Source organism: Spermophilus citellus (genome assembly GCF_964194105.1).
Source record: "Spermophilus citellus genome assembly, chromosome: 17".
NCBI lineage: Eukaryota > Metazoa > Chordata > Mammalia > Rodentia > Sciuridae > Spermophilus > Spermophilus citellus.
The window spans coordinates 55,862,760-55,996,106 of NC_138199.1; the positions used below are offsets into that span (position 1 = coordinate 55,862,760).

Here is a 133,347-nt window from a genome sequence, read left to right on the forward strand (position 1 = left end):
ATACAAAATAGGGCTGGGGATATGGCTTAGTGGTCCATGCCCCTGAGTTCAATCCCTGGTACCCCACCCCACCCCCCAAAAAAAGAAAAAAAGAAAAGAACAACTAGCTATTGTCTCTACTTACCTCAGAAGCTGCTACCCCTGGAGCTGGTAGAAACTTGGACTCAGGCCGGATGGGTGGCTCATGCCTGCAATCCCAGTGGCTCAGGAGGCTGAGGCAGGAGGATCGCAAGTTCAAAGCCAACTTCAGCATGGTGAGGCACTAAGGAACTCAGTGAGACCCTGCCTCTAAATAAAATACAAAATAGGGCTGAAATGTGGCTCAGTGAGTGCCCCTGGGTTCCATCCCCAGCATACACACACAGAAGAAGAAGAAGAAGAAGAAGAAGAAGAAGAAGAAGAAGAAGGAGAAGGAGAAGGAGAAGGAGAAGGAGAAGGAGAAGGAGAAGGAGAAGGAGAAGGAGAAGGAGAAGGAGAAGGAGAAGGAGAAGGAGAAGGAGAAGAAGAAAGAAAGAAAGAAAAAGAAACTTGGACTCAGAATCTAGAAGTGGGAGCTTGATGTCCTGGACCACTTGGGCTGTCATAAAGCTAATTGTTCTCTGAACTCTACAGTGCTCAACTATAAAGTGGGACTGCAAATGCCCACTTTGGGGGATGCTGGGGACAGGTAGTGAGATAATATGTCTGAAAAGATTTAGGAAAACAATGAAGTGTCAAGCTCCTGTGCACACATCGTGTTTTGGAATCTCAAATTGGGATTCAGAATGCCTCCTCCCCATCTGGTTAGGTATTGTGTCCTCTCAGCACGTGTCCCCCTTCCTTTCTGTACCTTCTCCTCCACCCAGGTCCCCATAGACCAGAAGCATCATTTTCTGGGCTCTGTGGCCCCAAACTGTGAATTAACAACTGTAATTGTACATTTGGGGTTGCCAGCAGGATACATGAGAATGAACAGAAGAAATAAATCTATAAGAGCAGCTCCCTAAGTTGCAGGAATGCCCCAAGCCTCCAGAGCAGCCAGGGGCTAGAATGATAGAAAGTTTTGTTTTGTTGTTGTTGTTTTTGGAGGTTGAGGGAAGCTCAGAAATAAAACAAGGAATCCCCCATCAACAACGCCATTTCCCCCAAAAAATGTCAGGAAGAGTCAAGTCCCCAGGCTTCTGCCAGCCCTAGGGTTCCTTGTCCCTGCCTGAGCAAGCTGGGTGTCCACTAGGTTGCCCATTATTTCTGATGACAAGAGCAAATATAGACACTCTCGCAGAGCTGAGGAGAGACTAAGTGGAATAAATGACATTTAATCTTTAAAGAGAGAAATTGCCTTCCTCACAGAGCCCCGCCCAGCAGGAGCTGCAGCCCTTCATAATTCAAGTCTGCACTTAATTAAAAAGGGGAGCATCCTGGACTCTGCCCAACTGGCTCAGATTCCATTCTAATTCTTCAAACTGTTGACATTTGTCCGTTTGTCTCTCTTGGACAGAAAGGGAAAAAAATCAAAAGGAAGAAATTCTTATATCCTGCAGCTTTCAGAGAAGGCCTGTCTTTGAGCTGTGGTGCTTTTTCTAGAAGCAGTGAGGGCTGAAATCTAACAGGGAGAGACCCAACAGGACAAAAAAAAAGGCTTTGCATTTTCAGGAGAGTCCTGAGCTACTGCAGGCAGAAAATGTGAAAAGCTTAAGTCACCAGCACCTTCTAAAAATAAAAACTGCTTTCTGTAGGGAACTCTTGGTCTCTGGCCTCCAGGAGTTAGGCTCAACCTTTCTTCTTGAGATAATATTACAAATGAAACGAGGACATATTTATTCAGCCTTGTTTAAAAATATATTTAAAAATGTGTACCACATTAGGTTTTTAACAAGTTTCAATTATAGCTCCCCAAAAGGTTCCAGCTCTCCCCCTCCCCCAGAGAAAAGAATCCTAAAATCAGCCCTTTCCAGGGATTGGCTTGGTCCCACAGAAGTCATTGTGGGGACTAGGGATATAGCTCAGTTGGTAGAGTGCTTACCTCGCATGCACAAATCCCTGGGTTCAATCCCCAGCACACTGGGGGGGAAAAATAGAAGTCATTGTGTTCATAACTATACTCCTGGGAATGTCACTACTGTCACGCACAGATGGAGGGCCACAGATGGAGGCTCTCTCAAGGGAACCAGAACCTCCAATCTCAGATTGCTGACTGTCAGGAAGATCCCTCAGGAGTCCAGCTCCCAAAGCTCTTGGGTACACCCAACCTCTACCCTGCCCAAGGGAAAGAGAATCCTCATCCATTTTGTTTTCTTTTGTTTTTGGTACTGGGTATTGAAGCCAGGGGCGTTTTACCACCAAACTATATCCTTAGCTTATTTATTTATTTATTTATTTATTTTTATTATTTATTTTTTTGGGGGGGATATTGGGGATTGGACACAGGGGCACTCAACCAGCCACATCCCTAGCTCTGTTTTGTATTTTATTTAGAGACAGGGTCTCACTGAGTTGCTTAGCACCTCACTTTTGCTGAGGCTGGCTTTGATCCTCCAGTCTCAGCCTCCTGAATTGCTGGGATTACAGGTATGCACCAACATGCCTGGCCATTCTTAGCCTTTAAAAAAAAAAAAAAAATTTTTTTTTTGGTACCAGGCATAAACCTAGGGGCACTTAACTACTGAACCACATCTCCAGCCCTTCTTTGTATTTTATTTAGAGAGGGTCTCCCTGAGTTGCTTATGACCTCAGTAAATTGCTGAGGCTGGCTTTGAACTTTCAATCTCCCTGCCTCAGGCTCCTGAGCTGCTAGAATTACACTACAACCAGCAATTTTTTTTTTTTTTTTTTTTTTTGTGACAGGGTCTCCCTAAATTGCTTAGGATATCACTAAGTTGCTGAGGCTAGACTTGAATTTTTTTTAATATTTTATTTACATTTTAGTTTTCAGCAGAGACAACATCTTTGTATGTGGTGCTGAGGATCTAACCTGGGCCGCACCCATGCCAGGGGAGCATGCTACCGCGCTACTGCTTGAGCCACATCCCCAGCCCCGTAGCCTTGAATTTTTGATCCTCCTGCCTCAATCTTTTGAGTAGCTGGGATTATAGTACAGCACCCAGCTGAGAGTCCTCATCTTTAGGAATTTCATCCAGAGATTGCTCTCCTCTACCAGAGTGCCCCCAGCTTTACCTATATTCTGTGGCTCAATATGGTCCCTGATGGTGGACTGGAGGGAGGGCCCTCTGTTCTGTGAGGTCTCAAGAGATCTCTGGCTAAGTGGAAGGTGAAACAGAACAAGGAAAGCAATTTCTTTACCTCCCTCCCAAGAGCATTCTCCCATAGCAGTACTTTTCCCATAATGTTTAAGGCAATATATGTTGGCAAGATATGTATAAAGATATTTGTGCTAGAAGATACTAGGAGAGTATCTCCTATGATTTCTAGCCTGAAAGATGGGGTGGTGGATTATAGATATACTCTGAGATGACCTGAGAAAACCTATGAAACTTTTGTTCAGAAAAAATGAAACACACACACACACACACACACACACACACACACTAATATAAAATTAGTTTCAGGGCATGCACATCCCAAGTTCAGAATCTCTGTATTTTAGAGGACTTTAGAGGGTACATTGTCATGGAGACCACAAAAGAACTGATTTTCTGGAAGAATCCTCCCCCACTTCTCTTGGCCTCAGAACTAACTACTCCCTAAACTTGTTCCAGCCCAAAACTGGGATTTGCTTGGGCTTGTCTCTCTAGCCTTGGGAAGGGTTCCTGCTAAGCTCCATTAATTTGGTCTTAATTGTACATATTCACCAAACAAGCATTTCATGCAAACCACATGAATACAAAGAAAGGTCAGGGAAGACTTAAGAAACAAATGAGCTCTCCTCTCCTCCAGGCCCTGGAGAACTCTCCAATACAGGGATGTCTGCACCATGAAGCAGAAAAGAAGACAGCCACACCACAGTGATAGGTGAGAATGCTCACAGAACTGACCCAGGCTGTCTTGGAAGGCTTATTGGAGAGGGCTTATTGGAGGGGAGGAACATTCATGGGCCTTAAAGAACATTTCAGCAGAGAAGGGGAATTTATTTTTATATGCCCAAGGTGATCTTATGGAATGAGCTGTAAAAGGGTGCCAGAGGTTTTATATTCTAGTTTCAGTTTTGATCCAGATGGGCTGGAAGAGCTTGCATGTATTATTTCTCGCCCTGATGTAGGGGTGCACGCCTGTAATCCCAGGGATTCGGGAGGATGAGGCAGGAAGATCACAGGTTTGAGGCTAGCTTCAGCAATTTAGTAAGAGACCCTCAGCAATTTAGAATGATCCTGTCTCAAAATAATAATTTTTTTAAAAAGCAAGAAAGTAATGAAAGGATTGGAGATGTAATTCAGTGGTAAAGCATCCCTGTGTTCAATCCCCAGTACAAAAAAAAAAAAAATAGAAATACTTCCTGGACCTCACTGCCTCAGCTGTAAAGCCGAAGAGCAGTCCTTAGTGGTCTGGGGTTTGGATAGTCTCTTGTGTTAAATCACAAGCCAGGAGCTGGGGTTGTGGCTAAGTGGTACAGCACTCGCCTAGCATGTGCAAGGCCCTGGGTTCAATCCTCAGCACCATACAAAAATAAATAAATAAATAAATAAATAAATAAATAAATAAATAAATAAATAAATAAAAATAAAGGTATTGTGTCCAACTACTACTAAAAAATAAATATTAAAAATTAAATAAATCACAAACCGGTGAGGAAGCAATATCAGACATTTCTATGCACTATCTCAAAGTAGTGCATTGACTAAAGACCTAGAGAATGTCTCGGAGAAAGCCTTGGGAGGCTTCATGTTCTGTGTGTACCAATGGCTGTACCTGGAGCAACCTAGCACAGTCTCTGACACAATAAATATTTATTGGATGGAGTGATGAACAAAGGACGTGACAGAGACTATTACCAGATCTTATTGGTCAAAATTGAGACCTATCATGCCCCTAAGTCATCAGATCATTTGGGGCCTTTGCTCCCCAGTAGCCCATGCTTGCTTTCAGGTAAGAGAGAAGAAAGATGTCTAAGAGGAAATTATGTTTTCAGACATCAACTAACCTGAGCCTTTGGTTTTTACAGTAATGAAAGTAGGTCACAAAGCAGCTCTGCAAAGTACAGACCCTTGAGGAAAACCCTGGATTGGATGCCAATTTACATTCATTGAGCACCTACTGCAATCCATTGTTGAAACATGGCTTAATTCATTAAATCATGGTCTCACAGGGCTTCAATGGAGAGCGTGAGGGTGGGAGCATTGAGGCTGTAAACACTTGCGGTACTGACTGACCTCAGTACCTCTCTGAGCTTTCAATATATGTGAAATGGAACCAATAAATCCGCTACAACAGCTTATGTTAACGAAATGATCACGTGGAAGCAAAGTGCTTCATAAATGCTAGTTATTATTGTTCCTTCGGGCACACAAGGCGCTCGCTTCCCCCACAGGGTACATACACCGACGGGTTCACAATCTCACGTATACGCAGATGCATAGAGACGTGTGCCGACGCCAGCCGCAGAAGCTCGCGGGCGCCTCAAACCCCAGCTCAACGCAGAGCCCCATAGAGAAGCTACTGGATCCTGGGCTTCCCTCCTTTCTCTCAGTTCTTTATGAATGAACTCCGGCCGCGAGGAGTTTTTTTTTTTTTTTTTTTTTTTTTTTTATGAATGGGAGCCCAGGACGTGAATGAAACCGGGAGCCAACCCCTGTATTCTGATTGGTTACCACGGCTGGGAAACTCCGCCCCCCTGCTCCGCTGGGCGAGTCTCGGGATTGGCGGGCGTGCCCGACCCTAGGGTTTCATTCACAAAAGTCAATGAAACAAAGGGAACGGGTTGGGGGGGAGAGAACCAGGGCCGAGGCAAAGGAAATGCACCAATCAGCTGCTCCCCCGGGCTCACAACTGTCTGCGGCGCCCGGAAAACAAGCCGGTGCGCAGGGGACCTGGGGCAGGGGCCGCCTCGCTCCGGCCTAGCCCCGCGGCCCTCGGTGTGGTTCCCTGGCTCCAGCACCGACGCCCCGGCCTCAGGTGAGGCTGCAGGAGAGGGAGGATGGAAGGGAGTGTGTCTGTGATTCCCCTCTTGGCCTCCAACACACCGAGCTCATCTCACCGCCCGCCTCCGCAGATTCCAGGGACTCTGGGTGGGAGGCGCTGGGATTCGGAGTTGGAGGGGGCTCCGGAGTTGTGGGTGTGCGAATGGTGCGCTTTGCTTGCTCCGTAGCGCGCGCCCGCGCGCGCCCGCGTACACACACACACACACACACACACACACACACACACAGTCTTATGTAACCGAGTTCGGGCAGAGCAGGGCTGCAGAAAGCAGAAACAGATCCCGGCTCCCGGGAGCAGGTGGGACCTCCTTTGGCGGGAGGGGAGTGGTGACTGCTCACGGCCCAGCAGCCAGAAACCTCCACTTCGTCCCAGTGAGTCGGAGAAGTTTCACCATTGGACCCTGAGCCTCGGGAATGTCCCTTCCCCGTCACCCTGACCCCCTCTCACTGTAGCTCTCCCAGGACCTTGTGCGAATACAGCCTCCTCCCTCCCTCCCCAGGTCTCTTCCCCCGCGCGGGGCCCCGGCCGTGTAGCCGGAGGGAGCGGCCGGATGGAGCGGAGGATGAAAGGCGGATACTTGGACCAGCAAGTGCCCTACACCTTCTGCAGCGTGAGCGCCGCGCCGGCCTCCACGCCCGCCCCCTCCCTGCACCCCGCCCCTGCTAGCCCCACAGCCTCCTCCGGGCGGTCCCAGCGGGGTCCTGGGTGGCCCGGTCCCTGAGTCACCCTGGGACCCCAACCCCGCCACCGGGGTAGGCGCCTCAGGGTGACTTGGGAGTACTCTCCCCCTTCTCGCAGAAATCGCCCGGAAATGGGAGCTTGCGCGAAGCGCTGATGATCCCGCAGGGGAAGCTCATGGACCCGGGCTCCCTGCCGCCTCCCGACTCTGAAGGTAAAGAGCCTGAGAGATAAACTGCGACCCTTTCCCCACTCCCCACACCCACATACCAAGGACTGATCCTGGAAATACCCTACACCCCATTTTCCAAAAAGACTCTCCCTCTAAGGGACTCTGTTCATTTTTCTTGGCCCCTACCCCCAAGGTGGAGGGGGGACACTGCGGTTACTAAGGGTTCCTTTTCTCTCACCATTCCCTCCACCTCACCACCAATTTCATTATTCATCCTTCAGATCTCTTCCAGGATCTAAGTCACTTCCAGGAGACATGGCTTGCTGAAGGTGAGTAGTTTCTTGGCCTTTTCTATTATTTGGGGGGCAGACGGCGGGGTGGAGGTGCTAACAGTCCCATCTAACCTACTTCCTCTGTCTCCTGTCCTTATTCAAGGAGTTCTCCAAGACCCCTTCCCCAAGTCCCTGGCCACTCCGCTCTCCCCAGAGCCCAGTGTGGACACTTATATTGATATTTATTTTCTCTGCCCTAAGCCAGGCTTGTGTAACTAGGACCAGGGATGAATCAGACCATTGTGTGGGGTATTTGCTTATTTGAATGGAACTTGGCTCCAGGCCCATTTTCCTGGTTGAAATTTTCATTTGCAAAGTTTGTTTGGCAGGAACCACCAGGCCTAGGTGCATGTTGGGGTGTTGGAGGGGGTCAGCGAGGGACAGTAGGATGAGAAGAAGCAATTAATTTGTTACCTATCTTTGGGAGTTGCCAAAACATTGATCCTTATCCCTTTGGTTTCTCTTCCAAACTCCTAGGGCCAATTTACTGTCTAAGCCAAAAAAAAAAAAAAAAAAAAAAAAAGTTTCAATAATTCTTTTTTCTGCACTTTGGCAAAGAGGATCTGAGGCTGACTCCCCAAATAGCCTTGATTGTATTTTTAATGACAAGGGTCTTTGCCTCCTGGAGGTCTCCACCCCCAGGCAAATTCCCCCCTTCCTGTATGCTGGGGGGTTAGTTACAAGCTGGCCAGGATGGGGTCAGTGGCCGGGCCTCCTCTGGGTGGGGTAGTGTGTTCTGGTTGGATTCTTTGGTGTGTTTTGGTGGGGCCTGAGGGTGTCACTGGTGGGGTTGCAGGTGGGAGATGTCATGGTGGTTTAGAAAGTTTGAGAAGGGTTAACACTCCCATCTTGGTTAACACTCCTTTTATTTTAACACTCAGAAAACCAAGATATCAAAAACACTGGAATCCCTTTTTGAGTTTTTTTTTTTCCCCTCTTCCTTAGGATCTCTACATTTCTCTACCCTGGGTATCCTTCTTTGGAAATTGTTTGAACTTAAACCCAATTCCCCCAGAATCCTCCAAAGAAGGTTGGGGTAGAAAGAAAAGACCTCCGGCTCTATCTGTAGAGGGGAGACTAGGTCTGTCTTGGCGATTATGTTATCTCAAAAATATATATGTTGCCGGAATGACTATTTAGCATAGACCATGTCCTCAAGACATTCTGTGGGATTAAGGCTCACTGGATGTGTGGGTGCTGGAGGAATCTGGGTTCTGGGGTCTTTGTGTGCATCTTCTCTGACTTTGCATCTCCTGTGTGGCCAGCTCCCAGTTATAGGCAGAGCTTTGCCAGGGTTGGCTCCCCCCCTCCAGGTTCCGGAGCTGGGCTGGAGCTAAAGAACGCGGAGGTGTCAGTTTCCACGGACTCTCAAACACTTCCTTTCCCAGAGCCTGATTTCAGTCTGACTTCCCAAGCTCCTTCCCTTGCCTGTCAGCTGAGGGTCCTGACAGTGGGCAGCTCCAGGACTGTGAGCTGGGGTGGACTTGGAGGTTGGCATTTTGGCAGCAGTTGGTCCATTTATGCCTGGATTTGGGATGGAAGGGGGAGGAAAAATGTTCTCATCTCTCAACCTTGGAAGCCCCACCCCTTTGTGGTAGGTCTAGAGATGGTGCGTGTATCTATCTGCATGTGTCAATATGACAGTGTGCATGTGTGTTTGTGTATGCACTCGCGTGCTTGTGTGTGTGTGTGTGTGTGTGTGTGTGTGTGTGTGTGTTACATGCTGCTGCCTTAGCAGTCCCTGTACATTTAAATCCAGTGGGTGTGGAGGTGGGGGTGGGGAATGCAAGGCGGAGGGGGAGCTGGGATCTCCTTGGTTCCCTCTCCTTCCTTCTGAGGGAGCAGCTCAGGTTCCCAGCTGGCGATGGATGGCCAGGCCTGAGGGGGGGATGCTGAGGCCACTTGCTTCTTCTCATTCTCTCTGCGGAGACAGATGCAGCTGCCGGGGCCCTGTCCCCCTGCACCATCCCAGCACCACCCCAGCCTCCTCTCCTGCCTCTTCCCACCAGGTCAGTGTCCCCTGCAGCCCAGGGGGAACTTTGGGGTGGCAGGGAGGGACTATTTCCTTTGGAAACTTGCCAGTGGTGGGGTACATCAGGAGAAGTGGGTGCCAGAGCCCAACAACCCCCCATCCCTCAGCTTGGTTTCTTCCTAGAGACTCAATTTGGAGAGAAGCAGCGGATCCTTGTAGTGTGGGTGGGGCTGTGGTGAACTGGGTGATGACCAGGTTGACCTGAGCAGGTATAGAAAGATATTGATGGGGTTGCAAGTTCTACATCTGATATCCGGACATTGGGGATGAGCATTGGTGAGACTCTTTAGAGGCAGCTTAGATATCTTTGGGGTTGGGATTTTCTTAGACAGAAGGGGATGAAGTGAGGCTAGGAAGATGTGTCTTGATTTCTGGAGAAATCTATTGAGATGCTGGAGAAAGGATCAGGCTGTCACAGGGAAATCCAGGCTCAGGCAGGCTGAGCCCAAGATGCATTTGGTTATGGTGAAAGATGTGCTGGTTCTAGTCCTGGGTTCCTTTCTGGCTTGTCAGGAATCTTTAGGAACCCTTGGGAACAATGACTTTGTGGTGTATTTGGTAGCATGAAACATTGACTCTGAGCCACGTATATCCTTTGTATGAGGCTGGGGTCTGTGAGTTCCCAGAAGCCTTGGGATAGGTTCCAGGGGTCCTTCATTCCTCTGATAATGCGTGTAAAATTTTCAGGCGTGCACCATATACAATGGTATATGGATTTTTCTAGGAAGAAAACAATCTCTAGCTTTTAATCAGATTCTAAAGGGATGGATCTGCGCTCGCTTTTCACAAAAATCATTACTCCTGACCCCTCTTCCAAGGGCTCCCATCCCCTTGCCCTTTGGCTTCTCCTCACCTCATCTGTAAGTCCCAAAAGAGACCCCATGTGTGAAGGGTGTACGTGGAGGATGTGTTTCACCCCTGGGTTGCCATGTTGCTGCAAGGGCAAAGTACAGCAATTGGGGTGTGTGCATCCCCTAATGTACAAGTCTGTGGGCCTGCATGCAGGCGCCTCAGCATGTCTGTGGGGAGAGATGAGGTTAACCCCCTCCTCAGTCTTCCCTAGCTCAATGCCTCCTTCACCATCTTTTTTCCTCCTCCCCTTCCAGAACTCTTCTGGAGACAAATGTCCCCTCCACAGATAGAGAACTGGTTCCTTCCAGTATCAAGGCTGCCAGGGTGGGGGCAGGGTGAGGGTGAGAGCTGAAGCCAGTGGCAACACAATGGAGCAGAAGCTCCAGAGAATACATGTCTAGCCCTTTCACCCTAAGACTGACTCCTGGGAAGGTGACGGGCATCCATGTGTAGATAGATGGGTAATGTCTATGGTGGGCTTCACTGCTTAGCTATGTTAACTTCCTAATTTTTTGGAGCCCCTTTTGGGAGGCCCTCAAGTCCTTCTTTTACGGACTCCCTGTTGGAAGGACAGCCCCTAAAAATCTCTTTCTCTGTCTTTCTCTATCTGGGCATTTTGCTGATTTGACCCCTTTCCTTCCCCCTTCTTAATCATCTGCCATGACCCCAGGCAGATCATCCCCACCTTACTGCCAAGATGGAACTGGGGCAGACCCTGGCACACTGGCTCAATAGCCAGAATTCAGCCAAGTCAACAAGTAAATAGGGTGGTGTTTAAAAAAGAAAGAAAGAAAAATAAATAGAGTGGTATTCACTCAGGACCAAACCTGGTAATTAAAAATTCTCCTGCTCTCCAGGAACGCAAGGCTCTGCTGCTGTTCCTATTTCTATCCTTGTTGATGGTGTCTGGGTGACTGAGGGTTCTGATCTACCCTTTTGGGAGAAGGCCAGTGCCTGGGAGGAGGGGCTAATCAGGGACTGGGTTCACTCCTGGCTCTGGGGAGAGAATGGCCACACCTCTTTTGGGGTGGGAGCTGTATGCTGGGGGAAGCCTCCTCTGGGGGGTTCTGGTTCAGCTTTCGGGCTTGAGGCAAGATGACCTCCAGGGCTCTGTGCTCTCTAGCTCAGTGACGTCATCAGGAGATGCCCCTAGCCCATTACCTCAGTGGAAACTGACCGCTAATGAGGCCCCATGAGGGGCCTAGACTACGTCAGCCACCCCAAAGTTCTGTACTTCCCTTGCCCTTGGGACTAAGTAGCAAAGAGGGAATGTTGCTCCCCCTTCCTGACACCTTTGGGGTATGGCCTATGAAGGGACAAGGGGTGAACTTATACCTTGAGCAGCTGAGCAGTTCTGCAACCTTTCCTTTATTCCTGTGCTTTCCAAATGAGTTTATCCTTAAGTGTCATTAGGGTCGGTTGTTAAAAATGCAGGTTCCTGGCTGGGGATGTGGCTCAGTGGTAGAGTGCTTAGCATGCCCAAGGCCCTGGATTTAATCCCTAGCATCACCACACACACACACACACATACACACAATGCCTGGGCTACCTTGTCCCATAGAAAGAGACTTTCCAGGGGAAAGGACTGGGAATCAGTGTATGGTAATAAAGCCCAGGAGATTCTTGAATCAGGCCAGTTGGGGAATGGCTGGCCACCTTTGTGCTATAGTTGGGCTCCTGAAAAGATGTGTGTGAGCTGCGTGTTTACGCCAAGGTATTTCATGTCCTTCTGATTTATCTGATCACTTTAGAATTGTATTATATTGACTACCACAAATTCTTCTTTAATTGATGTGACTCCTGATTCTTAAACTTCCTCACTACCATCTCTGTCAAGAAATCAACTATCTATAAACCTATATTTAAGAGCATTTGACCCCTCTGATACTTAAAGCAAAGTTGTGAAAGATCCTTCTGCCAAACAGCTTACCACAGTCCTTTACAAATGTAAAAGACCTTGTAAAATGTGCTTTTGGGGACTGGCTCTGCCTCTTGTGTCACTTGATGTGGGGAGAGGGGGAACCTCAGGGTGAGGGAAGGGCTGGCTTAGTTAGATCTCCTACCTTTTTTTTCCCCCCAACATTTATTTTTTAGTTTTAGATGGACACAATATCTTTATTTTATCTTTATGTGGTGCTGAGGATTGAACCCAGTACCTCATGCATGGTGGATGAGCACTCCACCACCACTGAGCCACAACCCTGCCCTTTCCTTCTTGTTCCTAGGCCCCAAATGCTGGCTTGTGTGAGCCTGAGGAAAGGGGTCAGAGAATAAGGCTTTAGGTATCTGCTCTGAACCAGACCCTTCTCTGGGTGCTGGAGAATCAGATGAACAAGACAGATGAAGCCCTTGCCCTTGTGGAGTTTAACTTTCTGGTGGAGGAGATGGACAATAAATATGAACATTCATTAAGAAGATAAGTTTAGGGCCACAGATGTTGGAGAGAAATTCAAACAGATATGAGCCTGGTGCAGTGGCACACACCTGTAATCAGGAAGCTGAGGCAGGAGGGATCACAAGTTCAAAGCCAGCCTCAGCAACTTAGCAAGGTCCTAAGCAACTTAGTGAGACCCTGTCTCTAAATAAATTTTTATAAAGGGGCTGGGTATGTGGCTCAGTGGTTAAGCATCCTTAGGTTCAGTTCCCAGTTTAAAAAAAAAAAAAAAAAAAAGTGATAGAAAGCCAGGAGGGATCACTTTGAGTGGTCAGACAGGCCTCTGAAGAGGTGTCAAAGTGAGTTGAGACCTTGATAGCCAGAAAATAAAAGCAGGCAAGGATCTGGGGAGGAGGGGCTGAGTTTAATAGGGTTGAAGGCTAAAGAGGAGACCAGAATGCTAAAGAGTGACAGGCAGGACCATGCTGGGCCTGGGAAGCCAAGAATAAGAGTTTGGATTTCATACTTTAAGCAAGAGAGAAAAATAATTAGATTTTTTTTTTTTTTTTTTTTTTTTTTTGTAAAAAGATCACTCTAGAGGCTGGGTTTGTGGCTCAGTGGTAGAGCACTTGTCTAGCATGTGTGAGTCACTATGTTCAATTCTCAGCACTGCATAAAAATAAATAAATAAAGATCCATCAACAACTAATAAAAATATTAAAAAAAAAAGATCACTCTGACAGCTGTGTAGAGAACATCAGGCTGTAGGAGGTGAGAGTGGGAGCAGAGAATTCCCAGAAGAGGGTGTGACTTGAAATCCAAGTCAGAAACTGTGGAGCCTTGACCTGGGGGACACTTGAAAGATGGGGGTGTGTTTGTACAGGTTGGGGATGTGGAGGTAGCCATCTCTAGCTATCTCCTTGTGCTCCTCACCAGCCATTCTGAACTCTGAGTTGTTTTATCCATCAGTTTCCACATTGTCCAATTTGAGAGCAGTCTCCAGGGCATGAGAGTTCAGTCTTTTTGGGCTACAGGTTCCGTTGCTTCACCTTAGATCCAGTCACTTCCTGGACTATCAGAAAGTTCTTCTTGGTGTCTACCCTTCTTCCCCTTCCTGCTGTAATCCTTTTTTTTTTCCCCTTAAGAGAGAGCAAAAGTGGGCCAAAACACTGGGGTTCAGGGAGGTACTCCACTGTACATCCATCTGAGAAGCCCACTTCTGGAAAGGCCAGGATAAGAACTACAATTTAGAGTCCGGATGTGCCAGGATGAGCTGCTGTTCTATTTTTGTTTTCCTGACTATTTTCAAACCCAGCTCCACCCACCTGGCACTGTAGGAGTGCTTCTTAGACCTCCAGGCTTGGGAACCCTGCTCTCTCCAGTCTCCTCCTCTCCCATCCTCTGTCCTCTTTTCGCCTTTCTTGAACCTTCCTCTTTCCTCTTAGATCTCCTTTCCTGGGATTTAAAACTCTTGGGCATCTCAAAATCATCTGGAACATTGTTTAAAATGCAGATTCCTGGGGGCTGGGACTATAGCTCAGTGGCAGAGCACTTGCCTAGCATTCGTGAGGTACTGGGTTCAATCCTCAACACTACATTAAAAAAAATAAACATATAAAATAAAGGCATTGTGTCCATCTACAAGTATTAAAAAAAATTTTAAAATGCAGATTCCTGGACCTTCCCATATTCTGAATCTCCCCATTTGATTCCAGATCCATAGGATCCCACTCCTTGTAACCCCTGCCCATCCCAGGTGGGACTCTGCTGTGGGCTCAGAGGGAGCTGGGTAATCTCTGAAGGGCGGGCCTGTCTGCACTTAAGAAAAGTGAAGGGAATAAAGACAAAGCATCAAGGAAAAGATTGGAATCTGCTCAGACAGGTTCTGGGAACATGCAGTCTTTCCTCCAGGGTCTTAGTGGAGCCTAGGGGTGGAGGTGGAGTTGCCTGCAGTCTAAGGAAGGCTGTTGTTCCCTCCAGGGCTGGTACTGATCTGCAGGGTTGCAATAATGGTTCTGCCAGGGGCTGCCACTTAGGGTTCCAATGTTGGACTCACCTCTGACTTCTGACCTCTCTCTGCAGCTCAGGTACCAGACAGTGATGAGCAGTTTGTTCCTGATTTCCATTCAGAAAACTGTGAGTACAGGGCTTTGGGTGGAGGGAGTTGGGAAAGGGGGGGCTGGAGGGGTTGTGGGGATAGGAAATGAGTCATAGGAATAGCACCTGAGACCAGTTTACTTTCTCCTAAAGAAAGGGTGAAGGTCAGGGCTCCCCATTCTTGGGTATGGACTCAAAGACCAAGGAAATAACTGGGAGATAAAGCCCTACGTCCAAATGTGGGGTTTGTCTCCCCCTAGCCGTGTGACCTTGGAGCAGGATACTTTCTCTGTCTGATCCTGCATTTCCTTGTGTCTAAAGTGAGGGGCTTAGGCCTATTCAGTAGAACCCAGTTCTGTTGTTTTCTAAGGTTTTATACAATTCAGGTGATTTTGCCCCTCAGGAGACATTTTGCAATATAGACATTTTTTTGTTTTGATGTTACTGGCATCTAGTGAATGGGTAGAGGCCAACAGTGTTTCTAGAAAAAAAAATTCTATGATGCTCAAGTCAGCCACCCACATAAATAAATAAATAAACAAACAAATAAATAAATAAATAAAATGTCCAGCCTCAATATCAATAATGCCACCATTGAAAAATGCTGCTTTGCCCGGTGCAGTGGCACATGCCTGTAATCCCAGTAACTCAGGAGGCAGGAGGATCACAGTTCAAGGCCAGCCTCAGCAAATTAGCAAGGCTCTAAGAAAGTTAGTGAGATCCTGTCTCAATATAAAAAATGAAAAGGGCTGGGGATGTGGCTCAGTGGTTAAGCACCGCTGGGTAGTTCAATCACCAGTACAAAAAAAAAATAACAACAAACAAACAAACAAAAAAAAAAAAAACAGAAAAATGCTCCTTTAATGTCAGATACTTTGCTTCCAACTATCTTTACCAATGAAATGATACAGGGCGCAAAGAATGAAAAACAAGTAACAGAACCATTGATGACAGGGCCTTTGACAGGAGTGCAGTAAGCCAGGATGTCATGTACACTGGCAGCCAGGCCTGGTAGCTGGACTTAGGGAACCCAGTAAGGGCCATAGGAAAGGACAATGCTCTTCACAGATAATTAGGAGCATGTGTATGCTTTTCAGCTGACATTCAAGCGGGCTAATATCCAACCTTAACTAGAAAGATTCTTTATAGCACCAAATAAGAAAACATGTCCCTCCCTTGGAACTTTCCAGGGCACTCAGGAAAACCAAAGGCCCTAGGTCCAAGGTGCTCCTTCCTACAAAGGGTTTTCTGGGATGAGAGCTTGCATTTATTATGTTGACATTTTAGATAGTTTCTTTGGTTAATACTGGTCATTAGGCTGATGTCTAAAACTAGATATAATGAAAACAGCCAAAATGTTCAAGTGTCTAACTACAGATCTTAGAAAATTGAGACCCAGAGAGGAGAGGAAGATGTACCAGTGACCCAGCTAGTCCTCAGAGAATAGAAGGTGTTAGAAGCCCTGTCTGCCTCTTGTGTGACATACTCTGCCCTTGTTCTGCCCTCATCCCTACCTGTGCAGTAGCTTTCCATAGCCCCACCACCAGGATCAAGAAGGAGCCCCAGAGTCCCTGCACAGATCCGGCCCTGTCCTGCAGCAGAAAGCCGCCACTTCCCTACCACCATGGCGAGCAGTGCCTTTATTCCAGGTGAGTCCCATCATGGGCACGGTGAAGGGTAGTCAAGGTGTCAGAAGGAGGGAGGAGCTCCGACTTGGGGTGGAGGGCTTCAGGGAAACCACCCCCCATGAACAGAGGCAGCAGTGGATGCAAGTGACAACAGAGGGGATTTCTTAGCTCCTGTAAGGAGCAGCCCAGATAAGGACTTCCTCTAAGTAGGCAGGAGGGACAATGCAAAGGATGGCTTCAGGGACATGTGTTAAGGCCAGGCAGACTGCTTTCACTCAGAGGCCTACTGTGACAAAAACACATTTGCTCTGGACAGGGGAGAGGTGTTCTTAAGATTAGGCCTGTTTCAGAATTGAGAAGAGAAAGAATTCACTTAGGGCTGAGTCCCAGTCCCTTCTGCCCTTCCTTTCCTTGTAATCCCTGTTATTTCACTTCCCTGTGAAGGATTCAAAGATGCTCACCCAGCTTCTCTTCCTTCTCATCCCGGTCTCCCCTTAGCTCCAGTGCCTATGACCCCCCCAGACAAGTCACCATCAAGTCCCCCACTCCTGGTGCCCCTGGACAATCGCCCCTGCAGCCCTTTCCCAGGGCAGAACAACGGAGTTTCCTGAGATCCACTGGCACCTCCCAGCCCCACCCTGGCCATGGGTACCTCGGGGAGCATAGGTAAAGAGACAGATCCACTATACCTGGGGGCCCAGGCCTCACCAGTCTGTCCTCAATCCCTGAGCTCTCCATAGAGACCTGGCATGGGGGAGAGAGGGAGGAAGGGATACTGAAGCAGGCCCTACTCTAGAGCTCACTGGTCAAGCCTGGGAGTGACAAGCTGGAGGAGGGATTAACATAAGATTCTCTTCTCTTTCTTCTTCATCCAACTACATCCAGCTCCATCTTCCAGCAGCCCCTGGATGTGTGCCACTCCTTCACATCTTCTCAGGGAGGGGGCCGGGAACCCCTCCCAGCCCCCTACCAACACCAGCTATCGGAGCCCTGCCCACCCTACCCCCAACAGAGCTTCAAGCAGGAATACCATGATCCTCTATATGAACAGGCGGGCCAGGCCATAGGCCAGGGTGGGGTCAGTGGGCACAGGTACCCAGGGGCGGGGGTGGTGATCAAACAGGAGCGGACAGACTTCACCTACGACTCAGGTAAGAGACTCTCCTGGGGAGGGCTCAGAGGAGTTTTTCTGGGATTGCCAGGTGGGGTGGCATGTGCTCAATGAGTAGTTCAGTTAAGCCCAGGTGTCTCCACAAGGTTTTTCTATTAACCAGCTCATAAGTTCAACCCACTGATTCACTTTCTCTCCCCCCCCCCCCCCCCCGTGGATTCCAAAGAATTCTCTCTCTTTTTTTTTTTTTTCTTTTTTGTGGTGCTGGGGATTGAACCCAGGGCCTTGTGCATGAGAGGCAAACACTCTACCAACTGAGCTATATCCCCAGCCCAAGAATTGTCATTTTCCAGTCAGCAAACATTCAAATAAAAAGATAAGGGGTATACAGATCTTTGTCCTCAAGTAGCTTATAACAATAGGAGAGTTAAGGTATTTATTTCTATTTGGGTTTTAGTAATCTACTTAAAAAGTAAAGTACTGTATCTGGAACATGAGTGTACAGAGTTGAGGATACAAAGTTGAATAGAATGTGTCACCACTGGTCCCTGTCTCCAGCAGAAGTTTAAAAATACAAAGTGATTTGAATAAGAGAAACATGAACTAGAAACTAGTTAGGCTCTTAGTTTCCCATAGGAATGCAGGGCTAATATATGGTTTCCACATCCCACCCCACCCCCCAAAAGCTGGGTACCTGAAATAGGGACTGCTTTAAATTCTAGTTCCACCTGGCTGTTGACAGGAGTGAGATGTACTCAGCTATGTTCATAAACAGCTATAGTTCAAAGCCTCAACCACAGAGGGAAGACCATTCTCAAGAAGGGCACAGAAAACTGGCTTCTCTTCTTTCCTCCTGATTTCTGTACTAAATTGAAGTCTATCAGCAATTTTGCATTAGAAAAAGAAGTCCAGAGATTAGAGTAGGCGCAGAGCTGGCTAAGAGCTTTAGAACTTCCCTTTTCCTGGTACCCAGTCTTTCAGGGGCAGGGAGGTGAACCACAAACCCCGCAGCTGCCCGACTGAGAACCGGATGGGTGCTCTCGTCCTCAAACCCAGGGCACAGCCAGGCCTGGCTGTGAGGTAGTGGGAGGAGGAGGAGGGAAATGCTCTTGCGGCTGACCTTCAAAGGCTGTAGACCGGAGGGATCTTGTTACATGCCCTTGAACTCCCGCCCCTCCCCCGTCAGCTTCCCTGAATGGAGTCAGGAATTCCATTCACAAAATGGAGGCTTGAATGAAGCCGCCCTCCCGCCTCCTCCCGGAGGTGTCGGGTTTCAGCCTCTCATTCATAGGTGGGAGTGGAGGGGGAGGGCGGGAAGGGGTTGGAACTGGAAAGGGTGGCTTTACACAGCGGGTTCCCGAGGTGGAGTGGGGAGGTTTCAATGCTAAGGAATGGAATTGAGTGCAAAGAGCTGTTAGACCTGAAATAGCAACCCAGTGCCCACCGCTGCTTCCCCAGATGCACGCACGCTCTGGCTCTCACGCACAGGCACAGGCACAGGGCTGAGAACCTGACCTGTTGACCGGACGTTTGCCGGTTCCGAGGGAATCTTAGGCGTGGACACCGAACCCTTTCTCCCCCGGAGGTTCATCTCTCACTCCCCTCCTCCCCCTGAACTCACAGGAAACAGCTGCTCCCTGGAATCTTGGGCCTTGTGGAACAGCTTGCCCAGCCCCAGCTGCTGCCATCTATGCCCTCTGCCCCAGCCCTCAAGCTGAGGGGCTCAAGCCTCGTGCTCCCTCTGGGTGAACTTTCCCTGGGATTTGGTGGTGGGCAGGCAACTGGGAAAGGAACAGTCACCGGAAAGCAGGCTGGCAGGAAGAACTTGAAAGTGTGTAGGACTTCCTCCTCCCCTCTCCCCCCAGCCGCATCCCAGACACCTGTAACATCACCCTTTCTCCACCCCTCACAGATGTCCCTGGGTGTGCATCAATGTACCTCCACACTGAGGGCTTCTCCGCGGCCTCCCCAGGTGATGGGGCCATGGGTAAGGCAGCCCCTCCTTCCCCTGTCAAGCTCTCAAGTTGGGGAGGGGGCTTTGTTGGGGGGAAGGTCTCCTTAGCCAGGAGTCCCTGTGGATTATCAGTAAAGTCTTAGATCTCAGCAACTCCAAACTTCCTCCACAAGGCTATGGCTATGAGAAACCTCTGCGACCATTCCCAGATGATGTCTGCGTTGTCCCTGAGAAATATGAAGGTCAGAGTGATTTCTTCGGAGGGTCAGGGTCTTATCTACATCCCCTACTGGCTGTGTCCCTGAAGAAATCACATTACATTTCATCGATGCAAGTTGGGGGACAAATGGGAAAGGGTCTGGAGAGGCCCCTTGAGGAGACACCCTGGGAGAAGGGAGGAAGTTGGCTGGGGCACCAGAAGACACAAAGCCCCCATACCTCCTATTTCTGCATTCTCCAGGAGACATCAAGCAGGAAGGAGTTGGGGCATTCCGAGAGGGGCCACCCTACCAGCGCCGGGGTGCCTTGCAGCTATGGCAGTTTCTGGTGGCTCTACTGGATGACCCAACGAATGCCCATTTCATTGCCTGGACAGGCCGGGGGATGGAGTTCAAACTAATTGAACCTGAGGAGGTGGGTATATCAGTGTCTCCACCCCTCCTTGCCAATGTCTTTGGAGCCTGGAGATAAGAGAATAGTGGCATGTGCCTTCACTATTACCCTCGTTCTACATGACCTGAGTTCTTGCCAAGCCTGAGTTTGTGAGCTGGTACTAGTTGTATGGCTGGCTTAACATTTGGCACCAAGAATATCAAGTTTTGCCTGGCACAGTAGCACACACCTGTAATCCCATCAACTCAGGAGGTTGAGGCAGGAGAAATCACAAGTCTGGGGCCAGCCTGGGAAAATTAGCAAGACCCTGTTTCAAAAAATAAAAGAAGTCAGGAGTAGGGTTGGGGCTGTGGCTCAGTGGTAGCACACTTGCCTGGCATGTGTGAGGCACTGGGTTTGATTCTCAGCACCACATATATAAATAAATAAAATAAAGGTCTATCAACAACCAAAATTATATTTAAAAAAAAAGTCAGGAGTATATCTGGGAGGTAGATTGACTCTGATTCAACTTCTAGTACACACACAAAAAGAAAATTATCTCAAGTGCCCTGACACCCCACACCCCCACTTTTTCTCTGAGATAGCATCTCCACCCTAAAACTTGTCTCTTTTGTCCTCAGGTCGCTAGGCTCTGGGGCATCCAGAAAAACAGGCCAGCCATGAATTACGACAAGCTGAGCCGCTCACTGCGATACTATTATGAGAAAGGCATCATGCAGAAGGTGGGGAAGAGGGCAGAGAGTCCAAAGACAAGGGGTAGGGGCAGTGACTGTGGGGAGGTGACAGCAAAGGGGCAAGGAGAGCATTTTTCAGCAAGTCTGTAAGAGGAGAAAGTGAACTTCTGAAGGGAATCTGCATGGGAGGGAAAGGTTCCCACACTTCTACCTGGACATGAAGAAGGGCTCTGTCCCCCAGTCCTATCTTGAGGTGGGGTATACCTCGACTGACTGACCTAGCTCCTCTCTCCCCTTAGGTGGCTGGTGAGCGATATGTATACAAATTTGTGTGTGAGCCTGAGGCCCTATTCTCTCTGGCCTTCCCGGACAATCAGCGTCCAGCTCTGAAAGCTGAATTTGACCGGCCAATCAGTGAAGAGGACACAGTCCCTTTGTCCCACTTGGATGAGAGCCCTGCCTACCTCCCAGAGCTGGCTGGCCCTGCCCAGCCCTTTGGCCCCAAGGGTGGCTACTCTTACTAGCCACCAACAACTTCTCCCTCCATCAGGGGTGGGTGCTGCCCTGTGTACATATCAATGAATTTGGTGAAGGCCTCATTCTAAAACCCACAGATGTCTCTGGGGCAGACCCCTGCTATCCCATCAGTTGCCCTGTGGCCCATAGAGTTGCTCACCAGAGTCTTTGGGAAGCAAAAGTGGAAAAAGGGCAAATCTAAAGGTGGAATCTCAGAAGCTCCCTGCTGGGAGGGGGGTCACGTCCATCCTCAGGAGTTCAGGTCAGCCTCTTCCTAAGTCCTACTTGGAGGCCTAAACCCTGTTTCCCTTCCCTACCAGAGAACAAGTGATTGTTCTGTTTCAGGGGACAGAGAAGGAACTTCCCAACTTTATCTTTGCAGGCTAGCCAGGAAGTTCACTTGAGCTCCCCAGTTCTTACATTGTGGGGAGACAGAAGCCTAGACTCTACACTGCCCTAAGCTGTGGCCCTGGAGAACTTGGGATGCCCGATCTTGGTGCTCTCCTCCCGTAGGCAGGAACCTGGGATGGGGATACTGGACAGAGGCAGGGAGGGATGGGTTCCAAGGGGCTCTTTGCCTCTCCTCTGCCTTTTCCTAGGCCCACCCAGGCTTGGGATTCCACCTCCACCTCATCTGCCAGACCTTAATAAAGGCCCCTACTGTTAGTAATGCTTGCTCTTTGCTGCCTTGGGCATGGATCTGGAAGAGAAAGATCTGGACTTGGGGCAGATAACTGAAATTTGGGGCCTGTCCCTGACACTTAATTTCCTATGCTGATTTGGAAAAAAAGTAGTTCACTTCTAACTTTAGCTTTCCTCTGAAAAATGGGCTTCACAATACCTGCTTTTTCCTCTCCCAGAATTATTATTCAAGGACCCAGAAACAACTGATAAGACATACTTTGTAATCTAGGTGGGGCCCCCTTGGCCACTGAAGCATGGTTCCTGCAACAGTATTTATGCCACTGGGGAAGGGGCAGGTGGGATCCTGAGCTGCAAGGCCTTCCCTCTGGGGACTTAGGCAAAGACAGATCTGCAGTTTCTGTGATCACTGTTGCTCCCATGACTGGACGTACCCCAAATTGTATGTCCTGCCTCAGCTCCAAATTGCTATTTTTGCTAGAATTGGAGATAAGTGTTGTCTGGAAAATGAACCAAAGGAGAAAGGCACCTAGGCAAGTGAGTCCTGGGGGAGGCTAGAGCAGGCCAGTGAAGGAGACCTATCTTCCAGGGACTGGGCAGTGGGAAACAGCAGATTCTCCTTGTCCAAATTTGGGAGAGACAAGAGTCCTGAGGGTGGGTAGAAAAGTAACACAGAAGCATGTGACTAAGGAGCTATGACAGGAGGAGTAGCTGAGATGGAGCAGGGTAGAATGGATGTTTCTAGAGCCAGCCCCTCTATCAAGAGCTTCCCAGAAAAGGGGCTGAGGTAAAACCAGGAGCCTCCTGTTCAATCAGAACTGCAGCTATGCTGAGGTGGGGCCAGCCCAGCACTACTAATGCCTGTGCTGCTTATGCTGGCAGCTTCCAGCCCGCACAACTCAACAATGGAGTGATAGCAGGAAGGGATGCCTCTCAACCACTACCCACAAATAAAAAGCAGCATTTTTTCCTAGAAACACAAAACATCAATGTATTGAACAAGAAAATTAATTTTAAACCAGTTTAAAAATATACATTTAATTCCACATTAAAGCCAGGCTATCATGGTAGAAAGAAGGTATTAAAAATCAGGTAGAAACCCGGAGGGCTGGTGCACTTCAGAGGATTTAGATGAGAAGCAGTTTTTAGAGACAGGTCTCCACTGGCTGAGACATTTTGTCTTCTGGACTGTTCATTAACAAGCTGCTCTTCAGAGCTTTGTTTAAATTCTTAAATGTGGAGGGGAACTGCTCCAATGAGATAGTGACAGCATCCACTGGGAGGAAATTCTTTGGGTTGCAGGAGGGACAGCCAAAATGTGCTCCAGACTGGATGAAGCAAACCCGGACCAGCAGCAGAGCTTACCTGCATCCCATCAGGACAGCCCCACATACACAAACACAAGCTGAGACTCAGCACATGTGCAGGGCCAGGAAACTCTGAGCTAGGCTCCTGCTAAGTTGGGGTGAACTGTATACTTTAATGGCCAAGAAGATTCCAACTCTCTGCCTGAGACCCACATCCTCTCCTGGGCTGTCACTCAATCTTGGGAAATAATGGTTCAAGAAAGAGAAACAAGGATCCCATTGTGAGAGCAGTAGGCCAGCTCTACTTCTGAATCTAGACAGGAGTCCCCTTCACCCTTTGAGCAGCCTCAGCTCTGCTGTCAACATGGTTATTCTGATGGACAGTCAAAAGGTCAGACCCCTGCCTTACTGTCAAAGGAGAGAATTCTAGTTTAGAACTGATCAAAGTATACTCACACAGTTGGGCTCCTTCTTACAGAAGGTAGGATGACCAGCCCTGCCATTACTTACCCTTGGCCTGTTAACCATCCCTTTTCAATCTCAGCTTAAAACCCAGACCTCTCCTTAGGCACCAATAATGTCAGTGCCAGTAGGCACCTGGGATGGGCAGAGCCACAAGGCCCAGGAGTTGCTCCAGAATGGGAGATCTAGGCTAGAATTAAGACTGGGGAACTAACAATGGGCCCTGCTTCCCTTTAGGTTACATCTCGTTTCCTACATTGTCTCTCCCATGAGGCCTTACAGGGTGACACATCATGCCCTGTTCCTTGATTACTGGCCTGGCCTCACTAAGAAGCACACTCCAACAGAACTGGGAGGTGCTCACTCAGCTTAATGAAGGGGCAGGGATCTGCAGTCAGCACCCTCCCTGGCCTATATTCTTCTCCCTTGAAATCTCTGTGAACTGAGTGGTTTCTTTGCTGCCCAGTGACAACACACATTCCTTTATATTCCAGAACATCATATAGTCTCGTTCAGTGTTTGACATACAATTCTGCAGTTCTCGTATTGACCTATTTCGGAATTTACTAATACAGGGCTGTGGGAGACAGTGGGAGCAATGCCACGATACAGGTTGTACCCAAGCTTCTCCACAAGCCCCACATCCTACCCCAGCAGGACCTGCCTGCTCCTCCTCCAGGTAAAAAGCATCCTGAGTTGCTGTAAGGGGCTCTAGGAAGTGGCCATTTCCCAAAACCACTAAGAACAAGCCCTGAGCACAGATGCTGGGCTCAGAGAGGTGGTATCTGCTTTCTGCTTGGGATGGGGGAGGAGAGGCTATAATCATAAAATCCCTTTGTTAAAGACCATCAAGGACCTCAGGGCAAAAAATAAAAACAAAATAAAATACAAGTTGTGTCAGTACTTGGCATGTTTCAAAAGGAAATGGGACACACTGTGCATTGTTTGAGCATGGCAGGGGAGGGGGGGGAGGGAGGGAGGGAGGAAAGGAGAGCCTTCTATGTTCAATATGCGGCATCTGTAACCACTCAGGCGCCAGATTCAAGTGCTTTGTGGAATGGATGTGGTTAATCACCAGGCCATCCACTGGCAAAGCTGGGCCAGGACCCATTCCGAAAAACAAGGCTGGAGGTCTGGGTTGTGCATTAGGTTCGAAAGAGTCCCTGGGCTTTAATTCCAGGGTATTCTCCACCACGAACATCACAGATGCTAAATCTCCCTCACCCTGAACCCAGGCCAGTTTCTTAACCTTTCAGCTAAAAGAAACAATCACAGAAAACCTTATTTCCTTAAGAAAATAAATATTTCCAGAAGGTTAAGCCAGAGTACAGGAGCTGGGGAGGAGGCAGGCAGTGAGGTCGACACTGTAGATGAGCATTATGGCTCTCTCTTCTAGGGAGCATCAGCTGGGGCATCAGGGTCCTCTGTAGCTGTGGCATGTATCAGACATTCATTCACTCCCTTTTCCCATTTCAAGGCTGAACAAGTTGTCCCTTTCTTGAAGATGATGCATTGTGTGCTATGCTGGGTATAAGCCCCTGACTCTCTGGCCCCAAGACTTGGGAGTGATGGGGGCTAGAGGATCCAGCCAACGCCAGACTTAAATCCTGGTTTCTATCTTACCACCAAGAAAGAAATGAAAGTCAAGTTTAGCAAATGCAGTCACAGGACAGCTGTACATTCAGGACCAGTTTTTCATCGGTAAGAGGAAGTCCAAGTCCTGGGCCACTGCTATAGAAGAGACAAATAGACAAGCTTGCCTGTCAGCGCCGCCGGAAGGCCCGGGATATTCTCCAAGCATTGGGCTCCTCATAACGGTTGTACAATGGTTCAAGACGCTGCTGCTTCTTCTGCTTGCTTAGTTTGGTTGGGTCAGAGACCTTGAAGAAGGCTGGGGCAAACTCCACAAGCCACCGGGGATCAATAGTGGTGACCTCACGCATATACTCTTTCGTGGTCAACACCAACTCATGGTACACCACCCTGCAGGCGACAGAGACAAGACTCAAGCCTAAGATCAGGCCTCCTTCGACAGCCAACCTGGTCAGCAGAGCTGGCATTTTGTCATGTTACCTCTCCTGCCTAACCCCTTAGAAGACTGCAGTCTGTTTATGACAGCCACAACCCAATACTAGGAGCCTGTACTCCTCAAACACAAGTAAGATTACAGGATAATGTGTTATAGTTCTGGCTCTGGCCTGAACTAGTTAAGTACCTAGAACCTCTCATGTCTCTTCTCTAGATCTGCTCTTGCTCTGGAAAATGGAAGGGTGGTTTTTCAGACTGTTTCCACAGAATTCTAGGGTCCTCATAAACTACCATAAGGATGTGAAAGGCCAAGCAGGCAAGGCTCCAACTCTTCTTTCTTCTACTGTGGTGGCACAGAATCACACCAATACCACATAGTACGTTTCTGCTTTTGTTTTTTATAATGGGAATTGAACCCAGGGGTGTTTTATTACTCAGCTACATACCTAGCACTTTTTATTTTTTGAGACAGGGTCTTGTAAGTTGCTGAGGACCTCACTAAATTGCTGAGGCTGGTCTTGAACTTGCAATCCTCCTGCCTCAGCTCCTGAGTTGCTGGGATTACAGACATACCATACTATACTGGGTAGCATGGTGGTTTAAAATTAGTTTTGTAATAAGAGTCAAATTTTAATGGCCATACTACCAAAAGCATTATATAGATTTAATGCAATTCCTATTAAAATCCCAATGACATTCTTGATAGAAATAGAAAAAGCAATCATGAAATTTATTTGGAAAAAACAGGAGACCCAGAATAGCTAAAGCAATCCTTAGCAAGAAAAGTGAAGCAGGAGGCATCACAATACCAGACCTTAAACTATACTACAGAGCTATACCAACAAAAACAGCATGGTATTGGCACCAAAACAGACTTGTAGACCAATGATACAGAATAGAGGACACAGAGATAAACCCACATAAATACGGTTATCTCATACTAGACAAGGATGCCAAAAACATTCACTGGAGAAAAGATAGCCTATTCAGGGCTGGGGATGTGGCTCAAGCGGTAGCGCGCTCGCCGGGCATGCGTGCGGCCCAGGTTCGATCCTCAGCACCACATACAAACAAAAGATGTTGTGTCCACCGAAAACTAAAAACTAAATATTAAAAATTCTTTCTCCCTCTCTCTCTTTAAAAAAAAAAAAAAAAAAAAAAAAAAAAAAAGATAGTCTATTTAAAAATGATACTGGCAAAACTGGAAACCCACATGTAGCAAAATGAAATTAAACCTTTCTCTCTCACCCACCCTGCACAAAAATCAACTCGAAGTGGATCAAAGATTTAGGCACTAGAACAGAGACCCTGCGCCTAATAGAAGGAAAAACAGGCCCAAATCTGTACCACATCAGCCTAGGATCTGACTTCCTTTAACAAGACTCCTAAAGTCCAAGAAGTAAAATCAAGAATCAATAAATGGGATGCTTCTTCTCAGCAAAGGAAAAAATTAATAACGTGAGGAGAGAGCCTACTGATTGGGAGAAAATCTTTCCCACATGCACTTCTGATGAAGCATTAATCTCTAGGATATATAAAGAACTCAAAAAACTTAACACCAAAAAAACAATAACCCAATCAATAAATGGGCTAAGGAACCGAACAGACACTTCATAGAAGAAGAAATACAATTGATCAACAAATATATGAAAAAGTATTCAATATCTCTAGTAATTACAGAAATGCAAATCAAAAGTACTCTTAAGATTTCATCTCACTCCTGTCAGAATGGCAATCATCAAGGATACAGGCAACAATAAATTTTGGCAAGGATGTGGTAAAAAAGGTACACTCATATATTGCTGGTAGGATTGCAAATTGGTGCAACCACTATGGAAAGCAGCATGGAGATTCCTCAGAACACTGGGAATGGAACCACCATTTGACCCAGCTATCCCGCTCCTTGGTTTATTCCCAAAGGATTTAAAATCAGCATACCAGTGACACAGCCACATCAATGTTTATACCTAGACTATGGAACCAACCTAGGTGTCCCTCAATAGATGAATGGATAAAGAAAATGTGGTATATATACTCAATGGAATATTACTCAGCTTTAAAGAAGAGTGAAATTATGGCATTTGCCAGTAAATGTTTGGAGTTGGAGAATACCATACTAAGCGAAATAAGCCAATTCCACAAAACCAAAGGCTAAATGTTTTCTGTAATATGCAGATGCTAAAGCACAATAAAGCATAGGACACTAGGGAAGAATAGCATTATCTTAGATTAGGAAGAGGGAAGTGAAGAGAGAGGAGGGGAGGGGATGTGGGGATAGGAAAGATAATAGAATGAAACAGACATCATTACTGTATGTATATATATGATTACATGACCAATACAATTCTGCAACATGTACACTCAGAAAAATGAGAAATTATATCTCATCTATGTATATCAAAGTGCATAAATGCATTCTACTGTCATGCATAACTAATTAAAACAAATAAAAAACGTTTAAAAAAAAGAGTCCATTTTTTTTTTCCATTTTTTAGGTTTCGATGAACACAACATCTTTATTTTTTAATTTTTATGTGGTGCTGAGGATTGAACCCAGTGCCCTGCGCATGCCAGGCAAGTGTGCTACCACTTGAGCCACAGCCTCAGCCCCAAGAGTCCAATTTTTAAAGCTGGGCACAGTGGCACATGTGGGTAATCCCAGCAACTCTGGAGGCTGAGGCATGAAGATCTGCAAGTTCAAGTACAGCCTCAGAAAAATACTGAGAATCTCAGCAACTCAGCAAAACCTTGTATTAAAATAAAAAAATAAAAAAGGACTAGAGATGTAGCTTGGTGGGAGAGCACCCTTGGGTTCAATAAAGAAAAGAAAGAAAGAAGTACCTAAAGAAAAAGAAAGAAAAAGTCCAATTTTTAAAAATACTACTTTTTAAAACCATCTCACTAAATGATTTCTAAGATGCTTCCTAGCTTTTACCCTATTTTATTTCTCTCAAAAGGGCTTGATATTGTACCTACTTGAGGCTTCTACAGCTCTAGAATATAAGGAAAATTAGAACAAGAAAGAGCTGGGTGGTGCACATCTGTAAACCCAGAGGCTCAGGAGGCTAAGGCAGGAGGATAATAAGTTCAAAGCCAGTCTCAGCAGTGAGTCCCTAAGCAACTTATCAACACCCTAACTCTAAAATAAAATATAAATAAGGGCTGGGGATGTAGTTCAGTGGTTAAGTGCTCTTGAGTTCAATACCCAGTACAAAAAAAAAAAAAAAAAAAAGGAAAGAGTTGAATGGTAAAGATACAAGCTCAAAGTGCCAGGAGATTTATAAGTTCTCTATGCCTGAAGGAGCCCCTAAAACCTGCCCACTTACCATTCCGGCTGTCTGTTGAAAAGAGCACTGGAAGGGTGGATGTAGACCACCTGTTGGTCAATCAGTGTCCGGTAACCCTCCTGTGGGTCTTTTTTGGCAGCATTACGGAAGAAACCACTGCAGATGGCCTTCTGCACTCGAACTGTGGATTTGCCACAGGAGACCACATCCAGTTTATGTCTATCAAGAGAATGAGTAAGGAGTGGATAAAGAAAGTACCCAATACCCCATGCTGGGATCCCAAATAGTCACCAGGACCTTCCTTCCTGCCCTAAGTATACTACAAGGGTAGCTCTAAGCAGCAGGCAAGATAGAGGCAACTAAAAGCTAAGATATTTCATTTAAGCAAGAATTCAAATTTGGACTAATAATGTTCCAGAAGATTGTAAATAAAGCATTTTTTAACAACTAATATATCATCTTCCTCTTAAGAGTTTCTGATGGGTCTCTCAGCTGCATCTTGCCTAGGGAGAAGTAGTATAAAAGGTGGAAATGCTGGAAGAAAAGGGTTCTGTGAGGACCAAGAGTACATGTTCTTATAACTTTATAGATACATTCAGAGATAAACAGACATGATACTCATGGAGATTCAACCCAAACAGAGAAGTCACCAGATTCCTGGCTTACCTATCCATTATGCCTAACATCTGTTTGCGAATGTCCTGGGCCCGGCGCAGGGAACGAGCCTGGATAAAGTTCTCATAGCACCAAGGGTTGGAGAATTTGTTGTTCTTCCAGGAGTTGTACACAGCCAACAGGGTAAGGTGGTCCCCTTCTGTCTGATGGAATTTGGCTTTCTTTTGATCTGCGAGGGCTTGCTTATCCTGCCAATTAGTGGGACAGAAGATCATTTCCATCTAATAGTTATTAACTAAGCTTCCAGCAGTCCTAGGAACCCTACAAGGTCCTGTCAGAAGTGTCCCCATCAGCCATGATAGAGGCAACAGGCTGATTTTGCTGACTTCATCATACCCCTACATGAAACATGGGCTTTAACTCCTTACCTTGGGCCTGTAGAAGACGTTCTGCACAGATAGCATGGACACGATGGTCAGCATTTCCTCACTGCACCCCAGATGCACAGACATGATAAGCATTTTGCACAGCATTGGCTCCAAGGGGAATTCTGCCATCTAGAGGAAAAATAAGGAACTACAACTGCTTCCCTGTGGAGGACATGGACTGACCAGGATCATTGGTCAACTGGTCAGAGGGGGTAAGAGATCACAGGAGACCTCCCTAAAGCAGGATGACATGGGTGTTTGTCTCCATCAGAAAACCACTTTTTCCCCCTCAAATAAACCCCAATGGAATGCAGGTGACCAAGAACATAGTTACTATTGGGGTAAAAAGGAATATTGCAGACACCTTTTAAATTAAGACTAGTTTAAATAATCATCCTGAGGTAAAATTAACTGTGAATAGAAATCTCTTTTTCTATAAAGAAGAAAGTTTAAAGTAATAGTAGAAGCAGAAGTGTGACACATGCCTGTAATCCCAGTGACCTGGGAGGCTGAGGAAGGAAGATCACAAGTTCAAGGCCAGCACAAAGAAATTCAGCAAGACCCTCGACAACTTAGTGAGACCCTGTCTTAAAATAAAAAATAAACCCACTTCAATCTAATGTATGAAATATGTAATGTTGTGAACAACCAATAAAAAAAAAATAAAGAAAGAAAGAAAAAAAAGAAAAAGGGGATGTAGCTCGGTGATAAAGCAACCCTGGGTTTATCGCTAGGTGGGGAAGGGGGGAGTGACAGTGAAAAATTAAGGTTAAAATAAATAAATATATAGAGGGCTGGGGATATAGCTCAGTTGGTAGAGTGCTTGCCTTGCATGCACAAGGCTATGGGTTCAATCCCCAGCACCACCACCAAAAAAATAAATAAATAAATAAATAAATAAATAACCTAGAATCCTACTCAAAGCTTTTCCAGGACCTCAATGCTTACTTTTGCAAAAACCAAAGATGGAAGACTGGCCAAGGAGCCTTCTCAAGAACACAGGAAGCTGTCTATCCCCTACTTACCCTGCGGCCCAGGCGAGTGAGCAGGCCCTCATCATCCAAGGCCCCCAGGGTGTATAGCTGCTCCATGGCTGTAATCAAGGTTTCCATTGGTGGGGCATCCATGAAGTCAAATGACAGCAGGTCATTGATGCCCATGGCCTAGAACAGAAGAGAAACAAGTGATGGGAGGATCAGCTTTGACAGTCTTAACAGGAGGGAGGCTACTTGTCACTTTCTTTCCTATTTCTTCAAATGCCACCAGTTGAGAGTAACAATGAATTCAAGATAACCATACATAAAATTCAAAAACAAAAAGACAAAACAACCTAATTAAAAAGCAGACAAGGACTTAAACAGGCATTTCTCTAAAGAACATATACAAATGAAAAACAAGCACTAGTAATTAGGGAAATGCAAATCAAACCATAACAAGGGGCTGGGAAATGCAGCTCAATGACAAGAGCACTTGCCTAGCATGTGTGAGGCTCTGGGTTTGATCCCCAGCAGTGCAAAAAACAAAAACAAACAAAAAACTACAATAAGATACTACTCCATACCCACTAGTATGGCTTTAATTAAAAGCAAAACAAAACACAAATAGAAAATAAGCGTTGGCAGAGATAGGAGAAATATGAAAACTTATTCCACTGCCATAGGAACATAATATGGTGCAGATGCCATGGAAAACAGTTTGATGAAACTTTAAAAAGTTAAACATAGGGGCTGGGGATGTGGCTCAAGCGGTAGCGCGCTCGCCTTGCATGCGTGCGGCCCGGGTTCAATCCTCAGCACCACATACCAACAAAGATGTTGTGTCTGCCGAGAACTAAAAAATAAATATTAAAAAAAAAAATTCTCTCTCTCTCTCTCCTCTCTCATTAAAAAAAAAAAAAAAAAAAAAAAAAGTTAAACATAGGGTTAGGGATGTAGCTCAAATGGTAGCGCGCTCGCCTGGCATACACGAGGCACTGGGTTCGTTCCTCAGCACCACATAAAAAAATAAAATGGGGATATTGTGTCCACCTAAAACTAAAAATAAATAAATAAAATTAAAAAAAAAAAGTTAAACATAAAGCGAATGCAGAGGAGTACACCTGTAATCCCAGCAACTCAGGAGGCTGAGGCAGGAGGATCATGAGTTCAAAGCCAGCCTCAGCAGATTAGTGAGGCATTTAAAGAGACCCTGTCTCAAATAAAATATTAAAAAAAGCGCGCGGGGGGGGGGGGGGGGGGCAGGGATGTGGCACAGTAGTTAAGCACCCCTGGGTTCAATCCCCAGTACCAAAAACAAACAAAAAGTTAAACTACTATATGATCTATCAATTATATCTCTAGATATAAACCTAAAAAACTGAAAGCAGTGACTCAAATATTTGTATACTAATGTTCATAGTGACAACACTGTGAATGTACTTAATGCCAATTATACACTTCAAAAGGTTACAATGGGGCTTGGGGTTTAGCTCAGTGGTAGAGTGCTTGCCTAGTAGGCATGAGGCCCTGGGTTCAACCCCAGACTAAAAAAAAGGGTTAAAAAAAAAAAAAGGTTACAATGGCTCGCATTGTAGCTCGGGGCAGAGTAAGTGCTTAGCATGTACAAAGCCCTGGGTTCATTACTCAACACTAAAACAAAACAAAGAAAATATTATATTAGTATATTTTATGTTATATGTATTTTATAATAACAATAAGATGTTATATCACTTTGCCTTGTCTCTGCATATATCATTTCTACTTTACATCTGTAAAGAACTTTGTACCATGTTGGGTAGTAGGAACTAAGATATGCTCCCTGCTCTCGTAGAGTTCACAATGGGTGAGAATCACATTCACAAAACTACCTCACGGTGCATTCTACATATGTGCCTGGCACAGAAGTTGTTCAATACATTTGTTGGCTAATCTGATAAATAAAAGCAAGTGAGTGATGCACTATTCAATGTGTATAAAGGGTGATGTGGTAGGACTGAAGCTTTCTATTTCTTTCTCATAAAGTGATCATGACCATAAACACAGCAGGTGTTCAATAAATGCTTAATTGTGTGAATAATAACTATGAGAAATTATGTTAGCAATTATTAAGCACTGTGTGCCAAGTGTCTTTACCTGCAATATTACACTAATCTTTACAACAGATAATATTAACAGCTCCCTGTTTGAGACAAGACCACAGAGCAGAGGGCACAGCAGATAAACTTGCCCAAGGTCACACAACTTGGAGCAGAAGTCTGAGACACAGATGGCTCTCTGCTGGCACTCCAGAGACTGGAGCAGGTTTTTTCTGAAGCTGTTTTAGCCTCTCTTACAGGGAATGAATAATAAATGACAAGAGAGCACTCTGCACTAGTAAAGTGCCAGGGCTCCAGGGTAACATTGGTGTCGGGGGAAATGCCATCAGCTGGGAAATTACTTTTGCAGCTACTCCTGCCAAAAGAGAATGAAAGTCCTCCTGGGGACCAAGAGAGGAAGAGCGATGATTCAGAATGAAAACCAAGCCCCCAGAGGGCCAGTCTGAAATCTCTAATGATAGTTCCTTGCAAAGTTTTCAGATAAGGGTCCCCCCGCCCCTTGTAAAAGAAAAGAATCAGATTGGAACGCTAAAGTGGTTGAGGTTAAGTGTGTTTGTCCACAGTTTGCACAGATCATATTTTTCTAATTTCATTTTAGAAAAATGTACCTAACTAAAACCTATTACAATCAAATATCCTGCTGGTTATTATGATGAGGAAAAAAAAATGTGTGTTCACAGAAGACGTACCAACTTTGCCCCTGACCTGCCACGGGGAAACTGTTATCACAGCCATTTGTATTTCACTCAAAGGAACAGGTTTCATGAGATCAGTCAAGTATTTAACAAGGTTCATAAAGCTGAGTTTCATTTATGAAGGCTACGGATAGGACTGTCCCACCAACCCTTTCCAATAAGACAGTGATTTTTTACCTTGAGGGACAGTACTGTGCTTGCTAAGTTGGTTCTCTGGATTTCTGGCACATTAGTGGTCAGCATTTCATCTCGGTAGGCACGTTCCGTATATAGCCTATAACACTTCCCTGGGCCAGTTCTCCCAGCTCTGCCAGCTCGTTGTTTTGCCTGAGCCTAGGGGGCACATATAAAAATAACATATTTGTTAAACACTACTTACCAACTTTACCCCGGAAATCTGATGGTGGGAGGCACTTGGCAACTGGCAAAATCAGAAATGGATTTATTTTTCACTTCCTTTAGTATCATTCCAAGACTATCAATGCTCTCTTACCCTCCCCTCTCTCTCCTTTTAAAAATATTTATTTTTTAGGTGTAGATGGACACTACACAATGCCTTTATTTTTATGTGGTGCTGAGGATCAAACCCGGGTCCTGCCCATGCTAGGCGAGCGCTCTACCCTCTGAGCCACAATCCCAGCCCCTCAGCCCCTCTCTATACTCAGCACCTTAGGGGTTTGTTCAAGAGAGGCAAAGATGAGCAGAGTAAATGGAAGAAATAGAAGAAGCTAAAACAATGATAAAATACCATCTCCTCAGTTATGACCAAACATATAAGAAAATAAAGTATGTTAATCATACCAATAATGACTCTTGAAGCTATTCAAAATCAAGTCTGCAATGTTCAAAGACAGAAGGAAACAATAACTCACATTAAGTGAAAGAAGCAAGTTAGAAAACTCTGCAATACAAATTAATTTTGTAGAAAGTTTTTATGTGTACATATAAATTACTGTATTGAAATGGCTGGGGAAAAAATACCCTAAGATATTAATAGTGGCTAACTATGAGGGTGGTGTGAAGATGAGTTCTATTTTCTTTAGACTTTACCAAATATAGAATATGTATTCTGTTAATAATCAGTAAAATTAAATTCTAAAAAAATACACAAAGGGGCTGGAATTGTGGCTCAGAGGAAGAGCACTTGCCTCACATGCATGAGGCACTGAGTTCGATCCTCAGCACCACATAAAAATAAAATAAAGAGATTGTGTTCACCTGTAACTAAAAAATAAATGTTAAAAAAATACACAAAACCTCATACTTAACTATTAGAACTGCAACCATGAGAAAAAGAAACACAAAGAAGGCCGTTTTCTTTTCTTTTTGGTATTGGGGATTTAATCCAGGGACACTAAGTTGCTGAGGCTAGTCTCAACCTTGCAATCCTCCTGTCTCAGCCTCCCAAGTAGGATTATAGGCATGCACCATAGCACCTGGCTAAGAGGGTCATTTTCTGACAAAACCATCTGTTGTTACAAACAGTACCAGGATCTCCAGGCATGGTAGTGCATGCCCATAATCCCAGTGGCTCAGAAGACTAAGGCAGGAGGATTGCAAGTTCAAGGCCAGCCTCAGCAACTTAGCAAAGTCCTCGGCAACTTAGTGAGACCCTGTCTCAAAATAAAAAATAAAAAGGGTTGGAGATGTGGCTCAGTGGTTTAAGCACCCCTGGGTTCAATCCCCAGTACAAAAAAGAAAGAAAAGAAAAGAAACAAACAGTACCAGGATTTACAAATTGTTACACCAGCTCCAAATATACGAATGGCCTAAGAAAGGTCAAAAAACACACAAATCCAAGCAGCAATCACACACAGTGGTGAGACTCCACAGCATTATAAAGATGTCACTCTCCAAATCAGGAAGCATGTATAACAATTTTTTTGGTCATTGTGAGGGTCACACAATGCCCTGAGAAGTTGTACAGAGCACATAAGCTCAAGCCAGACTGCTCAACTTCAAATTCTGGCTCCACCAACTATGTGATGTTAGGCAAGTCCCTTAACCCCCTCTGTGCCCAATCTCCTTATCTATGAAATGAGGATTATGATATCTAAAACTGGGATAAGAATGCACCAAGTCAATGAATGTAAAAGTACCCACGGGGGTTGGGGATATAGCTCAGTGGCAGAACACATGTTTAGTTTGTACAAGGCCCTGGGTTTGATCCCCAGTACTAGCAAAGAAAAAAAGTACCTAGAATAGGGTCAGACTTGATAAATGCCCTTTAAGCATTAACTATCACTGTTATTTAAGTCTCAAAATTAAGATAACCTTATGGGTTACAAAAGTAACACATGCCTATTATAAAATATTAAGACAATATATAAAGAAAAAATGCATACCACCTTATCAGCACAGAAACCAATAGCACCCCCCCCCAAAAAAAAAAAAAAAAACTTAGCTAATATTTAGCTGACATGTACCCAGTCTCAGCCAGGCCTCACTCATATCCACTCTGTAGAAAAGCACACCATGTATTTTTAAACAAAAATTGGATTATACCATTCATGCTATTTTATAGCTTGCTTTTTTCAAATACTTTATCTCAGATGTTTATGTTATTAAATATAGATACACAGTAATGGTTAATGTCACATAACATTCTGTGGCACGGATATACCATATATTATTAAATCCTTCCCTTTTGGAGCTCATTTAGAAATTTTTCCAGGTTTCCCCTAATTAAAAAAAAAAAAAATGTTTTAATTAAACACCCTTTTCCATTACCTTTGAATACGTATTTGGTCATTTTTAACTTTCCTGTATATTTCTAGAAGTGGAACAGTTAGGTTAAAGAGATGAACTTTAAAAATTTTGGATATTCTATTACCAAACTGCCTTCAAAAAGGTGATCAGGTAATTCATTTTAGAATGTAATTTAGGCAGGAAATGATTCCATAGTTACTAAAGAACTGTGTCTCACAAGTTATTACTTTACATATTTTACATATGTAAAGCTAAGTACAGGCCATTAAGAAATATGTTCTTTTCAACTAAATTGGGTAACAGGATACTAGAATTCAAACTTTCTTTGAAGTTCATGTTTCATAGGTTATTTTAATGTTGAAACACTAAAGATGATAAACATGAATCTTTTTTTTTTAAATTTTTAATATTTATTTATTTTTTTTTAGTTTTCGGCATACACAACATCTCTGTTTGTATGTGGTGCTGAGGATTGAACCCTGGCCACGCGCATGCCAGGCGAGCGAGCTACCGCTTGAGCCACAGCCCCAGCCCTTGTTCCACTGAGTTCATCTTGAAAACAATTTTAAAATATGGAACCATAAAACATTTCAGAAAGGCCTTAGCCAGGATTTTTAAGAAAGCCACTAGTTAAGCCACCATACCTGAGAAATAGGTGTCACCACAAGTTGATCAATCCCTGTCTTGGAATTATAAACTTTCTGTTTCACAAATCCAGGGTCCACGACATAATAGATGCCATCAATAGTTAGTGATGTCTCTGCAATGTTGGTGGCAATCACGACCTGCAGGAGGGAGAGGCACAGCTGGAGTGAGCTAAGGTATGACAAGACTTCCAACTTCTGACATCTTCCCTAGGGAGTGTGCAGCTATCTCCTTTCAAGCAAGTTAAGATGACATTTTTTTTAAAAGGCATTCACAATTTTTTAAAAACAATTTTTTTAATATTTATTTTTTAGTTTTCGGCGGACACAACATCTTTGTTTGTATGTGGTGCTGAGGATCGAACCCGTGCCGCACTCATGCCAGGCGAGCGCGCTACCACTTGAGCCACATCCCCAGCCCTAAGATGACATTTAATCCAAGCTCAGCCTCCAATGGGCAGAGAGAAGGTTACTTCACCTGGTAGGTTACGTTGGAGAGGGGACGGTACCTGAGAGAAGTGGAATAGTGAAGAGCTAAGGCTGATGGAAGCCAATTTCATTTAGTGCAAATGGCTGCATATCTCACTGTCTAGATCCAATGTTGATTACTACAATTTTAATTTTCTAGCACCCTGGGAAAGCAGAAATTTCCTGGCATCACAAGTGCCAGTGCAAAATGAGATTTTCCTTCCCCCCACCGAGACATCTGGACTACAAAATGGGCTGTATGTATATGTGGAACAAGAGGGAAATTGTTTATTTTTTCCCGATCATAAAATGAACCACGAGGCAACAAAGGAATTTCACGGTTTGTCTGTGTGCAGCAGTCTATGTGATCCAGAAGATTATTATTCTCAGCTTGGCTCTGCCACTGTTCTTCCACCCAGAGGTTCAGCTCATAAAATACAATTGCTTAGAAAAATCATTGCTAGGAGGCACCCAAATATCTCTCATCATTCCAGCATCTTACTGCCTTCTACCTGCCACAGAGCTACAGAAGCCCTGTTTTAAAACAAGTTCAGGGGCTAAGACTATGGCTCAGTGGTAATACACTTGCCTGGCATGTGTGAGGCACTGAGTTTAATTCTCAGCACCGCATATGAATAAATAAAAGAAAGATCTATCAACAACTAAAATAATATTAAAAAAAACACAAGTCCAACCACCAGGAATAAAATAGAGGAAAAACTCACCATTCCCCCCACCTCAAACCTGCTTCCCCTCCTATGTTCATCTCCTCAGCACCATCTTCCATCCAGATGTCCAAGTAGGAAACCTGGGAGTCATGCCTGACTTTTCCTTCACCTTCTCCCCTCCACCTCCCAGTACCCACCAGGTCTCATTTATTTGAGCTCTTTAGTGTTATTCAAAGTCATCTGTTTACCTCCTAGGTATATATTTAAGAGAAATGAAAACATATGTCCAAAAAAAACTTGTAAACAGATGATACATGCTTATAAGCTCAGCTACTCAGGAGGCTGAGGCTTGAGAATGGCCAGTTCAAGGCCAGCTTATGCAACTTAGCAAGACACTGTTCAAAAAATAAAAGGGCTGGAGACATAGTTCAAGCATAGAGTGATTGCTTGGCAAACGCAAGGTCCTGGGTTCAATTCCCCATACATACATACATACATAAAACTTGTAAACAAGTGTGTATAGCAGCATTATTCATGATAAGCCCCAAACAACAAAGAGTCCAAATGTCTATCAACTGATGAATACTAAACAAAATGTAGTACATCAATACAATAGAACAGTATTCAGCAATAAAAAGAAATTTAGTGTTGACATGCTACAATGTGGATGCATCTTGGAAACATGCTAAGTGAAAGAAGTCAATTACTAAGGACCACATATTATATGATTTCATTTATATGAAACGTAAAATGTAACAGAATAGGCAAATGTAAATGTATATGTATAGGCAAACATAAATATACATGAAATGTAAATGCATAGAATAGGCAAATCCACAGAGATGGAAAGTATATATTAGTGGTTCCCAGAAGCTAAGCAGAGGGGTGAATGGTGGGGAGGATGACTGCAAAACTGTACAATTTCTTTTTTGAGATGATGAAACTGTTCCTAAAATTTTGTGGTGATGGCTACACAATCCTATAAATATACCAAAAGAAACTGAACTGTTCTCTTGAGAAAAGTGAATTGTTTTATGATTTGAATGAATGTATCCTCCAAAGTTCATGTGCTGGAAATTTAATCCCCAATGTAATAGTATTGAGAAGTGGGACCTTTAGAAGGTGACTGGATCTGTCTGGAAGGCTCTGCCCTCAAGAACAGATTAATACCATTACCATGGGAGCAAGTTAGCCATCTCAAGATCGGGATTCTGATGAAAGGAGGAATTCAGCCCCTTCCCTACTCATCTGTGTTTCCTGCTTTCTTGTCCCTGTGCTCTCCACCATGGGATAACATAGCAAGAAGGCAATTGCCAGATGTGGCCCTTGATCTTGGACTTCTTAACCTCCACTACTATAAGAAATAATCTGTTCTTTATAAATTATCTAGTCTCAGGTATCTTGTTATAACAGCACAAAACTGACATAGGTATATAATTATATCATATTTCACTAAAACTTCTATTTTTTAAAATATTTTCCTAGTGTCTTACAAGCATAGTCATACACTTAGTTTCTGCTACTGGAACTACACAGCTTTGAACTGACCCCTTCTGCTAGCCTCCACGCCATCACATGAGGTCTATCTCTCCAGAATGCAGGTCCCCTTGCCCTTTACCAGTTCTGCATGATTAGCTTAGATCCTTACTTCCTCTAAAAAGACAGGGTTGGGTGCTACCATTCTGGGTATCTGAACACTAGAACACTTTCACAATAATATGCTGAAGGCCTATTTACTGGTGGATGCCCCTAAGCAGATGGAGAGGCCTTTCCTTATACTGCTACCCAAATGTCTAGTTCACAGCCTGGCAGATGTCAAAAAATATTTATCAAATTCATATGGGATGATGGATATGTTAATTACCCTCATTTGACCATTATATCTTGCATATTTATATCAAAATATCACACTGTATACAATTAATATGAATAATTACATGTTAATTAAAAAGAAAAAAATTAGCAAATGAAGGCAGAAGAGTAGAAGTCATATATAAGACCCCTGTTCCTAGAAAAACTGGCTGGACCAGTCTCTAAAACATATCATACAAGCCAGGTATGGTGGTGCACGCATATAATCCAGTGGCTTAGGAGGCTGAGGCAGGAGAATCAAAGCCAGCCTCAGCAATTTAGTGAGGCCCTAAGCAACTCAGCAAGACTCTTGTCTCTAAATAAAATACAAAAAAAGGCTGGGGATGTGGCTTAGTGATTAAGCACCCCAAAGTTCAATCTAAACAATCAAACAAATGGAACACACAAGACTCATGTACACCTTAAGCTCTTACACAATCTCCTCCACAGGTGGATACATAGACCACATGATTTCAGGGCACAGAGGAACATCTTATTTTAGCTCAATGTTACCTTTCTGCTGCCAGGAGGAGCTGGGTCAAATATTCTGGTCTGCATCTCACTGGGAAGAGCAGAGTACACTGGGAGGATAATTAATTCTGGAACATCAGGTCCTAGTGATTTCATTCTTTCATACAGGATTTCACAAGCAGTATCAATCTCTTCCTGACCAGTCAAGAAAACCAAGATATCACCTATGAAGAGAACAGAGCATTAATTTACTTTGTGTGCATTGTTGTTATTGTTGTTTTTAAAGTAAAGATAGTCTCCCTAAATTGTCCAGGCAGGCCCTAAACTTCCAGTATCAAACAACCCTCCTGCTTCATCCTCCCGAGTATCTGGAGTCCCAGATATTACAGTGCCTGGCTTGTATGTATTTTACACAAAGGTTATAACAAGGCTAACAGACCTTCAAATGACAGAAAATACACATTCACATTCTGACCTCTAGCTAAACCAAGAAATCATCATCTACCCATATTTAAATAGGTGTATCTAAACCCAGCACAACACTTTTTTACACTTTGACCACCATCATTTCTTTCTTTCTTCTTTTTTTCCCCAATACTAGGAATTGAACCAAGGCCTACACATGCTAGACAAGCACTGAGCCATGCCCCCAGACCTTTATATTTTGAGACAGGGCCTCACCAAGTTGACCAGGCTTGTGATCAAACTTGTGATCCTTCTGCCTCAGCCTCCTGTGCAGCTGAGGTGTGTTGCCACTGTGCCTACCTACCACCACCATTTTAAATATGCAATCTTGAGACTTACAGAATCTCCAGAGACCAGTATTTAAAAGGTATACCCACATTAGGATTTTTTATCTTAGAGGAAAAAAAAACATTCTTTCTTCTCACCTGGTGGCTCAGTTAAGTGGATCTGCATGACAGTAATCAGGCTCGCATCCAGATAATCTGTCTCAGGTTCCTTTGTGTACAATATTTCCACTGGGTATGTTCGACCTGGGATGGTGAAGATAGGAGCTTCATAGAAGTACTGAGAAAATTTCACTGCATCCAAGGTAGCTGACGTGACAATCAGTTTCATGTCCTGCCGTTTTTGAACCGTCTAAAGGGAAATGCAATGTGGCTTACCAAAAAGACTACCCAAAGGACATAGGTACTCACAGCCTGTTCTCAGAAATCAGTTTTCATTAAGTAAAAGGGTCAGTAAAGACTACCTTTTTCAACAATCCAAACAGCACATCGGTGTGAATTGTCCTCTCATGTGCCTCGTCCAGCATGATGATTGCATACTGAGTTAGGTCAGGGTCAATAAGGCACTCTCTGAGCAACATACCGTCTGTCATGTATTTGATGACTGTTTCAGGACTGGTGCAGTCCTCAAACCGAATGGTGTAGCCCACCTAAAGCAGAACAGAAGTCGAAAATGTAAGGCATAAACCTCTCCCTTTTGCAATTATCAGACAAGATTTCAAACCAGTCATACTAGCGCTCATAACTACTAGAAATAGATAAGAAGCTATTTCCTCTAGTAAAATCTGCTTTGGACTTGATCCTGAATAGATCGATGATAACAATGAAAATTTTCCCTCAGGAGAAATCTGAAAAAAGGTAGTATTATTCTCATTTTATAGATAAAAGGTATGGGCCTTTATATTCTTCTTCTTCTAGCATTTCCAGAGTAGCTTCACTAACCACCTACCTCTTGACCTAAGCAACAACCAAACTCCTCCGACACTCTTTTGGCCACGGACATGGCTGCCACTCTTCTGGGCTGGGTACACCCAATCTTGCCCCTGGAAGTGTAGCCTGCCTCTGCCAGGTACTGGGTGATCTGTGTTGTCTTTCCAGACCCTGTCTCTCCAATAACAATCAGGATCTGGTTGTCATGTACAGCCTGAAAGCAGCAGAATTTGAATCAAGTCATTAGAATTTGCCACACATTACACTGGAGTAAAATAATGAATGTTTATGTTCTAACACTAAACAAGGAAAAGAGACACACATATATAAAGAAGTCAATATATAAAGAATTCAACAGCAAATTTAAAATAATAAAAAGTGTTCTTCCCACCACCACTCCCAAATCTCCAATACCTCACCCTCCAAAATTATCTATTTCATATTTTCACACTATTTGTAAAACCAAAAGATTGTGATCAACCTATATGTCTATAAATACAGTAGTAATTAAATAAGCATATCCACACAAAAAAGCACTAAAAATGTATTTTAAAAAAGGAACAATCTGGGCTGGGGTTGTGGCTCAGTGGTTGAGTGCTCACCTAGCATGTGCAAGACCCTGGGTTCAATCCTCAGCAACAAATAAAAATAAATAGAGGTATTGTGTCCAACTACAACTAAATCCCAGTTATGTGGGATGCTGAGACAGGAGCACTGCAAATTCAAGGTCAGGCTGCGCAACTTAGCAAGATCCTGTCTCAAAGAAATAAAAAGGGTTGAGCTATAACTCAGATGAAGCATGCTTGCCTAGCATGTGTGTAGGCCCTGGGTTCAATCAATCCCCAGTACCACCTTCCAAATATACACATATATTTATATTTGCTTATACACATGAGATACCATTGCAAGGATTCACTGAAAGCTAGTACACTTGGTTACCTCCAGGAAGGTTTGATGATCTTAAAATTAGAACTACAGAGATGGAAAGAAGTATCTAAAGAAAGATTTTGCCATGGTTTACTGAGTATACCTATTTTTAATTACTGCCCAGGGCTATTGTTCCATGCGCCATAATATTCCACCCACCAGAACTGATCCAGGGTGCCCAATTAAAAAATTTGTCTCCTCATAGGAAAACAAAGAAATATAGAATAATACACATTTCTTTAAAAAGTATTTGCAAATGTTTAGTTTTTTTTTCCTTATCCCTTTTGAAAGAGCCACTTCAAATATGCACATACTTGTCTAATTACTTCAAATTTTAAAACACCATCCATCCCTCTTAGCAAACACCTCTATTCCCCTATCACCAATACATCATAAAAGCACTTCCCACCTGAACCAGTTGCTCCTTCAGTTTGTAGATGGGCAGGCTCTCCCTCTGCTCAAGGATTGACATCTGGGTCTTTTTTCCATAAGAAGCTTTGTTGCCCCCAAACGCATGCTTCTTCCACTCTGGAATGTCATTGGGCATCATCCCAATCCCCCTCATATTGGCAGCAATCTGCCTGCCTTCCGCTGTAAAGGAAAACAGGCAAGTGAGTAGCGTCCTCATGTTACCTCAAAGATAAATCAAGGGAATCAACAAAATGGTAGGTCGGCACATGTGTTCTGCCTGATTCTTGACCAACAGTACTCAGAGAAACAAATTAATGTGAAGAAAAGGACAGAGAAGGGGAAACAGGGGATAGGCAAGGGGAAGAGACCCTAATAAGTGGTGCTACAATCTGTGATACCTCCTAATAGAAAAAAGGAAGGTTAGTTGAGAGAGGTCAGACTTGATTGTTTGATCCTAAAAATATATATATATTTTTAGTAAGTGCTTTATTGAGATATAGTTTATATATGATATCATTTTTTTTTTTTTTTTTTTTTTGGTACTGGGGATGGAACCCAGGAGGACTTAATCACTAAGCCACATCCCCAGTCCCTTTCTTTATATTTTATTTAGAGACAAGGTCTCACTTAGTTGCTTAGGGCCTCACTAAATTGCTGAGGCTGGCTTTGAACTCGAGATCCTCCTGCCTCAGCCTCCTCAGCTGCTGGGATTACAGGCATGCGCGCTGTACCGGCTGATATCATTCTTTTCAAGTGACAACTCTGTGGCTTACTGTTTATTCACAAAATTGTGCAACCATCACCACCATCTAATTTTAGAACATTTTTATCACCCCCAAAAGAAATCTCTTTCCCCCCTTTTCCCTTCCCTTGGCAACCAATTAGTCTACCTTCTATCTCTTTGGGTTGACTTACTCTGGATATTTCATTGGATATGTGGTGTTTTGTCTAGTTTCTTTCACCTGGCTTAATGTTAACCACGGAATTTGTGACTTGAATAATAAGCAAAGGAATCAACAGAATTTTAGTGGCTCTTCAGAATAAGCAAATATATTATAACTTTGAACGGTAAAAGTATGCTATAACAATGTACTTCAGGGCTGGGGTTGTAGCTCAATGGTAGAGCACTTGCCTTGCACACGTGAGGCCCTGTGTTCGATCTTCAACACCAAATAAAAAAAAGATATTGTGTCCATTTACAACTAAAAAGATATTTAAATATTTTTTTAGTTGTAGAATATGCTTCAGCCTGGTGTGGTGGCACGAGCCTGTAAGCCTAGCAATTTCGGAGGCTGAGGAAGGAGCAAGATCCTATCTCAAACTATCTTAAAATAAAATAAAAATTAAAAAAGGACTGAGGATGCAGCTCAGTGGTAAAGGACTTGAGTTCAATCCCCATTTATGGGGACACCACCCCTCAACGCCACACAAACTTTAGTCTACTGAAGCAAATAAAAGAACATTGAAAAAGGACAAACGAGAGTCATGGCACTGAGGCTTATTCTGAAAGAGGATTTTTTTTTTAAAAGCAATAAATGAATACTCCCAACATTCTAATGTTAACATAATATTTTGAATATCTATTACTTACAGCCAGACTGTTATCCAAACCCAATTCCCAAAACTCTGCCTCTACCCAGATCTCTCTATTATACTTATTATACTTAACAACCTACTTGATACCTCACCTAAGATATCCTCTACTTACCTTAGTTACAAATCTAGAACTGAATTCATAATCTTTCTTCATAAACCTATTTTTCCTCTGTAGCCCCCATTCCCAGAAGTACCATCACTCAACCCAAAAGTCATCTTTGCCCACTTCTATTTTCCTTTCCCTCAGTCAACAAATCACATTTTTCAAGCACATTCTACCTGTCTGCTACTTCTGTGTTCAAGCCACTATTCTCTTTCCTCTTAAAGCTTTCTTATTCACCTCACATTTTACTTTGCTCAGTAACTCAGTCTTTAGGGCACCCTGAATGACCCTCTGATCATGCCATTCCCCCATTTAGTATATTTTCATGCTGAACACTTTTCAACACTTTCCAGTGCACTTAGAATTAAACTCAGATTCCTAATGCCGTCCATAAAGCCCTGGCCTGCCAATTCTGCCTCAACTCCTGCCCCTCACTCACTATTCTCCAGCTACACAAACTTCCTATAAGGTCCTCTACTTCAAACACATTCCCAATGCCCTCTGATAAACTAGGTTCTATTTATCCTTCATATCTCAACTTCCCCAGTGACATGACACCCCCACTAGCCAATTATGCTACCCGTACTTCTTTAGAGAGCACTGACCAGAATATAATTAATTAGTTAGTTATTTGGTAGTTATTTGGTTAATGTCCATCTCTCCTGCCTCTAAGAGCAAGGATCATGTCTATGTAATTCACAGTTGTATCCTCAATTGCCTAATGCAAATTAATAAGAATCTGTTATGACATGTCCAGTAATTAGCTAATATTTACTGCACAAAGAAGTATATGGTACTGGGGATTAAACTCAGGGGCACTCTACCATTAAGCTGCACCCCCAGTTCTTTTTTATTTTTCATTTGAGATAGGGTCTCACTAAGTTACCCAGGCTGGCCTAAACTTGTTATCCTCCTACCTCAGCCTTCCAAGTAGCTAGGATCATAGGCATGCCACTGCAAAAAGGAAAGTTGAAAATTGGTTTTTGCTAGGCATGGTATAATCCCAGCAACTTGGGAGGCTTAGGAAGGAGGATCTCAAATTTGAGGCCAGCCTCAGCAACTCAGCAAGGCCCTAAGCAACTTAGTCATGCCCTGTCTCAAAAGAAAAAAGAAAAAGAAAAACAAAAAGGCTGGGGATATGGCTCATTGGTTAAAAACCCCTGGGTTCAATCCTAATACCAAAATAAATAAGTAAAAAGTTGCAATAGTTTTAGAACAAAACTTTTAAAATATTTAGGATAAACAACCAGCCAATCTAATTATCTGATCAGTTACTAAAACATTTTAAATATTTGTTTCAAAAAAAAAAACATATACCTAGAGTCAGCAACTTGGGAGGCTGAGACAGGAGAATTGCAAGTTTAAGGCCAGCCTCAGCAACTCAGCAAGCCCCCGTCTTAATATAAAAAGGGATGGGGATGTAGATGAGTGGTAAAGTGCTCCTCGGTTCAATCCTCAATACCAAAAAAAAAAAAAAAAAAAAAAAGCCAAGAAAACAAACATTCTCTAATGGAAGGGGAAAAATGAGGCTAAATTTTCAATGTGTCCTGGCAGTGCCTTCTATGTGTATATGTAAAGGCTCAGATTTTTAAAAAAGGTATAGCCCCTCCAAGGGTCCTACCATCAGGCAGAGGATCAACCCAGTGTTTATTGAGTCCCATGGGAATAGAATCCATCTCAGCTTCACGCTGGGCCTGCTTGAGTTCCCGCCTTTCCTTGGCCAAGGCACTCTGCATCATGGCTGCTTGGGAGAGGGAGCCATCTGGGTTCTAAAGCAACACAAGAAAAAGCAACATGCATTAAATGCCTGGGAAATAAAAGGCAGATGTTAAGACACTGTAATCTAAAACATGAGACCACAGCTAGAATAAAATTCTAGACTGCATAAAATAAATGGATAAACTGCAGCACAGGGGGATAAAATTTTAAAAATCACTCAAAGAATTGGGATTTTTAGCTTGATGATGAGAACCCCAAAAGAGTTAAGAACAGTGCAACCTCTAAATGTATGAAGGATATAAAAAAGAGACAGAAAAGAATTCCTGTATGACCATAAGAACAAAAGAACCATAAGAACAATCAGAACCATCCAAAGATGAAATATGCTTCCTTAAGGGATGGTCAATTCCCTGTCACTAATGTCAAGCAATTATGAGATAATCACATGGGAGGAACAATACAGAAGAGTTACATAAGTGGATTGTAAGCATTACATGGGTGTTTTTTCCCCACACCTAAAAGTTTTTAACAGTTCTATGGATTCTGGTTTGCATTCTCCTCATGGCTCTGCCCTCCAACACCCAGGCTATAGCTTATTAAGGGAACAAGACAAAACTGACTAAATGACCCCTTGAAAACTGCATTTGAGCCAGACTCGGTAGTACATGCCTGTAATCCCAGCAGCTGGCAAGGCTGAGGCAGGAGAATCATGAGTTCAAAGCCAGCCTCAGCAAAAGCGACATGCTAAGCAACTTAGTGAGACCCTGTCTCTAAATATAATACAAAATAGGGCTGGGGATGAGGTTCTGTGGTCGAGTGCCCCTGAGTTCAGTCCCTGGTACCAAAAAAAGAAAAGAAAATTGCTTTTGAATCTGCAAGATAATGACTTGAGCCCTAAGGAATCTAGGCAAAGGCAAGGAGAGTAGATCCATACTCTCATTTATCTCTGTTTCTTCCCAAAATGAGTTCAAACAAAAACTAAAAGAGCAAAAGCAACAGAGCCCAGCCAATCTCCATTTAAATCAAAAATATTCTAGACTTTGCCTAACAGTAAGTAATATCTTAAGTGGCCTGAGTTCTGCTTACACAGCTCTGATAATCTGACCTATTCCTTTAAGAAGTCTATGGGACATTTCCAGGTTGAAGTCCCAGCACTTCTTACCTTAACGATTTTAATGGGGCTCATATCCATGCTTTGCTTGGTGTGCCCTCTCAGGAATGGAGGCTCTTCCTCAACCAGTTCGATCTCAAGGTCCTCATCTAAAAGTACCCAGAAAAGAATTAGTCATAAACAAATAAGAGAAATGAACAATTATTTTCACCCAAACAATTAATTTCTATTAGCACCATGATCAAAAATAGTTTCCAAGGTCAAAAAGACAGCAATGCAAGTGAAACTAGCCCAGGTGTCTATTCCTCCCCCTTGAAAACTCCCCAGCCATTTCTGGGGCATTTGTGCTCCAGCCCAAGAACTGATCAAAGTTGCTTTCAAAAGAAGCTAGGCCACATTAGGTATGGTGGCCACACCTGTAATTCTAGCAACTAGGGCAGAGGGATCATAAGTTTGAGGCTGGCCTCAGGAATTTAGCAAGACCCTGTCTCAAAAGAAAAAATAAAAAGGGATAGGGATGTAGCTCAGCAGTAAAGTACTCTGGGTTCAATCCCAATTACCACAAAAACATAACAAAACAAAAAAATGAAATAAGCAAAATCAACAAAAAAACTAAGCCTGTGCAAATATATGTTTTGCTATTTTAACTGGTATTAAGAGGGACTGGGGGTGTAGCTCAGTGGTAAAGTGCCTCTGGGCTCAATCCCCAGTTAAAAAAAAGAATGTAAAATGGGTAAATTTATATAACGCTTTACAGCAATGAAAATATGAAATGCAACTATAAATAGGAACAAGAATAAATAGTAAAAATACGAGAGTCACAAAAAGAAAAAGGAAACCAAGGGGTGTAGCTCCAGTGGTAGAGTGCATGCCTAGCATACACAAGTACACAAGGCCTTGGTTTTAATCCTCAGCATTGCAAAAAACAAAACAAAATCCACAAATGAACTAAGTTAAAAAACAGACTAACTGGGCTGGGGATGTGGCTCAAGCGGTAGCGTGCTCGCCTGACATGCGTGTGGCCCGGGTTCGATCCTCAGCACCACATACATACAAAGATGTTGTGTCCGCCAAAAACTAAAAAATAAATATTAAAAAAAAAAAAAAACAGACTAACTATACAACATTTAGGAATAGATATTTAGATGAAAAAACAGTAAGGAAAATTAAGTGAATGAGTGATGCAAAATTTAGGATGGCAGTTACCCCTAGGAGGAAAGAGTAAGATTTAATCAGAGGAGGGCATATAAGGACTTCAAAGGTGCAGGTAGTTTTCTACTTCTTCAACTGGGCAGTGAGTACACAAGAGTTCAATTATTATTATTATACTAGTTACATATGCTCCATTACAGGATTTATTTCACAATTAAAAAAATTACTAATAGGTTGAATTAACAGTTGTTACTAGGGCAACTCAGAATAATCTAAGTAGATCCAGGGATTTCAGAATAATTACTAAGATTATGAGATCAAATTTATTCCCCAAAATATAACTTTATAACTTTATTTTTAAATATTTTTAGTTGTAGATGAACACAATAGTTTTTATTTATTTAAAAAAAAATTTTTTTTGGTACCGGGGATTGAACTCAGGGGCACTCAACCACTGAGCCACAACCCCGGGCATATTTTGCATACTTATTTATTTAGTTAGTTGGTTAGTTGTAGATGGGCACACGGTATCTTTATTTATTTTTATAAATAAAAATGGTAGGGCTGAGGATCAAATCCAGTGCCTCACACATGCAAAGCAAGCACTTTACCACTGAGCTACAGCCCCAGCCCCCTATTTTGTATTTTATTTAGAGACAGGATATCACTAAGTTGTTTAGTGCCTCATCATTGCTGACGCTGGCTTTGAACTCTAGATCCTCCTGTCTCAGTCTCCCCAGCCATGGGATTGCAGGTGTGTACCACCATGCCCAGCAATACCTTTATTTTATGTATTTATTTTTATGCGGTGCTGAGGATTGAACCCAATGCCTCACATGTGCTAGGCAAGTGCTCTGCCACTGAGCTACAACCCCAGTCCCTCTAAAATGAGAACCTATTACAAGCAACCAGCATAATATATAAACACTTTTTTTCTTTTTTGCAGTGCTGGGGATTGAATCCAGAGCCTCATGCATGCAAGACAAGTGCTCCACCACTAAGCTACATCCCCAGCCCAATAAAATGAATACTTGACAGGCAAATGACCTTCTTGCTTATATCAAGAGATGAGTGGTGAGATCCAAGGAACAAATGATTTACAACCACTAGGTTAAACTATAGACAGCCCAGTCTAATGACTCAATTTGCCATTATCCTCCCAATCCAATATCCTGGTCAATCCAAGCGGCTAGTTACCTTCTTCATCATCCACCTTAGGGAGAATGCCAGTCTCTTCATCAAAGTCTGGAAACTCTTCTTTGGAAAGAACATTGGCAGCAATCATCTAGCCAAAGGACAGAGGCAGCATTCGTAATATGTCAGAATCAAAACTCTTTTCCAGCAGTTAATTACAGAGGTTTCATACAGGAAACCACGGGTATTTTTTCCTCCTCTGACCCACAATGTCAGAGCCTATAATGTCACATATCCCATCCCTGGGGAGCACTATGACAAGGTGCTGAAAAGCATCAGCTCCAAGGTATTATCCCTAGGAAGAATTACCTGTCCCTTCCCTTATTTCCATAGTACTCTTTATATTTCTTATTCTTACGTGACATGTAACCCTTCACAAGTGTTTGTTTAGCTCTGTCTCCTCCACTGAACTTTGAGCTCAAGGGTAGGAATCATGAAATTTTTGTCTTTGTAGCCCCAGCACTAAACAGAGCCTGACACATCATAGTTCTAATGTTTACTGAAGAATGATGAAAACAATAACAAAGACTTAAATAGCAATTACCATATGCCAGGCACGAACCTAAGAGTTTCAACTCTATTCATCTGTTTAATTCCCACAACACCATCATTAGACCTGTTTTACAAATGAGGGCAATGAGTCACAAAAAGGAACAAGAACTTGACTCAGGATCACAAACTAGTAAGTGGCCAAAAGTCACCCCAGGCCATCATACTCCAGGGTCCCCACTCCTAACCACCACTCTACATAATAGATGACTGTAGCCATGAAAGTTAATAGCCCCAACCTGTTTGATCTCCCACTTCTCTGGATCAGAGATGCGGGTGAGGCGCTTGCGCTCCAGTGAGTCATCCTCTACTTCAGGGGCACTGACAAGGGAAAGGTGAGTGGGTCTATCTGGATTCCGCATTGAGGTCTCTTCATTGGTCTCTCCAACCAAATTTCGACGTCGATTTGGGTTTAGATCTTCTCCAGTCTCTTGATCTACATCCTAGGGCAGAGAAACAAGGGTGTTATCTCACTTGCTGTCTCACACTCCCTTAGTCATCAAATGTAGAAATAGGCTGGACATCTCACCTACCTTCATGCTCAGGCTGGTCTTGGTCCCTGTGAAGGACAGCACTTTGACCTTGACCCTCTGGCCTTTGCTCACCACATCAGCCACATTGGCCACACGGCCTTCCCGCCGGAGCTCAGAGATGTGCACCAGGCCTTCCCATCGCTTCCTAAGAGAGAATCAGACACATCTGGAGCATGCCAAAAAACACCTTTTCCCCAAGCAATTCCAACCCTTATTGGAGATAAACAAACAAAATGGTCTTAAGCTCATGAGATAAGTACCAAGAAGGTGGTATTACCACCTTTCTAAAGAAGATACTGAATAATGGGGAAGAAAGAGGGACAAATTCTCATTTGTCCTAAGAAGCAAAGGGCAGATCTACTGAAGGCAGAGGAAGAAATAAATGTCTCTGAAGCATTTCATTTAAAAAGTCAAAGTTAGCTGGGCATAGAGGCTCATACTTGTAATCCCAGAAGCTCAGGAGGCTGAGACAGGAGAATCACAAGGTCGAGGCCAACCACAGCAACTTAGCAAGGCCCTAAGCAATTATTTATTTATTTATTTTTAGTTTTAGTTATAGGTGGATGCAATATCTTTATTTTATTTTTATGTGGTGCTGAGGATTGAACCCAGTACCTCATGGATGATAGGCAAACATTCTACCTCTGAGCCACAACTCTAGCCAGAGGCCTTAAGCAATTTAGTGAGACCCTGTTTCAAAATAAAAAAGTAAAAAGGGCTGGGGATATAGCTCAGTGGTAAAATACCCCTGGATTAAATCCCTAGTATAAGAAAAAAGAAAAAAAGTCAAGGGCTGGGGATATAGCTCAGTGGTAGAGTACTTGTCTAACATACACGAGGTTCTGGTTTCAATCCCCAGCACCACAAAACAAACAGAAAAGTTAATTTCTAAGAACCAGGAATAGCTGATTTGATTAATATGTCATTGATCATAACTTTTTAGAATGTGAAAACTGCCAGTAATAGAAGACATTCTGCCCTCATTCTGAAAGAACACCAACATTACCTTAGTCCCTCCAGCTGCACAAAGCATCCAAATTGCATGATGCTGGTAACTTTGCCATTGTATATGTCCCCGATGGCAGGTTCTTCAGGGGGAGGGCGGTCCACATGTTTATCCCGCCATCTGTCCAGATTTCTCTCCCCATACTTGTCACGGTCCTTCCTGTCTTTGGGGGGACTCTGACTTCTACTCCTGGACCGATATCTAGACTTTCCTTTATTCCTCTCCCAGGTCCTAGAATGTGATCGAGAACGGGATCGATGTCTCCGCTTGTGGTCTCTGTCTCGCTCTCTATCTCGTTCTCTGTCACGATCACGATCACGGTCACGGTCACGGTCTCGGCTTCGACTCCGCTTCTTCTTTTTTGTCCTGTCCCTAATAAATCAACAAGTACCTGTTTGAAAAAGAAATCAGCCCAATTTCATCTTTGCATCCCTAAGCACCCAGTACAGTGCCATGCACATGGTAAACACAGCTAAGTGCTAAAATGAATTAAGCATTTCAATGATTATGACATCACTGTAGGCCAAAAATGGATCATGGCACAAACCTTTAGTCTTTCAACCCCAATTTCTATCTTCTGAACATCTTAGCATTTAATGCATAAATACACTTGGCAGTGAGCAATGAAAAGAGATCCAAGACTAGGATACATGACCAGTTCAGATTCTGTAAATTTGCCTTAAATTTTGCTTGACTAGTCCACAAGATACAATAATACAGTATTCAAAACTTCCAAAGAAAAGGACACTAAAGACAAACCCATGTTCAGTATCTCTTTGCTTCTCCTGGCCTGCTGCACTGGGCATTAAAGCTTCCAGTTCTTTTAAGACATCCACAGCAACCTTCACGTCATCCTCATCCAGCATGGTCTGCAGGGACAAAGGCCAGCAAAGTTAGGAGAGGGAAAACAAACTACTCAAGAATCAGTATGTATTTCAGCTATATCTACAAATCTGACCACCCTCCACATCACTAAAAACCTATGTGAAGGAAGCAGAGGGGACACAGATTTCTAATGTGATTAGAGACAACCAGAAGGAATGGGCAAAGGTTCTTGAGCATCATGTCTACATGTACTAAATCCCATTTGACCTTAATACAATCCTAACGAAGGCAATTATATATTAATCACCTCTCTCATGAATGCATGCAAGTAATAATTACAACTAGAATTCAGATATTAAAATTTATAAAAAGCAACTATCCCAAAGCACTCCCCAACTTCCTCCCAATTTATTATTTTCCATAGCTCTGTCTCAAAAGAAAAAAGGGCGAGGAGGGGAAGTTGGGGATATGGTAGAGAACTCCTGGGTTCAATCCCCAGCACACACACAGAATAGTAGTAACAATTTATATAGCATTTGCGTTGTATTAGGTAATACAGAAATGATTTAAAGTATATGGAAGGCCAGGCTTAGTGGCACACACCTGTAATCCCAGACTCAGGAGGCTGAGGTAGGTTTGAGAACAGCCTCGAAACTTAGAGAGGCCCTGTCTCAAAATTAAAAGCATAAAAAGGGCCAGGGATGTAGCTCAGTGGTAAAAAGCACCCCTGGATTCAAATCCTTGTATCAAAACAAAACCAAAACCAAAACCAAAAAATAAACCATAAAGTATACAAAAGGATGTAATTTATGCAAATACTACACACTTATTTATCTATCTTTTTTGTGGGATAATTATGCTTATTTGTTTATTATCTGTCTCTTCCCCCACTAGATTACTTATATGTTAATTTCTAGCTCTTCACCCAACACTAGGGTATAATCTGCAAAAAGGCAGACACGCTTATCTGTTCTCTTCACTGTTTTTTACCTTGTACTTAGAACAGTGCTTGGCATACAGTAAGTACTCAACAGATAATTAGCTAAAATGAATTTTAAAAACCAAATTACCTTAAAAAAATTGCTCCTCTAGCAAGTCTAATTTCACCCATCAGTCACCTATTTCAGAACCTTATCATTTCATGTGTACTTTATATCTCAATCACTGCTTCCCAAAATTCCCAAGCTCACTTCTTTTAAATATCATTCTCTGAACCCTTCAACACTATTCGATACATAGAACATGATCAGGGAGTGATGGCATATTTTCATTTTGAGAAACATGGAACAACAAAGGTAAACAATTATTAAAATTACTAAAAAAAATTATAAAATTACTAATGATACAAAGAAGAGGAATGGAAGACATTTATAGCAGACATTTTCAAAATGGGTCCGTACCCGAACGGAAGGGTTGTCTGGCTGGCAAAGGACTGGGAAAAGTTCCTTCAGCTTTTCTTTTTCGGTTTTTGGCTTAACAACTGGATCTTAATTCATTGAAGAACAAGAAAGAATTAAAGAGAAAAAAAAGATATATTTAACGTTATTAAATATTACAGATTACAAAGTAAATTCAATATTAGATTTGAATTAACCTGAAAAAGAACATGGAACTTTGCTACACATAACCATAGAGTTATTATATATACAATTTAATTTTCTAAACACATTAACTTCAAAACCTCAACAAACTCTGGACATATAGAGGGGGAGTACATCAGTACTCATTTGATTATGTCGTATAATTTTAATTTTGTTTTAAATCATTTGAAAAATTCTTATGAACATTTACTTGCTCAGCAGCTACACAGACAAAAATAAAAACAATTTAGAAGGTGCTCACAATCTAAACCATTCTGGAGGCTAAGTTCAGTTGGAAGTTTTGCTCACCTTTGCTAGCAGAAGGCTTTGCTGGAGGTCGCATGGTTTGTATGAGACGCAGAAGGTTACTAATAAGAGAATCCTTTGAAAAAAATACAGGAGAAAAATTGTCAAACCCTCAATCAGTGATTAAACATACTTAGAAAAGTAAGGGATAAGGGGCTGAAGTTGTGGCTCAGTCATAGAGCACTTGCCTAACAGGTGTGAGGCACTGGGTTCGATCTTCAGCACCACATATAAATAATAAATAAAATAAATAAAGGTATTGTGTCCATCTACAACTGAAAAGAAATATTAAAAAAAAAAAAGAAAGAAAGAAAAGAAAAGTAAGGGGGCTGGGATTATGGCTCAGCGGTAGAGTGAACGCCTAGCATGTGTGAGGCCCTGGGTTCAATCCTCAGCACCACATAAAAATACATAAATAAAATAAAAGTATTATGTCCAACTACAACTAAAAAAAAATAAAAAAATAAAAAAAGAGCTGGGATTGTGGCTCAGCGGTAAAGCGCTCACCTAGCACGCGCAGGACCCAGGTTCAATTCTCAGCACCACATAAAAATAAAGGTATTGCATTGTGTCCATATACACCTAAAAAATAAATATAGGGGGCTGGGGCTGTAGCTCAGTGGTAGAGCGCTTGCCTTGCACACATGAAGCTCTGGGTTCGATCCCCACACCACATAAAAATGAATAAGTAAAGAAAAATGAAGATACTATGTTCCATCTATAACTAAAAAAAAAAAAAAAAAAAAAGTAAGGGTTCAGGTATGGCACAGACATGTAATCCCAGCTACTCAGGGGGTTGAGTAAGAAAGAGCACAAGTTCAAGACCAGCCTCCACAACTTAGTGAGATCCTGTCTCAAAATAAACAGGACTGTGGATATAGCTCAGTGGTGTAATCCTCAGGAAAGGAGGAGAGGGAGGGAGGAAAGAAGGAAGACAAGGGAAGAAGAAGGGAAGGAAAGAATAGGAAGGGGAAGGGGAAGAAAGGGGGAAGAAAGGGAAGGGAAGAAAAAAAGAAAGGAAAAGAAAAGAAAAAGAATGTAAGAGCTGGACGCAGTGGTGCACACCTATAATCCCAGCAGCTCAGGAGGCTGAGACAGAAGGATTGTGAGTTCAAAGCCAGTCTCAGCAAAAGCAAGGTGCTAAGCAACTCAGTGAGACCGGGTCTGGGGATGTGGCTCAGTGGTCAAGTGCCCCTGAGTTCAATCCCCAGTACCAAAAAAAAAAAAAAAAGAATGTGAGGGATAATTACGCACTTGAATTTAGCTAATGGAACAAATGAACACAAAATTCAACCTGGTACAACATGAAGCTAGAAATAGCAGCTTTAGAGAATGCTAATTTTACGAATCCTTAGTGGAAAAGTTATTTAGTTCCCTTCAACCATTTTATTTCCTATTCTTTAGCATCACCTCTAAAACCTAGATTCTTATTTCAGACTTTCTGATTCACAGAACAAGAATGTAAACATCCAAAAATATTTAATGATGGAAATCATAATGCAATTTCCTAGAAAGGAGGCACAGGAAATCCAGCTTCATCACCACTGCTTCATGGCATGAAAACATTGCACATTAAATGGCTTATTTAATAGGCATATACAAACTGCCTCCTTCCTACATCCAAATCCTACCATTAAATCCTCCCAAAATTTAAACTCAATAATGACATCAAAACAAAAAAAATAGTCTTCAAATATACATACTGTGAATTCTGCACCATTTTTGACCAATGAAGTCTTAAAAGTATCAAAGGTAGTATTTTTCTCAGCAAGGCTGATCACAAATTCAGCTGCAAATGAGAAAAAGAATTAAGAATAGAAACTTGAGCAAGAAATTAGTTTTAAGTACAGTGAAAAAAAAAAAAACTAATCAGGTTATCCAACAGTCATAAAAGCCAAAGACTATCATCTAGTGAAGGTAAAGAAAATTTAGATGGCTGAGATTATCCATATATGTTCTAGTCAATTTTTTATAAATGAAAACATTATTTAAAAACAGCTCAACCAAGTCTTTGAGTGCATTTAAACTAGGAAGACCTATTTGCCCAGACTGTCATACCCTCTACTCACAAAACTATCAGCTATGGCATAGTGCAGTGGTGCATGTCTATAATCCCATCAATTTAGGAGGCTAAGATGAGAGGTTCACAAGTTCAAGGGCAGCCTCTACAACTTAGTGAGATCCTGTCTCAAATTAAAAAATAAAAAGGGCTGGTGATATAGCTCAGTGGTAGAGTGCTCCTGAGTTCAATCCCCAGTACCAAAAAAACCAAAACAAAACTATCAGCTATGCACATTGCCACATAGACTCTAAAGGTGAAAATGTACAAAAGCATGAGCCCATGCACACACACACAGACACACACAGAATGCTTTCTATGGTTTCTAGAAGGTCCGACCCAATCTATAAGTAAAAGTCAGGCAGATACTGGATGATATAATTTCCAAGTTGATGAAAGACTTAATTGTTCCCAAAATTGTCTCCTCAAACATGCTTAGTTCTTAAAACTTCTAATAGTAGCCATGCATGGTGACACATGCCTATAATCCCAGTGACTCCGGAGGCTGAGGCAGGAGGACAACAAGTCCAAGGCCAGCCTCACTCTTCAACTTAGCAAGGGCCTCAGCAACTTAGTGAATCCTTGTCTAAAAAGAAAAAGTAAAAAGGGCTAGGGATGTAAAGCACCCTTGGGTTCAATCTCCAGTACCAAAAAAAAAAAAAAAAGAACAAAAATACTTCTAATATTACAGCAATTTATTCATAAAGAGACTTTCAGAAAAGAAGCACATTATAACATAGGCTGAGATAATAAACCTCACATTGTGAGTTACACAAGAAATTACTAATGATTATTTTCTTGAATGCTAATCCTAAAATAAATAAATAAATAGATAAATAGATAAATAAATAAATAAATGGAAAATCTGGTTGACTGGTATTACCACACCATTTCCATGGTAGAATTTGCCTTTTTTTTTGTAATGATACTAAGCATAATGCTTATGCATAATAACAAACTAAGAGCATAGGATGGCACATGCCTATAATCCCAACTACTTGGGAGGCTGAGGGAGAAATCTTAGGCCAGCCTGAACAACTCAGTGTGAGGACCCTGTCTCAAAAAAAAAGGACTGGGGATGCAGCTTAGTGATAGAGCACTTGCCTAGCATATGTGAGCCCCTGGATTCGATCCCCAGTAGCCCCTCCACACACACACATAGTTAATAACAACAATGCTAATGGTTAACACTTTTTGAACATTATTATCTGCAGAGCACTAAACTAAGGGTTTTATATGGGTTATCCCCAAGACCCTCACAACAATTCTCATTAGTAGGTACTGTTATTGTCCTATTTTATAGTGTTTGAGACACCATCTTTCCCAATAATAATTGGTGGAGACAAGATTGGAACCCACGCAATCTGATTTCAGCAACATTCTTTAGAGAAAAGCGGAGGGACAATTAAGTCATTTGGTGCCCAGTATTCCATACTCAAAGGATCCCAAAGCAAGCAGCAATATATTCAGACTGCTGATACTCAAAAAAGTGTCAGATTTTGTGTTTTTGGGTTAGGGATTCTTTTTTTTTTTTTTTAAGAGACAGTGAGAGACAGAGAGAGAGAGAGAGAGAGAATTTTTTAATCTTTATTTTTTAGTTTTCGGGGGGCACAACATCTTTGTTTGTATGTGGTGCTGAGAATCGAACCCGGGCCGCACGCATGCCAGGCGAGCGCGCTACCACTTGAGCCACATCCCCAGCCCAGGGATTCTTGATTTGTATAAGATAGGCACATCTTGACTGAAAGGCCAAGAAAAAAATGAACTTAAATGAACTGGCTTCAGGGCATCTTCCAAGGTGCTATATAGTAACCCTGTGAAGAAATATTATTATCCCACTTAACAGTTGAGAAAAACAGCTTCTGAGAAACTAAGTATCTTATCCAAGGTCAGGAATCTAACCTCCTTGACACCCAGCCACCCCCTTTCTTGGTAATGCTGGGGATCAAACCCAGAGCCTCACACACCCTCTAGCACTGAAATATTGTATCTCCAGCAGTCTTATCACATGCCCCTTCCCACCATTCCTCCATCTGGTAATTTCGCTACATTTTCATTTTGAAAACAAATGGCACTCTCTCACTCATCTTCCTACCATCAATCTCTAAAGTTAGTTACATCTATGGTCATATTCTCCTGTTACAATAGCTGAAACATCCTTGTACCATCAAAAGCAATTCCGTCACTTATACCCTTGATTTCTACCCATCCCTATTCACCTCCATCTGCCTATGACCTTAGCTGTAGGTCGGTGGCCTTTTCTAATTTTTTAGTTTGGATGTAGTCTGCCCCCAAACGCCTAAATGACGGCTATCTGAGATATGGTAAAGCACAGAGCTCAAAGGATACTATCTAAAAGAGTGGCGAGAACAGCGGCTTAGGAGGCTGAAGCAGGAGTATACCCAGTTCAAAGCCAGCCTCAGCAATTTAGAAAGGCCCTGAGAAATTTGGCGAGACCCTGTCTCAAAATGAAAAATTAAAAAAAAAGGGGGGGGCTCAGGAGTGGCTCAGTGGTTAAGACCCCTTGGATTCAACTGCCGGTACCAAAAAAAAAAAAAAAAAAAAAAAGTGAGTGAAGTCCAAATAGAATAATATAAATAAAGAATTGACCATACTATCTGACACAGTGAACACTCGGTAAATGTCACCCATAATTATCATCCTCATTGTGGCGGCAGCTGCTGCTGTTGTTTAATAACTTGGGACGGGGGTATCAAGCAGAGATGGCAGCCCCAGGCTTCACTGACAGCTTTGGAAAATGGTTTCTAATAAAATGACGGGGGGCTGGGGATGTGGCTCAAGCGGTAGCGCGCTCGTTTGGCATGCGTGCGGCCCGGGTTCGATCCTCAGCACCACATACAAACAACGATGTTGTGTCCGCCGATAACTAAAAAATAAATATTGAAAAATTCTCTCTGTCTCTCTCCCTCTATCACTCTCTCTTTAAAAAAAAATAAAATAAAATGACGGGACCGAGGGAGAGGAGACCTCTCGAGCAGAAGCCACCGCCACAGATTCTCTGGGTTCAAATCTGTGACAGATCGACACGAACACACACAGTCGGCCCATCAATCACCCGGCTTCTTCCTTCCTTAACCTCATCCCTGAGGCCGCTGAGACCTCCTCAAGTTTACCTAGGTCCTTGTCGTTGATCCCCAAGTGGTTATCCAGCTCGGTGCAAACCTTCGACACCAAAGACAGATACTCAAGTTTGGCGAGTTCTTCCGCGGGGCCTGGCTCGGAGCCGATAAAGACTCCCGCCGCGGCCAAAGCCACAGCCATGGCAGCAGCTTCCTTTCTGCCTTCTTCCGGTCGGCCGGCGCTGGAAGCCACTCAGGTCAGGCTCCAGTTTTCACTTCCGGGTTGGAGCAGGTCTCTTTTGTTTACTGTAAATTGAAAACTTTAGGAACTTCGCCCGTCTCAACAGGATGGATCATAGAGATCAGACAGGAAGTCCTTTTCTTTTTTTTTTTAAATGTTTTTTTTAATATTTATTTTAGTTTTCGGCAGACACAACATCTTTGTTGGTATGTGGTGCTGAGGCTCGAACCTGGGCCGCACGCATGCCAGGCAAGTATGCTACCGCTTGAGCCACATCCCCAGCCCAAGACAGGAAGTCCTTAAGGAAGGAACTCCAAGAGTGGGCCTACTCAGCGCGACGAAGGGCGCCCTCTTTGGCGAGATAAATCCACCCTCAGGCCCGGAAATGTTAGCTCTCCGCAAGTTGCCACACACGTCAGCAGAGGGCGACCATGGACTACTCAAGGGGCGCCGGAAGACGGTGGCTAACCTCCCGCGCCTGCGCTTTAGAAACCTTGAAAAAGGAACCCAAACAAAAGTCTGGAAAAGCCCAGCTCACTTGTCGGTAGATCGGAATAGTCCAGGGCCTCTTCTCTTCGTGTATTCTCACGCTCGATTTCAAGCAATTCAAACCAGCAGACGATGGATTCTGGTTCTGTTAATAACTCCTCAGTTTACAGATGAGATGAGGAGAGTGGCATTTCTCCAACTGGGTGGCCTTGACCAAATTAACTGTCTGGAGCCTTAGTTTTCTCATCTGCAAACTGGGATAGTGTTCCTCTTACTGGGTTTAGGTGCAGACTAATTGAAATGACTATCTAAGGAGCCTGACGCACAGTAGGCATGCACGACAAATAGCAATGATTCTTGTATCCCAAGGCAGAGACAGTGGTCCCATTGAAGCCTGTCAAACACATGCCCCCTCCCCCAGTCTGAGACCCCACAAAGCCACCTCCCTCCTTTCTTGTGAAATTTAACCCTCAGTTTTCCTGTTGCCAATATCCTTAGTGCCCTCAGAACTTGTTCTTCCCCAATATAAGTTGTGCTGCGAACCTGTTGTCATACACTTAGTTATCTCAACTTCAGTTTTCTTTTCCCCTCTGGCAGCCCTAAAGTCAGGTGAGTATTTCTTGTGTGACAAGTAGGGAGATGGAGGCACTCCAAAGTGAATAGCCCTCCCATTAATCAAAAGGAAGAATATCAGCCCCTTCTGCTTTTTTGCTTTGGCTACATGACACGGATGATCTATGCACTCTTTCTTCAGCGTCTCAGCATCTCCCCACAGATTAAAGAATTGCAGGCAGGTGGAGAAAACCAAAATAGTGCACTGCCTCAAAAAGATTCTTGTTTCCAGATTCCTAAGGAATCAATACTGACACTCGGAGCTTTTGAATCTTCTCCATTTTCTCTTCCTCCTTTTCCCCATGAATGGAATAGAAAATCCTGCACTTGGGGCTGAGGTTGTGGCTCAGTGGTAGAGTGCTCGCCTAGCATGCACGAGCACTGGGTTTGATCCTTAGCACTATATAAATGTAAAATAAAGATATTGTGTCTACCTAAAACTAAAAAAATAAATATTAAAAAAAAAAAAGAAAATCCTGCACTTGATTCAAAGTGGTCAACTTGCCCGCTTGGAGTTGGGATTTCAGGGGCTTCTTCCACTTGATTTCCTTTCCAGTGCCTGTTTGCCTTTAAAAGTTGATATTTCTATTCTGTTTTACTCTGACATGTAATAGGAAAAGGGAACATATTATGGAGTTTGTTCTAAAATCTATGTCAGAAAAGGGATTAAAGATGTAGAAATAGCAGTAAATATTTGTAAGAGCTTTTGGGGGGAGGGAGGGAAGGATTGAACGCAGGGCCCCTTGCATGGTAGGCAAGTGCTCTAGTACTGAGTCCCATCCCCAGCCCTTTTTATTTTGTGATGTGGTCTTCAGTAAGTTGCTCAGACTGGCCTCAAACTTGTGATCCTCCTGCCTCAGCCTCTTGAGTAGCTAGAATTATACACTTGTGCTACTGTACCTGGTTCTGTAAGAATTTTTTAAAATTTGGTATTATTGAACATGTTTCAAGAGTAAATATTAACAATATTTATTAAATTTTATTTATATAATGCCATTAACTGCATATTTTCAGAAGTGACAGTTTTATTCAGTATCACATATTTCCTGTACTACCATGGAATTTTTTAATCAAGGGAAAGCAAGTATAAAAACAGATAAAAATAATAACTTGACAGCCTAAACAGAGGCACATGGAATCTTCCTATGCACTCTCCTTATAAGAGACAAGGAACCATATGTAGTTAAATAGTGAATATAGTGGGGCTGGGGTTGTGGCTCAGTGGTAGAGCGCTTGCTTGGCATGTGTGAGCCACTGGGTTTGATTCTCAGCACCACATATAAATACATAAATAAGTAAATAAATAAAGGTCCCCCGACAACTAAAAAAAAATATTTTTAAAAAGAGTGAATACAGGGTTGGGGGTATAGCTCAGTGATAGACTTTATGCTTAGCCTGGGAAAGGCCCTGAGTTCAATTCCCAGCATGAAAGAAAAGGTAAGGGGAACATTTTAACTGTCTTTGAATACAATATATATTTTTAGTATAATCAGACAATTGTTCACTACATTATTATTTGGGGGGGGGGGTAACCACATCCCCAGCCCTATTTTGTATTTTTATTTACAGACAGGGTCTCACTGAGTTGCTCAGTGCCTTGCTTTGCTGTGGCTGGCTTTGAACTCAAGATCCTCCTGCCTCAGCCTCCTCAGCTGCTGGGATATAGGCCGTGCACCACCACACCTGGCTGTTTACTATATTATTATTGTAAAGCCTTCCTTGGACAGTCTCCATGTGACCCTTTAACACAGCCATTGATAGTTCTTAATAAATAATTTACCTCTGCAAAAAATACTAAAACAGGGCTGGGATTGTGGCTCAGCAGTAGAGCGCTCGCCTAGCATGGGCAGGATCCGGGTTCGATCCTCAGCACCACGTAAAAATAAGGGCATTGTGTTGTGTCCATCTACACCTAAAAAATAAATATTAAAAAAATACTAAAACAAATAGACTATACTCAGTCACTACTCACTATTACCCATGATGGATAAGTATTACTTCCAATTACCATCCTTGAAGTAAAAAGGGGTGTTGCTTGTTTTGTTCTTGTTGTTCTAGAAATTGAATGCAGAGCCTTGGGCTTTTATGCTCTCCCACTGAGTTCACCTCCAGCCCCAAGACATGTAAGTTCAATCCTACCCCCCAATTATCATATCTGCTCTATAAAAGAAACTAATCCCAGTTACTGGCATATGGGTAAGAACTTGGGAGTTAGGAGGTGGTAGGAAGCAGAGAAAAATGTACCAGCCAGGCACAATGGTGCATGCCTATAATTCCAGCAGCTTGGGAGGGTGAAGCAAGAGGATCACAAGTTCAGAGCCAGCCTCAGCAACTTAGCATGGCCCTACGCAGCTTAGCAAGACCTTATCTCAAAATTAAAAATAAAAAGGACTGGGGAATGTGGTTCAGTGATAGAGCACTCCTGGGTTCAATCTCAGGTACCAAAAAAAAAAAAAAAAAGTACCAGACCTCTTAGCAACCTTAGATTGAGTGGGAGAGGGTAATCTAGGTATATGTAGCTGAAAATGGTATCCTTAAGAAGTTGGTAAGAAAGGGCATCCTGTCACCAAAACAAAATAGTGTTATAGCCTTGGCCTTTTTTACTGGAGTAAAAGAGATCAGATCTCAAGGGGAAAATCTCTGCTCTAGAAGGCAAGATCAAAATGATTTGTTTCTAAGCATGTGACTGCCATCCAAAAATTATTGTCATTAATGCAGAGAAACTTCAGAAAAGTTAGCCCAAACCCAATGGAGAGCCTAGAAACAATCTTCAAGACACTTCTGAGAATAACCTGAGCCTTGCTTCTGAGGCCCCTGCTTGTTGGAAACAAGACTTCAAAGAAACTGAACAGCCCCTCATTTTTTACTCTTTGACCCACCCCCTGCAAAATTCCTCTCCACTTTTGAACCATGTATCAAATTTACTGATGGAGCATGCCTGTAATCCCAGGTGACTTGGAGGAAACAGGAGGATCAGGTTTGAGGCTAACCTTGGCAATTTAGCAAGACCCTGTCTCAAAATAAAATTTAGCTCAGTGGTAGAGCACCCCTGGGTTCAATCTCCAGTACAAAAAAAAAAAAAAAATTCTCACATCTACTTTGTGCCTAGGCACTGTATTATGTTCTGGAAAGAATCATAAGAGATCTGAAAGATAGTGGGAAACATCAAAAAAGGATGAGAATGCTCTAAATGCCACACTCAGTCAAGGAAGCTCATGGCAGAACTGTGTTTATAATTCAAGTCCCTCTGCTAATGAAACACAAGGGAAGGTGACTAGAACACAAAAAACAAAGTAAGTCTGTTTCCTGTCATCTGAGGGCAGCCAGGCCAGGGGGAGACAGGGGCAGACAGGGCCAGGGCCATCTTACTGGGCAATTTATCCTGTTGCAATCCATTATTTGTCTGTCTTATCTTGAAATGGCCAAGCACAGCCTCAATTTTGCGCAGAACATTCCTGACCTAAAATTTACTCTCAGGGCATCAGTAATAAGGACGCTTTGGGCTCAAAATCCACCAGGTCTTCATAGTATTAGATAAAAAAACATCCCTCCTCAGCAGGCTTTTTTTGTTTTTGTTACAGTCTGGTTTCCTCTTTCTCTCTCACTTTAAAGCTGTCTTTAAAATGCCTGACAAAGCCGGATACATACCAATAATTCCAGTGGTTTGGGAGGCTGAGGCAGGAGGATCACTAGTTCAAAGCCAATTTCAGCAACTTAGTGAGAATCTAAGCAACTTAGTAAGATCCTGTCTCAAGAGTTAAAAAGATAAACAAAATTGGGCTGGGGATGTGGCTCACTGATCGAGTGCCCAAGTTCAATTCCTAGTACCGAGAGAGAGAGAGAGAGAGAGAGAGAGAGAGAGAGAGAGTGTTAAATAAATAAAAAGAGGATGTAGCTCAGTGGTAAAGCTCCTCTGGATTCAATCACCAATACTCCAAACATTTAAAAATGCCCAGCAAAACCCAAACAAAATAAACAGGTACTCAAACAACATTATGATATAAACTTAGCAAGAAAGTGTGGTATGGACCTCCTCACCTTCTGTGGGAATGGTAAGGAATTTTCACATATTTACAAGATTTCTTTCTTTTTTTTCCCTTTAGTGCTTGGGATCAAACTCGGGACCTCCCACCTGCTAGGCAAGTACTCTACCACTCATCTATATTTTCCACCAAGTGACTGATTCAGGATCTAGTTTGTATATCTAAAACTTAGTTTAGGTTTTTTTAATTTTATTTTTTAAAATCTATATTACAAGTATAAATGTTAAAGAGGTAAGTTACATTGGAATTTCTTTTTTCCTCTCTGATATGAGATAATTCTTTGGGACTTTCAAAGCTTTCCTCAGGAGAGATGCAAAAATAACGCCACACCAAGAAATGAGTTCATGAGAAAAAGGGAAAGAAATGAGGACTGAAGTTTTGTTGAGTTCTGTTTGCACACCACCATGTAAACAGCTGTCCAAGGCCAAGGGCCTTTTTTTTTCCCCCTCTCTCTCTTTTGGGTTCTGGAATTTGAACCCAAGTTCTCACACATGCTAACCACATACTCTACCACTGAGGAACACTCCAGACCCAAAAGTCTGTTTTAAACTGCAGACCCTTGCTGCTAGTTCAGAAGAAGCTGCTCCTCTCAGGACTGAGTTTTCCCCCAGGTAAAGGAAAATAGCTGCCCAGCAAGCCCTCCATCCCAAATCCCAGAGTGTCTTTTCAGGGCAGGCCAGACACTCTCCAACCTCTGAGCACCGGGTAGAACAGCTTTGGTGTAGCAATAGCAATAGCTGCTACCCTATGCCAGAATATCTGCCTCTCTGTTTGGGGATTACAGTAATTATGGTGATTTATGCCGCCAGATTGAAAATTAGCAATCTGATGAGGTAACTAAAAATGAATGCATCTCTTCCGAGAGTTCACTCCACCCAGCTGAGCCACCAAATAAAACCACCATATGGGGCAATTAGGAAGCCAAACTCTGGCTCTCAGAACACAGCAGAAAGAGAGTTCAGGGGCTCAGGTTCCACTATGTGGATCACAAGTAATGATCACAAGACCCCGAAAAGCATCCTGTTAGTCTCACAATGGAGTGTGAATCTGAGTCCTCCCATAAACGCCAATGTGTGGTTTAAGTAATCTGTTCTAGGATATCGCCATTTTACTTTTTTTTTTAATTGCAATTTGCCCAAAGGCAGAGAAAGGGAAAAGTGAGGTTAGCCTTTATTGCATGAGCATGTGCGAGGCAGATTTTTTCATTCTCAAATATTTACTTTTATATGACCCAGAAAGATTCTCATGTTTCCCAACTTCCACAGCCTACTCTTAAATTTTAGTGTCAGTTGAATTTATATAAAAAAATTTGAAAGACATTGAGGCCCAATACTGATTGATCATCTTCACCACTGAGCACATGCAGAAGGCCTCCCAGATAGTCCCTCCCTATGGACACAAACCACTTGGAACTTCACGTGTAAAAAAGATCAATTAGGGTCACATTCTTAGCTTCTCAGAAATTAGGATGTAAATTCAGAATCCAACAATTCACATTTCTCATAGACTTTTTTTATACTTAAAAGGGTTTTAAAAGATAATACAATCAAACCTACACATTAAATTTGATCATTATTTGAACTTATTCTACTCCCAGATCTTAATCTATGAAGTTTTCTCTGACCCAACTTCATCTTTTTCTCTACCATTGAACCTCCTTTTAATTTTCCTGACATCTCTAAGTCTTCACCTACCATCATTTCTCCAATCCTTCAGCACTATTTTATTTTATTTTATTTTTTTTTTAAAGAAAGAGAGAGAGAATTTTTTTTAATATTTATTTTTTAGTTTTTGGTGGACACAACATCTTTATTTGTACGTGGTGCTGAGGATCGAACCCAGGGCCGCGCGCATGCCAGGCAAGCGTGCTACCGCTTGAGCCATATCCCCAGCCCCATCCTTCAGCACTATTTTAATTTCACTCATATTTCCTCCTGACCTAGATCTCATGTTCAGCCATCTTGGAATGTGATCACAAATGCCAAAGAACTCTGCCCCACCCCACCCCACCCCCACCCACCCTTTCCTTTTGGTGTTGAGGCTTGAATTCAGGGGCTTTGCACATGCTAAGCACAGTTTTCTAACTCAGCCCCAGCCCCAGCCCTCTCAATTGGTTTTCTACTGTCCCTGCTTTACCAGCCCCAACTGGCTCCTTTTGACTTGTTTCTCTCCTTCCACATTACTGGAGAAAGGCCCAAGGTCATGCTAGTTTGACCTAGTATAAATTCACAATCTCAAAAAATTCTCTCTGCCCACTCAGCACTAGGGATTGAAGACAGGGATGCTCTATCCCTCAGCTACATCCCCAGCCCTTCTTATTTTATTTGGAAACCCTGTAAATTGCCAAGACTGGCCTCAAATTTGCATTTCTCCTGCCTCATCCTTCCCAGTAGCTGAGATTACAGGTATGTGCACTATACCCAGCACCGGGCTCTTTTTTTTTTTTTTTTTTTTTAAGTGGTGCTGGGGATTGAATCCAGGACCTCACACATGCTAGGCAAGTGTGCCACCCCTAAATTATATCCTCAGTCCACCTGTGCTCTTCTTCTTCTTCTTCTTCTTTTTTTTTAAGCATTTATTTTTTAGTTGTAGTTGGACACAATGCCTTTATTTTATATTTATGTGGTGCTGAGGATTGAACTCAGTGCCCCAGGCATGCTAGGCAATCACTCTTTCTCTGAGCCACAACCCTAGCCCATACCTGGGCTCTTAACAATGGTTTTTCATACAGTGTGACCCAAGACTTCTCCACACTCCTCAAGTTCAAAATCCATTCCCATCATATTTATTTTCAGAAGATTCCTCACCTCCCATCCACTTATAGGGAAGATGGAGGTCATTCCAGACTCTACTAGCCAGGGGTGGTGGCACATGCCTCTTATCCCAGTGGCTCAGGAGGCTGAGGCAGGAGTACCATAAATTTAAGGCCAACCTTGGTAGTTCAGCCAGACCCTGTCTCAAAACTCAAAAAGGGATGTGGATTTAACTCATGGTAAAGTGCTTCATGGGTTCAATTCCCAGTCCCAAGAAAAGAAAAGGGGGCTGGGGGAGACTCTGGCCCCACCTTTATCCCCATTTCAAAATTAGTCCATATCTTCACCTGAGTTATCCTTCTGTGTCTAAGAATGTGTCTCTTCTCAATTTCATGCCTCGAATAGTTCTGTTTGTCTCATACCCTCTACTAATGTCTCCGGTTCTCTCTCATATCCTTACCCCTTTTCCCTCTCCTTATTCCTTACCCTCTTCCTACAAACAATTCTCCGTCAACCTAAAAACAGAAAATCTTTTCTCTATCAGCTTCTTCCTCAACCTACTGCCCTTCATGTTTCCAAATATAGCAATAGTTCTAAGAATAATCTGTAAGCAAAACTCTCCCTCTACCTCCACCTCCAATCTACTCCCTTAACTCCTGACCCTTTACTTCTACTCCCCATGATGTTATTACTTACATATTTGCTCATTCCTCAGATGTTTACTGAGAACCCACCATGTGCCAGGAATCATTGAAACTCCCCTTAGAGTTTACCAGATCCTTTAATCCAGTGGTTCTTGAACCTTGCTACATTTTGGAATTACCTGGGATTATTTGAAAATACTGATGCCTGAGTCTCACCAAGAGATTTATTGGCCTAGGTCTGAGTTGGGTATTTGGAGCTTTAAAAGCTCCCCAGGTGATTTGAATGTGCAGCAAAGTTTGGGAACCACTGTCCTCATCTCCTAATATGAAATTTCTCAAGCTCAGCACTATTGACATTTGGGGTCCAGATCATTCTTTGTTGCTGGGGGTTTCCTTTGCATTTGTAAACTGTTTAGCAGCATCCCTGACCTCTACTTGCTAGAGGCCTGTAGCACACACAAACCCCAGTTGTGACAACCAAAAATATCTCCAGAGAGCCTTGGGACCAGGTTGGGGAGTGCAAAATCACTCCTGGTTGAGGACCACTGCCCCCATGCCTTCCATTCTCCTCCTCCTTTACTTGAGGCACCCTGAAGTCCCTCCCTCAGAAGACTCCTTTCATAATGCTATACTCTGTGACAGTCTTTGAGAATATATTGATATTCAAAATATGTTTGTAGGAGGCTCACATGTCTTTTGCTTACCTTTCATTGGCCACATTATCTGCAAGGGAGAAAAGTAGTCTTTGTTGTGGGCAGCCACTGGCTGGAAGAACAGATTTGGTAATGTTGACTCATCTTTGTCCATGTGAATGACCCTGGGCTTGACAGGGCAAAAAGAAGATGTCTGCATCTTTGACTTTCCAGAGTACCATACTATCCTTTGACTGCTTACTCCTGAATTATGTGAGAAAGAAAACCACTTCTTTTTTTTTTTTTTGAGAGAGAGTGAGAGAGGAGAGAGAGTGAGAGAGAGAATTTTTAATATTGATTTTTTAGTTCTCGGCGGACACAACATCTTTGTTGGTATGTGGTGCTGAGGATCGAACCCGGGCCGCACGCATGCCAGGCGAGCGGGCTACCGCTTGAGCCACATCCCCAGCCCAGAAAACCACTTCTATATGGTTTAAACCACAAGTATTTTGGTATCACTATTTTAGCAGTGGAAACTATATCCTAAACAGTGATTCAAATACCACTTTGGGTGGGGGTACTGGGGATTGAACTCAGGGGCACTCGACTACTGAGCCACATCCCCAGCCCTATTTTGTATTTTATTTAGAGACAGGGTCTCACTGAGTTGCTTAGTGCCTTGCCATTGCTGAGGCTGGCTTTGAACTTGAATCCTCCTGTTATAGCTTCCTGAGCAGCTGTGATTACAGGCGTGTGCCACCACACCTGGCTCAAATACCACTTTAAACAACTCTCAGGTCTATTAGCTTCAACCCCTGCAACTCTTCCAAGCTGGATGTCCACCTAGCCAACTAGGATTTTTTTTTTTTGTGGTGCTAGGGATTGAACCCAGGGCATTGCACATTCTAGACAAGCATGCTATCACTAACTATATCCCTAGCCCAGTACAAATATTTAAAATTAAAGTCATTATTCTTCCCATACTCACTCCTTCTCTTATTTTTCCCTAATATTGCTTAAAAGGTATCCCATTCTTCAAGTCATCTAAATTCAGATCTATGCCACCTCCCTCCCTCCTGACCCCTATATGGATATAACTCCCCAACACCTTAGCTCCCTACACACCTTAGCTCCATGTCTTATAAACTTCAGTCAACCCAGACCACTTGCGAGTCCTGACTCTAAATATGCCCTATGCTTCTAGAACCATTGCAGATTCTGTACTTACTTCTACTGAAAGTCTTTCCAACAGGCCCCTCTCTTTAAAGGCATGTCTGAATCATCTCCCAGATTCCATCTCGTAGCTTCACACGTGTTAAGCACACAAGTGTTTTTCAAATTGAAAATACCAAGTGGTTTGCCCAAAGCCACATGGCTAGTTACAGATGTTCTGCCATATGATAGAGACTGCACATTCACATAATATAAACCTTATTTCTTTCTTTTGATTGTGCTGACAATGTCATAAGGACATGGACTTGTTAGGAAAAAGTAGTGATTTGAGAAATTCTAAACTATAATTTACATAACTGTTCCGCTATTTTGAGCCTGTGGCATACTGTACACTATAATTATATCCACGTGTCTATATATACACGGTAAATAAAATATATACATATTTATTTACACACATATGTTATTTATGCATACACACACACACCCCACACACACATATATATTTGCGGACTAGATGTGTTTCTTCACATGCTTTCATCTGCTGAATTCCTAATGGGTCAGGTAAGCATTTAGAAAATACTGAGATAGCTGGGCATGGTGGAAGGCACTGTAATCTAGTGACTCAGGAGACTGAAGCAGGAGGATCACAAGTTCAAGGGCAGCATCAGCAATTTAGTGAGACTGTGTTTCAAAATAAAAAGGGCTAGGGAAGTGGCTCAATGGTTAACTGCCTCTGGGTTAAATTCCCAGTGCCAAAAAGAAAAAACTGAAATATATTTCAAATTGAGTTTTCTCAGGCTAAATTGAGAATCATGGTGGGATCCTCAAAGCCAATTTAAAAACAAATCAGAGGACACTACAGTCAGTATTTGAGCCATGTGACTGATTCCTATAATGGAATGCCTATACCCAATCTCGTTTCTCTCTCTCTCTCTCTCTCTCTCTCTCTCTCTCTCTCTCTCTCTCTGTATTTTTCTTTTCTTTCTTTCTTTTTTTCTTTTCTTTTCTTTTCTTTCTTTTTTTTTTTTTTATGCAGGGGTGAGGATGGGAGTCTTGCTATGTTGCCCAGGCTGGTCCTGACCTCCTATGCTCAAGCAATCCTCTTACCTCAGTCCTCCCAGGTAGCTGGAGCCACAGGTACACACCACTGCACCCTGTTCCTCATGAAATTTTTGCAAGAGTTCTTAAGACATGGGGAAAAGAAAGTGAATCAGTATTTACTGAGTATCTTTGTAGGCTGCAACTAGATACTTTTAGCCATTGTTACTACAACCCTGGAAAGTAGATAGGAACTACAGGAAGATACAGGAGGTGTGCAGACAAACAACAGGACCATTTGACCAGACCTCAAATGATGGGCCTCAATTTGGGCTGTTTTCTAAGACCTGTATTGCCCCCAATTGTCATGGCCTCGATTAGTCATTCATAGCTACTTATAAATGTCAGCTGGGTTTATGATCAAGAAACCATCCTCTTTACCACATAGGAGACGGTGCTCAATATATTTTTACTCCTGCTCACAACAAGACCGTTCTTTCTCCAAAACACAAAGAAACAACTGGGCACACTGGCTCACACCTGTAATCCCAGCTACTGGGGAGGCTGAGGCAGAAGGATCATGGGTTTAAAGCCAGCCTCAGCAACTTGGCAAGGTCCTAGGCAATTTAGCAAAAACTTGTCTCAAAATAAAAAGGGCTAAGGCTCAGTAATAAAGGCACTCCTGGGTTCAATTCCCAGTACCAAAAACAAAAACAAAAAAACAGGGAAACTCTTTGGGTGTCACCCAAGTATTTTTGTAACTATAAAAGAAAGACTGAATAATCGCATAATCTCTTGTGTATTATAAATACATGTATATCATATCTACTTTATTTTATTTTTATTTAATTAATCAATTAATTTTCTGGTCTTATGGATCAAATCTATGGTTGCTTTACCTCTGAGCTACATCCCCAGCCCTTTTTATTTTTTTCACTTTGAGACAGGGTCTCTCTAAGTTGCCAAGGCTGGCCTCGAATTTACTATCCTCCTGTCTCAGCCTCCCAAGCAGAACAATATCAACTTTTAAAAATATTTATTTATTTTTAGTTGTAGATGGACACAATACCTTTATTTAATTTATTTATTCATTTTTATGTAGTGCTGAGGATCGAACCCAGGGCCTCACACATGCTAAGCGAGCCACAACCACCACCCCTCTACTTTTAATCTATTCATTTATTGTAGCTTAAAATTCTTTATTTATAAAAAAAATTCTTGTAAATTTTTTACATTGTACCTTCCCCTTTAGTAGTTTTAAATTTGGATTACAAAAACAGAAACATTTCATATTCAAACATGGGATTTTTGTTATTGGTGGTAGTTTTGGATAATGGGGATTGAACCCAGGGGTGCTTTACCACTGAGCCACATCCCTTCTCTTTTTTATTTTGAAACGGTGTCTCAATAAATTGCTTAGGGCCTCGCTAAGTTGCTGAAGCTGACCTCAAACCTGTGATCCTCCTGTCTCAGCCTCTCAAATAGCTGGGATTACAAGGATATAGCACACATCCAGCTTCAATTATGTATTTGTATACCTACACTAGTATTTTCATCTTTTTGTCAGTTCTGTAAAATAATCTTTTTTAAAATATTTTTTTAGCTGATGTTGGACACAATACCTCTATTTTATTTACTTATTTTTATGTGGTGCTGAGGATCAAACCCAAGGCCTCGAGCATGCTAGGCTCTACCACTAAGCCACAACCCCAGTCCTGTAATAATAATCTTTAGATAAGTTTGCATTTTTAAATATTCAAACATTTTCATTTACTATTTTTAAAAGTACTATTTAATTAGACACTAAATTACAGAATATAGGTCTTGTCCCAAAATAATTTAGATATAAAAATAACTGCTTTATGCATGTCACCAAATCTCTTTTTCGGGGAGGGGGTTACCAGGGATTGAACTCAGAGGCACTTGACCACTGAGCCACATCCCCAGCACTATTTTGTATTTTTATTTAGAGACAGGGTCTCACTGAGCTGCTTAGTGCCTTGCTTTTAATGAGGCTGGCTTTGAACTCGTGATCCTCCTGACTCAGCCTCCCAAGCTGCTGGATTACAGGCGTGCGTACTGCATCCCCCAAGCCCAGGAGTTTGGGACCATCCCAAGCAACATGGTGAGAACCCATCTTAAAAAAACAAAACAATGAGCTGGGGTTGTGGCTCAATGGTAGGGCACTTGTCTAGCATGTGTGAGGCACTGGGTTCAATCCTCAACACCACATAAAAATAAACAAAATAAAGGTATTTTGTCTGTCTACAACTAAAAGAATACATTTTTAAAAATCTGGTTTGTCTCATCATTTTTCAGCCCCAAGTAAAACTAAGGGCAAGATGAAAATGAAAGCTATATATGGTGTTGGGCCATATTAATAGTCCTATTTTACATAATAAGAAAACAGGCTCAGAGAGGTGAAGTAACTGTCTAAGTGCAAGCACATGAGGCTCCGGTGGGTTTCAGAATCTCTGGGAGTGGTACCCATGGTCTTGCCTCTACTCCATGACCTTGCCTCCACCCTGCCACAGTTGATTGGTCTGGGACCTAACTACTGACCTAAGTTAGGCCAATCAGAGTTCCACTCCAGGATTTTTGAATTTGGGACTGAGAGAAGAGACCAGGGCTTTTCTGATAATAGAGCTATAACCCATGAGACATGAGAGCTATCAAAGTCATGGTCCCCTCTCTAGGGAAAAATCATGACTGAAAGAATAACATAGAAAAAGAGGAAGAAACAGGAAAATTTATCCTGGAGGCATTTAAATCCCTCATTTCAGTTATCCCTGATTGTAGAGGCCCTGGAATCCTTCCACTATTTCCCTTTTCTCCCAAGCTGGGTTAAGTCATTGACCAGTTTATGTAATCAGTAACTGGCAGGGCAAGGAGTCCTGGATGGAATGGTTTGACTTCTGAGCCCGTGCTGTTTTTGCTGCAGGTGACCAAATTCACCTGGTCACTCAGATCTTGTCTCTGATAATGTGGAAATGAGTAGCCCAAAAGCTCCAAAACCAGCCCTTCAACTTCACGTGACTTATACACATTTTAGCTGAAATCTCCTACAATGTGTGGGAAGCTGATGTTCCCATGGATGTTGTACATTTCAAGATGACATGTACACCTAGGGGCATGAGATCAGGAGGAAATGCTACTCTCCCAGCTATGTGCCTGCACTGGACTTGGATGGGGCAAGATGAATAATCAGTCCCATGAAGCCACACCCAGGCAAACTCATACAGATTTAGGATGAAAGGGAAAAAGAGAAGAATGTAGAAAATCTGAATTAAAGGCAAAGGCGCTGGGCTTGGTAGTGCATATCTGTAATCCCAGCAGCTCCAGAGGCTGAGGCAGAAGGATCACAAGTTCAAAGCCAGTTTTAGCAATTTAGCAAGGCCCTAAGCAACTTAGCTAGACCCTATCTCAAAATGAAAAATAAAAAGGGCTCAGTGGTTAAGTGCCCTTGGATTTAATCCTCAGTACCAAAAAAAAAAAAAAAAAAAAAAAAAAAAAAAAAGAGAGAGAGAGAGAGAGAGAGAGAGAGAAAGGTAACTAGACTTCTACATTGTTATACCTTTATTCCTTCCCACATTATCTTGTTTTGTCTTTTGAAAACACTGCAGGGATAGAGAGCAGGTATAGAATTATTAACCATATTTTACAGAAACAAAGACTGTGAAAAGAAACCACAGAGCCAGAGGCATAACAGGTACTCAGTACTATGGGTTCATTCATTCCATGTGCTACCAATGCTCAGTGACCATTTCAAGTGTGGCTCAGGAGCATGAAGTGACTCGTTCAATATGACAAGTAATTAGATTTGGAGGAAGTACTTAAATTTGGGTTGTCTTAGGCCGTGCCACACTATAGGAAGCTATATCTCAAACTGTGAGCATTTCTAACCTGGTCATAACTTCATGTACTGCAAGTTCAGGGACCTTAATTCCCCACTGCATGAGAAGACACTTGTGCCTGCTGGCCCTGCAAATAAATGCTTGCTGACCCTAGAAATTATTATATCTTCCAGCATAGAAAGGTCTTGCTTCTCAAGCAAGCTATACAAGAAACCTATGACTCACAAAAAAATGTTCAAGAAAAAAAATGATCATAGCAGGAGCTAGTAAAAGATTACAGATTGGACATGCAACCTGGATACCCTTTTGCTGGTCTCAGTGGCATGAGACACTAATTCAAGGAGACAGTAGGACATTCCATTGCTTAAGTCCATGGAGATAAAAACCCTGCCCTTCTACTAGCAGGCAATCCCAGCAGTAGAAAACGTGATTTTTTTTTTTTTCCTGTCATGCACATGACGGTGATTCAGGCCTGTCATTGCTTTAGTTCCTCATCACCTGAAAAATATCAGTTCTAAAATCACATGCAGAAATTAGATCAAAATGTAAATGTGGGTAGAGGCGTTGCTGTCACTTGGGGAATCTCAGCTGAAGTTGCAGAATCGCTTCCTGCACCCAGAGAGGCATCTGTCACTGACTCCCTGGCACTAGACAGATGGTTCTGTTCTCTGGTGTTTTGAGAGCCCCCCAGCTAAATTGGGGTTCTAGTACCAGAGCAACTAGCAACCAGGCCCTAATAGGAAATGAAGAGGAGCTAGAAGTGGGTGTTTGCAGTGTGTCTTTCATGGGTTACTTCTTTTACGTGGAGGGCAACTTAATGCCTAGTTGTTCAACCCACAACCAGGGGGTTTCTCACAAGGGAAACTTGTTTATATTGGCAGACATCACTGTGACTCTTGTCCCATACATGTCCTATTTATGCCTGCCTGACTATGGTTGTAGCCCTCTCTGGGAAAACCCAATCTGGGTATCTCCTGGATTTTCAAAAGAAAGATTCAAATTCAACACACCACCACAAAGGGAAATGAGTTCAAAGATTTTGACTCAACTCACAGATCCTGGACAGGGAAGCACAAAATGAGTCAAGAGGGCATCCTCCATCTTGGGTCATTTGAGGCAGGAAAGAAGAGTCAGAGAAAAAGCCAGCAATATATATCATATATATGGGTCACTTGAAGCTCAAAGAAAATTCTGAATGCCTGTGAGTTCTTGCTGCTGATCACAGGTTTGACCCTTTGGGTGTGGTGTTCCACTTTCAAAGCCTAGACAGCAATTTTTGGTGTGTCCTTCCGGTATACCTGGGCAGGTTGATCGGTTGGGTATGAATCTCTAACTCAAATTCATATTGGACAATCTGAGGTCCTGGTTAAATTCCAACCCAACCTAATCCTAAGAAAATAAATGGAATAATACCCAGGAAGAGATTATTTGCTCCTTTGAACAGACTCCCCTAGGACAGCCAAGACTAACCAGAAACCCCTTGGACTTTGGACAAAATGAGAATCCATATTTATTCCAGGTGTCATAGTGGCTCCAGGCATTTAATTGTTCAAGCCAACAATTGATTAAGCAAAGCAACTGAGCACTTAGTATGGACTAAGTGCTGTAGGAGATCCAAAAATGGGTATTAAAAAAAATCCTGTCCATAGAGTTTATAATCCACAGACAAGATAAATCACATTGTACTTATTTATTTATTTATCTGTCCTTTGGTACCAGAGATTGGACCCAAAGGTGCTTAACCACTGAGCCACATCCCCATCCCTTTTTATTTTTCATTTTGAGACAGAGTCTTGCTAAGTTAGCCAGGGCCTCACTAAGTAGCTGAGACTAGCCTCAAACTTACTATCCTCCTACCTTAGCCTCCCAAGTTGCTGGGATTGCAGGCATATGACACTGCACCCAGCTTGACTAGAAATTCTTAAAATGTCCACCAAGGGTAAGTAGTAGGAAGGATAGGAAAGAGCTAGAAAGGTTTTCAAGCAGAGCCTCTAAAGACAATAAAGAGACTAGATTGTAGATCATATTGATCACCCTAAATTGACAGTCTCTAGAGAATGAATTGATACCAAAATCATCAAGAGACTGTCTTAGAAATCAGAAGACCAAGATGTTCATTTATAATGAGAGCAAAGCTTCTCGGTGCTACAAAGACTCCAGCCTGAAATGATGTAGGTGCAAGGACAACATAGACTCCCTTCAGTTGCATGGTCCTTATTGACTGGCTGAAGATCTCTTTAGTTTATAGCCATTCATAAAGCCAATAGCAGCCTTCTCAGATTAGCAGTTGACTTAAAATCTTATCCTTCAATATCTGGAAATATCTATCCAAAAAAAATTTTTTTTTTCTCTTGATGCCAGAAATGGAAACCAGAGCCTTATGCAAACTAAGCATGTCTACCACTGAACCATACCCAAGCCCTCCATCTAACTTTTAAATCTTATTTCTAAGAATTTATCCTAGGGGCTGGGGACGTGGCTCAAGCGGTAGCGCGCTCGCCTGGCATGCGTGCGGCCCGGGTTCGATTCTCAGCACCACATACAAACAAAGATGTTGTGTCTGCCAGTAACTAAAAAATAAATATTAAAATTCTCTCTCTCTCTTTCTCTCTCCCTCTCTCACTCTCTCTTAAAAAAAAAAAGAATTTATCCTATAGGTATGTATACACAATTATGCAAACTATGTAAAAATGCATAAGGAAGTTTATTGCCATATTGCTTATAATAGTGAAAAACTACAAGCAATCCAAATGTCTATCACCAGGAAAATGGTTAGATGAATCATGGCACATGGATGAAATGAACATAATGTAGCCTTGAAGTGGCAGAGTGGTACAAACAGTAAGATTCCATTGTTGTAGTTTCTTTTTTAAAAGAATAGATGAGCCAGGCACTGTGGCCCATGCCTATAAACCCAGTGACAGAGGAGTGACCAGGAGGCTGAGGCAGGAATATTGCAAATTCAAGACCAGCTTCAGCAATTTAGTGAGGCCCTGTCTCAAAATTAAAAAATTAAAAAAAAGAAAGAGCTGGGGGTGGGGTTGTGACTCAGTGGTAGAGCACTCACCCAGCATGTTTGAAGCACTGGGTTCGATCCTTAGCGCCACATAAAAATAAATAAAGAAGCGCGGCGCAGTGGCGCACGCCTGTAATCCCAGTGGCTAGGAAGGCTGAGACCCGTGAATCATGAGTTCAAAGCCAACCTCAGCAAAAGGGAGGCACTAAACAAGTCAGCAAGACCCTGTCTCTAAATAAAATACAAAATAGGGTTGGGGAATGTGGCTCAGTGGTTGAGTGCCCCTGAGTTCAATACCTGGTACAATAAATAAGTAAATACATAAATACATAAATAAATAAATTAAATTAAGGTATTATATTCATCTACAACAAAAAACAAATATTTCAATAAAAATTCAAAGAAAAGAAAGGGCTGAGGATGTAGCTCGGTGGTAAAGTGTTCCTGGATTTAATCCACAGTACCAAAATAATAAATGAATAGGGCTGGGGATGTGTCTCAGTGGTTAAAGCCTCTGGATTCAATCTACAGTATAAAAAAAGTAAATAAAAATCAAAAAGGAGGGAGGACAATGAGGAGTCATTGTTTAATGGTTACCAAGTTTTAGTTTGGCAAGATGAGAAGAGTTCTGTGGCAGGATGGTGGTGATGGTAGCATAATAATGTGAACATACTTAAAGCCATTGAACTATTCTCTGAAAATGGTTCCGGAGGTACAATTCAGATTTACATGTAGTTTACCACAATTTTCTAGAAGTATTCAGGTAGTACACTTTGATTCAAAATTACTTACTAAATCACACTTCACATATCCATTAAGTCAGAGTTTATTTTTTTTAAAGTAGGTAGGCTAGGGATATAGCTCAGTGGTAGTTACCTGCTTAGCATGTAACTGGGTTCAGTCCCCAGCACTGAACAAAGAAAGAAAGAAAATCTTTATAAAAAAGAAAGGGGGTGGGGGTAAATAGTAATAACAAAATAAATAGTAAATAGTAATAACAAAATAAAGCAAATATAAAAGCCCTACCCTCATCCCTTTTTTAAAAAAACACATTCTAGCCAAACACAATGTCTCACACTATAATCCCAGCTACTCAGGAGGCTGAGGCAGGAAGACCACAAATTCAAGGCCAGCCTCAGTAATTTAGGAAGACCCTGTCTCAAAATTAAAAGGGTTGGGGATATAGCTCAGGGGTAAAGTGCTCCTGGGTAGATTCCCAGTACTGAAAAGAAAAAAAAAATCCACATTCTCCCTGAAAATAGAACCAAGGATAGCCACTGATTATTACAAATCAGGTCCATCCGATCCTCAGAACAAAACAAAGTCCTTCATGTATTTACCCAGCTCTAAAGAGATCTTTTCTACCTATTACAGGAGACTATTTTAAAAGGAGATTTTGTATACCAGTGGGAAGCCAGCCATTTATAACCCACTTGTAAAAAAGCCAGGACAAATGAAAATTAATTGCAAGCCCTTGAGGGTGACAGATGAATAATTCGCTAAGGGGCATAAAATGAAACTGGCTGTTCCAGAGGGGCCTGGGCGTCTCCCAAAGCAATGGGACATCTAACAGGGGCAATCACTGCGGTGTTTTTTCATCAGTCATTCATTAACATCCAGTTGTCCAGCCAAGACACACAGGAGACGCCTGACTTGCCAGCTGTCAAACACCAGGTCACGTGGCAAGCTCTGCTCATAAAAGCAGTTTACTGACTACAAAACTGTAGTCTTTATGGTGAGTGAAAGGTCCAGGCTGCTCTTAATCTTTATTCTGATTTCCAGTTCAAATGTGGGCAAACCACTGGGGCTGGAAAAAATGCCTCTGTCCTCAGGGATTCTGGAAACAATATGAGTAGGAAACATTTTGAAACAATCTTTCAAGTCAAGAATAGGCCTAAGCCTACATCTTTTTCACAGGGGTTTTCTTTTTCAAGTAATGCCCTCCTGGGGCAGGTCTCTTTCTCTGATGCAACAAGGATTCTCCCAGTTTAACATCTTTGAGTCTCAGTTTTAAATAATGTGTATAATAGTGCTACCTCACATGGCTGCCCGAGCATTAAATGAGTTAATCCTGATAAGATGATTAGAAAGAACCCAATGCATGGTGGCACATGCCTGGAATCCCAGTGGCTAGGGAGGCTGAGGCAGAAGGATCGTGAGTTCAAAGTCAGCCTCAGCGAAAGCAAGGCCCTAAGCAAATCAGAGAGACCCTGTCTTTAAATAAAATATTTAAAAAGGGCTGGGGATGTGGCTCAATGGTTAAGCGCCCCTGAGTTCAATCACCGATACCCCCCAAAAAAGAAAGAACTGGCACATGACATTCAACTATCACCATTATCACCTTCATTGTTTGGGGTATTTCCAACTCTCTTTGCCTCCATTGCAGCCAGCCCTTTGCCAATCCCATTCTCTCTTGGTCATTATAGTTCATTTGGAACTGTTTTCCTTGGCTCATGTTTTTGTCCTCTCCACAGATCTCTCTCCATATTACCTAGTTTACTTTAATAGCAACAGCCTAACAAGGTCATTTTCACAACTCCCCTATCTTCTTAGCGATCAGCACACTGGATGCTGCACAATCTGGATGTAATTATGGCTTTATTTACAAAATTGCTGACCAAAATCGGGGAAGTCCTGGGCAAACCAGGACAAGTTGGTTGGCTACCAGAACAGCATAATGTAAGCATAAGAGCCTGGATTCAAATGCTTTCTCTACCATTTCCTGGCTGTGTAACTTCTCTGAGCCTCCAATACTTTTTTTGGTTGTTTGTAAAATTGAGATAATAAAAGTACCTAGATGGGTCTGGGGTTGTGGCTCAGTGGTAGAGCACTTGCCTAGCACATGTGAGGCCTGGGTTCAATCCTCAACATCACATAAAAATAAATAAATATAATAAAGGTGTTATGTACATCTACAACTAAATTTTTTTAAAAAAAAACAGCTAGAAAGGATTTGTTCGAAGGATTAAATGAGTTAATAAATATAAATTACTCATGAGAGTACATGCATGATACATGTCACCTACTATTATTTGTTCGAAGTTTTGTAATGTAAAAGCATAGTTCAAATGTACAATAAAATCCCTGTTGACCAGACACAATCCTACCTAGATCTTTAACTGACTTTTGTTTGTTACAGTACTTCCCTTGTAACTAAAAATACAAAATACAAAAAACGGGAGAATGCAACATTTTATTGCCTAAATTCAGATTTAGTCTTTTGTGTTGCTGTAGTTTTAGTCCAAATCACCATATTTGCCATCAAGTATGTCATTGATGTAACCACTTCAAAGTAAGCCCTTTGATCTTGAATCAAGAAACATCCAGCTGCATATGGTAGCATGTACTTGTAATCCTAGTTATACCAGAGGCTGAGGCAGGAGGACTGCAAGTTCAAGGACAGCCTTGGCAATGCTGTGAGACTCTGTCACAAAATAAATTTAAAAATAAAGGCTGAGGATGCAGCTCAGTGGTAACACGCACAAGACCCTGAGTTTGATCCCCAGCACCACAAAAGGAAAAAAAAAAAAAAAGAAAGAAGGAAGAAAAGAAAGAAAGATAGATAAATACAGGGTTGGAGTTGTAGCTCAGTGGTGGAGTGCTTGCCTAGCATGTTTGAGGCACTGGGTTCGATCCTCAGCACCACATTAAATAAAGAAATAAAATAAAGGTATTGTGTCCATCTACATATATATGAAAAATGCAAAAGTTCAAATGATATTACCTGTTGAATAGAATTTCTCTGTTGAGGTACAACATATGTAAAAGTTCCCAGTACAGTGCCTAGCACAAACAGTAGGCAATCAATAGACACATAAACCAATTTCATAAAATATTAGAAAAAGAAACTTTATTCAGACTTCAGTGCAGGAAAGTGATTCTGGATTAATGGTACTAGTTCTACAACAACATCAGTCTATCTATGTGTCAGAATTTTCCTCTGAAAGCTGGTTATATAATCCACACACATGTAATTCCAAAGACTTGGGAGGCTGAGGCAGAAGGGATCATAAGTTTGAGGTCAGCCTCAGCAACTTAGCGAGGCTCTAAGCAATTTAGCGAGGCCCTAAGCAATTTAGCAAAGCTCTGCCTCAAAATAAAAAATAAAAGATGCTGTGGATGTGGCTCAGCGTTAAAGCATCCTTGGGTTCAATTCCCAGTACCGAAAATAAAAAGAATTTTCTTCTAAAGAGGGCATTCGTTTTAACCTGGACAGATCTGTGACAAACATGGTCCCTGTTCATTCATCCAACAAATTCTGAGAATCACTTATGGGTCAGGTACTCTTCTCTCAGGTGCTAATTATAGAAGAGAGAGAGAGAGAGAGAGAGAGAGAGAGAGAGAGAGAGAGAATGTCTCTGCTCCTATGAAGACAGATGACAAACAAGTTAACAGATGTGTTTTTTTTCAAACCCAGGGATGCTCAAACACTGAGCCACATCCCAGCCCTATTTGTTTTTTATTTTGAGACAGGGTCTCATTAAATTGCCCAGGCTGGCTTCTAACTTGTGATATCTAAGACTCTGGATGGAATGCAACAGATTCAAAGGCCCTGCTGAGACAAAATGGCAGTTTCCAAAATAAAAAGGCCAATGTAGAAGAGCTATAAGGAGGGCCACTTTATGGAAAAAGTTATAGGTTCCAAACTTCCAAACTTTTTTTTTAATATTTATTTATTTTTTTTTTAGTTCTCGGCAGACACAACATCTTTGTTGGTATGTGGTGCTGAGGATCGAACCCGGGCCGCACGCATGCCAGGCCAGCGCGCTACCGCTTGAGCCACATCCCCAGCCCCCAAACTTCCAAACTTTTAATTGGCCAAAAGGTTCCTCCTGGGAGTAGTGCTGGGGAATAGTGTGGTTTCTACCTCCTTCTTCCACTTACCTATTTCCTGTGCCAAAACAGTACCATGAAAGGGACATGTCCCCCTTTCTATCCCAAACTCTTTGAGAAGGAGAGTACAGAGGAGGAAACACGGCATGCTGCCACCATGCCAGAAACCAGACACCCCTCTTCACATTTCAGAGGCTCTCTCAGCTGGGTACATTACCCACTTTTGTGCTACAAAGGTTATAGTCCTAATCTTTTCTTTTCTGCTGTACTGGAGAGAGAACCAGGGCCTTCTGTATGCTAGGCAAGAGCTCGACCACCAGCTACATCCCCAGCCTATAGCACCAAGTTTTTCCAGCATCCAGCATGCACCACCTCTCACTCCCCTGCTCTGTTAAAGCTCAGAATTCATTTCTGCCCTCAGATGTGGAATGTGAAATAAACAGAGGTTTGATGTGCTCTGGCTAGGTCCGTTTGATTTCTCCATCTAGGGAATTCCTTCCACCCCTGTGCAGTGTAGACAAACCTATTTTCACTCCTGTGTGTTTCCCACTTCAGAGTGTGAAGCTGTCAGGCCCAACAACTGGCTACACAGCTGGCAGCCTCTCCAAAAAGGTGCAACATGAGACTTTTGGAGGTAATTTACACTGGAAGTAGCTGTTGGGAAGTTATTCTCTTGCCAGCTCCCAGCAAAACTCGTGTGTCTTCACAGAAAGGGGGCCTCTGTAGACCAGGTCAGCAATGTCCTGGCCCCCCATCTCGGTACACACATGGGCAGGCCCACACACGCCACACAAAATGTGATTTGCCACCTTTCCATCTACTTCAAAGGAAACAAAAGAGTTCAGAGCCACACACCCAGAGCTGGCAGGCAGGGACAGGGTGGGTCAGGACCTTCACTTCAACACTCACATCCTGGTCTACCAAGTGTGAGAAAGAACCTCCCTCCCTCGCCCCAGGCCTGGCTTAGCACTTCCTGTGCTTCCCAGCCTCTTCAGGGAAGGCTCTCCCTCCTTAGGAGTGCTGAGAAATTGGCTTCTTTTCTAATACTGCAAGAACTCCCATCCTCCAAGGATTGCCAGGTGCCAAGGTGAGGACTTGGGAGAAACTCCATCTTTAATTAGTTTGGGCAACCACCTCCTTGGCAGATTTCTAGACGCTAATGGACTCAATTTTGTCTGTCTCCACAATCTTTCAGGAGGGTTCTCTATATAGAGAAACAAGAAGCCCAGGGGAACAGGGACCTTATTTCCCAGTTCTGGGAAGAAACAATGGGGTAACCAAGGGGTGGTTTAGAGAGGCTTCACCGGCCCTTGTAACCAGCTAGTTCTGCCCCCTGCACTGACGGACACTAAGATTAATATCAACTATTTCTAAATGTTTTGAAAAGAGTAAGTTATGCCATCCATTTTCCATATTGCTGCCCTTTAAGCATTCTTGGATAGAAATTTTGAAGCCATCATAATAAAAATAAGATTAAAACAAGCTAGTCAGGCACAGTGGCACATACCTGTATTCCCAGCAATTTGGGAGTCTGAGACAGGGGAATGGCAAGTTTGAGTGAGGCCAGCCTCATCAGCTTAGTGAGAACCTGTCTCAAAATGAAACGTAAATAAAAAAAGATAAATAAAAAGGGCTGGGGGTGGGGGGCTGGGGTTGTGGCTCAGCAGTAGAGCGCTCACCTAATGTGTGTGAGGTCCTGGGTTGGATCCTCAGCACCACATAAAAATAAATAAATAAAGGTATTTTGTCCAACTACAGATTTATATATATATAAATGTATATTTATATATATGTATATATATATATATATATATATATATATATAATTTTTTAAAAGGAGGGAGCTGGGGATGTAGCTCAGTGGTAGAGCATTTGCCTGGCATGTTCTAGGCCCTGGTTTCAATCTCCAGTACCTCAAAAAATAATAATCCAGAAACCACTTTAGACCCTCTGCCATCCATATTCAACACATACCTCAAAATATTTTGTGTTTATGGACCACTTCACAGTTTACAAACTCTTTTCCCCATAATTATCGAATTTTATGGCACACCCATGAAGTAATAGTTATGAGTTATTAGTCCTCTTTTACTGCAGAAGAAGCTGATGTTTGGAGAGGTTAAGTAACTTGTCCAAAGTCATCCAGCTGGTACAGAACTGATGAAACAGAGGCCCAAATCCAACCACCCTAATTCCTAGTTCAAAAGGCTTAATACTGTGTCCCCTCTGTGGTTGGCAAACAGAGACCATGTGTGCCTAGCTCAGTTGGGACAAGGAACTACCTCTCCCATCGAGGTAGCAGAGTATGCGCTCAGTGACAGCCTCATTATAATGATTAAATCATCCTGTGCCAGTGACAGATTGGAAGACTGGGAGGCAGGTGGACAATGGACTCAAGGGTGCCTCTGGGACAGCCCAGCCAATGTGAACCATCCATCACCAGGAACTGGCAGGGCGCTCTGGGCTTCTTGGGCACCTCTGGGGACAAGATAATGGGGGAGGGAGGGGGTCCTGATGGGCCAGATGTTATCTCCAACCATTTGCATCTAAAATTCCTTATTTTCTGGCACAAATTGATGGAGGAGACATGAAGGGCTGGTATAATGGGTTTGGCACTTTCAGTTCCTTTCTGATCCCCATTTAGAGCAGCCTCAAGGGGAAAATCCCCCAAAAGTTAACTGACTTAGTGACATAGGAATATAATTACACAACCTGGCCAAGAAGTTTTGGAGTCCTGTAGAAGGCGATTTAACAGAATCAACCAGACTTTTAAACAAATGAATTTATTCCACAAGTAATTATCTCATGGGCCCAATGAAACATTCATGAAGACCATCATTGTAACATTTGTCCATGTGTTGAACAAACACATCTTTTAAATACCAAGGATCCTACAGGGAACACCTCAAAGTAACTTCCCTGGGCTGGGGTTGTGGCTCAGTGGTAAAGCACTTGCCTTGCGTATGTGAGGCACTGGGTACAATTCTCAGTACCACATATAAATAAATGAACAAAATAAAGGTCCATCAACAACTAAAACAATATTTAAAAAAATAACTTCCCTTATGAGCTTTCATTCTAGAGAAGGAACATTTATCAATTTATTCAAAAAATCTTTACTGAGCCCCTATAGAATGCCATAGTAAATTTGAATTTCAGATTAAACAACATTTTTTTTTGTAATATAATTATGTCCCAAATAGCCCACTTTATTTTTGGGACAAAATTATGGGACACACTTATACTAAGAAATTATTCATGGTTTATCTGAAATTCAAATTTAATTGGACAGCCTGTATTTTAATTCGATAAATCTGGCCATCCTTTTCTAAGAGCACTATTTATAGGAACAAACGTTTGGAAATAACCTAAGTGTCCATCAGTAGGGAAACTTGTGAAGTTAATTATGGTAAACTCAAATAATGGGAAATTGTTAGTGAAGAAATAATGAGGTAGATCTCTATGATGATTTGGAACTATTTCTAAGATGCATAGTTAGATTTTTTTTTAAAGGGAACTTTCAAAAGAATGGATGGGCATGGTGGCAAATGCTTATAATCTCAGCTACTTGGGAAGCTGAGGCAAGAGGATCTCAAGTGTAAGGCCAGTCTAAGCTAAATTGCTTAAACAAAACACTGTTAAAAAATAAAAAAAGGATAGGGATGTAGCTCTGTGATAAAGTGGCCTCTGGGTTTAATCCTCAGGGTCTCAAAAAAAAAAAAAAAAAGAAAGAAAGAAAGAAAGAAAGAAATGTATACAAACCAACCCACCATATGGTAAAGAAAAAAAATATAGAAATATATACATGTATCTTATCAAAGCATAGACTCTGTCTGCAGGGTGCCCAGAGATGGATAGCAGCACTTGCTTTGCAGAAGGGGAACAAGGAAAATAAGATGTTAGCCCAGCCTGGTAGCACACGCCTGAAATCCTGGAGGCTTGGGAGACTAAGTTGGGAAGATCACAAGTTCAAGGTCAGCCTCAGCAACTTAGTGAGGTTCTAAGCAACTTAGAGTGACCCTATCTCAAAGTGAAATATGAAAAAGGCTGGGAATGTGACTCAGTGGTTAAAGACCCCTGGTTTCAATCCCTAGTATCAAAAATAAATAAATAAGTAGGGAGTTAAGCTCCAGGTGAGTGTGTGCTGGGGTCTCAGCTGAGGTGGAGACTGAGTCAGGAGGATTGCTTGAACTCAGGAGTTTAGGGTCAGCCTGGGCAACATAGCAGGACCCTAGTCTTTAAAAAAAAAAAAAAAAAAAAACAGGCGTGGTGTAGCATACCTGTAATCCCAGCATTTTAGGAGGCTGAGGCAGGAAAATCACAAGTTTTGAAGCCAAACTGAGCAATTTATCAAGACTCTGTCCTAAAATAAACAATTAAAAGTGCTGGGGGAGGAGGAGAGAAGAGGGGGCGCATCATGAACTGAAATCAAATTCCATACGTGTATGAGTTTGTCAGGATAAACTCAATTACTATGTATAACCATAAAGCTCTAAAAAAACAAAAAGTACTGGGGATGGAGCTCAGTGGTTGAGCATATTTGTGTTCAATCACCAGTGAAGAAAAAAAAAAAAACAAAACTAGAGGATCACAGTGGAGCCCTAATGTATACCCTTCTGTACCTTTTGAATTTTGAAATATAACCATGCATTATTTATTTTATTTTTTAATACATTATTTATGTATTTTTCATTTAGTTGTAGTTAGACACAATACCTTTATTTATTTATTTTATGTAGTGCTGAGGATTGAACCCAGAACCTTGCATGTGCTAGGCGAGCACTCTACCACTGAGCCATAACCCCAGCCCCACATTATTTATTTTTAAATAAATTATTTATCTCTATGTATGTTTTATGATACTTTAGTTGGTGGGACTATAAAACTTCTGTACAAAGTTCCTATGGCCTTCTAGAGGTCATCACTCAGGATTCCAAGATGGCCTTAGAGCAGGAGAAAAAACAGAATTACCTTGGAGGTCACCTAACCTCAACTTAAAGAACTGGGGATATGAAATACACACATACTCGGGACTGGTTGCAGAATTTTTAGGGCCCTATTATGGTTTGGATCTGAACTTCCCCCCAGAACCTCATGTGTTAAAGACTTGGACCCTAGTGCAGCAATGCAAAAGAGTGGGGTCTTCAGGAAGTGAATAGATAATGAGGACTCAGATCTTTGTGTGGATTAATCTGCTGATGGATACATAGCTGACTGGACTACTGGAAGGTGGTAGAAATGGTAGGAGGTGGCCTAGTTGAAGAGAGTAAGTCCCTTGAGCCTTGCTCTTCAGGACTGTCTCCTGTCCCTGGCCAAGCCAGGCCGAGCCCCTTCCTTCCTTCTGGCCACCATGAGATAAGATCTTTGCTCTACCACACCTTCTCCACCATGATATTCTGCTTCACCACAAGTCCCAGCAATGGAGCCATTATACTATGGACTGAAACTTCATAAACTATGAATCAAACTAAACCTTTCCTCCTTTAAAATTTTTTTTTTTTTTAGAGAGAGTGAGAGGGGAGAGAGAGAGAGAGAGAATTTTTTAATATTTATTTTTTAGTTTTCGGCGGACACAACATCTTTGTTTGCATGTGGTGCTGAGGATCGAACCCGGGCCGCACGCATGCCAGGCGAGCGCGCTACCACTTGAGCCACATCCCCAGCCCCTTAGTACATCTTTTTGCAGGGACAAAATACCTTGAAAAAACAATTTAAAGGGGCTGGGGATGTGGCTCAAGCGGTAGCGCGCTCGCCTGGCATGCGTGCGGCCCGGGTTCGATCCTCAGCACCACATACAAACAACGATGTTGTGTCTGCCAAGAACTGAAAATAAATATTAAAAAAAAATTCTCTCTCTCTCTCTCTCTCTCTCTCCCCCTCTCCTCTTTCTAAAAAAAAAAAAAAAAAAAAAAAAAAAAAAAGATGTACTAAGGGGCTGGGGCTGGGGCTCAGTGATAGAGTGCTCACTTGGCATGCATGAGGCACTGGGTTCAATCCTCAGCACCACATAAAAATAAAATAAAGGTATTGTGTTCACCTACAACTAAAATATAGATATGTGTATGTGTATTCATACATATATATAATCTTAAAAAAAAAGCTGTACTAACATAGGTCTAGTACAAAATGTGTGACTCCTTATTCATAAAGTATTGAGGTTCTTCCAGTATCTTCCAGGCTCTTGGCAGCAGAAGCAAGATGACGAAGGGAATGTCATCATTTGGACAGAATCATAATAAGATGCATACACTGTGCCACCGCTGTGGCTCTAAGGCCTGCCATCTTCAGACGTCAATCTGTGACATATGTGGCTATCCTACCAAGTGCAAGAAAAAGTATAACTGGAGTGCCAAGGCTAAAAGACAAAATACAGCTGGAGGGGTGGCACACGCCTGTAATCCCAGTGATTCAGGAGGCTGAGGTGGGAGGACGGAAAGTTCCAGGAGCCTCAGCAACTTAGTGAGACTCTGTCTCAAAAAGAAAAAAAAATTAAAAAGGGGGGCTAGGGTCTTAGCTCAGTGGTAGAGCACTTGCCTAGCATGTGTGAGGCATTGGGTTTGATCCTCAGCAATATATAAATTAATTAAATAAAGGTATTGTGTCCATCTACAACTAAAAAAATTCTTTAAAAAATTTTTAAAGGGCTTGGGTTTTGGCTCAGTGGTAGAGCACTTACTTTGCACGTATGAGGCACTGGGTTCAATCCTAAGCACCACATAAAAATAAATAAACAAAATAAAGATATTGTGTCCATGTATAAAACTAAAAAGTATTTTTAAAATTTTTAAAGGGCTAGGGACTTAGCTCAGTGATAAAGTGCCCCTGGAGGGGCTGGGGATGTGACTCAATCGGTAGCGCGTTTGCCTGGCATGCGTGCGGCCCGGGTTCGATCCTCAGCACCACATACAAAAAAGATGTTGTGTCCGCCAATAACTGAAAAATAAAATGTTGAAATTCTCTCTCCATCTCTCTCTTCTCTCTCTCTAAACAAAAAAAATTTTTTAAAAAAGTGCCCCTGGATTCAATCCCCAGTGTCCCCCTAAAAATAATAATAATTAATTAAATTAAATTGGAATACCACCTGGACTGATCAAATAAGGCACCTAAAAATTGAATACCATTGGGTATGGTGGCACATGCCTGTAATTCCAGCAGCTTGGGAGGCTGAGGCAGGAGGATTGCAAGTTCAAAACCAGCCTCAGCAACTTAATGAGGCTTTGAGTAACTCAAGGACAGCCTATCTCTAAATAAAATATTAAAAAGGGGCTGGGGATATGACACAGTGGTTAAGTGCCCCTGAATTCAATCCCTGGTACCAAGAAAAAAAAAAAATCACACACCACAATTTCAGGCATGAATTCTGTGAAGAAACAGCTCCTACACCCAAGAGGGCAGCTGTTCCAGTGTTCAGTTTGTCTTGAGAGTTTCAATGATTAATGATTAATCACCCAGTAAATGTTTTAATTTAAACATTTATTTAGTGGTAAAAAAATTTTTTTTTAGTTGTAGATGGACACAATACCTTTATTTTATTTATTTATTTTTATGTGGCACTGAGGATTGAACCCAGTGCCTCATATATGTACAAGGCAAGTGCTCTGCCACTGAGCCACAATTCCAGCCCATATTTAATGGAAAATTGAATAAAATTTAAATGGTTTTAAAAAGTGGAAAAAAAATTAAGTACTGATAATATCAAAATGGTAGCAGCAGCAGAACATTAAATCCAAATAGGGTCAGTCCTTCTAGACAAGGGGCCCTGCACACATGAAGTGATCAACCTAGCAGAAAGAGGCAGTTTTATCACAAGACATCCCAGCTGTAAAAGCAGAAAAAAACCACAGCTGCTGGTGACTTTCCTCGAGAGGACACCCAGGAACCTAATTCCTCACAGAGCCATTTCCGTGTTCACTATTGCTGTGGTCACGAGTTCAGCAGAGAAATCAGAGCAATAAACATAAATAAAAGCCAACCATGTTAATAAAATGGACCCAAAAGGTCAGTGTGGCAGGTGGGACATTAGAATTCAGACAGCTTTAGGATCTGCCTGGACAAATTACACAAATTGCTGTCAGAGGTACCCCACAGTTCACACAAAATATGCCCCCTGGCTCATTTTGCTCCCATTTCCCCAGCAGTAAATTATTAACTGAACAGGCCTGAGCTGGGCGAGCTGTTATCCTAACATGAGCCTGATGTCGACACAGAAAACCATTCAATAATTTGTAATAGAAGTAACCCAGCTCTAAGTCCATCCCCGCCCCCCAGCGCTGGCACCAGGTTGCAGGGAAAGAACCCTTGACAGAATCCTGCTTCCACTCGGATCTAGATATTGAGTCCCCAGGGAAGGGCCAAAGGTGGACCTGCAGCCTCAGAGCATCAGAGCATCAGTGACTTCACAAAGTCAAGGTGCAAGAGAAGAGAACAGGATGAAGAGGAAGGGAAGAATAGAACAAAAAAGAGAAAAGAAATACTTTTCTTTAGGGGAGAGAATATATGGTTTGGTTTGGTTTGGTTTGGTTTGGGTACTTGGGATTGAATCCAGAGGCACTTGGACACCGAGCCATATCCATCTCCAGCCCTTTATATTTTTATTTTGAGTTAGATTCTCACTAAGTTGCTCAGAGCCTTGCTTAGCTGCTGAAGCTGGCTTCAAACATGGGATCCTCCTGTCTCACCTCCCTGAGACATTGGGATAACAGGCGTGTGCCACCATAAAAATATATGGTTCTAAAGAGCAGCTTCCACTCCATCAATGCCTCCATCTCAATTTCTGGAAGTCCTTCTAGACCTTGAGGCTCAGCTCAAAAAACACCTCTTGGGCTGGGGGTATAGCTCAGTGGTGGAGCACTTGTCTGGCATGCACAAGGCCCTGGGTTCCATTCCCAGGGATTATATTAAAAACAAAACCACCTCTTCCTGATTCCCACAGAACAAATGTTTGTTAAAAAAAACAAATAATAAGAGTTAACACCCATGGAGTTTGCTGTGTACCCCCTAAATCATCTCATTTAATCCTCAGCAATACTTTAGTGGGTGTTATTACTACCCTAATTTTGAAAATAAAAAAAAAAAACTAGAGGTACAGAGATTTATGACCTGCCCAAGGTCACATGGATGGCAAGTTGTATAGCTGGAACCAGATGACCTGAATCCAAAGTCCTGACTTTTAATCACTCAGCCCTACATTTCTTGATATATAGACAAGAGAATAAAATGTATGTTCAAACAAAAATGTGTATGCAAATGTTTTAGCAGCATTATTTATAATAGTAAAAAAAGTGGAAAACATCCAAATATTCATCAACTGATAAATTAGTAAACAAAATCTGGTATTTCCATACAGTGGACTATTATTGGGCAATAAAAGCATGAAAACTAATATATGCTTCAACATTAATAAGTTTCCTCTTCCTTCTCCTCCTCCTCCTCCTCCTCCTCCTCCTCCTCCTCCTCCTCCTCCTTCTTCCTCATGCTTTACCACTGAGCTACATCTTCAATCCTTTTTTATTTTTTGTTTTGAGACAGGATGTCTCACTAAGTTGCTGAAGTTCTCACTAAATTGCTGAGGCTGGCCTTGAACTTGCAATCTTCCTGCCTGAACCCCCTATATTACTAAGATTATAGGCATGTGCCACCAGGCCTGGCAACATGAATGAATCTTGAAAATAGTGTGCTAAGTGAAATAAACCTTATACAAAGGGCCACATGATATGTGGTTCCATTTACAAGAAAGATCAATAATAGGCAATTCCATAGAAACAGAGTAAATTCATATTTGCTAAGGGTCAGGGAGAGGGGGGAAATGGGAATAGCTCCTAATAAGTATAGAGTATTTAGAGAAAATGATGAAAATGTCCCAGAAAGCTGCATGTGGTGGCACATACCTTTAATCCCAGTGACATGGGGAGACTGAGACAAGAGGATCTGAAATTCATGGCTAGCCTGAACAATTTAGTGAGATCCTGTCTCAAAAAGAATATAAAGGATGCTGGAGACACAGCTCAGTGGTAAAGTGCCCTGGGTTCAATTCCCAGTACAGAAAAAAGAAAAAGAAAATATCCTAAAATTAGATAGTGGTGATGGCTGTACAAGTTTGTGAATACAACAGAATATAATAAAAGCCACTGAATTATACACTTTAAAAGGGTGAAGTTTATGGTATGTAAATTTTATCATCACAAAACAATTTATAAAACTGAGCTGAGCATGGTGGTGCAGGCCTATAATCCCAGAGACTTGGGAGGCTGAAGCAGGAGGATTTAGCAAGGTCCTAAGCAATTTAACAAGACCTGTCTCAAAATTTAAAATAAAAATTAAAAGGGCTGATGATGTGACTCAGTAGTTAAGCACCCTTGGGTTCACTCTTCAGTACCAATAATAATAATAATAATAATAATGTCATAAAACTGTACACCACCAGAAAGAAAGAAATGTTACTGTTTTGTTGTTGTTGTTTTGTGGTGCTGGGAATGAAACCCAGGGCCTTGGGCCTTGGATCTTGGACATGCTAGGCAAGCATTCTTGGTCCAGTGCCAAGAGATTTTAAAGCTTTCTAGATGATTTTAATCTGCAACAAAATTTGGGAGTCACTGATTTAATAAATGAACAATCATTTCTAGGAGCCAAAAGCTCACCCCCTTTTACCTTTACCTTCATTTCAGAGCAATCAAGATCAGATTTATCTTTGCCAAACTGAACAACTACAGTCATTCCTCTGTTCACAAGCCAGACAAATAAATCTGAACATTCTGTCCAGTTCCTTAAGGGCCACTGCTGGCTCTCTGAAAACATGTGGTGTACATGTCAACTATTCTGCAGGAGGATGCTTCCTGCAAAATTCAGCCTCCTCCATTCTGGGAGAATGGAGGGAGAGGGAGGAAGCCACTTAATAACCACGCCCCCCCCACATTCATTTTTTTTTTTCAAATTCGGCCTACTAAGAAAAGGCATGAGTCTCCAGCGATAGAGCTTCAGGTGTTGTGAGGAAACATCTTAGGGGTGAGGGCCTCTTTCCCTTGACCTTTTAGGAACAAACCTGGACAGGTCCTGGTGGCTTAGCCTGTCTCTTAGAATAGCAAATGAAATCCTAGCTAACAGCATTCCATTCACTTAATGACTTGTCATTTGCATTGAGATTTCACTTAATTTTGATTAGGTATTGTCTGTACCATTTCTGGTCTTTCTAAGCAATCCCTTACTTAATGGGAAGCATTTTTATATTACCTATTGTTGCTTTTGGTGAGTCTTTTCTACCTTGTTTGATAAGACTTTTGGACTGGGGATGTAACTCATTGCCTGCCTCACACATGCAAGGCCCTGGGTTCAATCCCCAGCAACTTAAAAAATAAATAAATAAATAAGATTTTTTGGTTGCAGAGTACAATAACCAACCTTCAGCGATAAGGGGAGTTCACAGTAGGACTACAAGTGGTGGGCTAGGGTCCTAGCTCAGTGGTAGAGCGCTTGCTTAGCATATGAGAAGCACCGGGTTCAATTCTCAGCACTGCATAAAAATAAATAAAACAAAGGTCTATTGACAACTAAAAATATATTTAAAAAAAAAGACTACAGATGGCACCAGGGAAAATTAAGCCTCAGGAATCCAGATATGTAATCAGGATCAGGGAGTAGTAACTGCAGTTCTACCCCTATGGATGGGGAGGTCAGACCTCAGAGAATAATAATCACCTGGCATTAACTGAACTGTTAAAAGCACTGTTCTAAGCTCTACATATATTAAGTCATCCTAAAAAAAGTGACCCTATGAGGTTATTTTATATTATTGTGAATTCTATTACTATTCCCATTTTACAAATGAAGACACTGAAGCACACAGAAGATAAGCAACATGTCCAATGGCTTCCAGCTCACGTTCTCCACCCCCCACACACACACCCCGGGATTGACCCAGGGCTTGTACATGGTAGGCAAGTGCTTTACCAGTGAACTACATCCCTGACCTCCAGCTAGCATTTGAATTCAGGCAATCTGGGTTCAGAATCCATGCACTTAACCACCACATGAATTATATTGTTGAGAATTGTGCAGTGGACAACCTGCACACCCATAATGATGGCCCCAACTATGGACTAGATCAATGTTTCTCTGTCTCTATTTTCACTTTTATTTATTTATTTTTTGTGGTACTGGGGATTGAACCCTGGGGCCCTCTCCACTGAGCTATATCTCCTAGCCCTTTTTATTTACTTTTTAAATTTTTGAGATAGGCCCTACTAAGTTGCCAAGGTTGGTCTTGAACTTGTGATCCTCCTACCTCAATATCCTGAGTGGCTGAGATTGCAGATTTGTGCCACCACACCCAGTTTAGATCAGAGTTTCTCAACAGGGGCATTCATTGTGCAGGACCATCCCATCTTCCATTTATTAAATCTTAGTAGTAGCAAGATAGTAGGGACAAGGAGCAAATGTATTCATGGACCTTGGCTCATAGCCTGACAGTGATTAAAACGTCCCACTTTACAATTTATCAGATGCTAAATGTACCATATTTACTGGCCCTCAAAGAATACAAAGGTGCACCATTAGAGCCAGGACACTTTCACTTACCTCATCAGGACAACATTCTTCAACCCCACCCCTGTGAGCAGCTAATAAAACCAGGTCCTTTGTAATTGTTGTTCCAGAAAGCCAGCCCGACACCTTCTGGTTGAAGCCATCTCCCTTTGCAACTGGAGGCCCCATATTGTCTGTATATTTGAACTTGTGTGACTCAATGTCATTTATACTGTCAAAATTCCCAGTGCCTATTCCCTGAAGACCTTAAAAGAGCATGCTACAGGGATACTGCCACATCGATGTTCATAGCAGCACAATTCACAATTGCTAGACTGTGGAACCAACCCAGATGCCCCTCAGTAGATGAATGGATAAAAAAAATGTGGCATCTATACACAATGGAGTACTATGCAGCAATAAAAAATGACAAAATCATAGAATTTGCAGGGAAATGGACAGCACTAGAGCAGATTATGCTTAGTGAAGCTAGCCAATCCCTAAAAAACAGGTGCCAAATGTCTTCTTTGATATAATGAGAGCAAATATGAACAGAGCAGGGAGGAAGAGTAGGAAGAAAAGAGTAACATTAATCAGTGACATGAGATGGGAGGGAAAGGGAGAGATGAGGAAAATTGCATGGAAATGAAGGGAGACCCTCATTGCTATACAAAATTACATATAAGAGGCTGGGTGGGGAATGGGAAAATAAATAAGGAGGGAGATGGATTACAGGAGATGGGGTAGAGAGAGTAAAAGGGAGGGGAGGGGAGGGGGGATAGTGGGGGATAGGAAAGGGAGCAGAGTACAACAATTACCAATAGGGCATTATGTAAAATTGTGGATGTGTAACCGATGTGACTCTGCAATCTGCAGTTGGGGTAAAATTGGGAGTTCATAACCCACTTCAGTCTAATGTATGAAGTATGATATGTCAAGAGCTTTGTAACGTTGTGAACAACCAATAAAAAAAAAAAAAAAAAAAAGACAAAAAAAAAAATTCCCAGTGCCTGATCAGGTACAGTAGCACATACCTATAATTCAGAAGGCTGAGGCAGGAGGCTCACAAAGTTAAGGCCAGCCTCAGCAATTTAGTGAGACCCTCAGTAACATAGGGAGACCCTATTTCAAAATAAAAAATAAGAACTGGGATGTAGCTCAGTGGTGAAGTTCCCTTGGGTTCAATCCCAAGTACCAAAACAAAACAGTTCACTGTGCCCAACATTAGCAACCCTCCCAATTATGGGCCAATCAAACCGATCCCTTGAGGAAGGGAAAGCTCAGTTTAAAACCATAAATATTTCTATTTTATGAGCCTCTTCAGAAATAACAGCTTGTGTCTTCTTTTCTTCCCACAGCAGTTACACCACAGAACTATAGACACACTCCACAAATACTGAATATATATTGTCCCTGAAGCCTGAAAGCACCCAGAATCCTCACACTGGTGTCCTTACCCAGGATTCAGCTTGATATGGAATAAAAATGGGTGGTGTGTGTGTGTGTGTGTGTGTGTGTGTGTGTGTGTGTTTATACTAAGGACCCAACCCAGGGCCTCTCACATGTTAGGCAAACACTCTATTGCTGAGCTAGATCCTCAGCCTCTCTATTATTAATTAACTAGGACGACAGGGATAAAAACATGAGTCATAAATAGTAGATTCACCTCCAACAATTTTCATAAACATAAAATAATTTTCTATTATTCATTTGGTCTAATAAACCAGTATGGTAGGAAGGGCAGGAATTAATAGTTTCTCTTAGGAAAATAAAGAATGTAGCAGTTAAAAAAGAAAATTGAATTGAGTCCAGGGCCTTGTGCATGCCAGGTAAGTACTCTAACACTGAATTCACTCATCTGCACATGATTTTTATTGTTTATTTTGAGACAGGGTCTTACTAAGTTGCTAAGGCTGATCTGGAATTTGTGCTCCTCCTGCCTTACCCTCCCCAAGTAGCTGGGATTACAGGTGTGTGCCACCATGCTTGACAATAAAAATTGTTTAAGGTTTAGTTCTGAAGGTGTATCTCAGGGGTTGAGTGCTTAATATAAATATATATATGTTATTTTTTTTCTAGGTTTGATTCCCAGCAATGCAAAAAGATGAAAAACATTAAATTTAAAAATATTTAGGCTTCAACAAAGAGATATATTCCCCTCTGAACTCCTCTGTTTTACATGTTACCTCCACTCCCTTTCTAAACTATCTGTCACAGTGTGCATGACTGTAGTCAGTGTACTATTTGGGTTTCTTTTTGTGTGTGTGTGTGTGCCAGGGATTGTACCCAGGGGCACTTAACCACTGAGCCACACCCCCAGCTTGCTTTACTTTTTTTTTATAACTTTATTTATTTTTATATATTTTTTATTTGTCAATGGATGTCTATTTTATTTATTTATTTTATGTGGTGCTGAGAATTGAACCCAGTGTCTCATACATGCCAAGCAAGAGCTCTACCACTGAGTTGCAACCCCAGCCCTTATTTTTTATTTTGAGGCAGGGTCTTGCTAAGTTTCTTATGTCCTTGCAAAATTGCTGAGGTTGGTTTTGAACTTGCAATACTTCAGCTTCAATCCCCCAAATCGCTAGGATTACAGTTGTGCACCACCAAGCCTGGCACCATTTGAGTTTCCGCTCCCCTCACTCAACACTTGTGAATGTTTCCCATGTTGTTAATGGTCTTCATAATGAATGAGCTTTTTTTTTTTTTGGAGGGGGGGGTGCCTGGGGTTGAACTCAGGGGCACTTGGCCACTGAGCCACATCCCCAGTCCTATTTTGTATTTTATTTAGAGACAGGAGCTCACCGAGTTGCTTAGCACCTCGCCATTGCTCAGGCTGGCTTTGAACTCTCGATTCTCCTATCCCAGCCTCCCAAACTGCTGGGATTACAGTGGGCACCACTGCGCCCAGCTATGAATGAACTTTTTGTTTGTTTGCTTTTTGTTTTGTGGTGCTGGGTATTGAACCCAGAGCCTTGCACATGTTTGGCAAGCATTCTACCAATGAACTATAGCCTCAGCCCTTATTTTATTTCATTTCATTTTGAGACAGGGTCTCCCTAAATTGCCCAGGCTGGACTTGAATTTGGAATGCTACTATGCTGCCTCAGCCTCCTGAGTAGCAGGAATTACAGGCACTCATGCCTGGCATAAGAAATCATCTTTTAAAGATCGGCATAATTTCCATGCAGGGATGTGCTTTTATTTTAAATAGTCATCTCCCAAGTCTTTTAAAGTTTAGCTAATTTCCAGGCTTGTTAGTTTTTGGTGTTTGGTTTTATAAGTAATGCTTCAATGTATGCTTTTATACATATAACTCTGCTTTTGTTTTAATTATTTTGAACTTGAAAAATAATTAATTTAATTATTCAGATAATTATCAGAAATGGGATTATTGAGCCAGTGGGTGTGGACATCTTTATGGCTTTGGCATAAAGTTCCATGTTACTTTCCAAGAAGTATATACCAATTTATAATATTTCCTGGCAGTTTAGAGATGTATCAATTCCACCACTATTTCATCCACAGCAAGGGCTCTAATTTTAAAAAATAAGCTGTCTGTACATGTGAAAAAGTATTTCAAAGTGGTCTGATTTTGTATTTCTGTGATTTCACATATTTTCCTGTTACTGTTGATTATTCATATTCCTGTCTATGTGCGCGCACGCACGTGTGTATGTGTGTTTTACTGGGAATTGGACGCAGAGGTGCTGTATCACTGAGCTACATTCCTCGATCCTTTTATTTTTTAAAAAATATTTATTTTTTAGTTTTAGGTGGACACAGTATCTTTATTTTATGTGGTGTTGAGGATCGAACCCAGTGCCTCACGCATGCCAGCCGTGCGCACAATCACTTGAGACGTATCCCCAGCCCCAATACTTTTATTTTGAGACAGGGTCTCCCTAAGCTGCTAAAGCTGGCCTCAAATCTGCACACCTCCTGACACAGCCTCCCAAATAGCTGGGGATTACATGGGTATTATAGGCTTATACCATCATGGGAGCCTTGCATTTCTTCTCCTTTTTTCTTTTCTTTTCCTTTTTAAAATTTTTAATGTTTGAAATTGAACACCGGGTCTTACATGCTGTGTTACATGAGCTTAAGCACATGCTTTACCACTGAGCTGCTTCCCAACCTACATTTTTTAAAAATATATATATTTATTTTTTAGTTGTAGTTGGACACAATACCTTTATTTCACTTATTTATTTTTATGTGGTGCTGAGGATTGAACCCAGGGTCCCGCATGTGCGAGGCAAGCTCTCTACCGCTGAGCCACAACCCCAGCCCCAAGCCTACATTATATATATGGTTGTTGGTGGATACAATACCTTTATTTTTATTTTTATGTGGTGCCGAGGATCAAATCCAGTGCTTCAGGCATGCTAGGCAAGTGCTCTACCACTGAGCCACAACCCCAGCCTCTACATTTCTCCTTATGTTAGTAAGTGGTTCATAATGTCTAGAATGGAAGTTTTCTTAATTTTACAAATAAGACCCTTGGATCTCAGAGAAGTTAAGTTGCCCAATTTGACAACGTTGGCAAAACTAAGAATGAAAATTTTCAGCTTGCTTAGCCCAGTGCCCTTTCTACCCACTCTGCCCTTCCCCAGCTCAGATGTGGACAGTCAGTGAAGACTCAGGCTCCAAAATGCAAGTCCCACTAAATAGCAAAGGAGGAGTTGGTTTAAAGGCTTCAGGCCTTGAGTTTCATACCCATCTGAATAAGGTGGGCCAAAGTCCAAAATGGAACACAAGGAGGCTGGGGTTGTAGCTCAGCGGTGGAACATTGGCCTAGTGTGTGTGAGGCCCTGGGTTCGATCCTCAGCACCACATAAGTATAAATAAATAAAATAAAGGTATTTTGTTCAATTACAACTAAAAAATAAATACTAAAAAAAAAATTAAAAAAAAAAAAAGGAACACAAGGCAGTCCCCAGAAGAGATCATGGCAATGTGTTCTCCTCCCCTTCTGCTTCAGGTTCTGTGGAATGAATAGTGGTCTCTGAGTAGTTCACTTTTGGTAATTTTTGGTAGTGGGGATTGAACTCAGAGGTACTTTTACCAGCTGAGCTCAGTCCCCAGTCCTTTTTTTTTTTCTAATTTTTTTTAGTTACACATGGACATAATATTTTTCTTTTTTGCTTATTTATTTTTATGCAGTGCTGAGGATTGAACCCAGTGCCTCATATGTGCAAGACAAGCACTCTGCCACTGAGCCACAACCTCAAACCCAGACCTTTTTTATTTTTTATTCTGAAACAAGGTCTCACTATGTTGCTGAGGGCCTCTCTAACTTTCTGAGACTGGTCTGGAGCTTGCTATCCTACTGCCTCAAGTTTCCCAAGTTGCTGGGATTACAGGCATGAGCCACAGGGCCCGCTACCTTTGATAATTTCTTAAGGTAATGATTCCTAGACCTGGCTGCTTCCCACAAACTCTCTTGGGAGAAGTTTATGGAATCAGAATCTCCAGGGACTGGAGCCTGAGGATATCTAGTTTTTAACCCCCTTCAGGAAATTTTGAGGCTCAGCTAGGTTTAGAACCTGAGTTCATGAGACCACCTAGGGGAGCTTATTAAAAATGGGAAAATAAACAAGGAGAGAAATGAATTACAGTAAGTGGGGTAGAGAGAGGAGATGGGAGGGGAGGGGAGGGGGGATAGTAGGGGATAGGAAAGGTAGCAGAATACAACAATTACTAATAGGGCATTATGTAAAATTGTGGATGTGTAACCGACGTGATTCTGCAATCTGCATTTGGGGTAAAATTGGGGGTTCATAACCCACTTCAATCTAATGTATGAAATATGATATGTCAAGAGCTTTGTAATGTTGTGAACTACCAATAAAAAAAAATGCAGATTCCTAGCCACCCAGGGCTTGAGATGAGGTCAAGGAATCTACATTCCAATAAACATGCTGTCCACAAACTACACAAAGGAAACCTTTGGGAAAGGGCCTCTGCAGCCACCACTTTTCCATTTTAACTAATATGTAGAGGATCCTCAATTGGAAACAGCTCTTCCTTCTTCCCAGAGGAACCAACTGGACTCCTGTGAATCCAGTGTTCCCTGTCCAGCATCAGTATAAAAGCATCAGAAAGCGAAGGAAAGGAGAACTGCTTTTCTCTGCAGGAGAAAACTCTCCCTCCCAAGAGGGAGGCTGTAAGGACAGTGTGGCAGGTGGTGTTTATGTATAATCATGGGCTATTCACCAAACCCCCAAACTGCCTCTTAGACACAAATTGTTCATCAGCATCATCATTTAACCATTCATCCCGGAAGGATGGCAGCTACTTAAGTCGACTCCCCCCCCAAAACACACCCTTTTCCACAGCAAACCCTTAAAGAGCATGTGGAGCCTGGAAACCACACAAAGGCACCATCTCCCTTGTGACCACCAGCTCCTGAATTTTCAAGGGTCCAGTTTGTTTGCTGGAGCATAATCACAAAGATGTTTTTACATAAGTTCCAAAATATTGCTCCCTTTATTGGAAGTGGGAGAAAGAAGGTATTTAACTTCAGATTGACAGCAACCATCCTACTTTACTGTATACATATTTGTGAGCAGGGCTGTCAGAGTTTGCCCTGAAATAAGTCATTTGATGATGTTAATTAATAAAATTGATAATTTGTCACATACTGGAAAAAAAAGTAATTTGCTTATTTAACTGTCCTTTGTGCAGTTTCACAGCATGTCAAAAAGTCAACTCCCTGGAGACAAAGGACCTGTAAAACCACTATGTATCTCCACATCTTGATGTGTCATGACCTGCAAATACTAATTCTGAAGTGGCAAAATCATTAATTGAAAACAATATGGGATTAAAATTACAATTAAAATAGTTTTTTAAAAAATCCATCAAATTACTTGGGCAAGGTAGCACATGCTTTTGTAATCCTAGTGGCTTAGGGGGTGATGAGACAGGAAGATTGGGAGTTCAAAGCCAGCCTCACCAAAAGCGAGGCACTAAGCAACTCAGTGAGACCCTCTCTAAATAAAATACAAAATAGGGCTGGGGAGGTGGCTCAGTGGTCGAGTGTCTGTGAGTTCAATCTCTAGTACAAAAAAAAAAAAAAATCCATCAAATTAACAACTGAATATCATACCTGTTGCCAAAAGCTGTCTTTGTCCCTGATGCCAATTCAATAACAAGAACACAGCTGAAAAAAAGGAAAAACAAGGTTTATTGCCTTGCTAGCCAAGGAAATACACAAAGCCCTTCAGCAGGAACAGGGGGATTTTGAAGAGGTGAAACAAAGGTTACATTCCAGGTGTTCTCTGTTGGAGTTGATTCACTTCTTAATTTGGGAGATAGTCATTTCTGAGATCTTCTGATACCATTCCAAAAGTCTGGATTAATTCATTCCTATGGTGGGCGAGCACTCAAGGGCAGATAAATCTGCCTAAAATGGGAAAGAATGGTAATCTTGTTTCCCCTGAGATTAGGATGGAGCAGGGAGAGAGGAAGAAAAAGAAACATATCCATTTTATTTTTTTTTTTTGAGAATTTTTTTTTTAATATTTATTTCTTAGTTTTTTCGGCGGACACAACATCTTTGTTTGCATGTGGTGCTGAGGATTGAATCCAGGCCACACGCATGCCAGGCGAGCGCGCTACCGCTTGAGCCACATCACCAGCCAACATATCCATTTTAAAACTAAATTTCAATAATTGGCGTGGTCGTGCACACCTGTAATCTCAGTGGCTCAGGAGGCTGAGAATGTCCTCCCTCAGGAAAAATGAGCCACCCTCAGGATAAAGGAGACACTAAGCAACTCAGTGAGACCCTGTCTCTTAATAAAATACAAAATAGGGCTGGGGATGTAACTCAGTGGTTGAGTGTCCCTGAGTTCGATCCCTGGTTTAAAAAAAAAAAAAAAAAAAGGGCTGGGGATGTGGCTCAAGAGGTAGTGCACTCACCTGGCACGTGTGCGGCCTGGGTTTGATCCCCAGCACCACATATGAAACAAAGATGTTGTGTCCGCCGAAAACTAAAAAATAAATATTAAAATTCTCTCTCTCTCAAAAAAAAAAAGAGACATTAGTTTAAATAAAAAAAAATTCAGTGGCAGAACAGCAAGGGCATATTCAAAGCATGAAGTGGATCACTGTGGTGCTCACCTAGCATGTGAGAGGCCCTGGGTTTGATCCTCAGCACCACATAAAAACAAATAAACCAAATAAAGGTATTGTGTCCAACTATAACTAAAAAAAATAAATTTTTGAAAAAAGTGGACCACTATTACATATCCAGTATCAACAAGAAAGAAATGTGCAGCCCTCTTTTCCATGGTACTTTCTGAAAAGGCAATCAGGAAATTTGTGTCATAAACCCTAAAAATTAAGCAAATCCCATGACCCAGCAATTTTAATTCTAGGAATCTATCCTAAGGGAAAAAAAATGCATAGATACACCAACATTACTTGTAGTGATTATTTGAAATACTTAAAAATGGAAAATATCTAAATGTTCACAAGTAAAAGAAAAGTCCACATGCCTGTAAATCCCAGAGACTCCAGAAGTTGAGGCAGGAGAATCGCAAGTTCTAGGGTGAGGATGCAGCTCAATGGTACATTGTACGTGGGTTCAATCCCCAGTACCAAGGTATCAGGGAAGAGGCAGGATCCTATAAAACAGAAGTCAGCAAACCAAACCCACAGACCAAATAGACCAGTTTCCCATTTTGTGTCCCTTTGTTTTGTTTTGTTGAGACAGGGCTGGGGATGGTTTTACAGGTTCTTTGTTTCCAGGGAGTTGACTTTTTGACATGCTGTAAAACTGCACAAAGGACAGTTAAATAAGCAGTGTCAAACTCCTGGACTCAAGGGATCCTCCTGTCTCAGCCTCCCAAGTGTAACAGGGGTTCACTTTTTGCTTTGATTATATCCCTTGTAGCTTTGAAACGTACACACTTTTTTTCTTTTTCCCAGTCTTCTTTTCCCTAAACTTCTTCCTGATCTTCTTTTCCCTGATCGTCTCCTTCCTGATTTCTCCTCTCTAATCTCATTTTCTCTGAATCATCTCTATGAAAGCCCCCTGTTCCTGTGGATTGGCAGAATCACAGCCTTTGGGACAGGAGTTCCCTGTGTTTCTTCTTTGCTAGCAAAGTAATAAATCTTCTTTTTCCTTTTTCTCAAAACCGTGTCTTCATTATTGGGTTGGCAACGGGGACAAGGACCTAACATCCTGCAGCACATGCACAGGGATGCTTCCTGGTTTTGTAAATACAGTTCTATGGAACACAGACACATGAGCATGTTTGTGTGTTGTCTTGGCTGCTTTCATGCTGTAACAGCAGAATTGCAACAGATGGTGTAACCCACGGAGCCTAAAATTTTATTATCTGAATCTTCATAGGAAAAGTTTACCTACCCTTGCTATAGAAGAATATTTATTGACAAAGGCAAATGTTTATGTTACTAAGTGAAAATAAAAAATCAGGCCACAACATAATACCATTTTTATTATGCATAGAAATAAAATGGAAAGAAATCCCAATGGTTCTCTCTAGGTGGTAGGATTATGGAAGGTCAGATGTGATGTTTCTGACAGGCTTTTTTTTTTTTTTTTTGGTCTACAATGAACTGCATTATATAAATGACTGCAGCAAGAGGAAAATATGATAACTAGGTCTCTTTATACATAGAAGTACCTTCTCTGTGCATGGCATCATGGAAAGTATTAAAAAATATATACAAGCACAAGATGAACATCAAAATCACCTGGGAAACATTTTTTAAAAATACAGATGTCAGAAACTAACTTTGGGGGTGAAATCCAGGAATCTGGTTTTGAAAGCTCTCCCAGAGAGCTCTGCCATATACAAGGCAAAAGTCCAAATGAATTAAATAGTTGGTTCTGGGACTTGGCCACACATTGAAATCACCTGGAGTCTTTAAAAATCCCAAAACCTATCAGAGATGATAGCATACACATGTAATTCAGGTGACTCAGGAGACTGAAGCAGGAGGATTGCAAGTTCAAGACCAGCTTCAGCAATTTAGCAAAGCCCCAAGCAACTTAGGGAGACTGACTCAAAAAACTAAAAGAGCTGAGGATATAGCTCAGTGGTAAAGTGTTCCTAGTTTCAATCCCCAGAATTAAAAAAAAAAAAAATCCAAAGCCCAGTCTGGCACCTGGACCTATTAAATCAGAACATCTGTGAGTGTCACTAGGCAATGGTATTTTTTTAAAGCTCCCCTGGTGATCACAACAAGCAGCCAAATTTGAGAACCACTGAACTGTAGGAATTCAGAGGTGATAAGAGGGTAAGCCAAAGAGGCCAAGGAATGTTTCTGCAGAAGATGGGATCTGAGCCATGTCTTCAAGCAGAAAAGAAGAAAGGAATTTGAGGGTGGAGAACAGCATAAGCAAATGCTTGGCTTAAGTGAAAGATTCATAATGAGAAATAGGCTTAAAGGCATAGGGTGGAGCCAGAGCTTGAGAGGCAGATAATGCCAAGTAAGGGATTCATTTATACCTAAAAGATAGTCACAAGAGATTTTGAGCAGGTCGTTGCTTTCAGATTTGAGGGAAGGAGTATCTGGGAGTAGATAGCAAGCACTGAGAGAAAGACTGGAGCCCAGGGGGACCTGATAAGAAAGCATTAAAATTTTTCTAAAGTGATAATACAGAGAGATTCTAGTGCACTGCTGGTGAGTATATAAATTGATACAGCCTTGCTGGGGTCAGTGGTGCATGCCTGTAATCCCAGTGGCTTCAGAAATTAGGCCCTAAGCAACTCAGTGAGACCCTGTCTCTAAATAAAATATAAAAAAGGGCTGGAGATGTGGCTCAGTGGTTAAGTGCCCCCGAGTTCAATCCCCCATCCCTAAATAAATAAATAAATAAAAATTGATATAGCCTTTCCAGAAGGCAGGGCAGCCCAGCATTTAAGGTACCTTTGTGGCTACTGGAACAAGATGCTTCTAAAACCAAATAGACACCCCATGCCACAGCTGAATTTTCAGCTCTGTCTTGCTTCCGTTGACACTGGCTCTTCTGTGCAGTGAACAACCCTTACAACTGCCTCCAGCAACCCTGCTAGAGCTCAGATTCATAAAACTGTAGCTAGGATTGCACACAATTAGCCTCAGCTATGAACCACTAAACATGGAGCATTTAAGGATTGTTCCTGCATGGGGCAGTTTCACTACAGAGTTATGAGTATCTCAGAAGTGACCAAGAGAGCCTGGTGAGGTGATGCATGTCTGTAATCCCGCTATCTGGGAGGCTAAGGCAGGAGAATGACCAGCTTTTGTAACTTAGCAAGAGTCTGTCTCAAAAATAAAAATAAATAAATAAATAAAATAGACCTGGTAATGTAATTCAGAGGTAGAGTGGCTCTGAGGTGTTCAATCCCCAGTACTCAAAAAAAAAAAAAAAAAGGAAAAAGAAAATAAAGAAGTGCTCAAGAAAGATAGTAGTAGAATGAAACAGACATTTTACTTTATGTATATATGTGACTGACCAATATGATTCTACAATACGTATACTCAGAAAAATGAGAAATTATATTTATGTATGATATATCAAAGTATATAAGTGCATTCTACTATCATGTATAACTAAGTAAAACAAACAAAAATAATTTTTTTTAAAGAGAGAGTGAGAGAGGAGAGAGAGAGAGAATTTTTAATATTTATTTTTTTAGTTCTCGGCCTACACAACATCTTTGTTGGTATGTGGTGCTGAGGATCGAACCCGGGCCGCACGCACACCAGGCGAGCACGCTACCGCTTGAGCCACATCCCCAGCCCCCAAAAATAATTTTTTAAAAAAAGTGCTCAACATTGCATGCATAAGGCCCTGGGTTTGTTCAATCCCCATCATCACAAAAAAAAAAAAAAAGTGCTCAACAGGAGGTGGGGGTGTTGCTCAATGGTAGAGCAGTTGCCTAGCATGCATGAGGCCCTGAGTTCAATCCCCTGTACCATAAAAAAAAAAAAAAACAAACAAACAAACAAAAAAAACCTTGGACCAGGTCCAAGGTCCTAGAAAAACTTGGACCAGGACAGAGTACATCAGCATGGCAATATCATTGATCATCTGTCCAGTGGATACTCTCTCTGCTTTGATTCAGAGCCCAGCTTCAGCCAAACAGTAGTGTGCCCAGCATCACAGATGACTCAGTTTGGTCTTAGCCAGTCTTAGTAATTTCTGTTCTCTTTGCCAGAAATGCATCCAAAGGGGTATATAACACAGTTCTAGTTAACAATACTGAGAGGTATTTCTGGAAGGATTTGCCTCTCTGCAAAGGGAGAAATATGTGAAGTGGAAGCCCTTTTGCTTCTACCAAAAGCCCCCTTCTCCTGTTGCTTGTTTGGAAAACCCTTGTGTGAAGATATCTTGAGCCAAAAGAACCTCAGAGATTTTGACTCAGTTCCCTGAGCTTGCTGAGCTGCTTAACAAATCCTGGAACCACCTACCTCTATACTTCACATTTTGTGAGGTAATTAAATAAGTGCCTTTTACAAGACTGACCAGCTTCCTCTACTGCATATTCATATTTAAGTTACTATTTATTTTTTGTAGTTGTAGATGGACAGAATGCCTTTATTTTATTTATTTGTATGTGGTGCTGAGGATCAAACCCAGTGCCTCAAGCACGCTAGGCAAGCACTCTACCACTGAGCCACAACCCCAGCCCTAAGTTACTATTCTTTAGGTATTATATTACTTGCAGCTGAACACACCTGAACATCGGCCAATTAATTTTTTTTTACAAGAACTCAATGCACTCCTACTTGATATTAGGGATTCAAAACTGGATAAGATAAGGTTCCAGCTCTCTGGGAGTTTAAATTCTGGAGGGGAAGATACACAGTTAAATAAACCCAAGGGACAAATGCTCTAGCAGAGGTATGAACAAAATACTGTAGGATACAGAAAGCAAATGGACATGGTGGGAGAATAAGAGGATATACAGATGGGGTTTGTTTTAGACCTTAGGTTGAGGGGCATTCAGGTGAAGATGTCTGCATTGGGAGGGAATGGTACAAAGATGGTAACTGAAGTCATGGGAGACTTCATATCTCTCTATGGATCCTTGAGGAGTGCTTTCAGCTGTCGGTAGCAGAAGCAGCAATTTATAGCAGCTTAAAAATGAAAAGAGCCAGTTCAGTCCAGAATTAATTCATTCACTGGCTTAACTACATCAAGACTTCAGGGCAGTATCCCTGTGATTGATTCTGTTGGACTTCTCTCCAGGCTCACACATAGGTGGCTTCAGGCAGCATATCATCAAATTTTGTTTAAAGGGATGAAGGGAAGCCCAGTGCAGTGGCGCATACCTGTAATCCCAGCTATTGGGGAAGCTGTGGCAATTTAGCAAAACCTTGTCTCAAAAAATAATCTGTAGGCTGAGACAGGAGGATTGCAAATTCAAAGCCAGCCTCATCAACTTAGTAAGGGCCCCCCAAGTAACTTAGCAAGACCCTTCCTCACAATAAAAACATCAAAAGAGTTGGGGATGTGGCTCAGAGGTTAAATGCCCCTGGGTTCAGTCCCCAGTACCAAAAATAAATTTTAAAAATGCTGGGGGTGGGGGGCTTGGTGGTAGAACTGCTAACCTGGCATACATGAGGCCCTGGGTTTGATCAAAAAAAAAAAAAAAAAAAAAAAAAGAAAGAAAGAAAGAAGGTTAGCTTCTCTTTACACTTTTATTATTCCCTGAAACCACTCCAACCCAAATTTCTATTCATGCCCCCATTGACCAGCACTATGTTACATGTCTATCCTTAAATAAAACTTAGGCAAAGAACCAGGTGTGTTGGCACACACCTGTAATCTCAGCAGTTTGGGAAGCTGAAGCAGGAGGATCATGAATTCAAAGCCAGCCTCAGCAACTTAGGGAGGCCCTAAGCAACTCAGTAAGACCCTGTATCTAAATAAAATACAAAAAAGCACTGGGGGTGTGGCTCAATGGTTAAGCGCTCCTGGCCTCAATCCCTAGTACCAAAAAAAAAAAAAAAAAAAAATAGACAAAGATAAATGATTATCATGATTGCTTGGACCAGTCAGGATTCATAGCTTGACACAGAGGAGGGGTCACCTTCCCTGAACGAGAAGAGAACAGAACCGGGGTATTGAATTGACAACCAACAGAGCCTGCCACTCCCTGAGGGAGTGAGAGTAGGAAAAGGATGGAGGACTGGGAACTTATCTTCAGGGTAGGAGGTTGAGGGGTGGGGAAGGAATGAAGATAGAGAGATCAAATCAGAAAAGCAAAAGGATGGACTCCCAGAAGACAAGGAAAGCTTTCAGAAGCAAGAAGTGGCCAACAGTTTCAAATGTTATATGGAATTCAAATAGATGAGGACAATCCCAGTGGACATTAATCTTGGTGAGTAGGAAATCACTCTTTTTTTTTTTTTAAGAGAGAGAGAGAGAATTTTTTTAATATTTATTTTTTAGTTTTCGGTGGACACAACATCTTTGTTTGTATGTGGTGCTGAGAATCGAACCCGGGCCGCACGCATGCCAGGCAAGCGCGCTACCGCTTGAGCCACATCCCCAGCCCCGGAAATCACTCTTAATGCTAGTAAGTGTTGCTAAGAAAATAAAAACATTGAATCCCAGCAATCTGGGAGCTGAGGCAGAAAGATCACAAGTTCAAGGTCAGCTTCAGCAACTTAGACCCTATCTCAAAATGAAACGGGGTGGGGGTGAGGGGACTGAACCACGAAAAAAAAAAGAGAGGAGAAGGAGAAGGAGAAGAAAGAGAGAGAGAGAGAGAGAGAGAGAGAGAGAGAGAGAGAGAGAGAGAGAGGGAGGGAGGGAGGGAAAAGAAAAGAAAGAAAGAAAGAAAGAAAGAAAGAAAGAAAGAAAGAAAGAAAGAAAGAAAGAAAGAAAGAAAGAAAGAAAGATTGAAGAGTGAGTGGGAAGTGAAAAATGAAGTATGTAGGAAAAGCCAGGAAATAAAATATGCAACCAGACAGAGAAGGCTTGAAGAGAAAGTCTGTACCAAGCACAGAGCCTGCCAGAATCAGAAGCTATAGCTAGAACTGACTTCAGCTAAACTGGAAGACTGACCAGCTTCCTCTACTGCATATTCATCAGGGAACCTTCTTGCCAGCTTGAGAAAGAGTCGGGAGACAGAAGAATCCCTCCCACCCCGCTCCATGATTAATTCCTGTCTCCCTTGGGGTCTGGCATAAAAGAAGGGCTAATCATGCTCCCTCACCATCTGGGCAATTATGGTCTCCCATCAGCTGATACAAAATGAGGGGTTTGTGACACTTAGTGGCAGCCCTGCCCCCATCACATCTGTTCCTTAATCTCTTGAATTAAACAAATCAAGGGAAATTTGGAAATGCATTGTGATTCAAGGAATGGAATAAATAACCCATTGGCCGGGCTGCCCTCCAAGTTGCTCCGCCTTCATCATACTTAATTGGAGAAGGCTAAAATGGCAAGACCAGCCCTATAGATGCCATAAGAGAGACAGTAGGGTCAATGCTGGTGAGGTTACAGCAAGAATGTGCCCAATCTGGGTTCCTAGAGTTTCCCCATTAGTGGTCAGACAAGGACTGACACAGAGAAGAACTAAAGGAGTGTTACCCACATGATCAAATGAATGAATGAATGAGAGAAGGTAGGATGCGAAGAATACAAGCATGCTACCGCCAAACACTCCTCAGAGGGCATTTCTTCAGGAACCACCTGGTGGTCATGGGTGGTACACTGTGTCAGAAGAAAACTGTTTGCCCCAATTAAGCTCCTTCTCTTTTGGAATCTCATGTGGCATTCCCAATCACCTTGATAGGATGGGAAGAAGAGGAAATAACTAAGTGAAATTCTTTTTTTTTCTTTTTCTTTTTCTTTTTTTTTTTTTTGGTACCAGGGATTGAACCAGAAGTGTTTTATCACTGAGCCACATCCCCAGATATTTTTTTTTTAAGAGAGAGTGAGAGAGGGAGAGAGAGGGAGAGAGAGAGAGAGAGAGAGAATTTTTTTTTTTAACATTTATTTTTTAGTTGTCGGCGGACACAACATCCTTGTTTGTATGTGGTGCTGAGGATCGAACCCGGGCTGCACGCATGCCAGGCGAGCGCGCTACCACTTGAGCCACATCCCCAGCCCCCCAGATATTTTTTTATATTTTATTTAAAGATAGGGTCTTGGGGCTGGGGATGTGGCTCAAGCGGTAGCACACTCGCCTGGCATGCGTGTGGCCCGGGTTTGATCCTCAGCACCACAAACAAAGATGTTGTGTCCCCCGAAAACTGAAAAATAAATATTAAAAAATTCTCTCTCGCATGCTCTCTTTCTCTTTCTGTTTAAAAAAATGTAATTTAAAAAAATAAGAAATAAAGATAGGGTCTTGCTGAGTTGCTTAGGGCCTCACTAAATTGCTGAGGCTGGCCTTGAACTTGTGATCCTCCTGCCTCAGCCTCCCAAGCCACTGGGATTACAGGTGTGTGCCATGGCACACTGCCCAAGTTATTTTTCATTTGGGGGGATACCAGGGATTGAACTCAGGGACACTCAACCACTGAGCCACCTCCCCAGCCCTAATTTGTATTTTACTTAGAGACAGGGTCTCACTGAGTTGCTTAGTGTCTCCCTTTTGCTGAGGCTGACTTTGAATGGGCAATCCTCCTGCCTCAGCCTCCCAAGCCTGGGATTACAGGCGTGCACCACCATGCCTGGCTCCAAGTGAAATTCTTAAACAGAATCTGTAGGGACCTTCTTGCCTCTGTCAGGGATTCTGATAAGGCAAAGAATCGCCTTCCCATTTGGTACCCATCAGTCCCACAACAGGGATTGTTTCCCACTTTACAAATTAAGAAAACAAAACAACAACAAAAAATAGGTTTTTTTGTAAATATTTTTTTTTAGTTGTAGTTGGACACAATACCTTTATTTTATTTATTTATTTTTATGTGGTGCTGAGGATGGAATCCAGTGTCTCACACGTGCTAGGCGAGTGCTCTACCGCTGAGCCACAACCCCAGTCCCTAGGGGTTTTTTGTTGTTGTTATTGTCAAAGAAACAACTTACCGATTCATGTACACCTGACAAGAAACAAGACAAGCCAGGACTGGAACCTAAGCCAAGCTCAACCCTCTTTCCTCTCTACTACCTTGCCTGTTACGGTTTGGATTTGAGGTATCTACCCAAAACTCATGTTTTGAAGACTTGGTTCCCAGTGCAGCACTATTCAGAGGCAGGGATTTGGGAAAGCAATGTTGGATCATGAAAGCTCTGACCTCATCAGTGGGTTAATCCATTGATAGCTGAATGGAGTACTGGGAGGCAGTGTAGACTGTAGCAGATGGGGCCTGGTTGAAGAAAGTGGGTCACTGGGGGTGTGCCTTGGGAGGGTTTTTCTTGTTCCCAGCACTCTGTTCCTCTCTTTCATTCTCTGTCTCCATCTCCATCTCTACCTCTCTCTCTCTCTCTCTGTTTCTCGACTGCTATGAGTTGAACAGCTTTCCTCCACCATGCTCTTCCATGCCATGGTGTTCTCCCTCAGGCCCAAAGAAATGAAGCCAGTCAACTGTAGACTGAAACTTCTGAAACCATGACTCAAATAAATCTTTCTTCCTTTAAGTTGTTTATGTCAGGTATTTTGGTCACGGCCATAAAAAACTGACTGATACAGTACCCCTCTGCCTATCCTGGGTTCTGAGTTCTCCCTTTGCCCAGTATTTTCAATTAGCAAAGTCATCTCCTCTGATCCCATAGATGAGCAAATCAGCTGGGTAGAGTTTGAACCCATCCCCCGCCAACCAAATGCTTTATTCCCAGCCCAAACCTACCAAGCAATCATAACTGAACCACAGGCTTCCGGGTGCCATGTGAGCCCATCCTTCCAGGAAACACTTTTATCTTGGGGCAGTGTCAATTCCAACACCTCTGAGGAATGGGGGCAGGGCCCGGGTTCCCCACTCTCCACGCCAGGGCAGACACAGCTACTGAGAGTTGACAACTTGGGGAAGCTTTGGCACTTGTAGGTATGTTCCATTTGTCTTTTAATTTTTATCTATCCACTTTAAATTTTTTTTCACTAATTTCTTTTAAAAATAAACCTTCACTGGGCCTGGGGTTGTGGCTCAGTGGTAGAGTACTCACACTTAACATGTGTGAGGCACTGGGATCGATCCTCAGCACCACATAAAAAAATAAATAAACAAAATAAAGGTATTTAAAAAAATAAACCTTCACCATCATGGAACATTTGAGAAAAATACCCAAAAGCATTTAAAAGGAGAAAGGACAACAAGTACCCATAACCTACCCCTCAAAAAAAAATCAGTGTATTTCCCCCCTTTTTTTTTCTTTCTTTCTTTCTTTTTTCTTTTTTGTAGTGCTGAAAATTGAACCCAAAATTTCATGCATGGTAGCCAAATACTCTACTGCTGAGCCACATCCCCAACCCCTTCCATGATTTTTCCAGGCGTTTGTTACATTGTTGTGGGTATGTATAATTTTGTCTTTCTTTTACTGAAATGGAACATCTTTGTTGACTTTTATAATCAAAGCAATCTGTCCTAAGCCAACATATACCTAGAATAAAACCTAGGAAGGCCAGATAATGCAGAAACTAACAGATATTTATGTGCACCTACTATATTTTAGGTGCTTAGGATACAAAGTTGAGTGAAGTCTTTCCCTTCAAGAGTTTACTTCCCTGGTCAGACATACTGATGCAGACCTATAATCCAGGTAAAGGCAGGAGGATCATAAATTCAAATCCAGCTTCAGTAACTTAGTGAGGCCCTAAGCAAGAGATGAGACCTGTCTCAAAGTTAAAAATTAAAAAAGGAGGGCCGGGGTTGTGGCTCAGTGGTAGAATGCTTGCCTAGCAGGCACGAGGCAGTGGGTTCAATCCCTGGCACCACATAAAAATAAACAAATGAAATAAAGGTATTGTGTCCATCTACAAATAAAATATATTTTTAAAAAGGAAATGAAATAGAAAAGAGGGCTGTTGGTGTAGCTCAGTGATTAAGCACCTCTGGGTTCATCCCCGGTACCAATAAATAAATAAATAATAAAGATAGAAAGGTCTAGGGATGTGGCTCCATGGTTAAACGCTCCTAGGTTCAATCCCTGGTACCAAAAAAAAAAAAAAAAAAAAAATAGAGCTTACATTTCAACTGGATGAGAAAAATAATAAACAGGTAAACCAATAAACAAGATTCATTTCAGGAGCTGGGAATATAACTCACTTGGTAGAGTGCTTGCCTCACATGCACAAGGCCCTGGGTTCAATCCTCAGGACCACATACACACACACACCAAAAAAAAAAAAAAAAAAAAAAAAAAAGATTTCATAGTGCTAAGGGCTTTCAGGAAATAGGATAGCGCAACAAAGAAAATGAGGGTAGAGGACAAGTAGAAGGGGGCATGAGAGATGGTCTTTTGTAGGAAGTGACATTTGAGATAAAATAGACTTGGATATTGTTCCAATTGCCAAAGACAAACCACCCAGATGTAGTTTCTAGAGAGCCTGTTACCACCCCATAATCTGCCCAGGGTTAAAGTTCAAGACAGAGATTTGGTTAATATTCATCAAATATTTATTGAGTCTCTACTGTGTGCTGGCATTGAAGACACAGTGAAGCACCAATCAGAAGCAATTTGTTTTCTTGTTGCTTACTGGGGTGTATTAATCCAATACTATAATGAAATACTTGAGGTGGCACAACTTTATAAGGCAATGAGCCTAATTAGCTCACAGTTTTGCAGGCTAACAGGCAGAATGCTGTTGTCAGCTAAGCTCTGGTGAGGGTCCTCTTGACTGCTTGACATTATGGCAGGACCAGATTATGTGTGAAAGAAATCACATCTTTTTTTTTTTTTTTGAGTTGCTGGGGATTAAACCCAGGGCCTCATACATGCTAGGCAAGTGCTCTATCACTGTGCTACATCCCCACCCCTTTTATTCTTCTATATTTATTCTGTCTTCTACAACAGTCAATCCTTTAAACTCCTTTGTGTTTAATAACTATTGAGCATTCCATTGCACCCATCCTAGGCTTACAATCTGTTGACATTATGTATGTCATGAGGTAGCAACCATCAATACGGTAGCCCACAGACTGGGCAGTTTCCCAGGGCTCTTTAATAGTTTCCAGAAAGTTAAAAAAAAATAGTTTCCAGAAAGTTTTTTAGCTAAAGATTGATGCCACACCTGTCAATCAAAGTTGAAAATCTTGTTGAAAGTGATATTTCCAGTGTTTGGTATTTTCCTGATTTGTTTTGTTTTGTATTTCTCTTGGCAATTACTAGAGGACTTTGATGATTAGGGCAAAGGCAGAAGTTTCTACCTGAATCTAGGCCTCTCTATGGTAAATGGCCAGTTTCATTATAACCTTTAGACTCTTCCAGGCACTAATTGCCTTAATGATGTCACCATCAACTGTTTTTTAATTCATATACAGGGGGCCAGGACACATGTGGCACTGACCTGTCTCTCCATTAGTATCTCAGATGCACACATGACTTTGCTCTCCTTAGGATTGAACTTGGTGACATGATGGAAGTAACTGGTGTCAGATGAACCCATATTCAAGACTGCCAAAGAAAGTTTCACCTTAGCCTTCTCCATGTCATAACCAAGAATTTCCTCTCACCCTCACCCTTACCCAGTACTGGGGATTGAGCCCAGGGCTTCATACATGCTAAGCAAGTGTACTACTTCTGAGCTACATCCCCAGCCTCCAGACTTTTCTTTTCTTTTCCCCCCAGTACTGGGGATCGAACCCAGGGACACTTAACCAGTTAGCCACATCCCCAGTCCTTTTTATTTTTATTTTTTTTTGTTTTGACACAGGGTCTCGCAAATTGCTTAGGGCCTCACTAAATTGCTGAGGCTGGTCTCAAACTTAGAATCCTCCTGTCTCAGCCTCCCAAGTTGTTAGGATGACAGGCATGTGCCACTGCACCCAGTTGTGGTTTTTTGTTGTTGTTTGTTTGTTTGTTTTGTTTTTTAATAAGTAAGTATTGTGTCCTTGGGTGAGTCAAATAATTCTGGGGCTTCATTTCTCATATATTTAAAAAAATTGGGGGGGGGTGTGCTGAGGATTGAACCCTGTGCCTTGCACATGCTAAGCAAGCACTCTGCCAACTGAGCTACATCCCCAGCCCCCTTATATATAAAATTTAAAAATTGGACCATATTCTTTAAGAACCTTTCTAACTCTTATGTTCTTTAAGGTTCATTTAAATCTAGGATACACTTCAGTGGCCCCCCAAAAGATAATGATGATGGTTAATAGTTTATATGAATTGAGTTATTACTATGTGTCCATCAGTTTATACAGTGTCATTGAATCATCAAAAGCTAAACCTGTGAGATGAACTGTATCAGGATGTCCTTTTTGAGGGGTACCAGAGATTGAACTCAGGGATACTCAACCACTGAGCCACATCCCCAGTCCTATTTTGCATTTTACTTACAGACAGGGTCTCACTGAGTTGCTTAGTGTCTGCCTTTTGCTGAGGCTGGCTTTGAACTTGCAATCCTTCTGTCTCAGCCTCTGGAGTTTCTGGGATTACAGGTGTGCACCACCACTCCCAGCAGGATGCCCACTTTACAAATGAAGGAACCATGCTGCACAGAGGCACCATGATTTGCTGAAAGTTCTACTGCTTTCTGCACTGCAGAAGGAATTGGATTGACCAATAATCCCAGCAATTTGGGAGGCAGAAGTAGGAGAATCACAAGTTCTAGGCCAGCTTCAGCAACTTTGCAAGGCTCTAAGCAACTTGGCGGGACCCCATCTTAAAATTTAAAATAATAAAAAGGGCTGGGATGTAACAGTGGTAAAGTATCCTTGGATTCAAACACAATACCAAAATAACAGTTAATGCTCATAGTGCGTACTATGTGCCTGGCATGGTTCTTTCATCACACGGAAATTAGTCTGGGGTGTGGCTCAGTGGTAGAGCACTTGCCTACCATGTGAGGGTCCCTCAGCTTGATCCCCAACATTGAAAAAGAAAAAATAGGAGCATGGTACAGATATTTATCACAAATCTCTCTATTGGCAGTGTTCAAAGTACTTCAGACTCCTCCTTTCTATAACTTCCATTTAATTTTGGGAAATAGACAATGGGCAGGTAAACTACCCATCCTTGTGGGCTGGGGTTGTGGCTCAGTGGTAGAGCGCTTGCCTACCATGTATGAGGTACTGGGTTTGATTCTCAGCACTGCATATAAATAAAATAAAGGTCCATTGACAACTAAAAAAGTATTTTTTAAAAAACTATCAATCCTTTAAAAACTATATAGCAGTAGCATGTGCCTGTGTACTCTGGAGGCAGAAGCAGGAGGCTTACAAGTTCTTGGAGAGACTCACCAATTAGTGAGACCCTATTACAAAATAAGAAAATAAAAAAGAAATGGGAATGTAGTTCAGTGGTAAAACACTCTGGAGTTCAAACCCCAGTACCCAGGGGTGGAAGGATGAAGTCTTACTGTGCTGCCAAGGCTGGCCCCAATTTCCTGGGTTCAAGTGATCTTCCCGCCTCCTGAGTAAATGTGGCTACAGTTGTGCACTCCTATACCCAGTGATTATTGGCATTTTTTAAATGAAGAAACCAAGGCATAAAAGGCTAAGGGACCAATTTCCAGCACTGCCAAAGGGAAAAAGGAGAGAGAGAGAGAGGGAGGCTAAGGGATTTGCTCAAAGTCCCACAGCCAGTAAGCAACAGAGATGGATTCAAATGTAGGCAATTAGACTCTAGAAGGGCACTCCACTAACTGCTTCAAAGGTATTTTATGAGAATCAGGAGAAAGTGAATTAAAGCATTTTTTAAACTGTAAAGCACTGTACACAAGCTGGAGCTGATGATGTGGCTGGCCAGGACCTGCTGAGACACTTTATCCGAGAGGCTGGCCTCTCCACCAGGCCTGGGCCTCTTTTTCTGCTTCTGCTTCCCTTTAGCTCCATGTTCTTCAGCTTGCTCCTGAGATGTGTTGGGGCCTGGGAGAAGGGTAAAACAGTGACTCAGTGCCCTTCTTGGTGGCTCAGAAGCCTTTCAAAGACACAGCTTCAGCTGTGTGTGTTTGGAGTTCATCATCTTGCTGGGCAGAAAAACCCCGTAGGCAGTGTGGTGACTAAGGCTGGTGAGTCACACACCCTGCTGGCCTCCTCTGTGCATCTGCATCCTTTGGGAGGGTGGTCTAGAGACGTGTCCCTGCCTGCCTGCACCCGGGGGCGAGGGCTGGGGGCCCCAGGGAAGCTAGGACTTCCCTTCAGACAGAACAGATGGTTGCCATTTAATCCAGCCACGATGCAGTCCCACAGACTCTCACACATGTGCACCACATGGATCCAACAGGCTCCTACCTTGAGTAGGGACCTGTCAGGCCTTAGGAGATGGCACTTGATAGTGACTGATTGACTGAATCCATAGATAAATGGAAGAGTAAATAACAGTTCACATTTGCACAGCACTTTACAGTTGACAAATCATTGTCACATATATCAGATCTTATTGTCCTCCCAACAGAACAATGAGTTGAGTGTCATTATTATTCCAATCTGATATGTAAGAAAACTGAGGGTTGGAGAACTGATGTCAGTTATTCAAGGTCTCAGCCGATCAGGACACTTACCCAATGGTAAACGAGGATCGAAACCACCTTGTCTTCTCTGAATTCAGTACTCTTTCTGTCGTGTATGAGGCTACTCTTTTCATGAAGAGTTAAACAGAGTCTCCTCTGAGGTAGGAGTTGGAGGTAGGTGTGAGAAAAAGACTGCAGAAATCCTAGAAGCCCAGTGTCACCTTCAGAGGTGGTGCCTTTCCTTGAACAGAGTGGCCAGTCTTCCTCCAAGCCTCTCAAAACCTCGCTCGCACAATGTCAGTCCACACAGGGCTGCTGTGTTGTGACCTGTCAACTGCTGGCCTCAGGGGGAGCACTGTGCCTCATTCACCTCCATGTCCTCAGCATCTGGCATCACACAAGTACTCAATAGATGGATGGATGAATGAATGAATGAGGTATGGCAGACTCTCTGTTTCTATGTTCCTCAAAATAAGGAAATAATGACAGCCTGACTCCCAACATTCTACCTAGAGGTCTGGTATCAAGGAAATGTACAAGGCCAGTTCAGAAAATCTATACTCTTCTCTCTCTCTCTCTCTCTCTCTCTCTCTCTCTCTCTCTCTCTCTCTCTCTCTCTCTCTTCTCTCTCTCTGCTTGCCAATGCTCAGGAGGAGGCTAAACATCAACAGGATGATCCCAGCTCCCAGAGAGCAAAAGGGGACAAGTGCATCCCAGCTGCTCTGTCCCATGCACCCCCAAAAGAGAGCAGTTTTCGTTCTCCCTCCAAACGGCCCACATAGCCATCTTCCACCCACATCTCAGCTCTCCCACAGCCCTCTGCTTTCCAGCAGACAGCCCATCGCTGCCTCCCTCCCACCAGGCTCTCTGCTATCAGAGCTCTGAACTCCCAAAAAGGAAAAACGATTTGTGCTGAGCGAAGACAGAGCCAGGGAGGAAGGGAAGGGCTGCTTGCTGCCGGCTGACATTCTGCAGGCCGAGCTGCCTGTGTTTGTGCCAAGGGTGTGGCACCGGTGGATTCTGAGAGATGGAGGAAAGGGAAAGAGAAAAACTTACTGATTTTCACAGCACTCTGAATCCTATCTTAAACTGCACTCCATTGACTTCCCCCAGAGAGAGGATGAGATCAAATGCCTGTAGAAGATAGAGAACTGCAAGAGGTTATTTATTCACCTTCAACAGTTCCTGGCCAAGTGCAGGTGGGGCAGGCCTGTAATCCTAGTGACTTGGGAGACCGAGGCAGGAGGATTGAAAGCTCAAGGCCCTAACCAATTTAGTGAGACCCTTTCTCAAAATAAAAAAATAAAAGAAAGGGGGACTGGGGATTCCACCTCTTGGGTCCCCTTCTTCCTCCGGGAGAAGTCTTTTCTGCTGTCCTTTAATAAACTTCTAATTTCTACTCTGAAAAAAAAAAAAAAAAAGAAAGAAAGGGGGACTGGGGATGTGGCTCAAGCGGTAGCGCGCTCGCCTGGCATGCGTTCGGCCCGGGTTCGATCCTCAGCACCACATACAAACGAAGATGTTGTAACCGCCAAAAACTAAAAAAAATATATTAAAAAAAAATATAAATAAATAAATAAAATAAAGGGTCAGGGATGTAGGTCAGTTGTAAAACATTCCTGGGTTCAGGGATACAAAAAAATAATAAAAATAAAATAAATTTTAAAAAATAACAGAGGTGGGGCTGTGTTTGTAGCTCAGTGGAAGAGTGCTTGCCTAGCATGTGTGAGGCATTGGGTTTGATCCTCAGCACCACATAAATAAATAAATAAATAAATAAATAAATAAATAAATAAATAAATGGCATTGTGTCTGTTTACAACTAAAGAAAATAAATAAATAGATAGATAGATAGATAAAAGGGCTGGGGATGTGGTTCAGTGGTTAAGCATCCTTGGGTTTAATGCCCAATACTGAAACAAAAACAAACTTACTAATCACTCTACATGCCAGGCGACACACTTAGCATAAAAAATGCAGACATGGGGGCTGGGATTGTGGCTCAGCAGTAGAGTGCTTGCCTGGCATGGGCAGGATTGGGTTCGATCCTCAGCACCACATAAAAATAAAAGCATTGTGTTGTGTTCATCTATAATAAATTTTTTTTAAATGCAGATATGCCTGGCACAGTGGTACATGCCTATAATCCCAGCAGCTCAGGAGGCTGAGACAGGAGGATTGTGAATTCAAAGCCAGCCTCAGCAAAAGCAAAGCCCTAAGCAACCAGTGAGACCCTGTCTCTAAATATAATACAAAATAGGGCTGGGGATGTGGCTCAGTGGTTGAGTGCTCCTGAGTTCAATCCCCACTACCAAAAAAAAAAAAATAATAATGCACACATTCAATATAGGACACTTGTCCTAGAAAATCTCACATTTGAGCAGAAGAGACAGAAAAATAGGTAACTGTAATACAGTGAGATCAGCTCTGACAAAGAGACAAGCACTTGAACACAATAAGAACACAGAGAAGGGCTGGGCTATAGCTCTGGGGTACAGTGCTTGCCTAACACATGTAAGGCACTGGGTTCGAGCCTCAGTACCACATTAAAATAAATAAATAAATACACAAATAAAATAAAATAGAAAATCCCAGAGAAGGGACACCTGACCTGACTCAAGAGCAGAGTTGGGTAGAGAGTTGGTCAGACAGTTGGCCTGAAAGAGGTGACATACTGAATTGTGAAGAATGGGGAAAAATTCGATTTATGTAAAGGGAGGAAAAGCATTCCTAATCAAAAATAGCCTATGCAGAGGGGCTGGGCATGATGGCACATGCCTGTAATCCCATTGGCTCTGAAGGCTGAGGCAGGAGGATCACCAAATTCAAAGCCATTAAAGCTAGCCTAAAGCAATTTAGCAAAGCTCTGATCAATTTAGCAAGACAGGGCTGGGGATGTGGCTCAAGTGGTAGCACGCTTGCCTAGCATGCGTGCGGCCCGGGTTCGATCCTCAGCACCACATGCAAAAAACAAAGATTTTAGTCCGCCGAGAACTAAAAAATAAAAAAAAAAAAAAAAATTTAAAAAATTTAGCAAGACACTGTCTCAAAATAAAAAATAAAAAGGGCTGGGGATGTGGCTCAGTGGTTAAGCACCCCCAGGTTCAATCCCCAGTACTCCCCCCACAAAAAAATGGGGTATCATCAGAAGGCTTTGGGGAAGATATGCCTGATCAAATGTGCACTTTGAAAAAGTAAATCTGGGGCTGGGGTTGTGACTCAACAGTAGAGCACTTGCCTCATGTGCAGGGCCCCGAGTTTGATCCTCAGCACTACATAAAAATAAATAAATAAAAATAAAGGTACTCATTTTATTTATTTATTTTATTTTTATTTATTAAAAATAAATAAAATAAAGGTATTGTGTCCAACCACAACTAAAAAAATAAATATTACAAAAAAAAAAATAAAATAATAAATAAATCTAATTGGGCTGGGGTTGTGGCTCAGTGGTAGAGCACTTGCTAGCATGTGTGAGGCACTGGGTTCGATTCTCAGCACCACATATAAATAAATAAAATAAAGGTCCATTGCCAACTAAAAAATATTAAAAATAAATAAATCTGGCAACCAACTGGGGGGCATAAGATGGGAAAGTAGGAGGCCACAGGAAGCAGGGTAGTACCCCAGTGAGAAATGATGAGAACTTAGTAGGTTTACTAGACATGATAGCCAGAATTGTGGGGGAGCAGGTGGCATAGGCAGGGAGAAGAGGATGGTCAGCTGATGGTGCTGTGAATAGAGATGGGGAGTCTAGGCAGAGTAACAACTTTAAAGAAGGACACAGATAGGTTCTATGTTGGGTATCTTGAGTTTAAGGCACCTGTGGACAGCCAAGGGGAGATAACCAGCACCAAGATGGAGGTATGCTGTTGGGCTCAAGAGAAGGTCTGTCCTGCAAACATTTGGGAGTCAAGGTGGCTGTTGTGGTTAAAACCATCAGTATGGGGCTCAAGCTGTAGCGTGCTCGCCTGGCATGCGTGCGGCCTGGGTTTGATCCTCAACACCACACACAAAGATGTGTCCGCGGAAAACTAAGAAATAAATATTTTTTAAAAATTCTCTCTCTCTCTCTCTCTCTTTCTCTCCCTCCCTCCCTCCCTCCCTCCCTTCCTCCCTCCTTCCCCCTCTCTCTTTAAAAAAATAATAAAAAAAAAAAACATTAGTGTGGATGAGATCGCCCAAGAAAAATGTGTACATGGAGTATGTGTGGACTTGGTCTTCCTGACCTAGCATGATGGGCTGAGACAACACAAGTGAAAGTATTTCACCTACCTTGTGGGTCAGAATGTATGATCAATATATTTTAGCAGAATGGACTACTAGTAAGTGAAGAATCTTGAATAGGAGCCAGGCATAGTGGGGCACATCTGTAATCCCACTTATTTGGGACGTTAAGGCAGGAGAATTGCAAGCTCCAGATCAACCTCTGCAATTTAGCAAGACCCTATCTCAAAATAAAAATAAAAGTCTGGTGTTGGGGTTGCAGCTCACAGGTAGAGTGCTCGCCTAGCATGCATGAGGCACTGAGTTTGATCCTCAGCACCATGTGAAAATAAAATAAAGATATTGTGTCCACCTATAAGTAAAAAAACAAATATTTTAAAAAGTAAATAAATAAAGGTCTGGTGTGGTGGAGCGTGCCTGAAATCCCAGCAGCTCAGGGAGGCTGAGGCAGAAGGACAGAGAATTCAAAGCCAGAGCTGGAGAGATAGCTCAGTTGGTAGAGTGCTTGCCTCACAGGCACAAGGCCCTGGCTTCAATCCCCAGCACCACCAAAAAAAAAAAAAACCTGAAAATTCAAAGCCAGCCTCAGCATCGTAGCAAGGCCCTAAGCAATTTGGCAAGACCCTGTCTCTAAATAAAAGACCCAAAAAAAAAGGGATGGGAATGTGGCCAGTGGTTAGGTGCCCCTGGGTTCAATTCCCCAGTAACTAACTAAATAAATAAATAAAAATTAAAAAATATGGGGCTAGGGTTGTGGCTTAGCAGTAGAGCGCTTGCCTAGCAAGTGTGATGTCCTGGGTTGGATCCTCAGCACCACATAAAAATAAATAAAATAAATGTATGTGTCCAACCACAACTAAAAAATAAATATTATAAATAAATAAATACAGGAGCTGGGGATGTGGCTCAAGCGGTAGCGCACTCGCCTGGTGTGCGTGCAGCCTGGGTTCGATCCTCAGCACCACATACAAACAAAGATGTTGTGTCCGCCGATAACTGAAAAATAAATATTGAAATTCTCTCTCTCTCCTCTCTCTCTCACTCTCTCTTTAAAAATAAATAGTTTAAAAATAAAGAGTTTGTTCCCTGCACTGCATTAAAAATAATAATAATGGGGGCTGGGGATGTGGCTCAAGCGGTAGCGCACTCACCTGGCATGCGTGTGCCCTGGGTTCCATCCTCAGCACCACATACAAACAAAGATGTTGTGTCCACCGAAAACTAAAAAATAAATATTAAAAAAAATTCTCTCTCTCTCTAAAAATAATAATAATAATAATAATAATAATAATAATAATAATGAATAATCATTTAATCTAATGATTTTTCCAAACCACAATTATTGCCATGTCCCTCTTTCTTTCAAAACTATCTATATTGTTGTCTCTTGATCCTGATAATTGGGAAGTCCTTCTAAAGGGTATCCTCATTCCTCCTATCATGATTTCTCCCTTCCAGCCCAGTCTCAATTGTCTTGCTCATTGTATTCAGCAATGGTTTACCCTGTCTCCCTGCCTCCTACATACTCCCTTGTCTGATATTTTTAAGCTGTTTTATTTTCAGACAGTCTTCGTCACTGCCATCAGCTGCCTATTTGAGGTATTTTCATCAAATGTTGTATTTGTGTAATTAAACCATAACTTTATGTAGATGAAAGCAATGGCACAAATTATTCCAAAATAATACACTTAAAAGATTGCTAATTGTCTTGGGAAGTTGCTTTGATCCTTACGTCTAAATGTACGTGTGTTAGATATTCTAAAAATGAAATTCAAGCAAAATGTCCATAGTGGAGGGAACGGATATAAGAGGAACTTGCCTAGAAACTGCCTAATTGTTCCATCCCATCAGCAAGGCACCCAGCCTTCTATTCATCCTGCTCTCCACCCTTCCAGCCAGCCATCTATCTTCCAATCCACCCATCTTCAAACTCCATCCATCTGTCCACCTATTTATCCATCCATCTATCTGTCTTCTCTGTGCCAGACACCTCACTAGCTGCCAAGGGATATGAAATAAGTGGGACTTAGAAGCAAGAATCTTTCTGTCCAGATGGGGAAAAGACCCTGGATTAAAAATAACTCTGCCTGCCAGGCACAGTGACACACACCTATAATCCCTGCAACTAGGAGGGCTGATGCAAGAGCATTGCAAATTCAAGGTCAGCTTCTGTAATTTAGTAAAACTATCTCAAAACAAAAAGTAGGGCTGGGGCTATAGCTCAGGGGCAGAGTGCTTGCTTAGCATGTGTGAGGCACTGGGTTTGATCCTTAGCATCACATAAAAAACTAAACCAATAAAGGCATGCTGTCTATCTACAACTATAAAAAAAAGTGTTTTTTTTAATAAAAAAATTTCAGTAAATAAATAAATAAAAAGGACTGAGAATGTAGCTCAGTGGTAGAGTGATCCTGGTTTCAATCCCTAGTACCAAAACAAAAAAAAAAAAAAAAAAACAACGTTGCCTGATAAGTGCTCAACAAGAATTAGAAGAGCAGGCCCATCTCTTTCTAGAGAAATCAGGGAAGGCTTCACAAGAGAGTGTTTTGAAGGAGATTTGGATGTGGACCATTTTATCTCTCACCAAGATACAGGACATGGAAGCAAAATTTAACCCCTTATACAGACCACTCTTAGGCATAGTAATCTATCTACTGGACTTCAAACCACAACTATCCTGGCCCCAGTATCTTCATCAATAGATTAAAACAGTTGTAACCATGGCTTTCACGCTATGCTCCATTGAACCTAGGACAACCAACTGTTCCCATATGCTCAGGTTCCAGGAATTTCTTGGGATGCAGGACTTCCTTTCACCACCACCACCACCACCACCACCATCATCACCACCATCACCACCCTGCCCCTTGCTGTACTGGAGATGAAACCCAGGGGAGCTCTAGCACTAAACTACCTCCCAAGCCCATTTATTTATTCATTCATTCATTCATTTATTGGTACCAAGGATTGAACTCAGGGGCACTTAACCACTGAACCACATCCCCAGCCCTTTTTTTTTTTTTTTTTTTTGTATTTTATTTAGAGACAGGGTCTCACTGAGTTGCTTAGGGCCTGCTAAATTGCTGAAGCTGGCTTTGAATTCATGATCCTCCTGCCTCAGCCTCCAGAGCCTTTGGGATTACAGGTGTGTACCACTGTGCCCGACTGTTTTTAATTTTGAAACAGGGTCTCACTAAGTTGCCAAGGATGGCCTTAACTGTGTAATCCTCCTGTTTCAGATACCTGAGTCACTAGGATTACTGGTATGTGCCACCATGCCTAGTGGGCACAGGACTTTCAATGCTAAAACTGAGCAAAGCAGGACAAGTTGGTCATCCTAAGTGAACCTTACAGATATCATAGGCAGGCCACTGAACAGGGGGTATAAGAGGCAGGAAATAAGAAAGAGGCCAGTCCAGTGGGCCCAAAGTCTCCCCAATTCTACTTTGTGTGTATGTGTATGTATACTGGGGACTGAACTCAGGGGTACTTTACCACTGAGCTACATCCCCAGACCTTTTTATTTTTTATTTTGAGACAGAGTCTCATTAAAATGCTGAGGCTGGCCTTGAATTTATAATCCTCCTGCCTCAGCCTCCCAAATTGCTGAGATTTTAGGCCTGTGCACCACACCCAGCCCCTTTGGTTTCTTTCTTTCCCTCCCTCTCCCTCCCTCCCTCCCCTTCCCCCACCCCCTCTGAGTTTGTTTGAAAGCCTTTGACTGAAATCCCTAGCACCCAAACCAACCTATAAGAAGGCATCCTTCATTTGATACTGTCCTCATTCTCCATGTCAGTGAGTACCTCTTATTCTGAAATTGTATCTTTAGAGGTAAGTGGAGGTTCAATCAGCTGGCCTAAAGAACCACCTCTTGTTTGGGGCTAGGGCAGAATGCTCAGAGGTGTAATCAAAAGATCCATAGGTCCTTGTCCTTGATACCAATTCAATAACAAAGACGAGGTCTTGAGAAAAAGGAAAAAGAAGGTTTATTGCTTTGTTAGCAAAGGAAAAACAGGGGATTCCTGTCCCAAAGGCTGTGAGTCTATCCAGCCTCAGAAATAGGGGGCTTTTACAGAAGTGATTCAGAGAAAATGAGATTAGGGAGAAGTTTAGGGAAAAGAAGATCATGTAAGTTTCAAAGCCACAAGGGATATAGTCAAAACATCAAGTGAACCCCTCTTACAAGGGGACCAAGAGAAGGAGTTGGAAACAACACTCAGCTCCCCCTGCTACCCCAGATCCCTTGGAAACTCTAATTGAGGCCTGTCACAGTGAGAGAAGCCAGCTGCAAATTGCATTCATCAACGAATTACAGCAATTACAGTTCTAGCCCCAGCCTAATGGGGGTGACACATCCAGTCAAGCAGTCCCTTCTCCTGATTCAGAGATGCCAAACGCTTTGGGCTGCCAAGGTCATTTTCCCCAATACAAACTCCAGACTCTATCCTAAGTCTGTCCTTGACCTTCAGACAATACATGAGGGAGCTGGGGCTCCCTAAATCTTCAAAAATCCTTCAAGGCACATCTCTGGACAATCATTGAAGTTTAACAAATGATCCAGGCTCAAAGTCCACTGTTATGTTTTAAATTGAATTCTCTCTAGATCTGGTCCTTGGTGGGATTGATTTACAGGCACTTTGAGAACCAGCTGAAAATTCCTTGTTGGCATAGGACCAGCTCAACTCCTCCATCCTTCCTGCCCACCCTGACAACACTAGGCCCAGGCTAGGGTGAGGTTCACATGAAACCTGTGGAGGTGTAGTGGAAGTGTCACCTCCCAGGAGGACAGGTATGTGATCACCCACATATGTCCATAGCTTCTTCCTCACTCCCCTCCCTGGAGCCAGCAGTTCTGGTTTCAACAATGTGAGGGTGTGTGTGTGTGTGTGTGTGTGTGTGTGTGCACGCGCGCGCACGCACATACGCACCTGCGCACATGTACACATGTGTGTGTGTCTATGGGGCATACCACAGGACATCTAAATGTTAGAACAAAAAGATGGGGAGGGTGTGACACTAAACTGTTTGATCTTGGGTGTAAAAGAGCAGCCAAATGCCCTCAAAGAACTTTTTTTCCTGTCTTTCTCTTGCTGTTTTTCCTTAGGATTCTGGCACCTGTACAAATAGGGCTGTGCCAGAAGAAAAGGAAGGTTTGGAGGCCAGCCTCTCACCCAAGCCCCACCCCAAACAATCATCTCTTTCGCTCTCCCACCCTTGATTGATTTTGGGAGGAGACAGGGAAAGGAGGTGTCTCTTCTGTTCTGAAGCTTCTAAGGAAGCCAGCCTAGGCGCACCCTTCCCCTTCCAGGGAATGCATCCTGTGATGTTTAAGTAGGAGTGAAGCCTTCAGAATGAATTCATCTTGAACAGTCCCTTCTCCAGGAAGTGGGGCTGGATACACCCAGTAAAGGGAAAGCACAAGAGAAGGGTTAGTGTCAGATGTCCCTGGGACACTAAAGCCCTCTGCCTAGAGGCTCAAGGACCCATCAGCAAAAAATGATTCTTGGCCTGTGTGGTGGCACACGCCTGTAATCCCAATGGCTCTGGGGGAGGCAGGAAGATCGCGAGTTCAAAGCCAGCCTCAGCCACTTAGTGAGGCACTAAGCAACTCAGTGAGAACTTGTCTCTGAATAAAATACAAAATAGGGCTGGGGATGTGGCTAAGTGGTTGAGAACCCCTGAGTTTAATTCCAGATATCCCCCCTGCAAAAAAAAAAAAAAGAAAAGAAAAAGAAAAAGAAACGACTCTATACTCCAGTTCCCTGGAGGATCTCAAAGAAGGGCATGGTTTCATCCTGAATATCTTCCTGATAAACCTCAAGAAAGACAAGGCAGGTTTGCAGGCAGGGACCAAAGTCAGGGGCGGGGAGGGGTGGGAGAGACAAAGAAATGGAAGAAGGGAGAAACAAGGTGGGACAAGGACAGATAAGAGTTGAGGCCAGGCCTAGAGTGAGAGTAGAAAGAGGACTGCATTTCCACACACGAGAGCAATCAGGAGTGTGGCTTGCCCAGGTCAGCTTGCTTATCTCGGGCTACACCCTGGGTAGATGCCCTTAATGCTCCACCCAAATATGTACTGGTTGAGTGCTGGCTGCCAGGGGTTTCCCTTCTCTGGATACTTGCCTTTGGCCTAGAGGACACCCAGAGCAACTAACAGCCAGTCAGCTGATCAGGTCATAAATGACCAGCCTCCCTGCTAAGATGAGAATCTATCTGGGATGTATTCTCAGTGCTTCTGCAGGGTCAAACCCAAACCAGGTTCCACTGTGAAATATCCCCTTGTCTAGCTCCTCTTCTGCCCTGTCCAGCTTCTTTTCCTATTCTTCTCCTGAGGGTCTGCCCGTCCATAAACCATGTAGCCCCAGTCTCAGTCTGTGTCCAGGAAACCCCATCTAAGACATTTTTTGTACGTGTGTGTATGCTCAAGATGGCACCCAGGGCCTTGGGAATGCTAAGCATGTGCTCTACCACTGAATACAGCCTCACCTCTGCTAGGACATTTCTTTGTGTACAAATTACTCCTTGTCTCCAGTGGCTAGGATGGTGTGTCAGACTCTAATAGGCCTTCAGTTCACAATAATGCTAGATACTGTCACCAGCTATCCATGGGCTGTGTGTGTGTGCGAGCTATGCGCAATTGAGCCTATGAGGGGACTGGTCTAGACTTATGCCCTTCTTGGGTTCTGTATGTGTGTGTGCCTTTCCTCTTGCTCCACCTTGATCCCAAACAGCACCTGAGATGGGCGTGACTTGCCAAAATGTCAATCAATCTGCTGACCACAAGGCATCACCAAGCAAGACTCCACCCTTTGAAACCCAATCCCCTGCCTTATTTGGGTGGAACTTTCTATGGAATGTCCTTCCCCCCAACAAATAGAGAGGTTCCTGTTGTTCTTACTCTCTTGCCCCACTTGCCCTCTTTTCCAGTGTGGGAGCTAATCTTTGAGGTCACAGAGCCATCCCTGACCCCAGCAATTGAGAAAAAGGTATTTTTTTTAAAGAGAGAGAGAGAGAGAGAGAGAGAGAGAGAGAGAGAGAGAATTTATTTAATTATTTATTTAGTTTTCGGCAGACACAACATCTTTGTTTGTATGTGGTGTTGAGGATCGAACCCGGGCCGCACGTATGCCAGGCAAGCATGCCAGGCAAGCATGCTACCACTTGAGCCACATCCCCAGCCCAGAAAAAGGTATTTTTGTGTTGTGTGGTTTCTTCGTTTTCATGGTTATCGATACAGCCAACTCCTTTGAACCCAGCCCATCTCGTCATCCTGGCCAGCTGGCAACAAGATACTATTTGGATTATATATGGTTGATTGAAAGAATAAGTGAGCCGGAATCCGTGGCCCAAATGCCCATAATACCAGCAGCTCAGGAGGCTGAGGCAGGAAGATCATGCGTTCAAAGCCAGCCTCAACCACTTAGTGACACCTTAAGCAATTAGGTGAGACCCTGTCTCTAAATAAAATACAAAAAGGGCTGGGGATAAGCACCCCTGGGTTCAATCCCAGATTTAAAAAAAATAAATCAGCAAGCGATTGAATTAATGTTCTGGATTGGAGGTAAGTAGATGGGGAATCTATTGTAGGACTGCCCCTCCCTGCCCCACACATACCTGATCTCCATGGCCTCAGTATGTCCTCTCCATATTTAGACCTCCTGCTTATGTATGTGCAAAGTCAGGGCCAGATAATCCAGTCTGTGGATTAACCAAGCCCCCAGCTGGTGTCTTCCCCCTTAGTATGGCCTCTCCTGGGCCCTCCCTCTGCTCTGGTACTTTTAAGAAAGCAACAAGATAAAAACTCAACAGATACAGTTGCTGCTGCTTCAGCAGTCTGATGAAAGATTAGAAACTGTCTGGTGAAATAATGTTAGGAATTTTCTGAGGATTCTAGTTATCATACAGTAGAGTTGATAGTTGTTTGTAGAGTGAAAATATCCCAAATGAAGCTAAAAAATTCACCTGCTAAGTAACCAGGTTTGGATCATTGAGAACCATAGTTTAGTAATGCCTGAAAATAGTTCAAGATATGCAAAGTCCTTTCCTATCCTGAAAGCTATACAGGAAGGGGAGTAGGCAGATCTTTCAGGTTTTTCAGTCCCTATCAAGAAGGCCTTCCTGGCTGGGCACACTGGTGCTCACCTGGAATCTCAGCTACTTGGGAAGATGAGGCAGGAAGATTGCAAATTCCAGCTTGGCCCCAGCAATTTAGCAAGACCCTGCCTCAAAATAAAAGATGGGGATGTAACTCAGTGGCAAAGTGCCCCTGGGTTCAATCCCCGGTTTGAAGAAAGAGAAGAATCTGCCCTTGTTCCAGATTCCTGCACTTTTGGTCTGTTTTTCTTCTGATTTTAGAAGAAAGGAAAAACAACAGATCTTTCCTTCTTTTAGCCATAATGTTTCCTCCCTCCAAATATGTGGACCTAACAATTAGAATGTGAGCCAGGTATGGTGGTGCACACTTAAAATCCCAACTACTTGGGAGGCTGAGGCAGGAGACCAGCCTGGGCAATTTAGGGAGACCCTGTCTCAAAATTTAAAAATAAAGCAGGGGGATCTGGGTATGTGGCTCAGTGGTAGAATACCCTGGGTTCAATTCCCATTACCAGAAATTAAAAATAGGAAAAGGAAATTGAATGTGATTTGGCCAGATACAGTGGTGCACACCTGTAATTCCAGCTGCTTTGGGGGCCAAGGGAGATCCCAAGTTTCAACTAACCTGGGCAGTTTAGCAAGACCTTGATTCAAATTAAACTTTTTTTTTTAGAGAATTTTTTTTTAATGTTTGTTTTTAGTTTTCGGCAGACACAACATCTTTGTATGTGGTGCTGAGGATCGAACCCGGGCCGCACGCATGCCAGGCGAGTGCGCTACTGCTTGAGCCACATCCCCAGCCCTCAAATTAAACTTTTTAAGAAGGACTGGGGTTGTAGCTCAGTAGTAGAGTGCTTGCCTAGCATGTGCAAAGCCCTGGGTTCAATTTTCAAAATCACCAGAAAAGAAAAGGAATAATGTGATCCACAAATTTAATTTCAATTTCTGACAGCCTTATTATTATTATTATTATTATTATTATTATTATTATTAACAAGGATTAAACCCAGGGGCACTTGATTACTGAGCAACATTCCCCAGCCCTTTTTATTTTTTTTATTTTGAGACAGGATCTTTTTAGCTCCTATGGGGCCTTGTTAAATTGTGGTGGTCGGCTTTGAACTTGCAATCCTCCTGCTTCAGCCTCCTGAGTCACTGGTATTACAGGTGTATACCACTGAGTCCAGCTTGTCAGCCAAATTCTTTAAAGATTAAAAAGAAATAGGTGAAACTAACTTTAATAAAAGTATTTTACTTGACTCAGTATAACAAAAAATTATGTCAATATATAAACAATGCAAAAAAGTATTGAGATATTTTATATTCTTTTTTTGTACTGCATGCCCAATATCTGTTG

General features: G+C 42.5%; 2 protein-coding genes across 10 annotated transcripts; one reads left to right on the forward strand and one right to left on the reverse strand.

Annotated features, from left to right (window-relative positions):
* The first annotated feature begins 5,858 nt into the window (after positions 1 to 5,858).
* ETV4 (ETS variant transcription factor 4) lies at positions 5,859 to 21,773 on the forward strand. Of its 9 annotated transcripts, none has more exons than XM_081272496.1 (16): positions 5,859 to 6,045; positions 6,572 to 6,682; positions 6,871 to 6,964; positions 7,204 to 7,251; positions 8,200 to 8,223; positions 8,520 to 8,848; positions 9,188 to 9,263; positions 14,595 to 14,648; positions 16,132 to 16,258; positions 16,736 to 16,903; positions 17,123 to 17,388; positions 19,261 to 19,335; positions 19,476 to 19,544; positions 19,763 to 19,935; positions 20,538 to 20,639; positions 20,891 to 21,773. In XM_081272496.1, exons 2-16 carry the CDS (start codon positions 6,623 to 6,625, stop codon positions 21,113 to 21,115), a joined length of 1,890 nt encoding a protein of 629 aa, XP_081128622.1. In that variant the 5' UTR covers positions 5,859 to 6,045; positions 6,572 to 6,622; the 3' UTR covers positions 21,116 to 21,773. The 9 variants fall into 9 exon arrangements, with proteins under 9 accessions (XP_081128622.1, XP_081128624.1, XP_081128625.1 ...); XM_081272497.1 differs by lacking the exon at positions 5,859 to 6,045 and adding an exon at positions 6,325 to 6,443; XM_081272498.1 differs by lacking the exon at positions 19,476 to 19,544.
* Positions 21,774 to 24,954: 3,181 nt separating this feature from the next.
* Positions 24,955 to 60,734, reverse strand: DHX8 (DEAH-box helicase 8). The gene is made up of 23 exons (XM_081272495.1): positions 60,340 to 60,734; positions 56,850 to 56,935; positions 55,150 to 55,222; positions 54,661 to 54,746; positions 53,195 to 53,304; positions 52,436 to 52,807; positions 51,430 to 51,574; positions 51,136 to 51,339; positions 50,351 to 50,438; positions 48,053 to 48,150; positions 46,793 to 46,940; positions 43,471 to 43,652; positions 42,154 to 42,348; positions 41,669 to 41,854; positions 41,346 to 41,556; positions 40,498 to 40,679; positions 36,998 to 37,138; positions 33,822 to 33,977; positions 30,902 to 31,039; positions 29,877 to 30,005; positions 29,500 to 29,696; positions 28,873 to 29,052; positions 24,955 to 25,501 (listed from the first exon to the last, which is right to left on the reverse strand). Exons 1-23 carry the CDS (start codon positions 60,485 to 60,487, stop codon positions 25,282 to 25,284), a joined length of 3,675 nt encoding a protein of 1,224 aa, XP_081128621.1. The 5' UTR covers positions 60,488 to 60,734; the 3' UTR covers positions 24,955 to 25,281.
* Between the last annotated feature and the right edge of the window lie 72,613 nt (positions 60,735 to 133,347).

Excerpts from the sequence above, each read along its gene's own strand:
- ETV4 (XM_081272496.1), top strand. The coding sequence starts at position 6,623 with ATGGAGCGGAGGATGAAAGGCGGATACTTGGACCAGCAAGTGCCCTAC. Across the intron at positions 9,264-14,594 it reads CTCCTGCCTCTTCCCACCAG|CTCAGGTACCAGACAGTGAT; the intron begins GTCAGTGTCCCC and ends CTCTCTCTGCAG. Across the intron at positions 16,259-16,735 it reads GAGCAGTGCCTTTATTCCAG|CTCCAGTGCCTATGACCCCC; the intron begins GTGAGTCCCATC and ends GTCTCCCCTTAG.
- DHX8 (XM_081272495.1), bottom strand. The coding sequence starts at position 60,487 with ATGGCTGTGGCTTTGGCCGCGGCGGGAGTCTTTATCGGCTCCGAGCCA. Across the intron at positions 50,439-51,135 it reads AGAAGTGGGAGATCAAACAG|ATGATTGCTGCCAATGTTCT; the intron begins GTTGGGGCTATT and ends TCCTTTGGCTAG. Across the intron at positions 46,941-48,052 it reads GCCCCATTAAAATCGTTAAG|AACCCAGATGGCTCCCTCTC; the intron begins GTAAGAAGTGCT and ends GTGTTGCTTTAG.